The sequence below is a fragment of the Leopardus geoffroyi genome, chromosome E1 (assembly GCF_018350155.1).
Source record: "Leopardus geoffroyi isolate Oge1 chromosome E1, O.geoffroyi_Oge1_pat1.0, whole genome shotgun sequence".
Classification (NCBI taxonomy): domain Eukaryota; kingdom Metazoa; phylum Chordata; class Mammalia; order Carnivora; family Felidae; genus Leopardus; species Leopardus geoffroyi.
In genome coordinates, this window is record NC_059330.1 from 36,236,793 (window position 1) to 36,376,402 (window position 139,610).

Here is a 139,610-nt window from a genome sequence, read left to right on the forward strand (position 1 = left end):
TACACCAGGAAGCTGCTCCTCGCCAGACACCCAAGCTGCCTATGACTTGACCTTGGACTTCCCAGGCTCCCGGGGAACCAGGACTGTGCACAATAAATTTCCGTGGTTTATAAGCCACACCGTCTGTGGTATTCTGTTCCAGCAGCCCAGGCTGACCAAGACATTCAGCTTTTGGGGCGCCTGGGTGGTTCAGTCGGTTGAGCGTCCGACTCTGGAGTTCGGCTCGGGTCATGATCCCAGGGTCGTGGGATCAAGCCGCGCCTCACGCTCTGTGTTGAGCGTGGAACCTGCTTAAGATTCTTTCTCTCTCTCCCTCTGCCCGCCCGCCCCCCACCCCGCTTTCATGCTCTCTCTCGCTCTCTCTCTCAAAAAAAAAAAAAAAAAAAAAAAAGATAATCAAGCTTTTGCCCCAAACCATCCCCAATGTTCCTCCCTTCCCACTCATTCTAAGAGCAGACCCTAGTACAACTCTGCATAAATGACTGCCCTTGACCACCAGGGAGTATTTGACCTACAGTCACAGCCACAGGTTGGAGGGAAGGAGTCCTTCTCTCCTGTGCAAGAGGGGGAACAATTATGAAGCCCCTCCCCTTCATCTGTAACTCTAGCCAACCCAAAACATTGGGGTCTTGGGGCCACAGTAAAGTACCACCTGTCCCCCTTGTCACCAAATGCTTCAGCAACCACAGTCACCACCATCCAAACATCCTAACCCATAGCTGGCGAGTTGGGCTGCAGGGTCTCACCTATGTCTTTCCAAAAGGACACTGCGATCTCCTCAACTTCCAGAAGAAGAGGTGTTAAAAATCCAATATAACCAACTTGTCCGGGGCAGGTGGGCCAAGCCCCATGAAGTATGGCCTCTGTATGGGTTCAATGGCATCCTCCTAAATGATATGCCCACCCTGAACCTTAGACTGTGACCTTGTCTGGGGGCACCTGGCTCAGTTGGTTAAGCGTCCGACTTCGACTCAGGTCATGATCTCGCATTCGTGGGTTCGAGCCCCGCATCGGGCTCTGTGCTGACAGCTCAGAGCCTGGAGCCTGCTTTGGATTCTGTGTCTCCCTCTCTCTCTGCCTCTCCCCTGCTTATGCTCCCTCTCTCTCAAAAATAAACATAAAAAAATTTTTTAAAAGGGGAGCCTGGGTGGCTCAGTCAGTTAAGTGCCCGAGTTCAGCTCAGGTCATGATCTCCCTGCTTGTGAGTTCGAGCCCCGCACCGGGCTCTATGCTGACAGCTCAGAGCCTGGACCTTGCTTCGGATTCTGTGTCTCCGTCTCTCTCTGCCTCTCCCCCACTCATTCTCTCTCTCTCTCTCTCTCTCTCAAAAACAAACAAACATTAAAAGAAAGTTAAAACAACAACAACAAAAGAATGTGACCTTATCTGAAATAAGGTTTTTTGCAGATGTCTGTATCTCAAGATTACATCATCCTGGATGAGAGTGGGCCGTAAGTCCAATAACAACTGTCTTCATAGGAGACAGAGAGACAGAGAGCCACAGAGAAGACCATGTGAAGACGAGAGTGATTTGTCTACAGGCCAAGGAGGGTCAAGGACCGTTGTCAAGCACCGGAAGCTGGAAGAGAGGCGTAGGTCTAAGGGTCTCCAGAACTGACCTACTGACACCTTGATTTCAGACCTCCGGCCTCCGGAACCGTTTTAAGCCACCAGCTTCGAGGGAATTGTAACAGCCTCCCTAGGAAACTAATAGAGCCTCATTTTTTTTTTTTTATTTTTTTAACATTTATTGATTTTTGAGACAGAGACAGAGCATGAATGGGGGGGGGGGGGCGGGGAGGGTCAGAGAGAGAGAGGGAGACACAGAATCCGAAACAGGCTCCAGGCTCCCCACTGTCAGCACAGAGCCCGACGCGGGGCTCGAACTCACGGACAGCGTGATCATGACCTGAGCCGAAGTCGGACGCTTCACCGACTGCGCCACCCACCCAGGCGCCCCTAATGGAGCCTCTTTACAGCAAGACACATAGGCCAACTTTGACCAACTTCTGCGAAGAGTTACAAATGTTGAATTAGGAACATGGCATTTTTTACTTTGTAAAAAAACAGCCGCTTTCCCTGGACTGTCAGGGAAATTCACTGTTTTTTGTTTTTTTTTTAATTTTTTTTTTTCAACGTTTATTTATTTTTGGGACAGAGAGAGACAGAGCATGAACGGGGGAAGGGCAGAGAGAGAGGGAGACACAGAATCGGAAACAGGCTCCAGGCTCTGAGCCGAAACTCACTGTTTGAAGACGCTCTCCCTGGCCGGCAGGCCTCGAGAGTTGCTGGGATTATTGGTTGTGGTTGCTCCCCCTGGCAGGCAGCCAAGGCCATGAAGAATGGGATCTTTAACCTGCCAAACAACAAGACATCATTATAAAGACAAGAAATAACAAGAGTTGATGAGGATGTGGGGGAAAAAGGAGCCCTCGGATGCTGCTGGTGGGAATGTAAATTGGTGCAGCCACTAAGGAAAACAATACGGAGGTTCCTCGAAAAATTAAAAGTACATCGATCATACGCTCCAGCAATTCCAAGTCCGCTTCTGGGTACTTACCCACAGAAAGGGAAGATGCTAACTCGAAAAGATGCACGCATCCTGACGTTCATCGCAACATGATTTACAACAGCCGAGATACGGAAGCAACCTAAGTGTCCGCTGGTGGATGAATGGATGAGGATGTGATCTGTATCGGCAACGGAATACCACTCAGCCATAGAAAAGAATGTTGTCGCCATTGGTGACAACATGGATGCACCATGAGGACATTAAGCTAAGTGAAATACGTCAAAGATAAATAACATGATTTCACTTCTCTGTGGAATCTAAAAAGCGATCTGAACAAACAGAACTCAGAGACGCAGAGGATACAGTGGTGTTTATCAGAGGGAAAGGAGGGAGGGGGTGGGTGAAAAGGGTTTGGGGGGGGTCAACCGTATGGTAAGGAATGGCAACTAGACTTACTGTGGCGATCACTTTGCAGGGAGTATACACGTGTCACTCTGCTGTGCCTTACGCCTGAAACTAACATAACGTTATATACCCATCTGACCTCAATACAAAATAAAGGGGCACCTGGGTGGCTCAGTTCGGTTAAGCGTCCAACTCTTGATTTCAACTCGGGTCACGATCTCACGATTCGGGGGTTCGAGCCCCGTGTCTGGCCATGCACTGACAGCGCTGAGCGTGCTTGGGATTCTCTCTCTCCCTCGCTCTCTGCCCCTCCCCCGCTATGGGCAAGCAAGCAGGTACTCTCTCTCCCTCTCTCAAGAATGAATGAATTAGGGGCGCCTGGGTGGCTCAGTCGGTTGAGCGTCCGACTTCAGCTCAGGTCACGATCTCTCGGTTCATGAGTTCGAGCCCTGCGCCGGGCTCTGTGCCGACAGCTGGGAGCCTGGAGCCTGCTTCCGATTCTGTGTCTCCCTCGCTTTCTGCCCCTCCCCTGCTCATGCTCTGTCTCCCTGTCTCAAAAATAAACATAAAAAAGAATGAATAAATAAGTAAATATTATGTAACTATACATGTTTATTATAGACAAATAGAGCAATATAACGTACAATGGAAAAAATAAAAACCTTCCTATGCAGAGATTAAAAAAAAAAAAAGATATCATTATAGACTGAAAATTTTGGACACCAGAAGAATTTTCTAGCACTTTGTGTACATTCACAGTACAGCCTGTGACACATTTCAGTCCCGGTTATGACAGTTCATACAGTAAATGGTCTGGACCCTTCACTTGCAAAGTTCCTTTATCTTTACCTCCAACACCCCCCCATCCCCCACCGCTTTCCTGCAAGATTTTTGCCCAAATCCATTAGGCGCTTAAAAAAAAAAAAAAAAAAAACAGAAACACAAACCGGGGAGTTTTAACACAGACACTGTGGGAATTACGCAGCAACTTGCACAACTTCGCGCTTCCTTTTGGGTTTTGTTAATGTTTATTTACATTTGAGAGAGAGAGAGAGAGAGAGAGAGAGAGAGCGAGCACGCATGCGCACTGGAGCGGGGGTGGGGGTAGGGGAAGAGAGAGACCGAGACAGAGTTTGAAGCAGGCTCCAGGCCCCGGGCCATCAGTGCAGAATCCGACTCAGGGCTTGAACTCATGAGCTGTGAGATCAAGACCTGATCTGAAGTCGGATGCTTGATCGACTGAGCCATCCAGGCGCCCCGCACTTCCCTTTGGTTTTAAGTGGCCATCAACTCAGCCTCAAACTCACCTTTAACACCTGAAAGCACTGATCCTCCCTCTCGCCGCCGCTTGACCTCCAAACGTCTATCAACAGGTGGTATTAACCATGAGGTTCCAGAAAGTCCTATAGGCCAACCTGACACACGCAGTTCCTGAATAGGTAGGACACCTGCCCTCTCGCCCACGACTTAGGTGAGGGCTAAGCTACCAGACCCTGGGGCACGTGTAGTACCCCCTACCCTGGCCCATGCAGCCTCCAGTCTTTTTTTTTAATTTTTTTTTTAATGTTTTTAATTTATTTTTGAGACAGAGAGAGACAGAGCATGAACGGGGGAGGGGCAGAGAGAGAGGGAGACACAGAATCGGAAGCAGGCTCCAGGCTCCGAGCCATCAGCCCAGAGCCCGACGCGGGGCTCGAACTCACGGACCGCGAGATCGTGACCTGGCTGAAGTCGGACGCTTCACCGACTGCGCCACCCAGGCGCCCAGCCTCCAGTCTTTTAAGGGCACCGTACCTTCATGGGCCCCACACTGGGCACCAAAGTTGTCAGGCTCGTGCACACATGGGAAGGCAAGGCCAAAGCCAGTTGTGACCGATTTGACCAGGAACGATACAAAAAGCCGCTTTTGTGAATTTACCACTGATTACTTACACAGATGGTGAAAAGAAGGGTGTTCTCGCAAACCGTCAGCAGAAGTAGCTTCCATGTTTCGCCTACACCAGCGAAGGTTCCTCTTGCAGAGATGGCGGTTAGCTGTACTGGCAAAGGTCTGGGTTCTAGAATCAAACGCTTTGTGGCTTTAGTAACATAACCTGTCTGATTTTCGGTTCTGTGTGTAAAAGGGGAGTAACATTCATTTCAGGATTGTTGGGAGAGTTAAACACGCCGTCACGTAAGGCCCCGGATGCCTTAAATGGGTGTGAGCACACTGTTAATCCCAGCAAACGTTGACCATTACCAGCAAAGTGTCCACAGGGCTTCATCCCCGTGTTTCAGCCACCTTAAATGATTTCGGAAACACGGCAGGGAACGAATAAATATTCACCTCCTGCGTGAAGTTTCCAGCAAGAGTGGAAAATCACGTCCCGACATTGATCTCCTTATGTGGGAGGGCACAAATAACCGCCAACGCTAAACCCAGCCTAATGACTTTTAACTTATCCAGATCCACCTTAATTAAACCTTTTGCAAACATGATTGGGTTTGGGGAGCCAGGGTGGCTCAGTCGGTCGCGCATCCCACTCTTGGTTTCGGCTCAGGTCACGATCTTGCGGGGTTCGTGAGTTCGAGCTCCGCGCTGACGGCATGGAGCCTGCTTGCGTCCCCCCCCACCCTTGCTCTCTGCCCCTCCCCCACTCACTCGCACTCTCACTCTCTCAAAATAAACTGAAAAAAAAAAAAAAAAAAAGATTGGGTTACGTAGGGAAAAAAAAGAAAAGATGTGGAGAGAGAGGATTAGGAGAAGACAAGTATAACCATTCTTAGCAAATGTTCCCCACCGTCCCGGAGGGGGGGTGAGCGAAATCTTCACAGATCTGCCCGATACCCAGGGTGGACATAAGGAGGAGGGACAGATCATTCCATTCTTAGCGTGTCCCCTTGACATCAGATTTCACACCACCGTAACTGGCGCTAGACCCATCTATTCAGGGTCCAAACAGCCCTAGGTCTGAACAGATGGCCTAGAACGTTTCTTTAAGCATGGTATCGCCCTGTACCATCAGGTCATCTCTGAAAGATGTCAGGGCAGAAAGGGCTGGACCAAGAATCCGGGGAGCCACGCTTGGGAGTCTAGGTTGTGTCCCTCCACCTTGCTGACATTCAGAAAGGAAACTAGGCGAGGGCAGGGTCACGGTAGCTGGTGACGGAAACCTGGAAGGAAGAAGCCATTTGCATAGTTTTTCCTGGGGCAGGGGTCAGGAAGGGCAATACCTCTTCCTGACCTCCAGAGCCACCGAGACTGCTCTGCACGGATTCTCCAACAGGCACCGACCGATTCTGCAATACGGCGGAGGCCGTATTCCAACATGCAAAGGACGTTAACAGCAAGGCACCGTCTAAAGGCCACTCCTTGTTGGCTGTCGGTGAATTTAAGAAAAAGGCCTCGTCTGCATTTGAGTGACTCTGGTCCCTGGGAACCAGGACTCTCAACACTGAAGTCGGCTGCTGGAGGTCTGAGCATCTCCGCTACCAGACCCCAAAGACCACCACCCACCCCCCGCCCGAGACGAGACAAGACAGACACACACGCGCGCGCAGCTTTCGATAGAAGTTTCCTTTTTATTTTTGAAATTGAAACAGCAGAATGAAGTGGTCTGTAGCTTAAAGAACCTTCATGGGAAAAGCTGGAGCGCCCATCCAGCGAAAGAACAAATTCGCAAAGTCTGAGTCAGCTGCCCCACCTCCCCCAACAAAGCAAAGTACAGATTAAAGGGTGGGAGAGAAAGGGTACAATCGAAATACCGTGGCGATGGCTGGCAGACTTCCAGCCAGGTACAATTTTCAAAGTGGCCGCGAATTACAGAATGGGATAGCACAGTCACATGCAGGAGCCCCTTCCGGCCGCCATCAGGATCCGCATTCCAGAAAAACACACTTTCCACTCTCCTGAGTTAAGAGGGGTCTCAGGACTGGATGCGAATTCACTTTGCGTTGGGGAGGGGAGCTCCTCTGACTTATTCTGGTGTCCGGGACCAGGAGGAAGATGCTGGAGAAAAGGGGAGCACCCAAGTGGCGACAGAGGATGTTTATTCATTAGGCTAACTCATCATCTGCTGAAATTCATTTTGAACACCTTTACATTGCAGTGGGTTACATAAAATGTACACGGAAGTGTTACAAGTGGCCTCCCAACCCCCACAGGGGGAAAAGGGTGAGTCAAGACTTCAGCACCCCAACACACACACCACAGTCTTTATTCTTGCTGGGGGGACGGAAGTCACCTGGCCGGGAGGGTGTCAGGGGGAGGAGCGCAGGTAAGACTCACTGGTGGGAACAGGGTGTAGGGGTGGGACAAGCCAGGGGGGGCAGACGGTGATCGCCGTCCCAGATAGGACAGCACATTATCTTAAACAAGTGGAGAAACTCGCCAAAGAGTGAAACTTATTTACGGGGGAAAAAAAGAGAAAAGTCTGGGGAATTAAAACAATCCAGTGGTCACTGGAAAATGTCTCCCTCTTTCTTTTTTTTTTTTTTTTTTTTTTTTGGTTTTTTAAATTTTTTGGAAAGTATTTTTAAGGTAATATTTTTTTTTTTCCTTTGGAAAAAGAAATCTTTTTCCCCCCCTAACCTAAGCAAGTGGAGTTGCCACTACCTAATTTCTCTCTATTGTCTTGCTAAGAGGTAGATAAAACAAAAGTGAAATGGGGCTTCTATGAGGAGGTCCATTAGAGGGTGGGGAGGGGCTGGGATCGCCCAGTGGACTCCCCAACTACAAAGACGCCTGAGCGACCAGAGGACCGGGGGGGCCTTGGACTCTCTCAGGACAAAGGATCCCGCACCACGTCTTCTAGAGCCAACTGTCCTCCCCCCCTCCCCCCCCCGCCCCCCCCCTGTGAAGACTGAGGACACAGCGGAGGCGGAGCATCTCAAAGAAACCCTGTTGAAGAGGTCTTAGCTCTGGCTTCCCCAGGCTTCCTGACGCTAGGGCTGAGTGATGGGTTCCAGGCCAAAGCCCCGGATTTCACCTCCAGCCAGCCTCTCTGGTCCAACGAGATAGGCTAGAGCAAGTGAGCGGAGGTCAAGCCGGAGGGAAAGGGGTGACACGCTGGACCCCCGGGCAAGGAAGGCGGAAGGGGGGGGGGACCTAATTGCCAGACCGCCCAGCCCCCTGGACAGGGGTGGGGGGAGTCCTGGCAGGCCTGCCTGTTCCTCAAGAACAAACCTTTTTTTGTGGCACAAGCCTCAACTCACTTCTCCTGGCTAGGATTCATACCCTTATGCACGAGTCCCTGCCCTCGGTTCCAATCTTATTGTAAGGATTGAGGTAGTTAATCCATTTCTACTCGTAGCATCCATCACCTGTGGTAACTCGAAAACACACGCTCCCGAGGAGCTTCCTGCTGTTTAAGAGAACAAAAACTTCTTCCATGTCTCGTCAGTCCGGATTCAACCACGCTAAGACACCATGCTCATGGTGCCCACATCAGGCTGTGCCCCAAGGAGGTGCACGGGCCCAAGGGTCAAGGTTGGGATCTGGCCCTCGCCCTCTACCTTCACCTTCGGTCACGAGGCCTCCTCCCTGCCCTGTACCCCGACAGAGAAGCCTTATATGTATCCAAAGAAACCGAAGCTTTCAGCTGGCGTTACTCGAAGTCTGGGTACCAGAGAGACGTTTCTGCGTCTACGTCATCGAGCGTTTGGAAGGGAAATGGCTTTATGTCCCCTGGCATGGAGGTCTCCCATCTTCCTGCAATTACTGTGGTCGGGCTGTGCTGTCTTCCTTCCACCAGTTTGCCACAAACAGGCAAAAAACAGTGGCGCGGTTTGAATGTCAAAGCCACTAGGATCTCCCCGTAAAACACTTCAGGAGAATGAAAGCAGATCGCCCCCCCCTCCCGCCCCCCCCCTCCCCGGGTGGGAAGTGAGAGGAAAGGGGGGACTAGAGGTGCCGGCTTCGGCTTCGGAGTGAACTGGAGGCCTGGGCGGTCCCTCTGGGGCTCTGTGAGGTAGTTACATAGCACTGCTGGTTCCCAGTTTGGCAGAGGGTTATGTCTGGGGTGGGAGGAGGGGAAGGCACCCTTGAGAGCTAACTGAGGCCCCTCCTCGCTGCCAGTCTGCCAGGCCTGAAGGGAACTCGCCATGCTATCTCTGCAGTGGGGGCAGGGGACAGAGAGCAGTCCCACGTGGAGGAGCCCCAAACTTCCCCTCCTTCCCCAAAGTGCAACCAGGAGCCAATGGACCCCTTTCTCAGCTCCCTACCCCTTGGCAAGTTAAGCACCGCCCCCACGTCCCCCAGGAGCCTCAGAAGGGAAGGGACGCGTCTTTAGCTCGCACTGTTTCCAGGAGCCCCTCTCAGAGGGCCCAAGTATACGTCGAAAAATGGCTACTGCTTGGATTCAGAAACGGCCTCTCTCAGCCCCTGTCTGTCTGTCTGTCTGTCTTTGGCACAGAGGAAAACGGACACAGAGCCACCTGGAGTGTTCCCCCCGCAGTGCTCTCTGGGTTTTACATGGGGTCTTTCCGGCCAATAGTGAGGCATACCTAAGAATAGCTCCCAACCACCCCCCGGAGGTGGAGAGCTCACGGGAAAGGAATAAGGACTTGACAAGGACCCAGGGGAGGGCAGGAAAGGGCAGCAGGGGATAAAACTCTGTCCCTACGTATGGCTCTCTCCTACCCAGACCCTTCTGGGGAGCCGAGTCCACAACCCAAACTGCAAAAGGCAACCAGACCCTAGAGGGGATTAAAGCCATCCGGGTGTAACTGTCAGATGCAGCTTTGAAGTTAAGTGAATCAAACCATTTTGGTTTTGTTGTGTGTTCCACAGAATAAAAAATATATCCTAAAGAGATGGTCCTTTCTTAAAAATATATATGTAGCGCACACACACACACACACATATATATCTCTCTCTCTCTCTCTCTTCAGTATAGAAGTGGTTTTCTAAAAGTCACTTTTCTCTGATCATCCAAATCTCCCAAGTGCTTTCCACGTTGACTTATCTCGCCAAGGACGGGGAAATGGAGGTGATGTGCAGGAGGGCAAGGCACTGCCCCAAGACCTAGCCTAAGGGTCAAAGGCGGGCCCACCAAGACAGGTCCCTTTATCCCGCTAAACTTTAACCACCAAACCATATTCCTTCTGCTTCTGATAGGGTAACTTTCACAACTTTCCTGCTGGGCAAATGTCAGCGATGAGTGGAAGCTGTGCCTAATTCAACTAACGTCTGACAGTCCCTTGCCACACTTCCTGGTCTCTTCCGGGAGCTGAACCAGCCAAAGGAAAAGGACGTGGGCTTAAGGTGTGACGGGAGCAGGATCCCAAGGAAACTGAACACTGCAACAATCACATTTCAGGTACTGTGGGTGGTTTTTTCGTTTGTTGGTTTTTGTTTTTTGTTTTTCTGCTGGTAGTTTGAACCGGATATTAAAGCATGCTTGCTGCTGGAAATTCGCCTTAAATCACCGAATGGCCGATGTCTGAACGTTATCTGCTTCATTTTGGGCTAAAGCATATAGAGCCAGAGATGGAAGTTGGGAGACCCTTTCCTTGTGGTTAGGGCAGGTGGGAAGCTCAATTCCATAGGCCTGGTATCGCCCCTAAATGCTCTCCTGCTTCTTCCTCTCTTTGGGGTAGACAGTTCTGGAGGTTGTAAAGGAATGTCATGGGGACGCAAGGATAAGACACGAGCGAGGCAGGAACCTGTCCCCGGTCACATTCCCATACCCCCCTACCGCTTCTTACCCCCACCACCCTAAATCAAGAATTCCTTTAGGTTCGGGTCCACTGTTAGAACCAATCAGATCAATCTAAAGATGACAGGAGACGAAGGGGCAATCATCTGAGTGTCTGTCTGCTCCTTGGTCTGTTGACGCAGACCCAAAGGAACAGCGAGATGGGACTGAAATGAAAACAACACCAAAAAAAGAAAAGACTGCAATGACAAACCAGGTGGACCTCTCTGAGGGCAAGAGAGCAGCTGTGTCTCTTCCACCAACGGAATCTTGGCTCCCATACTTCTAGAAAGAGAAATAGAGGGGTTTTTGTTTTTGTTTTTTTAAGTGGGTATACTTTTTAGATATTATTTCACTCCTCGATAAAACGGAGGCAATTATTTAAAAATATCTCAACAGCACCACTGGTGGGGAGAACTGGCTGGGATGCCCTTTAACCAAAAAGGGAGAGAGGAGACGCCATGAGCAGGTGGCTGGGGACTGCCGTTTGGCCACTGGAGGCCCACAGCTCTGCTAGGTCTCTGAATCCCCAGCAGGCGGGATTTCCCAGGAGAGGCCAGTGGCTTCGGAATCTGGGGGTCAGAGATCAGGGCCTCGCCCCGGGCTCTCTCCACCTTGGGCCGCTGAGCCCCAGCCTCCTCCCAAAGAGCCAGCCCCTGCTGCCCTTCCCATAGGGCCTGTTCTCCATAGAGAGATCCTAAAGGCTTACACTGGCTCATGTTGTAAGAAATTATGAAACATAACTTTCTCGTTTTTTTTTTTCTTTTCATTAAAAAAATAAAATATTCAAGACTATCAGCTTCTCTTTTGCTTTGCTTTTCTTTTTTATATAAAATATCAGCAAGCCGCAAAGAAAAAAAAAAAAGGTTAAAAAAAGGTGGGGGGAACAAAAAGGAAAGTAATTGCTGAGGTAACTTCATACCTTGAGGTAGTTTACTTCGCGCACAGCATTACCTGACTGACTCCGCCCACGTGTCATGGTTGTCTCGTTGTTACTACTGTTGTTGCAGTGTCGGAAGGAGGGGACTCCACGCATGGGCTTTTCCACATGCAGAGAGGCCTTCCTCCCTTCCCAGCACACTTGATAGCATTGTCCAAGGTAGCTAACTAAAGTGCACCACCTGGCTGATATGCGTTGACAATCAGTATATTAGGAGGGGAGGCCCAACCTCATTCAACTGATGGCTGCTGTCTTCCACAAGGGCTGAACTTCCAACGGGATCTTACTGAGCCTGGTAAATTAATAAATTAAGCTTATTTACCCCTTTGTGCATAAGGTTGCTGGTATTTTGAACTTTGTTTTTTAGGCACAACTTTTGTCATGCCGATGATTCACGGAGGCAGAAGCCATCGGTTAAATATGCCTCTGGGATAACGACAGAAGCAAATACTCTCCCATTTACTGAATATTCATTAACGTACGCCAGATGGTGGACTTCAGCTTGACCGGGAGCTCGGGGTTGGGTTCCACATCCCACCTCCACCAAGGGAACAGTGCCGTGGCGGGGGAGTGCCCCACAACCCCTGCCTCTGGGAACCAGCCCTTATAGGAGCACACGGGCTGGAGTGAGGGCACAGTGGCAGCCTTTGGGGCCACTCAAGTCCTCCATGGAACTGAGACTTTATCAAGGGGAGTTACGTCCCCTTCCCAGTGCTCATATCCAATCATTAAAATAGACTTTAAAAAAATATAAAATCTGCCTGAGAATGGTGGGAATCAGGGACAGTACAGTGGTCAGCCCCTACCCCGCCGAGCATTCACTACCGCCCATGTGCACCTAGATGGGGAGAAGGACGTGAACGGGGCAGGGAATCTCGGTGGGGAAGTCCCGACAGAGTGGAGAACATTTTCATCGCGCCAATTTTTCAAGATGGCGATCTGGACTAGATCGGCCATAAGGGCACTCCTTTTAAACGTGGATTACTATACAGTTTAATCACATTTCTCCCCCGTTCTTTATTCCTTGCTGTTCCTACTGGTCGGTTAGGGAAGGAGTGGACTTAAACTATAGATGCTGGTGTGTCTTCTCCTCTGAGTCAATAACGTAAGCAAAACAATGCATTCATTGGTTCCCACCTTTTCTGGTAGCAGTACAGATAAAACAATTAGCGTGACTTCAGGAAGAGGCTATATAGGAAGAGGTTATGTCAGGGCACGAGAGTAGAGGTATTTTAATCAACGAACCAAGTAGGAGAAGGCTGGAAGGATTTTCGGGTTGAGAAGCAAACCATCCTTTGAGGCTGATTAAAACACCCCTCTGCATGATTTAAAAACCTGAAGGAAATTTTATTTCTCTTCCCACTGGGGCCTGACCCACTCTCTTGGTGGGACCTGGAGAACTTACTTCAACAATCCACGTTTAAAAGCACCCTGAGCTAGAATTTCCATGGTGACACCCTGAGGGGCGGGCAGTGTCGGGCCAATTGGTAGGGCGTGTGGGGCCGAGGGATCAGGGTTCCTCACTGGAACGTCTTTCCTCAAGCCAAGCGGGCAAACCTGGTCTACATCCCGGCCCAAGGGTCCCTGATTCCCACTCATTCTCAGGCCTGCTGGGGAGAACGCGCTCTCGACTTCAGCCCGTTGTCCTTGAGTCGCCGCGAAGGGAAGGGGCTGGTCACTTCCTCCGTGCCTGGGCCTGGTTACTCTGTCCCTTTTGGTGCAGCTGTTTCACTTGGGCCAGGATGTCTCGTATCTTCCGCTGGGCCATCTGTAGGAAAAAACAGACGAGCGGCAAGAGTGAGGGCCTCCGGTTAACAAAGTTGCCACACGTCCCGCGGAACCCCAAATCAACCTCCTGGAGTCGCCAGGAGTGTGTGCTCCCTCGGAGGGTCATATTCACTTCGGAGACCTCCTCCCCACTGACCACAGCCCCGCCACACGCGTCGACGTTCCCAGGAGAGAGAACGAAACGTCCAGAGACGGATTTAGAAACCAGCAGTGACACCGAAGCCCCACCGTACAAAATGGATCGGTGTCTCTCCCCTCCCCTTCTCAAAGGCGCCGTCCCCAAGAACACGGTTCCACGAGGGAAATCAACAGCACAATGCGACGCCCGGAACCGGTCGCCAGAATCGCGTCCTCCCACCCACGGCGTGCTTGGTTTCTTGGTTAAACAGAAAGGTGGTCTAGGTTGAGGCAAGACGGTGGACTCCCTCTTTTTAGATCACTTCCTACTCGGTCAGCCCCGAGCGGACGGCTTACGTAGCTCTTCTCTCTACTCCTGACATCCTAACAGATGAAAACCATCCCCACTTCGGTACTGAAAACCTCCTGGCCCTGTGCATCCTCGCGTACGTCCTTTACCCTCTTAAGCTCACACCCCCATCCGTAAAATGAGGCTATCGTGGGGATTGCACGAGTTAATATACGTAAACCACACAGAATGGTGCTTGGTGCAGCAGACTCGGCCACAGACGCTACCGTTCATACTTCTCAAAAGACGGTCCCAGAAAAGTTAGCCAAAGCCATACGGCGCAGGAGACCACGCAAGGGGGGGTTTGAGTTCCAAGGCCTCTGCCTCCAGAACCCACGTTCCTGCTGCTGCACAGCCACACCACACTGGGAACCAAGAGCCCGGATTCCCGGCTCCTGTACTGCCTTAGACAGTGTCGGTCGGGCCACAAGCCTGCTGTGAAACGTCTGTCCTCTAAGAGGAAGGGGTTGCGTCCAAAGGCCTCCGTACCCCTTCCGGTTCCGACACTGGAGGATATTAGGAAAACCTCACTCCCTTCCGGTCATCCTTTGCCTGACTTTTCGAAGTACAGGGCATTTGACCCCGACATCCACTCTCCTTTGCAGGCTCTGGGGTCAGTCCCAATGCTGGGCAGTGCCGACCGGCTCCCTGGAGGTGGGGGTGGGGAGTTCTGCAATGGGACGGTGGAAGAACTGGAAGCAGGGATGGAAAAGTCATTGTGAGAAAGGCTAAGGGACTGTACTGGGGAAGGGCCATCCAGAATGTTGTTATTGGCATTATTATTTCACAAACAAGACTTGGCGGGGGAAGGGGGGGATACCAATTTCCTTTCTCATCCTGTGCACAAGGTGTTAGCGAAGCACTAAGGTTAGACAACAGGAAAGACCCTTAGTTGATGACCAAGAATATAGAATACATACTGGTTCTTATATAGGATATATATCATACATGAAATCCTCAGACCGCTCTCCCTACAGCCTCAAGAGGAAGTAAGACATCTACACGTCACACTCCTACACCTAGAAAAAAGAATGACCCAGGGCCGCCTGGGTGGCTCGGTCGGTTAAGTGTCCGACTCTTGATTTCGGCTCAGGTCACGGTCTCACAGTCTGTGAGTTCGAGCCCCACCTCAGGCTTCCTCGACAGCGCAGAGATGGCTTGGGATTCTCTCTCCCCTCTCTCTGCCCCTCTTCTTTCTCTCTCAAAACAAATTAAAAGAAAACTGAGCCAGCCCAGAGGCAGGCAGAGTCCACCGGATTCATCCAGGCCACGGAGGTCAACATCTGGAGTCTTCCCTCTCTGATCCCCGGGCTCCTGCCGCCCTCCTCCAGGGGGGAGGTGCCACGTGTACCTGGCTGGCATAGAAATGCCCGATGATCTTGACGATGACCTGGTCGTTCTCATCTGGGGTCTGGTCTCTGGGCACCACCACCTCGGCTGCTGTCAAATTCTGCAACTCGTTCACCTGCGTGGCCAGGGGTGAAGAGAAGCTCAGGGTGCCATCAAGAAAGGGTGGGGTTGGAGGGAAGGACAAGAGGCAAATCGCTAGCAAGTAACTAGAGGACTCCAGAGCTGGGCTGTGGAGGAGAACTGGGTCGAGGAGCACGTCAGGAGTCCTCAGGTTGTGCGGGGTAGGGGAGAGGGAAGCCAGAGCAGAGCTGTCGGGTTTGAGGACAAAGATCCAGAACTTTCAGCCTGGCCCTCAAGGCTCACCGTTTTGCCACCTTTGCCAATAACCCTGCCGGCAGCTGACGCTGGCACCCGGATATGGGTCTCCAGCTTTACTTCCTCCTTGGGGCCAAAGAAGTTCTCCTCCTTGAGTTTTCCATAAATTCTTCCCTGAGCCTGAGAGGAGGAGATCCTTGTTAATCAGCAGGCCGTACACGCGGCGAAAAGGGAAGCGAGGTAAACAGAGACGTCCGGTCCCCAAGCTCCAGCCCCTCCCCTGCTGCCCCCCAGGCCCCACCCAGGGGTAGATCAACCATCTACCCAGGTGACCGAAAATGCCATTGTCGTGGCATTGACCTGTTCCTTCTGATTGCTTGTAACACTGGAGAGCCGGGGCAGAGTAACTGAACCCACACCTCCCAGAACAATTCATAAGCTACAAATCCCTATAGGGTCTGGGATGACCCCATTGACTTGAATGAGGCCGCAGAGAACAGGCTGTGGGCTGCTGCACACAGCCTAAAGAGCCTGTCCCCATTCCCCATCCCTGCTGCCTCGGTCAGGATGTGCTCACTGTCGGCTCTTGGGCTATGTGACCAGAAGTGCAGGCACTTAGCGATAGATACAGAGCAGAGAAGGAAATTTGGCATCAAAGGTCTTCCTTTGATGTAACCAAGGCAAAGCCCAAGGAAGGAGCCAAGCCCTAGGGTTTCCTTCTGTCCCGAATTCCTGTTCACCTTCAGATGTAAAGAAGGAAACAGAAGCCAACAGAAATTAAGTGTGATGCCCAACTGGAAGCAGCACTGCAATGCTTTATCCTGCAGGGGCGCCTGGCTGCCTCAGTCGGTAAAGCGGGAGACTCTTGATCTCGGGGTCGTGAGTTCGAGCCCCGCGCTGGGTATAAAGATTACGTAAAAGAAATCGGGGCGCCTGGGTGGCTCAGTCGGTTAAGCGTTCGACTTCATCTCACCGTTATCGAGTTCGAGAGCCCCACGTCAGGCTCGGAGCCTGGAGCCTGCTTCAGATTCTGTGTCTCCCTCTCTCTCTCCTCCCCTCCCCCCTCACGCTGTCTCTCTCTTTCCCCTAAATAAATAAAGACGTTTTGAAAAATAACGTTTAAAAAAAGACTACTCCAAGAAATGGATAAAAACCGTTTTTAAAAAGCGTCGTGCAGATCTGCACTCCCACCCAGCCTCCCACCCGGGGGACTCCCACCCGGGTCTAGCTTGGAAAAACAAAGATGAGAACCTTGAATTGGGCCTCCGGGGGTCCAGTGATGATGACCATTCGAACTTTGGAGTCAGGAGTTTCGGGAGGAGCAATCTACAAAGCAAACAGAGGTGGTCAAAGAGGCTCCCCCTACCACCCACACTTCACCAGAGAAGGATCACTGCGTCTCACCAGCTCCTCTAAGACCACAGATGGATTCAGGCTTATGAAACTTAACCCCTTAGTTTCACTAGGAAAGATTCTCCCTGCTCTCTGCCCTGGACCCTGGCCGAGCAAGGTGTAGAGCCAGCCTGACACTTACCAAAGCAAGCACTGTGTGCCAGGCGCCCGGAGCCCGGGGCCTCGGCTTCCGCAGTCGTGAGCAAACCGGAGGCTGAGGTCCTTGGCTTAGGGGCAGGCGGGGGCTTGAACCCACGTCAGTCCGTGCCAGAACCCAAGTTCGCTTTCTACGCTGCAACACCCGCCCCCTCCCTCGTCTGAGAGCCCGGAAGCAAGGAAGACCCTGGCAAGGTGAAAAGCAAAGGGGGCTGCGATCCCTCAGAGGAAGAGGCCCCGCCCCAGGGCGGGCCACCCGGAGTGTCAGGAAACAGAGGTCTGAGCCCCCAGCAGCGAGAGAGGGCTCCCCTCCTCGCGGGACCCGGAGGCAGGCAGAGCAGGTCACCTTGATGGAGGCGCTGGCGAAGCGGGAGAGCTGTTTGATGTGCTGTCCCTTCTTCCCGATGATGGCGCCCACGGCCTGCGCGGGAATGAACACCTGCACCATTTCCTGCTCCGGAGCCTGCTGCCAAGACAGGGGGTGCCGTTAGCACGGGCAAGGGGTGCAGCCCTCCCGCACCCAGGGCGCGCGTCCTCGAGGCAGAAGGGCGCAGGCAGCGGGTGGCCAACAGGGGCTACGCCCTCCCTGGCTCTCCCTCTGCCCAGTAAAGACCGAGGAGGCGCCATCCACACGGCGGGGCACCAGCGGCCGGGAGTGCGCACGACGGGGGCATCCCAGACCTCCCTTCCCTCTCCCTGCAAATGCATCCCCCAGCATCGGGCCCCCACGGGGGGTTGGGCCCGAAGGGAGGCCACAGAAGGGCCCGGGGTCCCCTGGGGTGAGATCTTGCACCTACCATAAAGGAGCTGTACGGAGCCGCTCCAGTGACGCTGCTAGGCGGTGGCGGGACCGCACTGGACGAGGCTGGAAAAAGACCCACAGCCGCCAAGTTCAGGCCGGGGATGAGGTGCGACTGCAGCTGGGGAAGGAAGGTGAAGAGGAAGAGGTCAGCTCACCCTGCAGGGGCCTGGCTGAGCCCAGAGGCGGGGGGGGGGGGGGGGGGGAGCGGCCAACACAGGAGCGCTGGGTGCATGTACCTGCACAAAACCGGCCTGTCCTTGTGGTTTTCACACACGCTCACGTACACATAGAGCGTGGACTTGTGAGCCGTGGCACATTATCCTTGGACTAAGAACCGGCCACCTCCCCCCCCCCCCCAAGAAGGGTCCAACAGAGCCTCAGATGTCATCCCCCCCATCCCACTAAACCCTGCACTGGAACATTCCTATGAGAAGGCACAGCGAGGACAGATGTCCATTAACTTCCAGGACTCACCTTTCTTCCCGTACCCACCATCCTCCCTCCCCTTTAAAAATCAGATGACGGGGGGAGGGGCAGGGTGCCTGGGTGGCTCAGTCCGTTAAGTGTCCGACTTCGGCTCAGGTCAAGATCTCACAGTTTGTGGGTTCAAGCCCAGAGCCTGGAGCCTACTTCAGATGCTGTGTCTCCCTCTCTCTGTGCCCCTCCCCCACTGGTGCTCTGTCCCTCTCTGTCTCTCAAAGATACATAAACGTTAAAACAAAATTTACAGCCTGTTCATCATAAATAAAATAAAATTTAAAAATACGATAAAAATCAGACGACGGGCTCTGCGCTAACAGCATGGAGCCTACTTGGGATTCTCTGTCTCCCTCTCTATCCCTCTCCCACTCACACTGTCTCTGTCTCTCTCAAAATAAATAAATAAACTTAAAAAAAAAATTTAGGGGCACCTGGATGGCTCAGTCGGTTGAGCATCCGACTTCGGCTCAGGTCATGATCTTGCAGTCCGTGGGTTCGAACCCCACACTGGGCTGTGCCGACAGCTCAGCCTGGAGCCTGCTTCGGATTCTGTGACTCCCTCTCTCTCGCTGCCCCTCCTCCCCCTCTCGCGCTCTGTTTCCCTCTCTCTCTCAAAAATAAATACTAAAAAAATTTTTTTTGAGCAGATTAAAATAACGGACCCTTCTCCTCACCGAACTACACGCCAACACCAATTGTACAGGAAGATCACGGACCTTGAAGCCCAAGAGGAGACCCGCCACCCCCCCCCGCCCCAGGAATCCGATAAAGAATCTCAATTAATTACACTTAAAAGACTCTGAGGAATGGAGGTCCAAAAGCACGTGGCCTCCCCACCCCACATGGAGACCCCCTTCTGCCGTGGCTCAGGCTCGGAGAGCAGTCAGCAGGGGCACGAGACACTCACACTCATGGCAGCCACGTCGTTCTCGTAGGCCTCCCGAACTTTCTTCATGATCTCCTGCTCGGCCCTGCAGCAGTTCTCAATGGCCCCCTTCACGGTGATGGTCCTCTCGGGGTTGTAGAGGGTGAGGTCCTGCAGCCTGGTGGGAGAGCAGAGCTGAGTCACCCTTCCACACTGACCGGCCGGGGCCAGGAGCGGACCCCGGCTCGTAACTAGCCACAGAAACCGTGTCTGCAGGCTGTTTCACTTTTGGCAAGTAGCTCCTGGTCTCTGGCGTTCAGTCTGGAACCCAGGCCGGGGGCACGGTGCCAGGGAGAGGAAAACACCCCTCCATTTGCAAGGAGTCCACTCAGACAGGTTTTCACCACTGGTAAAACCAGGAAAGGAAGATGCTCAGGACCGGAACGTTCCCCCGTGGTCCAAGGCAATCCACTTCCTGTGCTTCTGGAGCAGAGCAAGTCCACAAGGCACAGTGCTCACCAAAGACCCACCTAATCGAGCTGCTTGGCCTTGTTTCTTGCCGGAGAGGCAAGGCCACTGCACAGGGAGAGCACGCGTTCTGTCCCCGTTCAGAATAGGACCTAGGTCGGGCCCCTTCTCAGCCTGGCAGGTAGGTCTGAAACCCCGAGGCCCTGGCTCCTGGCCGCAAGCTCTGAGACGCAGGCCGGAGGGCTGAAGGGAGGCACTCCCACACCACCAGCCCTCACGGAGAGAAATGCTCTCTGCCACTTCACTGACTACCCCTCAATAGGCAGAAACCGCATCCAACTTGAGGGGCCAAGTACTGAGGCTCAATAATGAAATACTGCTGACCCTGAGCCCCTGGGGCATCCCACTCATAAAGAGGCACCTGGGAGGCTCGGTCAGTTGATCATCCGACTCTGTGACTGGGGCTCAGCCCCATATCAGGCCACATAAGATTCTCCCTCAGGGCGCCTGCGTAGCTCAGTTGGTTAAAGTGTCCGACTCTTGATCTCGGCTCAGGCCATGATCTCAGGGTTCGTGAGTTCGAGCCCTCTGTGCTGACAGCACCGAGCCCGCTTGGGATTCTCTCTCTCTCTCTGCCCCTCACCTGCTTGGTCTCTCTTTCAAAAACAGATAAACATTACAAAAAATACTCTCGGGGCGCCTGAGTGACTCAGTCAGGTAAGCGTCCGGCTTCGGCTCAGGTCACGAACTCACGGTTCGTGGATTCGAGCCCCGCGTCGGGCTCTGTGCTGATGCCTCGGAGCCCGGAGCCTGCTTCGGATTCTGTGTCTCCCTCTCTCTCTCTCTCTCTCTCTGCCCCTCCCCCGCCCATGCTCTGTCTTTCTCAAAAAAAAAAAAAAAAACAAAAACCAAACATTAAACAATTTCAAACAAAAATCTCTGTCCCTCTCCCCTGCTCGTGCTCTAAAAGTCTTCTGATAAATAAAGAGGCAAATGAGAGCCTTACGAAGAGATGGTGATTTTCGTCTCGGTGTCCTGCTCCACTTTCTTCAGGTTGCGCCCTTCCTTGCCAATAAGCCGCCCCACAAAGTTGTTATGGGCCAGGATCTTCAGGGGAACCTCGTCGGCCCTTGGGAAGAAGTGAGGGGTAAGAGTTCCTTAAATGGCAGGCCACGCTCAGACTCGATCATCCTGCCCCCACAGGCGTGGGGTTTCCAGGACAAAGCACGCGACAGAGTTACATTTTAAAAGATGCCGAGAACCAGCACAGCGGTGGCTGCTGAGGGCTACGGAAATGTGGGAGTGGGGCTGGGCTGCCAAGGGGAAGAAGGACAACCAGAGCGATGGCTATGCTCGTTACAGAAGTGGGGCGATGGCTTCGCAGGTGTATGCCTGTTAAACTCATCCAACCGTATACTCGTGTCATCGCGGACTACCGAATTCCAGGCAATTAAAAAAGAAAAAAAAGGGGCGCCTGGGTGGCGCAGTCGGTTAAGCGTCCGACTTCAGCCAGGTCACGATCTCGCGGTCCGTGAGTTCGAGCCCCGCGTCGGGCTCTGGGCTGATGGCTCAGGGCCTGGAGCCTATTTCCGATTCTGTGTCTCCCTCTCTCTCTGCCCCTCCCCCGTTCATGCTCTGTCTCTCTCTGTCCCAAAAATAAATAAACGTTGAAAAAAAAAAAATTAAAAAAAAAAAAAAAAAAAAAAAAAAAAGAATGAGGTGGGTCTAGGATTACTGATCCACGGTAAGTGCAACAGCCAACTGTAGAACACGTTCATCAGGACCCTATTTGTGCTACAACGTACGTGTGCACACATACACCTGTGCACAGCACGTCGATGTACAAACACCCGTGAGTTCACGGGATCGCTAAGAGGATACGTACAGGGTGTTCCTTGTGGGAAAGAGAACCTCGTTTCCCAGTTTACGTCTTATTTATCGCCATTCTTGCTAACAGTTCGTAGTTGGGGTGGGGGAAGTGGCAATCCTCCCGTTACAAGACACGCCGGGCGAAAGCCTTACGTTTTCGTGTCCTTTGCTTCCTTATGCATAATCTCCAAGATCATCTTACACGCAGAGGAGCAGCCCTCGGGGGTGGAGTGGACACTGATGGCCTTCTCCGCAGCGCCTGCGTTCTCCTTCCTGTGCACGTCGATCCTGAGGACCACAAGGTCAAAGACAGTTAGGCGTCCCTGGTGAAAGCCGGGGTCGTCTTCGCACTCCTGGCCACCTTTCCTCAACCGAAGGTACAGAAGGGGCCCTTGGAACACGTCCAAGTGAAGAATGGGAGGGGCAGAGGAAGGGCCAGGGAAACCCGACCAGCCTGCCGCTCCGGATTGTGTCTCAACCAGGAGGTGGGGAGGGACAACGGTGGCGTCTGGGGTGGGAACACGGGGTTGGCGGACGTCAGCCCACAGCTCTAAAGCCGTACTTCTCCCTTAAATTCTGGATCCCGCCCCGCGTACAACTCTAAAGGGAAGGCGCGCTGTCCCAAATTAAAAGTAAATACTAAAGGATGCCTTCGCGAGAAGGACACGACGTGACCCGTTCTTTTCCAGAGTACGCTGATCAGCCATAAAGATTAGAGAAGAGGGGTCAACTATATGCGACTGGAAAAAAAAAAAAATTTTTAAAAAGGGATTAGAGGAGCAGCCTCGGTGGATGGGCGATGGGGCAGGATCATGACCTGTTACTGAGGGCTGACTTTGGCCAGGCTGCCCAGCCCTCCGGCCACCAACAGGCAGTACTGAAACCACAGAACACCAAGGAGGGGCTGACTCACAAAGACTAGGTTTGCCCGATGAGACTTTCCTACAAGAAATTACAGAACCCCTCTAAGGTCTGTGTGGCCCAGCCGCTGCCACCAAATGGCCCGTCCCAGGCCTTTTCAACCCCCACCCCCACCCCTCCCGGCCCCTGCCTTCCTAGGAGGCTATGACTGGAAGCAGCGACCCCCGAACGAACACAGAGAAAAGGGAACGCGTTCCAGGAGACATTTCCTAAGAGGTCAATACTGAGGCTCCTCGGTGTGCTTCCCGGAGGCACCCGATCTCCATCTCCCAGCAGGCAAGACTCACTTGGACTGGGTCTGTTTCGTGATGTTTCGGATGGTGGCCCCCTCCTTGCCAATGATGGCACCCACATACTGGGTGGGCACCAGGAGCCGCAGGGGTATGTCCACTTGCTGCTGCTTGGCCGGGGCCCCCGCCGCCACAGGGGAGCCCTGGCGGGGCTGACCCCGAGAGCCAAAGCCTCCTCGGCGCCCGTTCTCAGGACCCTGTGCGATCTGCTCGTCGGGAATGTAAGAGACCTTTAAGGCGTGGTTCTCCAGCTGGTGGCCATTCAGCTTCATGATGGCTCTGGGGACAGAGGGAGAATCTACCGGTCACACCAATCCATGCCAGTCACAGCAAATGCCCTCCGCGTGTAAAGCACGCTGGGTTCCAAACTGGAACCCGCTAAAAGCCAGGGAGATGACCACGTGCTCCCCCCTCCCCCTTCCAACCTCCACCTCAGAGAACTTTCCAGTCTAAATGGCTGATGACATCAAAGGGAAACCTACGTAGGTGGTTTCCATCGGGCTCATGAATTTCAGCCACATAATAATTTCAATCATAAGACTCACGTGAGAATCGCAGGTCGTGATGGTGAGTAAATGTTAACAGATAAAAAAAAAGAGGATGACACAAGAGGCTTGTTTTTGCGCCTGCCGAGTCTGGCACCTCCCATGTTTGAGGAAACCGTACAAAAAAAAAAAAAAAAGAGAGAGAGCCACAGCGCCCTGCTTACCACTTGGAAGCAGGAGTTTAAGTGTATCTGGAAATGTCTGCAAACCTGGGGTGTTCTTCACCCCTGTGCAGGAAGACGTGCTCCATCCAGTCCCACACTGGCTGATGCAGGTTAGAAGTATCAACAAGGCAACAACAGCCAGAGAGGAGAGTGTTGCCGTGACGTTCAAAGCCAGGCTAAGGACCATACACTGGCCACAAGGGGCAGTAGGGACTTCCAGAAAATTCTGAGCCGTCTGAGCCGATGAGCCAGCCAAAAGGAAAATGGGGGCAGGACGCCTGGCTGGCTCAGTCGCCAGAGTATGCTAACTCTTGATCTCGAGGTCATGAGTTCAAGCCCCTCGCTGGGAAGAGAGATTACTTTGAAAAATATTTAGGAGCGCCTGGCTGGCTCAGCTGGAAATGCATGCGACTCTTGATCTCAGGGTCGTGAATGCAAGCCCCACGTTGGGTGTAGAGATTACATTAAAACAAACACACTTTTATAAAAAATAAATAAAGAAGACAAGACAGTGGTTATTTGAGGAAGTAGTGGGATTTTACGACGTTAACACTAGGTTGGAGGGCACCGAAAAGATAAAGGTGGCCTGCCGCAGGAACAAGAAAGCCACCAAAAGCAAAATGTGGCAGAAGGCCCGCAACGGGTCGGATATAAATGAGTACATGCACAAAATGTACAAACTCTGTCAGCACCAGTGGGTGAGAAGTGTAATTGCTCAGCCCAAGGGCTTAAGGAGCTAGAAATCGTGGGTGTGACGGGACAAAAAGGATCCTGCAAAAGGCATAAACTGGGCTCAGGGCATCACCGCAATAAAATGTCTGCCCCCGCCACATCAGATGAACAAATCCCTTTTGTAGAGCTCGCAGTTCCTCCCGACTACCACTAGATGGAGCCATCAACACAGCAAAGGCCCTCTGCAGTTCCAGGGTATACCTTTCCTGGGAGGTCTCTGGGTCCGTTCCCTTCTTCCATGTGTTTGCTATCGATCCCTGAGTTTCTGTACCTCTGAGATCCCCGAACCAACAGACAAGAGTCTGGGATTGGCTATCACCATAACCGAACCGAAGGAGTAACTCCTGCCTGCCAGGACCCCAACCCTGTGGAAGCAGGGGTACCTGGCTCCCAATACCCCACAAAAGACCCTCCCTGCCCCACTTTCCGGCCCACTCACTGCCTGGTCTGTTCCCGGTTGGAATAGGTGACATTCACCACTGCCGTCTCACTCTCGGTGTTCACTGGGGGAGCAAAACAGAGGCCAAGGTTAGAGCCGTGAGATCTGGAGATGCCACCGATGAACCCCAAGTGTTAAAAGCTCATCTTTCCAGGTTATGAGAAGTTACATGTGTTATGAGAAGGAAAGAGCTGAATGACAAGGCAAAATACTTCCCCTAATTTAGGCCCCTCTCACCAGAACTGGAAAATTGAAATTAACCTTTTCTGCATTTTCCTTTCTGTGTCTTCCTTTGATTGTCCCTACCCAGCCCCTCAGAATCTGGGCAATAAAAGGGTGTGATCAACACATCAGCAGTTAGGCGGCAGGAAAACACACACACACACACACACACACACACACACACACACACACACCTGGCTTGGGCTACAAATTTATTCTTGGGAAGTTAAACTAGTTAAAACTCCACACACACAGAGATTGGCAAGCCAATGTCCTGACGGGGCATTCCAAAGATCTTGACAGGGGAAAGATCGATCTTTGACTTCTATCACTCTATCATGACTTCATGGCACATGCCATTAATCCCATCAACATCCTAGGCTCTTATCATGAAACCCCCTCGGTCTTCATTTGATTACCATATACTCTTTCCTATGGGAGACCGGGCTGGACGTTAGAATTCCAGGCGATCTGGGGACATACTTCTCATTTTAAATTAATAAAATTAACCTGTCTCGTGCACCACTGTCTTTTGATTTGGGGTCTCCTGGGCCTGCTCAGCCCTGGGGTGGAGGACACTTGACAAAAACCACGCCTCTCTCCCAACCATGCTGAGGAGGAGTCAGTGGGCCACAAATCCTTAGTGCAGACCACTCTTTAACCCCTCTGGCCTTCCTCCACAGAGCTCTCCCACCACAGTGGTGAGGGAGATTCTCCAAGAATCAACTTTCCAGTTAAACTGACACGCAGTCATGAACGAAACCAACGAAAGTTCTGCCTTCCCAGAGCTTACGTTCCAGCTGGCACAGACATCAGTAAGCACGATAAGCAAATTCTACGGGAGCATCGCAGATTGATCAAGGCCATGGAGAAATGTAAATCAGGGTAAAGGAAGCGGTGGTGAGGCGTAACGATCTTAAATGCGGTGGACAGAAAGGAAAATTGACACTCGAAGACTCTGCTGTCCAGCAAAACCAAACATTTCCCACTCTCTTCTCTCCTCCAGGTAGCAGGCGTCCCCTCCTGATACAGTTCCTCGTGTCATCGCTCCCTGGTGAGCCCCACACAGATTTAAACTCATGTGGGCTCCTGCCGGGCTGCCCGGTGAGGCTCACGATGTGCTCCCAAGCCAGGGCTCCGTCTTGCTGTTTGTCCAGGAAGAACTCTGTCATTAGTCTAACGCATGAGCACTACCGGGCAATGGTTATCAGTGTGCCCGGTCGTGTCCTGGCAAATTATTTATGATAAAAGGGCAAGCTACAGGATCAGAGCAGGAGATCCTGTTTGATGGGCCTTGACCTTGGGGTACAGGCACATATTTCCATCTAGAGTGATTTCTAGCTCGTACCTTTCCATAGAGACTTGAGAGGAAATTTTAAATCTTCACGAGCTGATGACGCACATTCCTTGAAGAACTACAAACTCAAATAGTACAAGCTTTTCTATTGGCCAAGCTCTACCATTATATGTCCAACCAAAATCACTCCACATTTTAGCTCATTTCTTCTGAAACTTATTTATAATCTTAAACAATGGAGAATCCTCAGAAATCATAGCCAAATGTGCTCTGACCTAGACCGCTTTCTTATTATTTCTGCTGTGGGCCCACTCTTGAAAGACTATGCCTCCCCATCACTATGTGCCAAGGAATAAATCCTCGGCTTTTTTTTTTTTTTTTTTAATTATTATTATTGACCCAAGACGTGCACCTGACAATCAGAGCTTCTAAAAAGAGACCACCAATTGACGGACGAGTCCAGCCAAACACAAAGAATCGCGAAGCTTTTAAAGTAAAAGGGCTGAAGACATACTCAGGCCGAGCGCCCAATTTCCATTCTTAAACTACGGCTTTTAAAACAGCGGGACCCCATTCTACTGTGCTTGATCCTTATGGGGCCTAGGGACACCATGCTGGAAATGAGCCACCTTGCTCACTCACAGGAGAAACCCGTCCCAGAGATAAACGGCCCAGTCCAAGCTAGGAGAACATGCCCACAGCCCCTGTGTGGTCTATCTCCCTCCATGCCGTATTCTGCCTGTCTTCTTTCGGTACACCAGGTAGATGTGGTCACGGAAAAGGAAGCAAAGAAGACCCCCCCCCAACTCCTACCCTCCTTCCCGGCCACCCACCCCCTCTGCACTCTTACCTTGCTCGCAATTCTCCACTGTACCATATTGGGCCAGCAGGCTATCCAGCACCTAGGAGCACAGAAAAGGGAGGAAGGCTACTCTGGGCATCCCAGGAACCGAGACAAAGCCAGCCCCGGACACCCCTCACCCCAAAGCACAGTGGCACAGGCCGAGCCTTAGATGGGGATTGAATACTACCCGTTCGGCTTACCCTTTCTGGGGTATCGACACTAGCAGTGACCTTTCGGGGTATCTTTACAGAAATGTGCTTGAGCACAAAAAAGCATTTAAGGGCTGTTTTGGAAGTGGACTTGGGCCGCCACGGTCCCTGGGTCAATTTCTGCCATCATTAAGTTTGGGGCCCGAGGAACATCCTACCCACCTCCATAATGCCTCTCACCACAGGGCCAAGCCCAAAGGGCTAACACTGGTAGTCCTAGGCTGAGGATGAGATCCAAGCAACCTTCCTCAGCACTAGCAGCCCTGGCCTACCCCCAGGCCACCAGGGAACCTCCCCAGTCGTCTCTACCAACTGAGACTGACCAGGACTTCCCTTCCAATCTCGCTACCCCACCCACTGAGTCTCCCCCGATCACTTACTTCCCAACGAAGCTGGGGTGGGATATTTCGAATCTGGATTTTCCGACTCCTGAAATGAGAAGGAACAGGATTAGTGACGGCTCGGGATGCTTCAGGAGCCTCTGACCTCGAGGTGTTTAATCCCTGCCTCAGTCTTTAGCTCCCTCCCTTCTGTTCGACACCAAAGTCTGAGAATCCAAGAATGATAACCTTTGGGGATACAGAATTGGTGCAGGGGTGCCTCACTCTCGAGAGTAAATTATCAGTGTTACCACAGATGGGAAACCTGAAACCAGATGCCCTAAGCACCAGGGCCGCGGAATTCCCTAAAATTCACATCTGCTGTGTCTATCCCTCTCCTGAGGTGTTACTGATCCTTTTCTCCAGTAAGCGTCTATTACCTCCCACTACGTTTCAGGCACTTGGAATACAAAGCTGCTACAGAAAACATCAGTCACTGATCTGCTACCTATTTAATTGCTGCCTACTTCGCGCTGGACTTTGCTCTAGATGCTGGGGACCCGGCGATAACCAAAACAAAGTCCCTGGCCTCAAGGTGCTCCCCATTTATTAGGGGAGACATACGGGCAACCAAATTACAGCAGGATAATAGTGCAGTCGTCAAGTGGTTTTTATACAGGTATGGATTTAAATCTGTATTCCACTTTTAACAGCACTGTTCTTAAAAATTTGACCTCTTTGAGGCTCACTTTCCTTTCTTTGTAAAAGGGGAATAATCCCTGTTCACAGGGTTTAAGGTGCTGTTAGGTAATATTAGAGCTTAGCAAAGAGCTTCAAGTACTCAGAAGTGTTGTAACAGAGGCATCTTGGAATGCTCCGGCCAGAATGGCTAACACACAACACATCATCACGACCGTTCCTCCTCCCAAATGACTACACCCTCTCCTTCCCAGCTTTCAAATACCTCTTAAAAATGTAGTATCCCCCCCACCCCCACCCCGGCACCTGCAGGAAGGCTTTTAGGTTCAAAGTTGACTCCCAGGGCAATTAACTGCTCACCACCCAAATCAATGCCCTAATCCCTGGGCTTACAACATTTCAATTGACTTGATCTTCATCGGTCAACTGTCATTTGGTCTTTGCATATATCCTGGATCACAAACTTAGTTCAGGGACAAGGTCCAAGGAAATTCTAACGGCATGAGGGAAAACTGGCCTGGGAAGCAAGAAAATCCAGTTCTAGCCCTTAAATTACCCCTGACTGGGTCTTCAACTGACTAAGCCAAGTAAATTTCAGGCCTCAGTGTTCCTAACAAGGCCCAGGTCGGCTCTTGCCAGGCTGGGGGGGGCGGGCGGGAGTGTAAACACATGGGAACAAGAGAAAAGGATGCTAAGCTCTAACTGAAATGGTTCCCTCTTGGCTCTGTCCTGAGCCAGCTCACTCATGATTCCATCCCTGTGACCTCAAGTGTCTTCAGCTGCAAAAATGGAAACCAAAGGGTCTCTAAGATCCCTTCTAGCTATGCAGCTCTGAGCACATAAAGTCTTTGTTGATGAAATACACTAAGGAAACCTCTCCCCGGGATGAAATAACTTCAGGGCAAAGGAGGATAGGTGTTGAGAATCTGTGTGTGGCTTTCTCGGTTGATCGGTTCGTGAACCTGACCTAAAGTCAGACAACTGTGCAGGACAAAAGAGTAACCATAAGAAGTAAGTCCAGTTCTGTGGGTCCTCTGTGGATGGCATACCGGACCACCTTCTTTGATTTCATTCATAGGCAAAAGAGGGAGCCCCACGGTCTCTGCCCCTGCGAGGGATGTCCCATACAGCACTCAATTTGTGCCCAAATGGGCAGAGAAAACTCAAGAACCCTCACAGTGCAAGTCCAACTCTTGGGAGGGTTGAGGTTACACCGTTCAAAGACTGAGGACACTGATCTAGCCTGCTGCCAATGACAGGAGTCACTCAAGCTGAGGGAGGAGGCCCTAACAAACTCTTCTGGATGGAAGAGGTGGGGCTGCCTGCCTGGGAGTTCAAACCTGCAAGGGCTTAAAGCAACCCCTGTACAGGAGCTCAGTTTGAAGATGGCTCTTTCGAGAGGGTCCCTTAGTGTAATCTCAGGTGAAAAGTCAAAAGTACCCTCCCCCTCCTCCTTCAACCTCCCAGTTTTAGGGGCTTTCTTTTCGGGGTAGGGAAGAGTTGGGGAGGGGATGAGGTGAGGAAATCAAATCTCAGTTTGGGATTTTAATCCATATCCTGAAAGCAATGGCAGTCTGGAATGTCTGGAATGTTCCAGGAGAAGGAGGGGGAGGAGGGCAGGGCCACACAACCAATGAAAGAAAAGACCTCCTGGCAGCCCCCTCCCACCCCCAATAGGCAGGGACTCACCCACCCCTCCAGGACACACACACCCAATCCTGGGAAACCATGCCAGGCTCCTTCAGGCCTCCAAACCTCCTTTCAGCAAAGCCCCCAACCCTGATAAAAGCACAACAGAAGCCACGAAGGCCCTTTGTCTTTTAAGCCCTTGGCCTGGTTTCTATTACTTCTGGTGCTACCTAATTTCTTTCAGGCCCAGAGCACGTGGGGCAATGTTGGGAACTATACCCAGTACCCCCTTCCCGGGACCCCTGCTTAACTCCCAAACGATGTAGGCCTGATGCACGCTGGGCCGGGGCAGGGCGCTGAGGGCTTGGGGAGTCCGGAGTCCATGGAAGAAGCTAAGAGCATTTGATAGGGTACTTCTTTGCTCCGTACCTTGGTTTCTTCCTGTGGAAACTGATAAAGCTTTTGTGACGGCTTGAAAGAGACAAGGCATGTGAATTGGGGCACGTGACTCGGAGGGAGTGCTCAATCCCTATCCAGGTCCTCAGGAGCCTACAGGGGTCCAGACAAGGATGGGAGGAGACCGGCAGGTAGGGCCGACATTGAGCACTCAACGTGATGGTAACCGTTGTAAGTATTCAGGTTGCCGTGCTGAGGAAATCGTGGGAAATACCACTGCCCATAGTCCCGCTCCCCCGCCTCCCTTGACAACTAAAGGGTTCTAGTTCGGCCCAGGGACCCACTCCACATTCTAGAGCATCAGCTCCCACTACGGTCGCGCGGTACCTTTACTCTACAGGCAGCAGGGCTCTAGAGTCTGAGCGGAGCCTGGAGGGCCTAAACCCCCAACATCGCTTGTTCAGAAAAGGCCAGAGAATGCCTAGAGGTACAAGAACAACCACCCGTCCGTCCACGAAGGAGCCGACAAACCTGTTGAGTGACAGCTCTTGGCAACGAAGGCAATGGTTTCGCCAACCTAATTACTTCCCTGGGTGCCAACACCCTGTGGCTTCTGACCTCTTTGCCTGCCCGGATCTGGAAGGCATTGCTTGCCCTGACCATGCCCTGGGGCAGCTCCCAGTACAGAGCAACCACAGGGGACTGATTTCTCTAATGGGGGTGGGGGAGAGGGGAAGGCCACAGAGCCAAGTGACCATTTCTTTCTAGCCCTGGGAAGATTCCAGGAGAGAACGGAGGGAGAGAGCACCCATTCAACAGCAGCAGGAGCTAAGCAGCGAACCAAGAATTTCAGGAAGTGCAGGAGCTGGGGATCAGGAAAGGGATGTGGTTGGGAGTTCTCCCTGGGAAGGAAGCTCTCGTCCTTTTCACCTTTTCAGAGAAGTATGCACGGGGAAGGAAAACAGGTCAATGAGGGAAGGGCCTAACACTTGAGGAATACTTGAAAGGCTCCAAGCTGAGATTCTGCCCTTGCTAGAAGACTCCCGTGACCCACGAAGCTGGGGGTCCATGGCTCCCTTTTAGAGACCAGGGCCCCAAGAATGGGAGACTGACGGAGTATCTTGGCCAAGTCACACAGCGTCAGGCTTTGAACTCAAAACCTGGCTGATTCCAGGCTCGGTGCACTGTCCCCTGAGCTGCTGTTTTGAAGGAAGAAAAGGAACCAAAAAAAGCCTTTGCCAAAATACAGTCAAAGTTAGGCCGCGGGACAAATTAAAAATATTCGGAATTCATACAACACGGCGAACAATGGGCCTGGCTAAAGTGGGTACTGTTCTCCAATAAATCAGAACATTCCACCCGTAATTTCTTGAGCTTAGTAACTTTCCCTAGCTGCGTAGTTCCGTAAGTGGGTGAAGTGATTCTATGGCGTAATTGAACACTGACTAGATATCTGATTACACTATTAAGAACTAAGGATTCTTCAAGTTCTCATATTTAAAAAAAGACCGTTACAGATAAAATAAGGTGTCTAGAATTTGCTCCAAAATAATCAGGGGGTGAAGAAAACACTGATTAGATAGGAGTTGGTAATTTTTTGTTTGTTTATTTATTTACTTAGAGAGAGACAGGAAGAGAGAGAATCAGAAGCAGGCTCTCTGTTGCAAGCGCATGGCCTGATGCGGGGCTCAATCTCACGAACCAGGAGATCATGACCTGAGCTGAAATTGAAGAGGCAGACGCTTAACCGACTGAGCCCCCCAGGCGCCCCATGGGTTGGTAATTTTTAAAGCAAGGTGATGGGTACACGGGAGATTTATTACGTTATCCTTTCTACTTTTTTGTATTTGCTTCCCATCATTGTTTTTTAAATTACTCTAGCTCACCCAGCTTTTTTCTTTTAATGTTTATTTATTTTTGAGACAGAGAGAGACAGAGCCGAACCGGGCAGGAGTAGAGAGAGGGGGAGACACAGAACCCAAAGCAGGCTCCAGGCTCCCAGCTGTCAGCACAGAGCCCGACGCGGGACTCAAACTCATGAGCCGCGAGATCATGACCTGAGCCAAAGTCGGATTACTTAACCGACTGAGCCACCCAGGCGCCCCATAGCTCACCCAGTTTTAAAGTCACAACAGGTCCTAAATGAATGCATCTAACAAGTGAGGTTTTCCAGTTGGTGTCGTATTAGCAAGAATGCGAGCCTTGGCGGTGAGCCTGCAGAGAGGACAGAATGGGGGCTCCCTGCAGGGCAGAATGCACCCTAGGTGAAAGGAAGAACTCCAAGTCTCCTGGAGAAAAGCTGAAAACTGCCCCAGGGAGTGGTGGATTCTTCTTTCCGCCCCCATAGCCACGGGGGAAGGTGCCATCTTCAGTCAAGTAGATGACCTCACCCCTCTCTAGGAGGGGTTCCTTTAAACCAGGGTGGGGCCAAGCAGTGGAAGGCGGGGGGGGGGGGGGGGGGGGGGGGGGGGGGGGGGGGGAGGGAAGCAGCAACAGGTTTTGGAAGTCTTGTCAAGCTCTGGGCCCCTTATCAAAAGTCAAACCTGGACTTTCATCTCTGCAGAGAACCAGGATTAAACTGGGATTTCCAGATTAGACCCTGCACCTCTATGCCTCCCCCTGGCTGTGATTTTCTGACTAACAGGCTACGTGGCCTTGGGCAAGTCAAACCTTCAACTCTCTGGACCTCAGTTTCTCACATCTGGGCAACAAGGATTAGGATTAGCCTTTTACCGAGTCTTGTGTTCCCCAGACAGGGATCAAGTCGGTCCACCTGTAGGCAAAGGCCTTCTTAATCAGAGGAATTTTCTGGGCCCTGATGGTCTTAGGTTAAGTGGTTCTTAAGACGCCCCCCCTGCCTTTTTTGAGACTTGGTTTCCATTAGGAATGTGAGAAAAGGTAAGAACACTCTACACCAGAAAAACGCCAACAGTTTGCACACAATTTCAAGATTTTTAGGAGCTGATGAAACTTTGGGATCCATCCGTATGTCCCAAAGTAAGGCATCCTCCCGCACGCACACCTACGCATTTAACTCTTCCCAATGACGTCCAAGTCTTCATTCGAGCCTACAGGTTATCTTCTCAAAAAGCTGGGAAGAGGGGCGCCTGGGTGGCGCAGTCGGTTAAGCGTCCGACTTCAGCCAGGTCACGATCTCGCGGTCCGTGAGTTCGAGCCCCGCGTCGGGCTCTGGGCTGATGGCTCAGAGCCTGGAGCCTGTTTCCGATTCTGTGTCTCCCTCTCTCTCTGCCCCTCCCCCGTTCATGCTCTGTCTCTCTCTGTCCCAAAAATAAATAAACGTTGAAAAAAAAAAAAATTAAAAAGCTGGGAAGAAACTAACCCAAGGCAATTAGAAAATAAGCTTGGCTGGGGATGGGGCTCGAGTTATCACGTGCACGCTGGAAAAGAGCAAAGACGTTACACACCGGCACACGCATCATGCTTGCTCAATCCTAATAAGTAGTCAACCTTGACTTGCCTCAAGGTTTCTGTAATCCAGCGGCTGTAGTCATTCATTCCATAGATTTTCCTGGCACCTACTAAGCATTGGGCCCGTGCTGTCTACACCACAGTAGCCGCTAGTCACGTGTGGCTTTTGAGCAACTGAAATGTGGCTACCGCAACCGGGATCATAATTTTCTTGTCTTCTGTGTTTATACAAGTTTAACTTTTCCTCCGTAAAATTTGTGAAGTCTAAATACAGATCAAACGTTTCCGATGCAAACTTACTAGCGACTGAATCAGGACAGGCTCTAAGCGTAAAAAAACATACACCAGATTCTTTACCACTTTGTACCGCACCCCCCAAGATAAAGACCTCATTATTACATTGATGGCATGCTGCATGAATAATACTTTGAATTTTCCAGGGGCACCTGGGCGGTTCAGTGGGTTAAGCGTCCCAACTCTTTGATTTCAGCTCAGGTCATGATCTCATGGTTCGTAAGATCAAGGCCCGAGTCGGGCTCTGTGCTGGCAGTGCAGAGCCAGCTTGGCATTCTCTCTCTCAAAAAATAAATAAACGTTAACGATAATAATACCTTGAACTTTTCAATTAATATTAGGATTAATCCTTTTCATTATTTTCACTCTTTTCTGACATGGGTCTTAGAAAATTCCAAAAATTGAAAACAATCTAAGCAAAAAGGAAAGAAAGAGAGAAAGAAAGAAAGAAAGAAAGAAAGAAAAAGAAAGAAAGAGAAAATTTACTTACGTATGTGGCTCTCACTGCATTTCTACTGCAGGAGGCTGAGAGGTGCTACAGTGCAGAGCTAACATGATGGAAGACAGGTATGCCTTCTGCTCTCATGGAGAAGACAGTCCAGGAGGAGACCCCATTTTGTTGGGGATGGGGGGAGGGAACAGACAGGGTTAACTGGAGAGGAGAGGGCGGCTGTCCACTGGATCCCTTCAGAAGTGGGTGATGCTGTGGACTTCTCTCAACAAGAGAGTCCCCTGTGACTAGTGCTGGAGTAGAAGCACCCTCCCGAAGCTGGCTCTCCTCCCAGTTTCTTCCAGCTGGAAGTCACACATAAAAGATGTCCCCAAGTGCCAACCTCTGCCTTTTCCATAAGATCACCACTGACCCCATCCTTCCTCCCCACCCTGCCCCCGCACCCCTGTAGGGTGGCGAGGTGAAGAAAATAATGGTCCAGGAAAGCCTCTGAAGGAGGCGGACCTGGCACGCTCCAGGCATGGCAGTAGCTGAGAAAGGGGGCGGGGTTGGGGGGGAGGAGGAGCTGGCACCGTGCCCAGGGCTCCATGCCAGGCTGATCCAGAGGCAGGGCAGCCAGACAGGCAGGCTGTCGGGTGGGCTGATGGGCAGGGTAGGGGCTGGAAAGGAAAATATTAACCTACTGAAAGGTACAAGACCAGGCAGAGCAGATGCACCACCCAGGTGAATGCCAGGGTGTAGGAGGGGGTACGGGAAGGCAGGGGACACCACTGGGTGTATCTGTGGTCCTGTGAACATGGTCTTTTTTTTTTTTTTTTTTTTTAATGTTTGTTTATTTATGTTGAGAGAGAGAGCGAGCGAGCGGGGCAGGGGCAGAGCAAGAGAGGGAGACAGAATCCCAAGCAAGCTCTGCACGGTCAGCGCGGAGTCTGATGCGGGGCTCGAACTCACAAACCCTGCCATCATGACCTGAGCCGAAACCCAGAGACAGACGCCTAACCGACTGAGCCACCCAGGCGCCCCAGTGTGAACATGTTCTTTTAAATGTATGTAGCACACATGTACTGCCCCACATGTGCTGATTCCTGTGCTAATAATGCCGGAGACAAGCAGAAGGGAAAAAAGCAAATCTCCAGAAGAGACTCTGAAATGAACCACACAGCCTTCTCCTTCGAAGGCTCTGTACAGTGTTTAACGTGCTCCTGGCCTACCTGGAGGGCAGAGAAGAAGGGTGGGGTGAGGGATCGCTAGGCTTCTTATGGGACCAAGGACACACACATGCATGCATGCATGCATGCATGCGCGCGCACACACACACACACACACACACAGCCCGTAAGCCAGCACTGAGAAGTTCCCGTTAAAGGAGATCAGATTCATAGACTGAGCAGGAGAGGAGTAAGCCCCTCGAGGCTGAGAGGGTCCTCAACCAGTCACCTCCATTTGACAGTTGGAGAAACGGGGGCTCAGAAAAAAGGAAAAGCGCCTTGGCAGCTCTAAGGTAGAACTAGAACTCAGCTCTCCTTCCAGGCTGGCGTATGCTCATCTCACCAAACCTTGCTGCTTTCTCTCTGACAAGAAGTGTTAACACAGCAGAAGCCTGTATAGCCCCCATGTCAGCAGCAGGAAAAATGCCCATATTCTGTATGGCTAAGTGCGTGCCAACTGGCTTTTACTGCATGCGGCTCTAATTTGGGCACAGGGTTTAACTCACAGAAAAGCTAACTATACTATAATACGGCTGGATGACTGTCAGAGAAACGTTAGCAGCGTAAGAGGGTAGTCACCAAAAATTCTTGCGAATTTTCGTGTACGTCTAGGGACAGGCGAGGAAGCAAAGGTGAGACACGGAGCAGGAGAGGCGTTCACTGGTGTTAGCAAGCAAACCTCAAAGACGAATACTTTGCTCAATTCACTCATCTTGGAAATACATGGTTTGACAAGACAGCCCACGTTTTTTTCTTGCCCATCTGGGCAGCACCAGAGGAAGCCAAAACAGAAGCTCTGAGACAGTGGAGCTCTTTCCAGACAAATTTCAAGTCCGCCCGGGGCCAACTGCCTCTCCCTCCCTCCACCTTGCTCTCTGCCTAGAACTGTTGTCTTTCACCTGAGTGGTTCCTAGAGCGGAGGGGGGGGCCGCGTGAGCTCTATCTACGCCAGTAAGTGTGAGGAAGGGGAATCTGGAGATGGGGAGGTGGGCAGAAGCAGCCTTCGGAATAAACCTACTGTGCAGGGACAAATGATAACGAGGTGACCCCGGTGAGCAGCGCAGCCTTCCTAGTGGAGGTAGCGATGGTGTGGGATGACAAATGAACTGTCGCGGGGGCGCCTGGGTGGCTCAGTCGGTGGAGCGTCCGACTTCGGCTCAGGTCATGGTCTCGTGGTTCGTGGGTTCGAGCCCCGTGTCGGGCTCTGTGCTGACAGCTGGGAGGCTGGAACCTGCTTCGGATTCTGTGTCTCCCTCTCTCTCTCTCTCTCTCTCTGCCCCTCCCCAACTCATGCTATGTCTCTTGGTCTCTCAAAAATGAATAGACGTTAAAAAAAAATTTTTTTTTTTTTTTTTTAAGAAAAGAAACGAACTGTTTCGGGCATTGTTCACCTTCTTCAGGCTAGCAGTGAGACCTTTCCAGCATCTTCCAGCATATTACCAGTGGGGTAGGCTAATATACTCTTAGAGGGAGGGCTAGAAAGACTATTTCCTGCCCTGACCGCACAAGGGGTGCAGGCTAAACTCTCACCCTCCGGTGGGGAATCTCAGCATTTCTCCAGAAAGCTTAAGAGCCAGAAGATCTGGCACTCTGGGACCCAGAGACCTGGCTGAGGACGGAGCTGGAGCTCAGTGGAAAGCATCATGGGGCATGCCTTGGGAATGGAGAGAGGCTGAGCCTCTCCTCAGCAGGGAACGGCAAACCTGGAGAGCCCAGTTCAAGACAAGATTTTGCAAGGGGGGCGGGGGAGGGGGGGGGAGCCTCTCAGAAGCAAGGAAGAGGAAAACTAGACCAGCCTCAAGAGAAATCAGTCTGCAGCAACTCCATTCCACCCGGAAGGGAAGAAAACACCCTATGGGACTTAGCATTAATTCTTGGAATCGCGAGTGCTCCCTATGAAAGGATGTAAATGCCTCCCAGTACACATTTTTAAAAATGAACATTGATCATCCTGTTAGTGGCAAGGGGTGCTGGCTGTGTCCCTCCTGCAGGAGGGTCACCACCTCAAGGGATTCACTCCTGTCTCCCCTCCGGCTGCCGGCCAAGACCTGTTGTTGGTAGTCGCAAACTTCAGGAAGCTGGTGTTTGTTTCTTCCTCGTGGGGTGAGTAGTTCATCGGAACAACTCTCCTCGGACACGGACACCCATCCTGCCTCTCTACCCTTCCCCAGCCCAGGGCAGAAGGACCGCGGCCGGGGTGGGGTTGCACCGGCGCGTCCCAAGATGGTGCAGCAGGCAAGGTCGCAGGCCTGCCAGGAGCCCCAGGGTGGCGAGCGGGGGCCTTCCGGCGAGGAGGGCCGAGGAGGCCGCGGAAAGCGGGGGCAGGCAGGGCAAAGGAGGAGAAAGAGGTGCCTGGGAAGGGCGGCAGCAGCTGAGGGTGGGGGAGGGCTGGCAGCAGCTGGGGGGGAGGAGGGGAGCCCTCATGAACGGGCAATTGAGAAGGCCTGAGCAGCTGAGCGGCCGCGCTGGCGTCGCCGGGCCTGCGCCCCCACGCGGGCGGCCCCTTCCCCCAGCCCCTCACCTCGCCCAGGGAAAGCTGAGCGCGCGGCCTCCCACCCCAGCCGCTGGGTGGGCCCTGTCGGCAGAGCTCAAGGAGGGGGCAGGCGATGCCCCGGGTCCCCCCCTTCCCAATCCCAACCCCCCTGCCGCCCCCGTCGCAGGCTCGGCAGTCTAGAATGTTCTGCCGCCAGAACCCCCTCGGTACCCCGACTCGCTGGGAGCCGGTCCCGCCCGGCCCAGGGTAGGGGGTGGGGTGGGGGCCTCGCCTCCCCGGCGAGGCCCAGAGGGGGAGGGGACAAGCGCCCCCGGGCTGCCGGGTGGGGGTGGGGACGGGACTTTGCCCTTTGTCTCTCTCTCCAGAGCCACCGGCCGAAACCCGACCCATGAGCGAGCCAGGCAGCCAGCGAGGGGCAGGCTCCCCTCCGGGGTCCTTTAGTAAATCCAGACCCGACCTCCCTGTGGTCAGGGCTGTGACTGAGGTGGTCCTGTGGGGGAGGGGGCTTCCCGCCTGCAAACAGGCCTGCAAGCATTTAAGTGGGAACCGGTTGGGGGTAGGGGGCCGGGAGAGGGCTGGAAGTGGGGCCGCAGAAGCTGGAGGGGAGAAAATGGCCCGGGAGGCGGCATTCCTTAGAGACCTCGGCCGGGCTGCGGGAGGAGGCAGGACCAGGCCAGGGAGGCCTCCCACCGAGAAGGCAGGAACTGAGGCCCGGGAGTGGGCTGGGCTGGGCTGGGCTGGGCTGGGGGCACGGAACGAAGGGGCCTTCCAGGCCTGGAGAATAAAAGACCCTCTTCCCGGGGCGTCCCAGGAGCCTCCTCTGAAAAGTTACAATCGAAGAGTCATACCCCCCATGCAGCGTAGAGCATTCGTCTGGGGGTGAGAAGGACCTCTTTTGTCTGCCCTCTTGGGGTGTCATCAATTCATGATAATCTTATTAATAACTCACATTTGCACGGTACTTGAGAGTTTACAAAGTCCTTTACACTCGCACCTCCTAGGAACCCAGAACAGCGACAAGAGGTTGACTTGAGCCTCTGAACCACCACAGAAGACTGTTTTATTTCCATTCTGCAGCTCAAAAACACAGGCCCAGAGAGGTTAGGTGACTAACTCAAGGTGACGCTAGCCAGCGAGTGTCGCTGTACCGTGAAGCCTGCCTCCTGCTTGTCAGCCAAGGGCAGGTACCTGGGTTCTTGCCTCAAAACATACATAAGCTATGAATTATGGTTCTGTAGGCTTGTCACAAAGGTCAACTCTTTGTCCCTTCCTGCTAGGAGGAGGGGGGTGGGTGGGAGGAGAAGCGTCTCAATCCCTGCCCTTCCCCCCAGCCTCCCATTTTCTCCCAGTTGAACCCAAACAAAGGTTGGGGAGGGATAGGCCACCGGCTCCTGGGCTAGTGCCTACCAGAACGCCACACGATGGAGGCCCTTGTAACTCAAAATTGTAACTCAAAATACCGACACAGCTTATTTCATGGGGTTTCACGGAGGCATTAACGTTGGGCATGTTTTCATTTGCTAACCTTATGCTCTTCCCCCCCCAAAAAAGCTCAAAGATTCAATTTCTTTTAATATTTATTTATTTATTTATTTATTTATTTATTGGGGGGAGGGGCAGAAAAAGGAGGAGGGGCAGAAAGAGAGGGAGAGAGAGAATCCCAAGCAGACTCGCACGCTGTCTGGGCTCTATACAGCACAGAGCCTGACACAGGGCTTGATCCCACGACCCCAGGATCATGACCTGAGCCTAAATCAAGGGTCGGACACCACCGACCGAGCTACCCAGGCGCCCCAAGATTCAATTTCTTTGAACCGCTAGGGTGCCTGGGTGGCTCAGTCGGTTCAGCATCCAACCTCGGCTCAGGTCATGATCTCACGGGTCCGTGGGTTTGGGCCTGAGTCGGGCTCTGTGCTGACAGCCCAGAGCCTGGAGCCTGCTTCGGATTGTGTCTCCCTCCCTTTCTGGCCCTCCCCCACCCAGGCGCGCGCACGCGCGCTCGCGCGCTCTCTCAAAAAGAAACATTAAAAAAATTCTATTAATAAATAAATTCCTTTGAACTGTTAAAAGATCACCTGTTCCCACCTTCTTAGAAAGCTCAGCCTTAGAGGCAGAAAGGCTTGGGTGTGAATCCCAGAGCTACTCCCTATTCAAGGTACTGACTAGGTATTGACCGGCTAAGTTACTCGAACCACTCAGAGCTTCAGCTGCCTTCTGGAGAATGAAGATACCTGCACAGGGTTCTTATGAGAACTCAGCGAAGTGACTGACGTCGGTTAAATGTGAACAGATACTCCATAAATGCTCCCTATAATTGTCGAAGGAATTCATCTTTTTTTTTTTTTTTTTTTTTTCATTTTTCAACGTTTATTTATTTTTGGGACAGAGAGAGACAGAGCATGAACGGGGGAGGGGCAGAGAGAGAGGGAGACACAGAATCGGAAACAGGCTCCAGGCTCTGAGCCATCAGCCCAGAGCCCGACGCGGGGCTCGAACTCCCGGACCGCGAGATCGTGACCTGGCCGAAGTCGGACGCTTAACCGACTGCGCCACCCAGGCGCCCCGAAGGAATTCATCTTTTGACCCGAGTCGCCTCGAACAGAAGAACTCTGGAGCAAAGAAGATGCTCAGCGAAGGAAAGAAACAGGGATATGTGCCCTACCCTGCCTGAGGCCTCCTCACTACAATGCTACCTACCCCTCTCTCCTAGATGAACTGTCTTCCCATCAACATCTATCTCCCTGTCAATCCATAATGCTCTCCTTAATCCGCTCCTATTTTGTCTGCCTATCCTCCAAAACACAGCTTAGCTCACTCAAAGCCTCCCTCCTCTATTTTAGTCCCTGAGGTTGTGTGCCTCCCATTTTAATACGTAGTCTCTTGGCCTCTGCTGTCCCACGGCTTTTCCTGGATCTGAAGTGAAAATGCTGGAGGGCAGAGATTTCATCTTGTACCTCTTTTGTGCAGCACCCTCTCAACCCTCGTTTCTCTCCCCCACCCTGAAAAAGACCCAATAGCGCTAAATAAAAACCCAATAATTAGTATTTAATGCAGCGCCGGGGGGGGGGGGGGGGGGGGGGAGCAGGGCAAAGACTCTCATTTTATATAGGATGAAGAGGTGACCACCATGTAGGAAAAAGCAAAACTGGCAACAGTTGAAATCCCCCAGAGAGGGGCGGGGGGGTGGTTTCTGTTTACTGGGTACAGTTTCAGTCCCGCAAGATGAAAAGAGTTGTGGAGATGATGGCTGCACAACACTGCGAATGTTCTTAATGGCACTGAACTGCACACTTAAAAATGGTTACGATGCTCGAGTGCCTTGGTGGCTCAGTTGGTTAAGCATCTGACTTCAGCTCAAGTCACCATCTCGTTGCCCATGGGTTCGAGTCCCACACTGGGCTCTGTGCCGACAGCTCACAGCCTGGAGCCTGCTTCAGAATCTGTGTCTCCCTCTTTCTCTGCCCCTTCTCTGCTCATGCTCTCTCAAAAAGAAATAAACGTTAAAAAAAAATGTTAATAATGCTTACGATGCTAAATTTCATGTTGCGTATGCTTCACCACATAAAATTATTCTTTCAACGTTTATTTATTTTTGGGACAGAGAGAGACAGAGCATGAACGGGGGAGGGGCAGAGAGAGAGGGAGACACAGAATCGGAAACAGGCTCCAGGCTCCGAGCCATCAGCCCAGAGCCCGACGCGGGGCTCGAACTCACGGACCGCGAGATCGTGACCTGGCTGAAGTCGGACGCTTAACCGACTGCGCCACCCAGGCGCCCCTAAAATTATTCTTTAAAAAATATTTAATTAACTTAAATTATTTTTTTTTTAATTTTTTTTTTAACGTTTATTTATTTTTGAGACAGAGAGAGACAGAGCATGAACAGGGGAGGGGCAGAGAGAGAGGGACACACAGAATCTGAAACAGGCTGCAGGTTCTGAGCGGTCAGCACAGAGCCCGACGCGGGGCTCGAACTCACGGACCATGAGATCATGACCTGAGCCGAAGTCGGACGCTTAACCGACCAAGCCACCCAGGCGCCCCTGACTTAAATTATTTTAAAATAATTATTTAAGAGGCGCCTGGCTGGCTCAGTCAGTGGACCATGGGACTCTTGATCTCCAGGTCATGAGTTCAAGCCCCACTGTGGGCCTAGAGCCCACTTAGAATTAAGTAAATAAAAGGTTAAAAATAAAAAGCCAAATTAAAATATCTAAAATTCTTTTTTAACGTAAAAAACTGAAATTTTAAATTAAAAATATTTCAGAGGTACCAAACTTCACCGCAAAATGCAAGCAAGCTATCCCACCAGTCCGTACCATCTTGTTACAGATTTTCTTATGCCGCATTTGGTTGTAACCACGTATCTTTAAAATCTCTCCATCCCCCTGCAGAAAATGGCTAATGCCAGAATGCCAGAGCACCACCCCCCCACACACGCCCAGGCTAAAGTTGCTGACCATGGGATGTTCTGAAGAGACCGAAGGAGCCTGGGCCTAGACAGGCATGGCTCTTCCTCCAGTTAGAAGTTTAAATTTAGTGTGTCGCCTGGGCGGCTCAGTCAATTAAGCGTCTGACTTCGGCTCAGGTCGTGATCTCACAGTTTGTGGGTTTGAGCCCCGCGTCGGGCTCTGTGCCGACAGCTGAGCCTGGAGCCCGTTTCGGATTCTGTGTCTCCCTCTCTCTCTCCCCCTCCCCTGTTCATGCTCTGTCTCTGTCTCAAGAATTAATAAACACTAAAAAAAAAATTTTTTTAAGAAAAAAGTTTAAATTCAGCAAACTACTCATTCAAGATAGCCCAGCGAGAGGCAAGGGTAGGAAAGTGAAAGATTATCTCATGAAGACCTAGGATGTTTGGGAAGATCATTTTATTCCACTACCTGCCTGCCCCCAGCTTACTCTGGACAGGGCTCACTCTACCCTGTTCTAAAAAGACAGCAGAGGGACACCTGGGTGGCTGAGTCAGTTGAGCTCAGGTCATGATCTCACAGTCCGTGAGTTCGAGCCCCGCGTCAGGCTCTGTGCTGACAGCTCGGAGCCTGGAGCCTGCTTCGGATTCTGTGTCTCCCTCTCTCTCTCTCTGCCCCTCCCCTGCTCATGCTCTGTCTCTCTCTGTCTCAGAAATAAGTAAAATCATTAAAAAAAATAATAAAAAAAAAAATAAAAAAGCCAGCAGCAGCGGCAGCCGCTTTGGTTCAAAATGGTAATGACCATATTCAGGAAAACCCTCTCGATAAAAAAAGCTAGTCAGCTAGCTAGATTTTTTCCCTTCTTTTACGTTTGGTAAAAAGTTGCTGGTGTGGGGGACACTCCACCAAAGAACTCAAAGAAAATACTCTTCTGAACCCTGCTGCCTTCCTTCCCAAGCCAACATCCTCTGTCTAGTCCTTGCTCAGAACATACTGGCTGCAGCCACCAACAGCCTGGTCTGCAGAGGATCATCTTTACTCTTTAATTTAGGGTTCTGTCTCTAAATCCTGCCAAAGCAAATGCTCTATTACAGACGGACTTCTCCCAAGCAACTTAGAGACCTGGAGGAGGAAGTAGAATAAATATTTCTAGCTCTGAACACACATCCTCAACAAATTTACTCCACCCGACAGCCCCCAGCCTAGTTCCTGTCTCCCTCATTTTCCCCTCTTCATCTTCAGAGCACCTCATGGAAAGCTGAGGAGCCCCAAGCAATCCCAGACGCCACTCCAGTAAAGAGGCAACACACATCATTCCACGTCAACTAATTGTAAAAACCCTTTACAGTACCTGATTAAAGTCACAAGCCTGTTAAATGGCCAAAACCCACATCCGGATTGGAAGCCCTTCCTCTCCCCAGCCCGCTAAGAGAAGGTTCAATCCTCAGTCCCTACACTGCGATTTCGAAAGGGGCAATAGGTCTGCGCGAGCGCGTGTTTGTGCACCCTTTGAACAGGGAGCACCAGAGAGAGGAAGTGGATGTTGGGGGGGGGGGGGGGGGGGAGTGCTCCCTTTCCAGTCCAGGGGGCCAAGGAAAGCGAGGCCATTGGAGCTTTGCCGTCTACAAGGGCCCAGGACGGGGAACAGTGTATGCAGTCACTTCCCGGGCATCCAGGGATCCCCAACTCCTGAAAGGCTGTTTTGTTAGCTTACAGAGATTGAGAGAGAGAGAGAGAGAGAGAGAGAGAGGAGCGTTGAGGCAAAACACGCCCATCTCCCACCAGGTGGGGGAAGCTGCTCTCATTTCTTCCTTCCTCAGACGCTCAAGGACTCCCACTGTCCCCTTCCCATCCTGAATTCTTGGAACACTTACCTCATCGGCAGCACGAAGGTGGTTCCTCACTCACCAGTATCCCTACACCACATGCCCCTTTGACGGTAGCCCTCAAGTGTGAAATTTCACCTGGCCCGGGCTCATGGCATCAACAACAATAGAATCTGCGGCCCCCTCCCCTAAGGAATAACCAGTAGCAGCATTCTCCACCATGCTCGCACCTTCTCTTCGAGCCTTTGGTCTGCCGGGATGGGTAAGAGACTTGGCAGCGGGGTCCACATCCCAGGGGGTCTGGGGGGGATTGCCCTGGTAAGCCTCAGCTCCCTCTCCCAAAAGGGGGCTTTTCCTTTCACCATGCAGGTTATCAGAGCTCCCTACACACAAACCCCCTGCCGTATGCCTACCCCTCGTTGTCCCATGGAAACTACAGGCCACATTCACATAAGCACGCTTAAACACCCGACCTACTGCCTTAGAGTATATGCCCCAAGCTGCCAGTCCAGAGACAGAAGGCAGAGAGGTCCCTATCTAAAACAAATAACAACAGCAATAATAATAGTTAATGTGTAGTAACACCGGTTTACAGTTACAGAAACTGAGGCTTAAGAAGATTAACTTCTGCGGTTTCATAGTCATCGCCTGCCTCCAAAGCTCTTGTTTTTTAAACACCGGGCTCTCCTGGGAGACCTTTCCTCCACAGTCCAATAGAGGGTGGAGGGAGGGACCCAGGGTAGGTCACGAGACCTTGACCTAATAGAGCTTCCTCTCTCCTTGAGCCTCAGGAGCTCACAGTGATTCCTGTCTACCAGGTTCCTGTTGCCAAAGAACTCAGACCCCACAAACAACCTTTACGCAGAACAATTTTTTCCTGAATTCTGATTTCTCCTCTGAAACAGTCTAACTACATCCAATCAACGAAACTATCCAATCAAATTTCACGCAGACTTAACATTTTCCATTGCGAGTGGCCAAAACATCTGGATGAAGGACTAGTTTTTCAACTGAAACTAACGCTGTAGGAATAAAAAAACTGAAGTTTTCCTTAACCCTCTTCTACAGAAATACTGAGAGGGCGGACTAGAATCCAGGGAACAGACACGGTGTGGGAAACAGGTCCCCTCCTGTCTCCTCTCAAAGAGACGGTTCTCCATTCCCTTCCCCTACGCTAGGAGCGAAAATTCACACCCATCCATCCTGACAGGTCCCTTAGGTGCCTCGAGCCACCTAAATGCCACTTGTCTAATAAGCAGACTTGTCCTTAGGGGCTTTGAAAATATCTGGACATACCAGCCCAAAATTCTTCTCATCATCTAGCTGTTTGCTCTTTCACTCAAAAGCAGTTTACTGATGGGTCGCCATGCTCTATGCTCTCTGCCATACAACTGGGAGACTGGACTTCTGCGACAGGACTCCAGACCCTGGAGGACTGGACTTCTGCAATGCGACTCCATTTCTGGCCCTGTCTGTTCCGTACAGTTACATTTCAGTGTCTTGCAATCAGGTTTTCTCCAACTGTATCACAATGATGAGGTGCAGACCTACTTTTCTCCTGTGATTTACCCGTAATCGACATACATCTGATTTCGGTGACCTGTCTTTAGGATGAAAACTTGTTTGAACTGCTGTGCCTTTCATTCCTTGACTACTTATTGCAAACCTACTAGCTGCGAACATAAGGCCTTACAAAGCCGGCTCTGCTTGTCCAGTATCAGGATGACCCCTCCCACTCACTAAAAAAGCACATAGGCCCCTTTGAACAAAATCTGAGGGGACATCCAAGTTTCTCTATCGGAATGGAGTTAGCCAACTGGAGACTGAGTATCTTCCTGCTGGCCGTGCCTTCCTTCCAAGGGTATGTTAGCACAGACGCTCCCTGAAAGAGGTCTTCCTAGCCAAATCAAACTTTTTATCAGTTAACCAAAAAAGGCTGCACTCTCTCCAGTGCATGTTTTCTGAGACCTTTCCTTGCTTTTGTTTTGACAGGCGTTCTAAAAGGTGTGGGCGAGGAGAGGAAATGTGCTCACGCAGGTGGAAATGGCGCGCAAATTTTACGTTCACATGAAGTCAAACCCCGGGCTGAGACCCTGAGAAAACTCTTCAAGGGCCAGTCAGTGGCCCACTGGAGGACCTGTCGTCCACCTTTTACCCTGGGGAACAAAACCCATCCTAGAAGCCCGGGTGACTACCATTACCCCCTTTTGTGGTTGTTTCCCACAGCCTTCGGAACGTGGAGCCAGTACATTTTCTAAAGATTCCTGGACCCTGTTGACTCTTCCAGTCTTACGCCCCATTGCCAAGGGGCCTCAGCTACACAACAACCACATGCACCTCCATTTTCTCTCCACCTCCCTCGCCCTTTTCTCCTTCCCCACCCTCCCTCCGCAGCCCTCTTCGCTCCTCCTTGGCCTTTTGCTTCTGCCTTGGAGTGGAAAGGTCTAGGGACAGCCCGGGCGCTGGAAAGGGCTGCGCCCAGAGCCAGGGACCGCTCCACGTGGGCGAGGCTGGGGATCCGGGGGCTCTCAGGTCCAAGGCGAGGCTGTCTGGCCAGCGCGCCGCGGCCGGGGGTCTCGGACAAGGAAGCCCTCCTGGGAGCCCCCCCACCCATCCCCAGGCCTGCGGGCGCGCCGGCGGCCCCCCTCCCCCCCCCCCCCCCCAGGAACGGAGCGGGCGGAGATTGCGGGCGGGGAAGGCGTGGGGCAGCGGGGCCGGCGCGGGCCCTCCAGGAAGCGCAGCCGGCGCCGCCGCGACTTTCTCGGCTTTTTTGCAAAAAGGGGAAGGGCAGGCGGGCAACCCCGCCGGCAGAAAGCGCCTTGCCCTTCGCCCCGATCTCCCACCCGTCTTCGAAAGCGCCCGCCTGCGACCCCCTCTGTCCCGTGGGGCGCTGTGCGCCTCCGGCCGCCTCTCTTTAAAAAGGGAAGCGGGGACTCCACCCCAACCCCCATCTCTCTTTCTCTTTTTTTCCCCCGTCTGGAATTTCCAACCCGGGACTAACTCGTCTGATTTCTCCAGTCTCCCCTGCTGCTGCCTTCCCCCCCCCCCCCTTCCCCTCCTCTCCCCTCTCCCTCAACACTCCCATCCCAAATTCTAAGCTGCACTTTCTGGAAGGCATCGGCCACGTTTTAGGAATCTTTACAGGGGCGGACAGAGAACGAGACTGGATTCAAATCCTAACAGCTGGCAAAATGTCTGTTCTTCAAACGCCTCTGGTTCACACTTTCATTCTAATGACAACATTGCCACCCCAAGAGATAGAACCCGTATATGTCTTTCAGCAACCCCCCCCCCCACCCAAATCTCACACAGCATTTACTGGTCTCCCCACCCCCCCCCCCTTTTTACTCAACCAAACCAGATCTGAAATTGTTAAAAATATTTTAGAATTGTATCCTCCCTAGCCTATCTCAGTGGTACTCTTTGTCAGCTGGCTGCTACACATTAAAGTATAGAATAAACTCTTAAAAAATAAGCCTTAAAAGTACCCAAACACATGACATAGATTCCAATGATGTATATTAAGGTAATTTGAAAAGATTAGAAGCTCAGAACCTTTGAATCAAGATTTTTCCAACTGCTAATGTCATGTATTTCATCTCTGAAACATAATTACAAGAATGTTTTGCTCTTTTTCCACCAAAAGCTATGCCATTAAAATTGTACATTTGGAAGAGTTGACTCTACTTGGAATAAATTAGCGATGGGAATTACAACTCTTCCCCTCCTTTCCTCCAAAGTTCTCCATCGGGGAAAGCAGTGAAGTAAAATTTCATCTTTTGACTTTGGGTCAGAAAAGAAAAGATTCTAGCAACCCACAACTCTTCCAACGGACAGTCAAACACCACTGTCCTTAGGAGAGGATCTTGAAATGCTGTGCCCTAAATGGCAACAAGTGAAGGGTTTCTCTGGCAGCGAAGAAAACATAACTCACGAATTTGTAAGGTTTACATGCTAGGTGGAAATTAAGTGAGAGTGAATTGATTTCACCTTCCCTCTCCAAAGAGTGCCGAAAAATTTAAGAATCAATCATTTTTAATTTTTTTTTTCAACGTTTATTTATTTTTAGGACAGAGAGAGACAGAGCATGAACGGGGGAGGGGCAGAGAGAGAGGGAGACACAGAATCGGAAACAGGCTCCAGGCTCTGAGCCATCAGCCCAGAGCCTGACGCGGGGCTCGAACTCACGGACCGCGAGATCGTGACCTGGCTGAAGTCGGACGCTCAACGGACTGCGCCACCCAGGCGTCCCAGGAATCAACCATTTTTAAATTTATATCAAGGCCAAAAAAAAAAAAAAAAAAGCCCTAACCACATACTCACAAGAAAACCTTTTACTAAAAGTGTGAAACTTACTGGTTTAATACAGGTCAGATGTATCTTTCAACTGCAACCACTAAAGTAAAAGTGCCTGAAAATCCTCCCACTCCTGTATTTTTTACTCCTTTGTTGTTTTTTTAAAGACATTCCCTTGCTTCTTAAACCCTTATAATTCATTTTCAGCCCCTGAGAACAATGTTTATTAAAGACAAATCCATTTCTGAAAGCAAAATCTTTTTGCTTGTTTTGAAAACATTTAGTGATCCAAGGACTTCAGAGCAAATCACTTAAAATTAAAAATAATATTTTTGCCACTTACAGGACATCCCCTTCGCACGGATTTCCAAAGCTGCTAACTTTGGGAAGTTCAACTGTAAAATCGGAATAAAGTGGAAGCCCTTTTGGAGGGTTCCCACGCTTCCGTGGCTCTGACACCCAATTTCTGTTTGGGCATTTTTTTTAGTAAGAGTTGGAAAATTAAAGGGAAAGGGGTTAGCCCGTCTCATTTTAAGTCAGCTTAGAGAAAAGAACCACCATTAACCTGCCTAGGAAAATCAATCTTTTAAGTTGAACACATTTCATGCAGAAAGGCAGTGCCCCTCTTGCATTTTTCTCTTAACAGCCAACACCTTTTATTTTTATGACAGCAGTTGACAGTAGGTATGCTGTCTTTACGTCACATTCCTCCAGAAAAAGGCACACACAGTGGCAAATGAAATAAAAGTTTAATTCCCTTAAAAAAGCAAGTCATTTCCCAAGGTAAACATGTCTAAAATGGGACCCTCCCCCCCTTACCTTAAGGACTCTTATGTCTCTCAAAATAAAACACATAGATGAACCCTTTCCACAACTGTTTTAAAAATGCTCTTGGCTTTGCTCCGTTGTCCTAATATTTGACAGTGAATATACACAAATTCTCAGCAAAAAGCCAAAACTGTTAGCCAGAATTCCAACACTGTCTAAAAAGGGGTTTGGAAAGGTGGAAGAAATCGAATGTCACCCGATTAAAAATTAAAATTAAACATGTTTTCAGTTTAAATACAGAGTGCTCGGTCTCTTGGGTTCTTAAAAAGGTACAAATTATATTCAAATAGATACAAACTTAGAACAAAATAGATGCATACTTCAGAGTCAGAGATGCTAAGGTAACTGCTGTAACCTTCTATCATTTGTTTGATCCCCCCCCAAAAAAAACCCAAGCAAACAAACAAAAAACAGGAACACATAGGATTTAGACTTTCTTGAATCTCTCAGAAATGTGTCAAGTCATATCTCATTTGGAACTGAGTGCACCAAAAATAGTTACTTCTATTTCTTTAAACAGTGAAAAGTACATATACACAAAAGACACATGCACAGTTGTTCATCTTGCTTCAAATATTAGTTATAGTTAATTCACTAGATCCTGTTTCATACATTCATGGGATTGAAAAGGCCAGTCCCAGACCAACTGAAGAACTGGTTTTCAGACAGACTAACTAAAAACACATACCACAAAATGCTTCCTTCAAAGAACTCAAAATGATAGAGCAAACGGACTTCATGCAAACAAACTCTTTTTTTAAATCCTAAAACTTCAAAAATTGATTCATTTTAGAAAAATGAAGGGCCTTCTCACCACCCCGCAAACACACACACACACACACACACACACACACACACAACTGACTCAGTGTTTGAGCTCAAAAAATGATTTCAGGGAAGGGAAGAACACACAAAAGATGGAATTTAATATGGATGGGGAAAGGAAGATTTTGTACCCACTCTTCTCACAAACCCCACCCCTTTCCCAACTCAAAAGGGCCCTAAGTAATGCATTTTGGAGGGAACGAGAAGGAGCCTAAAAATGGCTTGAAAGCAAACAGATGGCTTAGGGGGTAAGATCCATAAATACAGAGCACCATGGAAATTAAAGTATAAATGTTTTGGGTCCCATTTCATCACGTTTTGCTATTTCTCTTGCCTTCGATGCATTCTCTTTACAATTTAAACCATCCTGAAGCGCCAAAGGGGGAAAAAAAAAATCCTCCATATTTCAGAATTCCAGTTATTCTGGATCTCTCTCATCAACATGTTTCAAACACTCAGCTTTCAGTTCAATTAGCCACAATCTTCTCAATAAATCTACTGGTGTCAGTATGCTGCTCTCATTCCCATCTCCAGGAAATGTTTCAAAATAATAAATAAGCCTTTTTTTTTTTGCCCCCCGTTCTTCCGATTTTATTGCCTCTTTACTCCTAACTCTAATTGCCTTTCCAATAAGAGTATTAGAAGCACCGTGAGGTTAAATCACAGACTCTATAAACATAGTTACAAGCCATATTGATCATCTATAGATACAATAGCTCCAAGTGACTTAAAATAGCTCAAAGCAAAAACCACGGAACAGATTTTTATCTGACTTAAACTTTGCAGTTAAACTTCACAGGCTCAAAAACAAAACAAAACAAAAAAACAAAAAAAAAAAACAAAGCCACCCACCTACACCTTCCCACCCAGGAAAAACGCCAGGGATTATTCTCAATGCAGCAAGTTTCCAGTGAAATGAGGGGGAGAACACACCTAGGGAGGGGAGAGGGTAACACAGGGCTCAAAAATTTCCTGGGAGCTGCCACAGGAGGGAAAACTGCACTGTCAACATATTTAAAGTCAGATTTGAGAGAGCCGACTCTGTTCTTATAATTTCCCAGCCAGAGTTCAATGAAAAGATCTGGAACCCCCCCCCCTCCATGAATCAGATTTGGGGGGAACATGATAGAGGTACCCCACTTTTTGCTTCAGTGAGAACAGAAAGGTACTGGGACACAGACACACACACACTCTCTCTTTCTCTCTCTCTCTCCACTATTCATCCAGGGAGTTCTAGACCCTCCAAAGAGCCCCAGCTCACAGCCTGAACACAAAGCTCTCACCCCAGATGGTCCCCTTGTAACAATGGACTGGGGGGGGGGGGGGGGGCTCGGAAAGGATAGCACACAGCCAAAGCATATTCTTTGCAAAATCCAGTTGGGAGGGGAGGATGTGTGATGTGAGGGACTAAGAGTAGGGGTCTGAGAAAAAAAAGGTCCTTGCCTGTTGCAGAAATACATATAAAGCACAAGCAATTCTTTTGGGGCCAGGAACTCCAAATCCACTTCCCCTAGGGAACTGAAGGGGACCCCCCCCCCCCAATCCACTGAAGAATTATGCTAAGGGATGGGTGGAGGAAAAAGAGAAAATGAGGCCTGCTAGAAGTTGCAGCAATGCCCAGGAGATCCAACTCTTCAAAGATTTTTAGCTTCCCCACAAAAATGGCCCCATACACCTTGAATAAACTCCACAAGGCTTCTCCCCTCTTGATTTTTTTCCCTTTTACTTCTCCAAATACCATCTCTCCCAGCCCACCCCAAACCCGGCTTATTTTTTACAAGCTGTAAACCACCCATTACAAGATCTTAGCCAATCTTCCCTCCCTGCCCCCAACATCCGGAGTTGGGGGTGGGAAGGCCAGTAATGGGTTTCTTCCACTGGAGACACTATGGACCCCTTAACACAGCCTCTAAGCGCCCCCAGGTTGCCTCCCTTCTCAAAGAGCCCTTTCCTACCTTTGTTTTTTGGGGACCGAGTGTTCAATCTCTAGGCGTTTTCCTTGCAATTCGACTTTCCCTAAAGATTAAAAAAAAAAAAAAAAAAAAAAAAAAAGACAATATAAGAGCTGGAACAGGAGTGTGGGGTGGGAAAGGGACGGAGAAAGAGGGGCACTCAGGAGTTCCTGGGATTTGAGATCTGCCTAGGAATCCAGGCAGTGGGTTCCGCGGCCGGGACGCGAAACGGCCGCTCTGGGAATGGTGGAATCTATAAATTCGTTATTGTGTTTTGTTAATTTTCGTTTCGTTCTGTTCTCCCACCGAGGCTGGCTGGGCAGTGGCTCGCTCTGGGAGCCGGATCCGGGAAAGGGGCGACGAGGGCGTTCGTGTGGGCGGGCTGCCTGCTCGACTCCCAGATGTGGGGAGCAGGGGCCGGGAGAGAAAGGGCCCCCTGATGCTCCCAAAGTGTGTGGCGGGGGAGGGGTGCAGAATGAAACTTTAGTTTCCCGTCCTGCCGCGGAGAGGGGCTCCGGGCGGCGGGGCGCTCACCTGTCGGGGCCGGTGGTGGGCAGAGGCCCTGGGGGAGCGGTGCGGGGCCCCGCGGGGAGGGTCCCCGGCGGCCGCGACGCGCGCCTCTCGGCCCAGCCTGGGCGTCTCGGGAAGCAGCATGGCGACCCGGCGCCGCCGCCGCCGCGCCACCCCGCTCACGCCCCACTTTCAAATCAAAATGGCTCAAGCCCAGGCCCTGGGCGGGAGGCGGGACCCCCTCGTCTCAGGTCCTGCCCGAAGGCTGCAGTCCCCACCGGGCTCCCGGGAGATCGGAGACGGAGCGGGGACCCCTTCCCCGCCTGGAAAGGCCTAGGGTGGAGGAACGGGAGCAGGGGGTGCTCGCACAGGGGGCCGAGGGGGGTGGGGTGGGGGGCGGCCAGCCTCGGATAGGGAGGGGCGGACGTGAAAATAATGCCCGGACCAGGGCCGCCAGAGTGGGGACCCCCCCCAACACACACACACACAGCCAACGGGGCCCCCCGCCCCGTCGGTGGGGGGCAGGGGCGGCCTTATTAAAGCCTCCAGCTTCTGCTCTGGGGCTGGGAGGAAGGGGTGAGGAGGTCCGGGATATTTCCGCGCGAGGGGCGAGTCGGGGGGATGCAGGGGGCGTCGAAGGAGGTGGGCGGAGGGTGGGTGCCCAGGCCAAGCCCCGCAGGCCGGAGGGACAGAGGAGTTGGCGGGCCAGGAGAGAAGAGGGGCAGGTCTCCGTTGTACGGGGATTTCGTTATGGTTTTTCCGGGGAGGTGGGCGCACTCTTACCGGAGAAAGTTTCGATGGCCTTCATCGCCCAGTGCTCGTCGGGGCAGTCCACGAAGGCATAGCCGGACTTGACCAAGAACTGGCCGCTGTAGGAGATCTTGTGCTCCGCAAACACTTTCTCCAAGTCCGCGGGGGTCACGCTCTCGTTGAGGTTGCCGATGTACAGCTTGTTCATGGTGGCGGTCTCGGGGCGGGACGCGGTCCCTGGCAAGGCCGAGCGGGCGGGCGCGGGCGGCGAGCCTCCTAGGCCGAGAGGCGGGAGGCCGGCGGCAGCAGCCGCAAACTTTCTTCGCACCCCACCCCTGAAGTTGTCCGGAGCCCGCGGCGGCGAGGGCGGCCTGAGGGCGCGCAGAGGTCGCGGGAGAGTTCGGCGAGGCCCGGGAGAAGTGCCCGCGGCGCGCTGGGAGGCGGACGACTCGGCGCTGCTCCTTCCCTTCTGTCCGAAACCCCTCCGAGCGGGCTGGTGTGTCACGTTTCTCCGCGGCCGCCCTGGCGCCGCCTCTAAATAAAATCGACTTGAAAAAAAATGGAGCGGAAAAAAAAAAAAAAAAAAAAAAAAGGCGAAGCCACGTGGTGAAAGCCCCCACCCACCCTGCTCGGGAAGACCCCCGACGCCTCTGGGCCCATCGGCCCTTCAGTCCGGCCCTGCCCACCAATCCCTAGCCTGGGGTGCGGGGGGAGGGGGCACTCAACTCACCCCCGGGGGGAAAACAGGGCGGCGGGGGCCGCGTTCCCGAGGCTCGGCTTGCCCCCTCCCCCTTGGCAAGAATCTGGCCCCTAGGGAGGCGCCCCGCCCCCACCCATCCCCCTACCCCGGCCCCGGCTGGGGGAGGGTGGTCGGGCCCTGAATCTCCCACCTCTTTATGGGTAAAATGTACGGTTATTTTTTTATTCGTGTGCAGGCTGGGGGGAGAGTTTGCCCACCCTACCCCGGTTAACTGCTAGCGACTGACAGGCGGGGAACGGCCGAGATAGACAAAGAGAAGCCGAGGACTCTGGGGTCTTCAGGCGGGGGTCGCGCGAGCCGGCGATTTTAAAAAGAAAGGCGCTTTTCCCCTAGATTTTTACGTGAGGGGTCTCGGCCTTCCCGGCCCCAGCCCTGGGAGACTCCCCCGCCTGCGGGGATCCGGGACCGAGGGACCCTGCGAGCGCGGGACCGGGAAGCCGAGACCGCGGGGGACCGCGGCTGGGAACGAGGGAGCCGCAAGAAATCATGTTTCGGGATTCCCACGGGGGAAGGGTGGCTCGCACCCGGGGTTCGGCTGCTGAACGAGGCCGTCTCAAGGTCCTGGGGGAACGCGCGGCTCCGGCCCAAGCTGACCCCAGGAGAGGGAGGGGTGGAGAGGAGGAAGAGGAGTGGTAGCGTGAGCAGACCCGAGCGAACCGAAGGGGGAGGTCTCAGGGAGGGAGTGACCGGGTGGAGATCCGAACGCTCCCCTTCTCCCTCCCTGACGCGGGGGCAGACAGGTGGAGTCCCCTCCGCCCGCCCCACCCAGGCCGGCGACCGCAGCTTTCCCAGCGCTGGGTTAGGGGCTCGGAACTTTGTTTGGGGTGCAGCGGTGGGATCCGGGCGGGAAGGCGGGAGAGGGGCCGGGGGCGGGGGGCCGAGCGCGAAGCCCCGCCCACGTCCCCAGGTCAGACCCGCGGGGGGAGGGGGTAATTTCCGCTCGGCGCTCGGGGAAGCGAGGGGCGGGAGCTTGGAGGAGGGGGCGGTGGCCCCTCCCCCGCCCGTTCCTGGGGAGGGGGAAGCGGATCCGCCCTGGTCCCTTTCCTCGCCTTTGACCAACTCGCTCCGGATCCTCCGGCCCCGGGAGCCCGAGGGACGGACCCGACTGGGCTAGGGGCGACACGTGGGCGGTCGCACCCCGTCTCGGCGGTGGGGGAGGGGGCAGTTCGCCGCGCGTTTCGGAGTCCCGGATAGGCGGCGGAGAGCGGGACGCGCGGTCCACGCGCAACCGGGATCCCGGGCCGAGTGGCGGGCGAGGGCAACGAGTTTCCAGCGGAGGGGGCTGGGACGGCGCCGGGGGGTGGGGGGGGGCAGGTGGCGGAGAGCGCGGCCCGGGGACCTCGGAGCCCCCCAGGCCCGAGGGTCGGGAAAAGAAAGGGGGAGGGACTGGACCCCCGGTAATGCCAGACTCTCCCTGCGCTGGGCGGAAGCTCGGGTTTTGCTCCGGGTTCTGCGGGAGGGAGAAACAATTCTGTCGGGGGCACGCGTGCTGCGAGGGCAGGTGAGGAAGGGGGTCACTCTCCCTTTCCCCGTCCCCGACCCCATTGTCTCAGTCGCCTGCGGCCCGGGCCGGCTCCGCAACACGTGTTGGCTGCACTGATATGAATGCCTTGGATTTTTTTTTTTCCTTGTTATTATTTTTTGTTTGCAGAGTCAGTGAGCTGACTCCCCGACTTGGGCACACCGCTCTTCTGTCAGACGATTTTATACCGTTCAAAAAGTCGGGAGTTAAAAGACCACACGCCGCACCTTTGTCCCCCTCCCGGTTTTCCCCGCGCGCTGCAAAGAAATGGGGCTTGGGCGTGGGGGGAGGGCTTCCAACTCGGTTTTCTCCATCACCACCTTCAAAACCCACTCTACAAATCCGCGTTTTGTTCTAGCCAGCCACGTGTTTGTCGGATTTGGGGGGTTGTGACGGGTTGTTGGGTTTTTTTTTTTCCCCCCCTCTGCTTGGGGCAACAGAAATTAAAATACTATGAGCTGTTAGTTGCTGAGTAGAAAAAGAATGTTGTTTTCTACGCAGGAAGGTGGGCGACATCTGTATCCTACCCCCCCCCACCTCTTCCGACCCTCGCCCCCCACCCCCCGCCCTTCCCCGCAGATTCTGACTCTTAATATTTAGTCAGCTCTTGACCATAATTTTCACACAAACCCACGAGCTGGAAGCGGTGTCTGCCACGTAGTAGGCATTCAATAAACATTTAAAAAATGAAAGACCAGCTAATGCAAACTGCAGAGCAAAAAGAATAAAGAGGAAAATTGAGAGTCCAGGGGAAGAAAAAAAAAAAAAAAATCTTGCCAGAATGTGTGTCTGTTGCCCGGGGACTTTTCTTGGTGATGTGTGTGGACTTTTGAAAGGGCTAAAAGATGGTCTCAGAAAGGCTGTTGTGTTCTTGGCCTCTTCCTAAATAGGAGCCCCAATCTGCTGAAATCTTTTCTGTTACATTGGGGAATAAGGAAGAGGGTCCTAGACAGGGCATTGCAGTTCCCAGAAACTTTTAAGTACTGTTTCCTCCATTTAATTTAAATCTCTAAGAATTAATAGAAGCACCTCTCAGGGTTTCTCCCTGGGGAACATAACCCACTACTCTATCTCTTTAGTCCTAAAACAAAAGCAAGTTACACCCCACAAATATTTCCATCCAGACCTCTAAACTCCTGTAAAATGCAGCTCACCTTGTCCTACCCTAGATTCCAAGGAAAACAAAAATTATGAACGTAATCATTGAATTCAGTTCACTTGTAGGGGTTTTTTTTTTTTTCCCCATTTAAAAAATACAATGGAAGTCTAAATGTGAGTTGAAATTAGTTTCTTTTCAACGTTTTAAAATGACAGTAGAGGAGAAGATACAAATTTGTGAAAATAAAAATTGACCAACTATTGCTAAATTGAAACTGATTAGTTCTTTTAAAAATCAGACGTCTGGGTGAATTCTAATCCTCCCCCCGCCCCTGCCCCCACCAAGGGATTCTGTGTATAGTCAGAGGCTGCAAGAACACAAGAGAGAGGAGACAGCCCGGGTGAGATGCAGACCTTTTTAGCCCCCAAATCAGTTTTGCCTCAGTGATCTGGCTATTTTAGGCTGGGGTTGGGGGTACTGAATGATGCTGATTGGTGCTTCGTCTCCCCTCTGAGTGAGCCCAGCACTAAAATTAACCTGAGAGAAGGGTTCTTTCTTGTCAAGACTCACATTCCTAGGATAGGAACAGGAATGGGCCAACTTGGAATGCCATAATTTATCATTCTCCTTTTCTTTCCTTCTTGCTTTCTTTTGTTCTTAGAGACAACTAATAAACATTGTATTTGTCTTTCATAATTTTTCCTACACAGCTTTTTTGGGGAAGGCTTAATCTTCAGTGGAGAATTAAATTTAGTTTGTGAGAGTTAAAAATATAGCTGCGGGGGGGGGGGGAAATATATATATATATATGGCTGCAGGATAAATTATTTCTTTAATAACACTATTCTGATTATTTTATTCCACTTATTTATTATTGTTGTTCCACTTTTTTGTTGTTGTTGTTCTTGTTCTCTCCCTCTTTTCCTCTTCATTTTTCCTGGAGAAGTATTTGGTCTACTTGTAAGATTCAATTCTCTGAATCCAGAAACACTGAAACTTGACTCCATTTTAAAGATGGGATTCTGATCCATTTTCCTTCAGTGTGAACATACAAATTCAGAGAGAGAAAAACATTGAGGACAATAAAAACAACTTTTTTAAAAAAATGGATTTCCTTTTTTTTTTTTTTTTTTTGAAGTAAGAAAATCAACAATTCCATGGTCATACAATATGAATTTTATTTTTAAATGTATCTTCCCCGTATTTGTCCATTGTTAATAGGTTTAGATTTTCTCATCTTATGTGTCTATCTTCATTTTTCATTTGCTATTTTACCAGAAGTATTTCCCCAAGCTGCCTCAAAGTTTTCATAACTATCATTTTTTTGCCAACATGTAACATTCAGTCCACTAGATGTAAGTTAATCATTAATCATTATTTTTAGGTTTATAAGTTACATCAATTTTTTTTTTTTTTTTTTTACTTTTGTAAGAAGTGGTGAATAGATATTTGGGGGCATATAACTTTTTCCTCTTTTATATGAGCTCACTTGAATAAATCCCCAGAATATATACTGCATTTTTAATCTTACATTTATCAATGACTTTCTTTTTAAAAGTTCAGCATATTTTACAAAAGAGAGGACACAAAACCTGGAAAGCAGTTAGGAAGGAAATATATTAAACTAGAACTTTTCTGTATTTTATTTTCAAATGAATCCTAATCAATTTTGAAATAGCATTATGGTTTCTGTGAAATACAGAAAAAGAAAAAAAATCACATTTATTGACACATGGCTACTTAGACTAAACAGTTTTTGGAGGAATTTGGTTTTTTGCTTAGTTTTTATTTATTTTGCTGCTGTTTGCTTGTTTTTGTCCTTGTTAATTGCCTTGGGATATTTTGTTTCTTCCTACAACTTGAAGTCTTGGTGTGGTTCTTTTAAATGCCTATAAACTTTGAAAAAGTGTAAATTAATCCCCATTTAAAAGCACATGAAGCATTTTCTCCTGTCAAATAAGTAAGGATAATTATGTGTTTAAGATAACCCCTAAAATGTAAGGGAGTTGTAAGCAGAAAAGGAAAATTTCCTCCTCCAAATTATTATAGAGAAGTATTGTATGTTTAAGACCTTAAAGAGAAATGTGTTTATTCCAGAGATAGAAAAGACTCAAAGAGAAAAGAGAACTTCTAAGAACAATCATTTGTTTTCCTATGGGTCACATAGCCTATGTGACTAAACTGCTCAGTTTTTTGTTTTGGCTCAGGTTTGCAATGTAGAAAGCTTTAGATAAGGAAGGGAATCGTTTATTTTATTAACTTGTTAAAAATGGATGTTTCCAGAGTCAGTTTGTGAGTAAATTAAACTATACCACACTAGCCCCTATTGACACATGTACAAAAAATGGTCAATAACATTCATCACACTACACTAACACTGCCTTTTGCATTTTTTTGACTCTAAAATCATTTGGTTAAAAGATAACGAACAATTTTGTTTAGTCCCTATTTTGCACAAAGTGCAAAATGAAGCACAGGTTATTTGGAGGAAGACTGTATAATTCAAGAAAAGACAAGGAAATGGTATTTTCCACAAATTATAAAAAGCAACAAAAGATTATTGGAAATATTATTTAAAGTGGAAGTAATAATAAGAAAACTTGGTACTTGAAATCCACATGTCTTCGAAGTATGTAAATGATTTTAATTCAAAATGCATCAGTTACAACATCAAACTGAACCGAGTTAATTCGATTTTAGCTACATAACGTCTAAGCTTTTTAAGACTAAAAGAATTTTTCTATCTAGAAAGCAAATTATTTTTGTTTGCTTATTTAAAATTTTATTCCTGATGATAAGATTAATTGTTTTTACTCTTGTCTCTAGTTAGGATTTTCTTTTTTTTTTTTTTTTTTTTTTTTTTCCAGAAATATTTTCTCAAATATTTCAAAGTGCTTAAGAGGGGATCCTGCTATGGTTTTTTTTTATATTTATGTTTAAAAATTTTATGCATATACTATTTCACTAAAATCTCATCACCAAAATACTCCTTAAAAGCACTTCATCTGTCTTTGTAACACAAACCAGTTTTACAAAGGAAAGGGACCCAGACTAATAGAATATTATTTTGGTTGTTTCATTAAACTGAGATATAAGTCTAAAACTGATTTCTGATTTTCATGGGTTAACAATCTAGAAAGAGTCTGGGTCCACTCACCTCTCCAGAAAACACTCCCAAATTTTTAAGAGTTACTATTAACACAACTTAACTTCCATTCTTAAAAAAAAAATAACCTGAAAAGTACTTGGTGAGGCATTTATATGGTAAATTCTTGAATAAAATGTTTATGATTATCCTTTCATTTCTAAAATGTGTTTACAAACTGTAGGAAACAAACATGAATGTTATTTCTAAATTGCTTTGAAATGAGGTTCATGAAGTCCTTCCCCATCTTCCTCTTCCTCCCCGCCCCTCCCCCCCCGCCCCTCCCCTTTCTCCCCCCCCCCCTTTTTGTTCCTCCATTTTTCCTCCTACTCCCGACACTGTCCATTCCTTTCCTCCTCCCCCTTTCCCTGTACCTTCTTTTTAATTTTTCTTTTTTCTTTGTTACTTCTCTTCCCCTTGTTATTATTCTCCAGCTCCTCTGCCCCCCAAGCCATTTCTTTCCTCTTTTTAATCAATATACCTATCCCAACCTTCTATACTTTTCTTCGCTCTTTCCCTTTTCCTTCTTCCTGTCCCTCTACCACTAACCTGCTGTCATTCAAGCTGTTACTTCTGGTGAAGTGAAAGGCTATAGAGATGCTTGGATTATCTCATACACCACAAAGACACCCCGAAAAGCTTGTTACATTTTTGAGGTGAGCATCTTTGTGATTCAGACCACAGAGCTCTGGGTTCTGGCAGCATTTTTTGTCTGAAAGTTCACTGGACAGTTTTACTTCTTTGTATCATTTTTCTGTCTTATGTTGCTTGTAAACGATTTTGTTACTAGCATTTTATGTATCAAATCCTGAGGGCAAAGCCTGTATAACACCCAAGGAGTCCCACACAAGGCTGACAGGTGTCCAAAAATATATATTAAATAAGTATCTTTTGATGCTCTCCACGAAGACATGGTCAGTGCAATCAAATAAAATGCTGTGCTGTCTGTAAGGGCTTTTCCTTTTTGTCTTTTCCCTTCTTTTCTTTTCTTTCTTCTTTCTTTTTTTTTTTTTTTTAATTTTTGTATATACAATACTCTGCAATGATCAGATTGAATACAGGTAGATGAAACCATTCAAAAGGCTGATTGGTCTACATGAAGAACAGCAACCAAGGGGTACCTCTCGGCTGGTCACTCCCTAGTCTTGTACCCACGACTGTCCTGTGCCACATGTCTCCCTCCAGATGAGCATCACCTTCCCGTTCCGTCTGGTAAGTAGCCTTGGAGTTCTTCTCAACTCAAAGCTTTAGGCGGTCAATGTCAACCGACAGAATTAGTTGGCACAACCCTCAGCCATCCTTGTCTCCCTGGATGCCATCCGACCAGATGACAACTCAAGAAATGGTCCGCATGCACCTCCTGCTGACAGATCTCTCAGGATCTTCTTTCTAGGAAGGTACCTAGCACCCCATCAACCATCTGAACATTTATTATTTTGTATGTCATCCAGAGCACAAGTGTCACCCCCAGACAGCCTTCCATCTCAGTGATTCCCGGGATGTCTGATATACAGCCACCTGCCATAATACATGTTGACTGAAGACCCACCTATCAACAAAGCTATGAGCACTCAAGAAGAAGGCAAACCAATTTTTTATCACAGGCTGAATTAAAATCAAATTTAAGCAGGTCGTGAAAATAGCAAAGTGCTTTGTTTTGTTTTTAATGTATAATAGTCATTACTAGCAAGAATATAGTGAAATAAAACATTCCATGTGGCTGTGTGGGACAACAATTCTAAGGCAACAAAAACCTTGCCATTTCATATTGTTTGACTTAGAAGTTGCACTTTTTAAAAGTTTATTTATTTTGAGAGAGAGAGAGAGAGAGAATGTGCATGCACATGTGAGCTGGGGAAGGTCAGAGAGAGGGAGAGAGAGAATCCTAAGCAGGCTCCATGCCTAATGTGGGCTTGAACCCACAGACTGAGATCACAGAGCCTGATGTGGGGCTTGAACCCACAAACTGAGATCATGACCTGAGCCAAAACCAAAAGTTGGACGCCCAACCGACTGAGCCACCCAGGCGCCCTGAGAAGTTGCACTTTTGAGAAATTTTTCTACCAAAAAGCCAGTACGTGAAACATTTTATTCATCCTTAAAAAACAATGAGATGCTGATCCCAGCTACCACATAGATGAACCTTGAAAACATTTTGCTGAGTAAAATAAGCCAGGCAAAAAGGACAAATATATTATTCTACTTCTAGGAGATACCTAAAATAGTAAAGTTCATAGAGGCAGAAAGTAGGATTGTGGTTACCAGGGGTTAGGGGGAGTTAATGTTGAATGGGTACAGAGTTTCAACTTGAGAGGTTGAAAAAGTTTTTGAGATGGATACTGTGATAGTTGCATAACAATGTAAATGTACTAAATGCTACTGAATTTTACACATAAAAATGGCTAATTAGGGGGACCTGGGTGGCTCCGACGGTTAAGCATCTGACTCTTGATGTTGGCTGGGGTCAAGACCTCAAAGTTCATGGGATTGAGCCCTGTGTGGGGCTCTGTGCTCAGCACGGATCCGCTTGGGATTCTCTTGCTCTCTCTCTCTCTCTCTCTCTCTCCCTCTCAAAATAAATAAATAAACATTTAAACTTGGCTAAAGTTATAAATTTTGTTATGTATATTTTACTATGACTTTTAAAGGCAAAAAATGTTAGCCTTTTCAAAACTAAAAAAAAAAAACCCAAAAACCCTGAACAAATATGTTATTTACCACTGTCAAGGAAAAAAAAAAAAAACAAAAAACTGTTAGCAATATAAATGCTTACAAATAGGGAGATCTTCAAACAACTTGCAACATAGCCAGATGGTAAAATATTATGTAGCCATTAAAAATCGTGTCCAAAAGGGGTTTAGAAAACTTGGGTGAAGGTTATTTTAAAAAATGCGTATCACACAATTTAGCATTTGTTCTCATATAGTCTGTATGATTGGAACCACCTTAACAACAACGATGAAAGCTACGTGAACATAAAAGACGAGAAATGACCTTATGGAAACTCTTGCACGTGGCTACACAGAGATGTGCACCAGAATATTCATAGCAGCATTGTTTATAATAATAAAACCTAGAAATCCTACAAATGTGCATCTACAGGAGAATGGATAAGCAAAACAGTAGAGTTAAACAATGGAATTTGGGGCCAATAACAGTGAAGGAACTTCTGCAACGGGCGTGAACTTCCCAATTCTGACCAACCAACAAACAAAAACCAGGAGCCTGATGAAGATACACAGTATGGCTCCATTTATAGAAGTTCAAAAATATGCAAAACTAACAACGTGTTCTTTAGGGATGCGTCCAGAAGAGGTTAAACTTTAAAGAAAAGAAAGAGACCTGCGATCACCAGGCAGCTTGTAAACCACCCTGGAGCCCTCTCCCAAGCCTTGGACCAAATGGAAACAATAAAGGTTTTTGCAGTGAAGACAGAAAAAAAAAAAAAAAAAAAAAAAAAAGGAAGGAAGGAAGGAAGGAAGGAAGGAAAGGGAGAGAGAAAGCTAGAAAGCGAGAAAAGAAAAAGAAAGGGAGAGAGAGAAGAAAGCTAGAAAGCAAGAAAAACAAGAGAAAAAGAAAGGAAGGAAAGAAAGAAAGAAACCAAAATCCATTGAAATAATAAAAAGTCTGGAAACCTGTGTTGATCGTAAGTCTCTGGTTTTGAGATAAGTGGATTTCTTTCTATTCCTGTCTTTGTTTCTCTCTCCCTCTCTCTTTCTCTCTCCCTGTTTCTCTCTCTCGACTCTGCTATATTTTTCAAGATGTCTAGGCTATTATATTTTTATAACAAACTTAAAAAAAAAAAAGGCAAATGGATGTTCAAGTGAGTCACCCCAAAATACCAAACCAAATGGGATAGTTTGGGTTCATCCGCTGTTTCCAGGTTTGATGCAGCCAGAAATTCTCCTTCCATTAGTAACCAAGGTTGAGGGTTAACTGCGACTCACCCTGATCAATCACGGATGTGGCTTGACTTTAGCTAAAGGTCTGATTAATTATACATGCATTCCTAATAAACTGAGATGGTATAAGCACCCCAATTCACACCTGCCCGGTCCGTCCCAGTTCTTACAGACCCATGGCTCCTTTTAACTCCCGGGCATGAATATTTTTGTTTTCGTGTGCATTCACCGGACGCTTCGAAGGATGAAGCCCAATTCTTCCGCATCGGTCTGGGAGTTTCTCGTCGTGAGATCATGTCGTTCAACGCACTGGAAACCTCAGGGCAGGATCTGTGTTGTTTCCTTTGTCTAAGTGAGTGGTTTCCACTATTTTCACCAACTAAAATCTCCTTTATTAGTTTTCCATGAGCCCAATGCTTTTGAAAAATGTTGCCTATCAACACATTCCGTTGATCAGGTAGTAATAGATTGTTCTCGTACTGAGCGGCGAAGCAGAACTTCTACACACGTGGCGAGAAGTTACACTCTTCCCACCAAAAGTAAAGGGACTTGGAACTGGACTTTGTCCATACAGCCTTGCCGGGAGCAAATGTCTGATTTAGATGTCCTAACTGACTGAAAATAGTTTGTGGATACCACTGTGCCCATCACCCTTTCCTTCCTTCCTTCTTAGATCCTGGGGAGGCTGGGCTTCGAGAAACTTTCCTCAGGACCAGCTTTCAGCTCCAGGAGAAGAGCAGAAGAGACGAGAACAGGGAGAGGACATTGCAAAATGTGGTGAACACCCGAGGTGGATAACTTCATGGCTTTTACTCTATAGGTCAGTTGTGCCACAGACAGGCAGCAAAAACAGGATTCCAACCTCAGTGTCTTAGACCCCCAAGTCTTTGCTCCTACACCAGTGCGGCGTTTCAAAATGCTAGTGCATGGGGTGCCTGGCTGGCTCAGTCTGTGGAACATGCAACCCTTGATCTCAGGGTTGTAAATTCGAGCCCTACATTAGGTGTCAAGATGACTTAAAAATAAAATATTTTTGATTGTTTAAAAATTTTTGTTTGTTAATGTATATATTTTAAATTTTTAATGTTTATTTATTTGGGAGAGACAAAACACAAGCAGGGGAGGGGCAGAGAGAGAGAGGGAGACACAGAATCCAAAGCAGGCTCCAGGCTCCGAGCTGTCAACACAGAGCCCGACGCGGGGCTCGAACTCACAAACCGTGAGATCATCACCCCAGCCGAAGTCGGGCATTTAACCAACTGAGCCACCCAGGCACCCCCCCACTAACATTCCTTAATTAAAAAAATAAAATAGGGGCTCCTGGGTGGCTCAGTCAGTTAAGCATCCGACTTTGACTCAGGTGATGATCTCACGGCTGGTGAGTTCGAGCCCCACATCGGGCTCTGTGCTGACAGCTCGGAGCCTGGAGCCTGCTTTGGATTCTGTGTCTCCCTCTCTCTCTGCTCCTCCCCCCCTCTCACACTCTCTCTCTCACTCTCTCTCTCTCAAAAATAAGTAAACGTTTAAAAAAATTAAAAATAAATAAATAAATAAACGAACAAACAAACATCCTCGTGCAACCCACACATACATCACAATTTATTTTATACGGAGGTGTAAAGACAGCTCAACAGAGAAAGGATAATCCTTTCAACAAATAGTGCTAGAACAAGTGGATGTTCATGTCCCCCCCGAAAAACTTCCTTCCACATCCCATCCTATACACAGAAATTAACTCAATCATACACTTAAAATGTAATCATGTAGGTCAACTATAAAACCAAAAGCTATAAGGCTTCTAGGAGAAAACCTTTGTGACCTTGAGTTATGCGAAGATATCTTAGATACGCCCCCAAAACCAAACTTCATAAAAAGCCAAATCGATAAATTGGACTTCATCAAAATTTCAAAAAGAAAGAAAGAAAAAAAAAAAACCCTCTTGGCTCTAGAAGGTAACTCTTTTTTTTTTTTTTTTAATGTTTATTTATTTTTGAGAGACAGAGAGAGACAGCGGGAGAGGACAGAGAGAGAGAGAGAGGGAGACCCAGAATCCGAAGCAGGCTCCAGGCTCTGAGCTGTCAGCACAGAGCCCGACGCCGGGCTCGAACTCACAGACTGTGAGATCACGACCTGAGCCGAAGTTGGACGCTTCACCGACTGAGCCCCCCAGCCGCCCCTCTAGAAGGTAACTCTTAAGGCAATGAAAAGAACAGCCACAGACTGGGAGGAAAAATTTATAAATCATGTATCTCACAAAGGACTTGTACCCAAAATACATAAAGAAGTCTCAAAACGCAATAACAAGAACACAAACATCCCTCTCCCCCCAAAATGGGAGAAAAAATTGAACAGACATTTCACCAAAGAAGAGGTACAGGTGGCAGATAAGCCCATGAAAAGACAACATCATTAGAGCAGCGCAAGTTAAAATCACAGAGATACCACTACGTACGGATGAGAATGGCTCAAATTAAAAAGCCTGACCGTATCTAGTTTTGGCAAGACTGCAGAGAAGCCAGAGCTCTCTTAACAGCTGATGGAAATGAAACATGTTACAATGACTTCAGGAAAACAGTTTGTCAGTTTCTTTCCTTCTCTCTTTTTCTTTCTTTCTTTTTCTTTCTTTCTTTCTTTCTTTCTTTCTTTCTTTCTTTCTTTCTTTTTTTCTTTCTCTTCCTTCCTTTCTTTCTTTCTTTCTTTCTTTCTTTCTTTCTTTCTTTCTTTCTTTCCCTTCCTTCCTTCCTTCCTTCCTTTCTTTTTAAATGTTTATTTATTTTTGAGAGAGAGAGAGACAGAGCACGAGCAGGGGAGGGGCAGAGAAGGCAGATTCTTAAAAAGTTCAACACAACCCCAATCCTTGGTATTCACCGAAGAAAAAAGAAAGCATCTATCCACATAACACCTTGGCCACAGATATTCACAGCAGCTTTATTTGTAATAGCCCAAAACTTGAAACAACGTAAATGTCCATCAACAGGTGAATGGATAAACTGTGATATATCCGTATGACGGAAGAATATTACTCAGCAATAAAAAAGAACAGACAACTGATCGTGCTACACTTACATCTCAAAATAAGTACGCTGAATGAAAGGAGCCAGATGAAAAAAGAATACATACTATATAATTCCATTTGTACAAAGTTTTAGGAGATGCAAACTAATCTATAGCGACAGAAAGCGGATCAGCGGTTGGAAGAGGGGTGAGCACGAGAGAGAGAGTTCAAGGAAATTGGGGGGTGGGGGGTGATAGGTATGTTCACGACACCCAGTGTGAGGCTCAAACTCACAACCCGGAGATTGAGTGTGGCATTCCCTTCCAACTGAGCCAGCCAGGCGCCCCGGTGTTTATTACTTTAACTGTAGTGACAGTTTAACGGGAGAAGATGTATTTCAAAACGTCAAAATGTGGGGCGCCTGGGTGGCTCAGTCGGTTGAGCGTCCGACTTCGGCTCAGGTCACGATCTCACAGTCCATGAGTTCGAGCCCCGCGTCGGGCTCTGGGCTGATGGCTCAGAGCCTGGAGCCTGCTTCCGATTCTGTGTCTCCCTCTCTCTCTGCCCCTTCCCCGTTCATGCTTTGTCTCTCTCTGTCTCAAAAATAAATAAACGTTAAAAAAAAAATTTAAAAAAAAAAACACGTCAAAATGTGCCCCTCGGTTTTTCTAGATTTTTTCTTTTTCTTTCTTAAAGTTTACATGTTCATTTTGAGAGAGAGAGCAAGAGTGTGTGTGTAAGCGTGAGCAAGAGAGCAGGGGAGGGGCAGAGAGGAAGGGAGAGAATCCCAAGCAGGCTCTGTGCTGATATCTAGGAGCCCAGCTCGGGCTCAATCTCACAAACCGTGAGATCATGACCTCGCTAAAATCAGGAGTCGGGAGGTTACCCGACCGAGCCACCCAGGCACTCCAAGATTTTTTATTTTTAATTAATCTATACGTTCAACATGGGGCTTGAACTCACAACTGCGAGATCAAGACTCACATGCTCCACTGACAAAGCCAGCCAGGCACCCCTCACACTGTGCACTTTATTTTTATTATTTTTTTTTAATGTTTGTTTATTTTTGAGACAGAGAGAGACAGAGCATGAACAGGGGAGGGTCAGAGAGAGAGGAAGACACAGAATCTGAAACAGGCTCCGGGCTCTGAGCGGTCAGCACAGAGCCCGATGCGGGGCTCGAACCCACGGACCGCGAGATCATGACCTGGGCTGAAGTCGGACGCTCAACCGACTGAGCCACCCAGGCGCCCCTGTGCACTTTAAATTAAATATATGCAGTTAATTATGTGTCAGTTATACCTGGATAGCACTGGGGCGAATTGGAAAATGAGCATTTTTCATCATCATCGTGAGAATGGGTTCAAGCCAGAATCATCAATGGTTGTAAATAAATCTGAGGGTGGGGGAAGTCTAATGAGGAAGGAGGTATTAGATTCCTTATTAGTTATAAAGAGGAAAACAGAGGGGCGCCTGGGTGGCTCAATCGGTTACATGCCTGACTTCAGCTCAGGTCATGATCTCACGGCTTGTGAGCTTGAGCCCCGTGTCAGGCTCTGTGCTGACAGTCTGGAACCTGCTTCAGATTCTGTGTCTCTTCTCTGCCCCTCTCCTGCTCACACTCTGTCTCTCTCTCTCTCTCTCTCTCTCAAAAATAAACATTAAAAAAATTTTTTTTTAAAGAGGAAAATCGTAACTATACAGCATGAAAATCTCCATCGCTCATGGGCAGGTAGACATCTTGATCTCTAAGCGCAATCCCTTAGCAAGGACACACTTTAAAAATTTTTTATGTTCATTTGTTTGTTTGTTTTTTTAAAAAATTTTTTTTCAACGTTTATTTATTTTTGGGACAGAGAGAGACAGAGCATGAACAGGGGAGGGGCAGAGAGAGAGGGAGACACAGAATCGGAAACAGACTCCAGGCTCTGAGCCATCAGCCCAGAGCCTGACGCGGGGCTCGAACTCACGGACCGCGAGATCGTGACCTGGCTGAAGTCGGACGCTTAACCGACTGCGCCACCCAGGCGCCCCGTTTGTTTGTTTGTTTTTGAGAGAGAGATGAGAGCAAGTGGGGAAGGGGCAGAGAGAGAGAGGGAGAGAGAATCCCAAGCAGGGATCCCACACTGTCACCACAGAGCCTGATGCGGGGCTCGAACTCACAAATCGTTGAGATCATGACCTGAGCGGACACCAAGAGTCGGTTGCTTAACTGACTGAGCCACTCAGACACCCCAAAAGGACACACTTTAAATTGTATAGTATGCTGGCCACCATGCATAACCCGAATTTCATCTGGAAGAGAGATCAGACAAAGCCAAATTAAGAAACGTTCAATAACACAACGAATTTGTACTCTCAGAAATGTCAGTATCATGAAAGACAAAGAAAGGCTGAGAAATTGAAGCAAAATAAAGAGACATGACAATGAAATGCGATACATGATCCTGGGGTGAATCTCACAACGAAGGGAAAATAAAATACCCCAAAAGACACTGTTGGGACAATCGAAAAAAATTGCAACACGGACTATATGCTTTAAACCAATGTTAAACTTGTTGAATCTCATGATTTACTTACTGCTGTTATGTGTGCGAATATCCTTGTTCTTAGGAAATACACGTGGAATTATTAAGTGGTAAAGGAACATGACATGTATAACCTACATTCACACGTTCAGAAGAAAAATAATGGAATGAGGGGCACCTGGGTGGCGCAGTCGGTTAAGCGTCCGACTTCAGTCAGGTCACGATCTCGCGGTCTGTGAGTTCGAGCCCCGCATCAGGCTCTGGGCTGATGGCTCAGAGCCTGGAGCCTGTTTCCGATTCTGTGTCTCCCTCTCTCTCTGCCCATCCCCTGTTCATGCTCTGTCTCTCTCTGTCCCAAAAATAAATAAACGTTGGAAAAAAAAAAAAAAAAAGAAAAGTTTAAAAAAATAATGGAATGATACCACAAAAGTGGCAAATTGCTAAAAGTTGATGAATCTGTGAGTATATTGGAGTTGTCTGTATTATTTCTGCAACTTCCAGCACAGAGCCCGACTGGGGCTCAATCCCACAACCCTGGGACCATGACCTGAGCCAAAACCAAGAGTGGGATGCTCAACTAACTGAGCCCCGGTTTTAAATTATTTCAAAATAAAAGCTTTAAAAAAAATCTCCAGGGTCATTACATCAGAGTCTTTGGGAATGGCGCTGAGGCATTGGGATTTTTTTTTTTTTTTTTTAAGTAGGCACCACACCCAACATGGGGCTCGAACTCACAGCCCTGAGATCAAGAGTCACATACCCTATGAACTCAGCCAGCCAGGCACCCCGAGGTATTGGGGTTTTAAAAAGCTTTCCAGGCCAGGGTGCCAGATTTGGCAAATAACAGGGCAGGATGTGCAGTTAAGTTTTGTAGAAAATATATCTGAGAGAGAGAGAGAAAGAATGCAAGTGGGGGAGAGGGGCAAAGGGAGAGACAGAATCTTAGTCTCCAAGCTCAGTGCAAAGCCCAACATCGGACTCAATTCCGTGACCCTGGGATCATGATCTGAGCTGAAATCAAGAGTCGGAGGCTCAACCCTATGAGCCACTCAAGCTCCCCAAATCTGAATTTCAGATAAACAACAATTTAAAAACTTATTTTAGGTGAAGTGCGCGGGTGGCTCAGTTGGTCAAGCGTCTCACTCTTGGTTTTGGCTCAGGTCGTGATCTCACGGTTCAAGCCCCGCATCGGGCTCTGTGCTGTCAGCTGCTTGGGATTCTGTCTCCCTCTCTCTGCCCCTCCCCTGTTCGCTCTCTTTCAAAAATAAATAATAAATAAACATTAAAAAAATTAAAAACAACAAGAAACCACTTTTTTTTTTTTTTTTTTTTTGGTTTAAATATGTCCCCAGCAGTATTTTCTGCCTAAAAAGCAAGTACAGGCTTGGAATCCAACTCATTTTGATGTCTGTACTCTGCTGGGTCTTTGTGGAATATCAGCGAAATTACTTGCTTTGCCTGTCTTCAGGATGCAAAATCATCTCAGTTCTCACTCTTGCAGAGGGAAGGGGACTGAGATGAGCATAGAACCACCCAACTAAGCCACCGCCAGAGTCCCGATCCTCAGAAACGGTGAGAGGTCAACGGTCTGTGGCTTTGAACTGTTCGAGTTTGGGGGCGCCCGGCTGGCTGAGTGGGTGGAGCGTGAGACTCTTGATTTCAGGGTTGTTGAGTTTGAGCCCCACATTGGGTGTAGAGACTGCTTAAAAATAAAATCTTTAGGGGCACCTGGGTGACTCGGTCGTTCAAGTGTCCGACTTCGGCTGGTCACGATCTCACGGTCCGTGGGTTCCAACCCCACGTCGGTCTCCGGGCTGACAGCTCGGAGCCTGGAGCCTGCTTCGGATTCTGTGTCTCCCTCTCTCTCGGCCCCTCCCCGACCCGTGCTCAGTCTCTCTCTCTCTCTCTCTCAAAATAAATACATAGATACATAAATAAATAAAAATAAAAAATAAACTGCTAAGGTTTGGAGTAATTTGTTCCCCTGCAAAAGATCAGGAATGTATCAGCATACAAGATAACACAATGTATCTGCTCAGTAGACATGTTTCCCAAATCAATTGTCTGAGGCAGGAATCATGACATTCCCCATTTTCCAGAAAGCTGATCCGAAGCACCTTTGATTTAGTTGCTCTAAACCACCCTGCTGCTAGCCTAGGCGGGTCTGTCTCCACAGCCCTCACCCCTAACAGGCGGATGTCATGAACCTTCCCTGCGCCAGGCGAAGGGCCGAGTCGGCCTGGATTTGTTATTCCGTCTTACTGAATTCTCGCCATTAGAGTGAGGTGGAGGAGATCTTTCCAGAGAATGCCACCTGCCAACACTGGCAGGATGCCTTCAGGCGAACCAGACATCAATGCCACACTTGCCCACGGGGTAGGGAGGACCGATTCTGTTTTTGTTTGGGGGGTGGGGGGGCGGCGGCTGTTCGTGTGCTTTTGAAGGAGGCTCTATGCCCCACTGTGGGGCTTGAACTCACCACCCTGAGATCAACCGTGCTGAGCCAGCCAGGCGCTCCTGGATTCTCCCGTCTTATCTCCAGTTCCGAGATGGGCAGACCAAAGCTCAGCGCGGATAAGGGCTTTGCCCAAAGCCAGACCTCACCTGGGGAGGGGCGGGCGGCTGGAATGCCCCCTCTCCGCCCCACAGGCTACTCCCTAATCTACTTAAAGAAGGGTGTGATTGGTTGGTGGCTGAGGTGACAGAGGGCTCTCCCCTCGCCTAGCCCAGGAATGGGTGTGGGGTGGGGGGGGTGGGGGGACTCGCTGGGGACCCTGGAAGTTGTCCCCCTGCAGGGAAAACGAAGGGCAGGCCCTCCCTTCTCACCCCCTCACCTCCCTCCCCCCTGGAATGTGCTCCCACCTGGGGCAGAGAAAGGGTCAGGAATGCAGCTTTCTCTGGGAGGCCCAGCCCTTTGGCTTTTCATCCTAAAAACACCTCCAGCTTTTCCCTCTCTTCCTGGGGGCGGGGGGGGGGGGGGGGGGGAGGATGAGAGCCTTGTGCCCCCCCCACCCCCCACCCCCCAGTTCTGCCTCTTTGCCGCGCCGCCGCAGCTCTCCTCCCACTGATTAGGCTGCGACTACTAAGGGCTGAGCCCTTTTCTTGACCAAGGCAGACAAAAGAGAGCCTTTGAAAACAGCAAGAGGGATTGGGGTCGGCATTGAGAGGGACTTCCAAACGGCTTCCTTATAGCAGCTGGCCAAGAGAGGCGGTAGGTAGTACATTCCCTGTTTTTAACGAAGAGTTTTATTTTATTTATTTAAAGTTTAGTTACCTATTTTGAGAGAGAGCATGAGCAGGGGAGGGGCGGAGAGAGAGGGAGACAAGAGAATCCCAAGCAGGCTCCGCGAGGGCAGGGCAGAGCCGGGACGCGGGGCTTGAACTCACGCACCCCGAGATCACGACCCGAGCCGAAGTCAAGAGAGTCAGAGGCCTGACCGACGGAGCCACCCAGGCGCCCCTTTATTTATTTATTTTCATCAAAGTCTAGTTCAGATATTGGTCTGGGGTGTATGGCATAGTGACCGGACAATTAAAATCCATTAAAAAACGCTCACCGCCGTAAGGGTGGTTAACCTATCTGTCATCATGCCAGGGTATTACGATCTCCTGGACCAAGTATCTTCTTTCTCGAAGATTCCTCCGGCAAAGGACCTATCTTGACCGGAGTGGTACCGGGGCTGGCGTGCACAGACATGTTTGGGCCCACGGCCGCGCTCGAGATGTGACTGGGGAGGCAAGCTGGGGGTGATCCTTCTAGGAGCTGGCACAGAGCAGATGGCTCAGCAAAGCTTGCGTCTCTGTCTCCTCTGCAGGAGAAGAAGTATAAATCTGGCACCTGATGTAAGAGAGATCAGAGAGGGATATCTGCTTTCTGAGTCAGCCGATGAGCTTGAAGCCCGAGTCCCTAGCAGGGAGGCTACAACCAGCCCTCTGAGTCACCCTGGCCTGGCTGTGGTGCTGGGCCTGGAATGTCTGCTGTGGCCCTTGGGCTGTAGGGGGGTTGGAGGGTTGGGGGGCGGGGGTGAGTCACCACCTTCCAGTTTTCTTGCTGGAAGAGCCGGCAAAGCCTCTCTGCTGCTCGGGTTCTCATCCTGGGGCCTCAATCCAGAATCAGGAGGCTCTGGGGAGCACGACCCTGGGTTCTCTTGCAACAATACTGCCATTATCCCTTCCTGTGCTGATTCCCTGGCTTCTATGAGTCCTTAGGACCCCCCCCCCCAAAAAAAAAAACATACACACACACACCTGCTCTCCACCTGTCTGGGCCATTGGCCTTTGTATCCGGGCTTCCTCCTGCCTTCCCGTCCCCTGTGACCTCTCTGACACCCCACATCCTGGAAAGTTTCCCCAGTGGACTGAGGGTCTGCCACGTCCAGGGTCCCCCTCCCTGTCCCCACGGCTGCACTGTGCTGGAATCTGCACCCTCGGGCACTTATCGTGCGTGGACGGGCTGGTGGGGTTGCAGGGGATTGACTGAACTATTTTGATCAAGTTCAACAGGCTCCGATCCCCGGAAACGCGGAAGGCCATCTTTTCCATTCTCCAGCCTCCCAATATGCCCTGGGTTGGGGCCTGGGGGTCTCCCTGGGCATCTGACATCTTCTCTGATCTCCTCTGGCCCTCCCTACATTCCTTCCTCCCCCAGGGCCCAGGGCACATTCTCTCTAGTCTGTCCACTGCCTGAGAGCCAAAGATCAAAGGGAAACAGGTTGGGGGACTGCAGAGAGGTCCCCTCCAAGATGGGGTGACGTGCGGGTTTGAGGCACAACTGGCCTTCGGAGGAGCCTGGCCCCCAAACAAATCCCCAGAGCACCAGGCAGGGACTTAGGGCTGCCAGGACCCATCCCAGAACCCTCCTCAAGTCTTGTTGGGCATTAGACCTAGGGGTCCCAGGGAATGATGTTCACCCTTCCTGGATACCTTGTGCCTCCAGGCAGGGGTGCCCAGGTTTTGACACAGACCCTTCCGAGCGAGCCCATTAACTGTTGCTCAACAGGAAACAGGATCACAAGCACCCCCACATCCCCTCTGGAGGCCAGATCTGAAATGATGCCTAATCTCTCCCCATTGAGAGCCGGGAGATGGAATTTGCAGAGCTTGCCGGGAGAGAAGTTCTTCTCCACGGTGAAACATAGGCGGCGGGTGGGTGAGGTTTCTAGGGAGCAGAGACGAGTTGCTCCCCTAGTCCAGTTACCCCCTCGTCCCACACAAGCACTTAACTTCAGGCTGGAGCTGCTTCCCGGCTGCACAGTTTACCTGGAAAGGAAAGTGGCCTTTATCAGCCGAGCCTGGAGCTAATAGGCAGGGCACGAGCTTGGTTGTTTGGGGTTCAAAGTACCACGGCGAGCGGAGAAGGAAGAGCCTAGGAAGGAGGCCTTGGGGGTCTGCCCCAAATGCAGTGTCTGCCCTGCCCCTTCGAGCCTGAGCCCTGAAGACAGAGCCATGTGTTTAGTGCTTGGAGAGAGTCAGAGGCAGCTCCTTCAGGATGACCCTTCGCCTCACTCCAGAAGCTTCTGTGGGATGGGGAACAGGCAGCCTTTGGTTCATACTCCTGATCTCAGAGAGCCCCCCCCCTGCCCCAAGTCTGATCAGGGAGACAAAGCCATGCCCTGGTGAGCCCTCCAGCCTGACAGGGACAGCATACCCTCAGATCCCCCAGTCTGATGGCAGAGACAGAACCACAGACTTCTCTTGTATAGGGCATTCTCTTGTATAGGGCATTTGAGGAGAGAGGCTTGGGTCTCATAACTTTTATTTTTTTAGGATTTATTTTATATTTTAGAGAGAGAGAGTATGTGAGCAGGGGGAGAGGGGCAGGGTGGGGAGGGGGAGGGAGAGACAAGCCCAAGCAGGCTCCACCCTGTCAGCGTAGAGCCCCGTGAGGGGCTCCAACTCACGGACCGTGAAATCATGACCTGAGTCGGAATCGGGAGTTGGACGCTTAACCAACTGAGCCACCCAGGCGCCCCAATAAATCTTTACAGATAGAATTGTAGCTGCCCGCCTTCCCTCGAGTTCCCAAGGGGTAAATGTACCTCTTTCCCCACCCCACCCCCCCTGCCTCTACCCTGCCCCTACGGAGGAAGGCAGCTTGGCTGTAAGTTTGTGGTTCCCAGCTACCCCAGGAACCCCCCATTCTTCGTGTTCCCTCAACGGTCTCACTCTCCAGCCCTTTCCCCCAGCCAGCTGGGATATCCCCCTAGATTTTGCAGCGGAGACATTGCTTCACTGCCAAAGCTGTGGGCCACTACCCAGGGCTGGGGTTCAAAGGACTGTGCCCCATTCTCTCTGATCCAGGGGCGGCCTGTGGCCTGTGGGAGCGGTCCTACCCCAGGCAATGCCACCCTACCCAAGTGTGCCCTCACCCGGGGCATCCTTTCTGAGAACACCTGTAAAGGAAGCGGGAAGAATACAGAGCCCCGTGCCCTGAAGTGGGGGCGGGGGGAGAAGAAAGGGGACCCTTAAGGTAGCCTGCCTTCTGAGGCAGCTGGAGATACCCAAATGTTAATCATCGATTAGCACAGTTCAGATGGAAAGGGCAACTTTATTACGCGTAAAATGGACTTAATGTGGCAGGAGCTGCGGACTTAATTTTTTGAGATAAGATGCTTTTAGGCTAATCAGCAGGTGTGCGATGCCTGGATATAAAGGAGCTACCGCCGACTCTCTTGAGAGAGGCTCCAAAGGTCCAGAAGGTGGGAGGAAGAAATCCCTGCCCTGTCCTCGATCTCAGGAAGAGCCGGGAAGGAAGCCAGGTAAGAGAGCAGCTGGGACAGGGAAGGGACGGGATACTGGAGGGGCAGTGGATCTTGGCACCCGTTAATGCTCAGCACCGTCACCCCGGCACCTCTCTTTCTTTTCCTCTACGTGAGAAATAAGGCGGCGGTTCTCAGGATTCCCGTAACACCCAGGTGGCCAAGGCAGGTCTGACCCCATTTCATCCGGGGGAGGGGGGGGGGGCGTCTTGAAAAGGGGTGAAAAGCAGTAATGAACCTTCCTCCCAAGCCCCCAGAAGCCCAAGCCAGACCTAGAGATGTCCGGGCTCGTCTTCCTGCAGGGGGACCCCGGGTAGAAACAGGGAAGCTCGAGAAGGAGAGGATGAGACGGTCCAGTCCTGCTGGTGGCTTTCACTCCGGGCAAGAGGTTCTGTGATGGTTTAGGTGACGGCCGATCTGAGAGCCCCTGCCGCTCCCCAAGGCGCGGCTCCAGCCTCCCAGAAAAGCCCTGATCCCCAGAGCTCAGTGTCCCCAGCTTTCAGAACCCGCACAACGCTCTGAGGCGTCAGCGGGACGTGGCCGGCCACACCGGCTGTCCCTGAGCACGCTGCCTCCCTCATCCTGGTCCCCTTTTGTCTCTTCGCTCAGGAAATAACCCTTGGAAGATGGGAGCCGCGAAGATCTTCAATCTGCTGCTGGGGTCCCTGCTCCTGGCCGCGGTGCTGGCAGAGAAAGGGGAGGGTCACTCCAGGTAGGGGTGCAGGGGAGGAGGCCGCAGAGGATGGCCGGGTTCTGGCTTTGAGGGGGCGGAGGGGATGAGAAAGGGAGGAATCCCAGGCCAAGAGGAAAGAACTGGAGGGAGAACCTGCCAGCAGTGTGTGTGTGCGCCGAGGGAGGACAGAACCAGAGGGTATTTATTCCGAGCTCCCATTGCCACAAGAGAGACTGTGGTTAGATCTCTGGAAGGACTTCCTCAGTGGCTCAGTGTCTGAACTAGAGGACGGCGCCCCCCTTCCTAGCGAAAGCCTTCAGCGTTCGCGTATGTTCATTCTTTGGTCAAACTGTAGAGAAGGCCTCCTGGGCGCCACCCACAGGACATAAACATGCCGAGTGGCCCACGAATGCCTCGCGGAACGTACAGGCCTAAGGTGGGGGACAAAGAACCACCTAGGCGAGTTGCAGGCTGTCCCAAGCACCGCGAGGAAAGGCAGAATGTTCTGAGCCCGTGGAGCACGGGGCCTCTGTGCTCCGGAGGACCAGGAGGGACTTGTCTGAGCAAAGAGCTGGGCCTTGTCGGAGGCAAGGACTAGCCGTCTTCCCCACAAATCAGCCACGTCAGATGTGGACGAGGACAGGGGCCGTCACGTAGAAGCTGGGAACTTGGGCTCAGACTGCCCGAGGGTGGATCCTAGATCTGCCCCCTGCTCTGTGTGTGCTACATCAATCTCGCTGCACCTTGGTTTCCTCGTTCCCAAAAAGGGATAGAAAGAGCGTCTACCTGGGGCGCCTGGGTGGCTCAGGGGGGTTAAATGTCCGACTGCGGCTCAGGTCACGATCTCCCGGTCTGTGAGTTCGAGCCCCGCGTCGGGCTGTGGGCTGGCAGCTCAGAGCCCGGAGCCTGCTTCGGATTCCGTGTCTCCCTCTGTCTCTTCTCCTCCCTCACTCACGCTCTGTCTCTCTCTGTCTCTCAAAAAAAACGAATAAGCGTTAAAAAAAAAAGTTTTTAAAAATATGGTGTCTACCTTGGAGGGGTGTTATCAGGATCACATGAGTTTACGCAGTAAAGGGCTTATTATGTGAGGGCTCACTACTGTTGGTATGGATCAAGAACAAAGACTTGAATGGGGTTGGGCCAGGCAAGAGGAGTAGAGGAGGGACCTGAGATCAGTCCCCTGAGATCAGGGGCACCCCTGATGCCTCTCTGCCCGGAAGCGAGAGCCACACCCACTAAGGATGCAGTGGGCCCTTGGGCTGAGGACAGAGTCCCAGGGGCTTGATGCTTAGACAACAGGGTCTCTCCATAAAAACTGACTCCCAAGAAAGGGGGGAGGGTTGTTTTCAAACATCAGCCTCCTGTCAGTGACGATCGATCGTTTGTCCCCGCGTCGTGAGTCCCCTCGCCCCCTGCCCCTCCCACGGTGTCCTGCTTTCTCTCTCGTCTCCCCTCCCTGCCCCCCCCAGACTCCACACTAGGGTCAGTGGCTCCCGACCTCGAGGCCCCAGGTACGCCGAGGGGACTTTCATCAGTGACTACAGCATCGCTATGGACAAGATCCGCCAACAAGACTTTGTGAACTGGCTGCTGGCCCAGAAGGGGAAGAAGAATGAGTAAGTCAATGCACCTGCCCTCTCTTGGCCCCAGGCTGGCTGTGCCTTCCTTCGTGTAGACCGGACGTCACATGTGCCACGCGGGCCTGTACTTCAACTCCAGGCTGTGCCTTTCCCTTGGGCACCGATGGGGAGCTGGGCAACATGGTGGCCCTGATCGGGCTCAGGCAGTAGCCCAGTCTGGCGTGGGACTAAGGCAATTTTCCAGTCTTCTTCTAAGGAGAAGGATCAGGGAAGGTGGCGGGCGGGGGGTGGGAGGGGGCTGGGGGGGCTCACAGAGGATCCCCACTGGGCTGGGGACTAAGAGATCGCTGAAATGCTGACAATGACGATTTGGTGGTGGTCACTTCGGACGTAGGAAATAGGATACACTGCCCGTGTCCTTCTTCTCTTGGCCAAGTCCCTTCCCCTGCCCTCGCTGTTTGCTCAGCACGGTAGACGCCGAAAAGCTCTTCTCTGGCAGCTGAAGACAGGCAGTGGGGCGGTTGAACAAAGACGTCCCCTCTGCGACTTGGGTTAAGGTCCCCAAAGATTGGAGCGCTTGGGGACTGGGGGACATCTGGAGTCTCCCCAGCCCCACCCACCCCCTAATCTTTACCTGACCAGCTGGAAGCACAACATCACCCAGAGGGAGGCCGGGGCCCTGGAGCTGGCCCATCAATCTAACAGGAAGGAGGGGGCGGCGAGGGAGCAGCAGGGGTGAGTCAGCCCACAAGGGAAGGAGTGGGGGCAGGGCCTCATTGTTCCCTCTCCCAGACCCTGGAACAGGGCAAGGCCCCAGATAAGCAACCCTTCCACTCTCAGTTCAAAGAGGGGTCTTCTCTGAGTTCCCGGAGGCCAGCCCAAGCTTAAGGGGAGAAGCCTGGGAGAAATCGGGGCTGGGGTCCAAGGAGGGGTTTGGGGGCCAGAGTCCCGACGATTGATGACCTAGTATGCAGAGTCACAGAGGCAAGGAGAGGGGGCAGCGCGAGAGGCCTCAGGGATCCGGCTTCCCCGCTTCTCCCCGACAAACTTCAGGAAGGCGGTGTTTGAGGAATGGGGACCCTTCCAAAGCCAGTCCCTTGACATCAGTTGCCCCCTCTCCGAGAAAGCTGAGGAAGCTTCGGATCATTCTAGAGAGTGAATGTGCCCTAAATCACCTCTCGGGTTTGGGGAAGGCATTCTGGGTGGGTGGGTGGGTGGGACATCTGTATTGAAGACCCCCTATTCCCCTGGCCTACAGACCAGGGTGGAGCTTTGAAAGCTGAGATGAGAGAGAGAGCAGCTGTGTTGACTCCCTCCCCCCACCCCTGCTGCCCCTCGGAGTCCCCGGGCCCTCTATTTACTCACTCCGGGTGGGGCCGAGGCTAAAAAAAAAAAAAATGGCCAAGCCCGCCGAAGGCTTTCTTCTTGGCAGCTCCCTACCCAAGAACCCCAGTGATGAAGATCTGCTAAAGGATTTACTGATTCGAGAGCTGCTGGCTTGGATGGCGGATCAGATGGAGATCTGCAGGCTCAGGTGGGGGCGGCGGTCGGCGGCTTTGGGCATCATACACAGGGGCTCATAAGCTTGGGCTTTGGGGCCACACGTGGGTTCAGATCGTCACCCCAGCAAACCCATAAGCCTCTCTGAACCTCCGTGTCTTCACGAAAATCAAGGCTTATTCAGACCACTTCATGGGACCGTTGTCAGGTTTAAGCGAGGTAATCCAGGGAGAGAGCCAAGAGCAACCTGTGAGGAATAGGAGTTCAGTGATGTTGGTGGCTATTATCCCTCCTTGAACTTCTGTCTCCACTGCGTCCAGGTGACAGGCTGCGCTCACCTCCCCGCCCACCCCATCCTATTCTCGGCTTTCCCACTGTACCCTTGTCCCATGGCCCCTTCCCAGTGACGGCACTGGTAGAGTTGGAGGCATGTTTCCTCTCTCTGTGGGTCTCAGTGGTCCTTGAATCGACCCCACCGGCTAGGAAGTCCTTTAATCTATTACGTCCCAGAAGCAAGGGATGATTAACACCGTGAAGAGATCCGCCCGCCTAAAGGACACTCATTTCAAGATGCAAACACTGAGGCGTGGAAACCGAAACACATCTCAGGCTTCCATGCTGGCAAGCCGGGGACCAAATCTGGGATGGCTTCCGGTAGAGGGCAGGAAGGGAAAGGGGGAGGGGGGCGGGATCAGAACAATGGAGAAGAGTATGAGAAATTCTCCCGTAGGAAGGTGGGTGCTTTCTGGACTTACTTTGATGACTTATAATTAAGAAGGTAATTGGGAGGTAGGAGCAGCTGAACCATGGCTGGGCAGCAGGATGGATTTGCTTTGCCGACTCTAAGTGGATAATGACCCCCCTCTCCAACCACTACCCCTCCTCTTTCCACTCTCCCTAGGTTTCAGTGACTCAGACCAAACCCAGCTCAGGTCCAGACTCTGCCCTTCACTTGCTCAGGCCTCAGCTGCACCCCAGGGACCCCGAGAGAAGCCAAACCAATAAAGTGTAAGCTGAAATGAATCTTTGTGCCCATGGTCGAAACTTATTCCGACGTCTACCGAGCGCTACCAGGGAATGGTCTTCTGTGTGTGTGTGTGCCACCCAGTGCAAAGGAGCTATGGCTCCCACCGGCACCCATAATTCATCTCTTTAGTCTACAAACACTTATTGGAAAGCTAACACTGGCAGGGACTGTGGTCACCACTGGGAATACGGCAGCCAAGGAAATGAGCACAGTCCTTGCCCTTGAGGAATTTGCAGTCCCGTGATGGAGACAGACTTTAATCTTCAACATACATACACACACGCGCGCACACACACACACACACACACACACACACACATTAATAATCACCTAACATCCTAAGCCATGTGAAGAAAGAGTAGGGTGCTGTGAGAAAGAATGGAGCAGCCTCATCTAGATAGAGTGGGGGGGGGGGGGTCGGAAGGGCCTCTTTGAGAACGTGACGTCCAAGCGGAGTGAACTTGCAAGGATAAAATGGCCAAGGGATGAGGCGAGCCTTAATAGATACCGCCCCAGTGTTATCACAAAGCAAAACAGGCAATGGGATTGATTAGCACGAACAGATGCTGGATGGGTAGGCAGAGGCAGGGTCTTAAAGGTCATACTGAAGCTTTTGGAGTTTATCCTCAGACCAAGGGCAAGGTCCTGAAGGATTCTGAGCAGGGGCAGGTTGGAAGACCTAGAAGCGTTCCCAAACAATCATGAGTGAGGACTATATACCGAGATGAATAGAGGTGAAAGCGGGAAGGGAAGACCACTGCAGGATTCCAGGCTTACCCTAGCATGATGGTGGTAGGAGTGAAAGGAAAGGGGCCAACTCCGTTTGTCCAAACGTCAGTACCTTTATCTTCCAGTGTTCAAAGCCCCCCTTCCCCCCCTCCGCCCACCGCCTTCCCCCCAGTGCCTGGTGTCCACAGAAAACAGGGCTGTCTACCCACCCCTTTCTCTCGGGTTATCTTACCTGGAATGCCCTCTCTCCCCTCGATCTAGTCCTATCTTAGGAGACAAGAGTCAAACGCACCTCGATTCAAAGATTCAAATCGCTTACTCAGCCCGTGACTTGGCAAGCTAGTTAGTTCCTCACTCTTGGCCTGTTTCCTGTCTGTGAAAAAGAACATTCCTAACTACCCAACTCCTAGGGTTGAGGTATTAATTCAGATAATGCCTGGCACAAAGTAAGTGGTCAATAAAAGTTAACTTTTGTTATCATTTACCCACCTAAACCTCAATTTAGAAATACAAGGGTATTGGTTTTAAATCAGGGAGTGGCCAGCTGGATCGGCTGAAGGGCCGGGGCCAGTAGCATAATTGAGAAAAGTGGGGAGGCTGTAAGACAATGGGAAGGATGGGGACTGTGAAAATGGAAGAGACACGCTTTCTGCTGACCAAACAAAACGCTTTTGAGAACTGAATTTGCCTGAGGGCTGCCAGGCACTGTCTTCCAACTCCGATATTGTAGATTTCCTCTCCCCTAAACTCCTTGAGGTCGGAGAGAATGTGTGTCACACAATTCAGAGCATGCCTTTGCTCAGAGGATATAGTTTAGTGATTCTCTATGGTAGAGCTGGTTGTCCTGGGGAGAAGTTGGATCTCTGTCTCTGGAGTCTTGGGTTCTCCGGGGGTCAGCGAATCAGAAAGGGTGATTTAAAATAATCTTGGTAGTGTGTTCTTATTACGGGCCAGGCATTGTGCTCGGTACCTTATAAACATCACTTAAAGCCTCATGACATCATTTTAAGATAAGAACGTAATAGCTGTTAACCATGCACTACACTGCCTCCGTGAGGTAGAGAACTGAAGTCCCGTGCTCCAGCTAAGGCCAGTGAGTCACTGAAAGCAAGGGATGGCAAATGTGATGGGCTGTACACAGCGTATACTGGGGCTGAACGCTTCTGGGAGCCGTGGTTAAGCTGTCAGGAATTTTGTGAGCAGGTTGTAGAATCATTGTTAGCTTGAAATTGGCCATGGCCAGGGTGCACGGTGGAAATTGACAAGTGCCATAAATCAGAGCTCCTCCCTCCCAGCCGGGAGAGGGGCTCGTTAAACATTTACCAGCACATTACTGGTCAACATACTTTCTCTAAAATTGTAAGAGAGAACAAACGTGTCCGAATAAGGGAGTGAGGGTGTCCGTGTAAGTGTGGTCACAAGGTTTGTCTCGGGCCAGGTGTTTGCACCTATGGGAGTGAGTATGTGTGTGTGTGCATTTGAGGGTATGGATAGTTCAATTTGAAGACATGGGTGTGAGGGAGGGATCAGTGCATGTATCTTAAGGGGTCATACGGTGTGAGTCAAAGAGTGAGAAATGAAGCAGGTGTGTCTATTTGTGTCAGTGAGTCAGGAAGGGACCAAATTTTTGTGTCAGGGAGTGGTGTAGGAAGAATATGACGGTATGAGGGGCGCCTGGCTGGCTCAGTCAGTGGAGCGAGCAACTCTTGACCTCTGGGCTGTGAGTTTGAGCCCCACGTTGGGTGTGGAGATTACTAAAAAATAAAATCCGGCTCAGTCAGTCAGGCGTCCGACTTCGGCTCAGGTGTCTGACTTCGGCTCAGGTCAGGATCTCACAGTCCATGAGCTCGAGCCCCGCATCAGGCTCTGTGCTGACAGCTCGGAGCCAGGAGCCTGCTTCAGATTCTGTGTCTCCCTTTCTCTCTGCCCGTCCCCCGCTCCCCGCGCTCGCTCTGTCTCTGTCTCTCTCAAAAATAAAGATCATCCAGAGGCAGGGAGCTCACGGCTGGTGTGACAGTGACAGTTCCGCTGCATGAAATCCTGAGGGACCCAGGCTCATCGGCTCCTGGCTCCATAATCCCTTAAGGACCAAAATGGTGGCGGACGATCGCCCATCCTCTTCTAATCCTTTAACTTGAAACCTCTGGTAACGTTACTCACATTCACGATTTTACCTTGCTGCGGATTCTGGATCTGTGTAGCTCTGCCCAGCTCTTTCTGTGGACCTTCCTACCAGCACATCCTGATGACCACTGGCCATCTCTCCTGTGATGTTACAGAGACCTCAATTTCAACATGTTCAAAACCACTCTTAATTACCTCTCCAGCTTCATCCTGTGGTGTCAATCCCTGTCTCCCCACGCCCCTTCTCTGAATAGCACCACCCTGTTGCCCAAGCCAGTAAACGGGAGCATTTCCCCCCACCCACACTGCCCTCATCTATCGGTTTTACCATTCTGCCTTCCAAATACCCGTCTGTCCCAAATATCCCATCTGTCCCATTCTCCCTGTCCTCGTGGCCACTCTCTTAGTCCTAGCGTTCACCATTTCTTTTTTTGTGAGTTTTATTTATTTAAGTCATCTCGACACCCAGTGTGGGACTCAAATCCACAACTCTGGGATCAAGAGTGGGCATGCTCCTGGGGCTGAGCCAGCCAGGCACCCCCTAGCTCTCATTCCTAGGTTGGATTGCTATGACTGACTTAGGTCTCTCTAGGTTGTCACTGGTTTTTCTGTTTTTAAAGTTTATTTATTTTTAGAGAGAGAGAGAGAGAGGGCGCATGTTAGCAGGGGGAGGGGCAGTGAAAGGGGAGAAAGAGGATCCCAAGCAGGCTCCCCACTGCCAGCGCAGAGTCCCATGTGGGGCTTGGTCTTGGGAACCAGGAGATCATGACCTGAGCAGAAATCAAAAGTCGGACGCTTACCCAACTGAGCCACCCAGGAGTCCTGGGCTGTCACTAATTTTTCCAAAAACCAGAATTTGATCTTCTTACTCCCTGACTTAAGAATCCTTCATTAGTCCTTTTGTTAGGCTCGATGCTATAGAAATCACTTATGGAGGGGCACCTGGGCAGCTCAGGTCGTTGAGTGCCTGACTTCCAGGTCATGATCTCACTGCTCCTGAGTTCGAGCCCTGCATCGGGCTCTGTGCTGACAGCTCAGAGTCAGGAGCCTGCTTCGGATTCTGTGTCTCCCTCTCTCTCTCTGCCCCTCCCCCACTCATTTGCTATCTCTCTCTCTACCTCAAAAATAAATAAACATTAAAAAAATTAAAAAAAAAAAAAAACCACTTATGGAGCTTCCTAAACACACAGAGGGATTCCACCCCACATCTGGTGAATAACAATCATAGCGGATGTTTACTTATGTGTCAGGCATCGCCCTAAATGCTTGGTTACGTATTTTCTCCCTTCATCCTCACAACCACCTCACGAGTAGGTTACTCTAAACCAACCGTGGCCAGTAGACCACGAGAGGTTCAGGACTTTGCCGGAAGCTACTAGATCATAAGCAGCGGTCGTGGGCTCTGGGGCCAGGCTTTCCGATTCCAGAGTCCAAGTTCTTAACTGCAAGGCCTGCCCCAGTCAGAACCTCCGCGTTGGACTCCAACGGGGTCGGCTCCATTGGAGCAGAATGGGTTGGGTTCCATGCTCAATGTGGAAGCTTCGGGGCGACTCCGCGCCTGGCCCCGTATCAGGCGGCCGGAGGCTGGGTGGCGGCGGAAGGGCAGCCGCGCCAACAAGCCAGGGTCCCAGGCACCCACGTGGGTGGGGGAACGCGCTGCCGACAAGGAGGCCGCCGCCACGCGTCCTCGCCGCCTCGTCCTTCCCCGCCGCGGGGCTCCGCCGGGGCTTCTCCCAACCCGGCCACCCGAGGAAGGCGGGGCCGCTCTGCCCCGCGGCAGGAAGTCGGCGCGTAGCTTCCGGCGCGCGGAGATGACGCGCGGCCCGCGCTTCCGCGTCGGGAGCCGGCGGCGGATCCCGGGACGCGGAGACCCGGGGTCCCGGCAGCGGGGCGGCCCGCGGGCCCGGGGCTGGGATGCATCGCCGCGGGGTGGGAGCCGGCGCCATCGCCAAGAAGAAGCTGGCCGAGGTGAGGGGACGAAGGCCGACCCACAGCCACCCCCGACCCGACAGAGACTGAAGTCTTGGAGCGGAGAGCTCTGTACCCTCAAATCGCCCCCCATCGCAGTCTGACAGCAGGCTGCTCGGGTCCCGGGGAACTGAGACTCTTCAGCTTCCGGTGGGTTGGAATGTCAGCATCCCCGGGTCCACCAGCCCTTTCCCCCCGCGTCCCCAAATTTGGCTACAGACCAGTCGTCTACTGTTCTTCCTCATCCCTCTCCCTAAGAAACACCATTTAAAAGACACCCTCCTCTTTTCATACTTCAGCCGGGGCAGTACAAGTGGGAGCCCCCAGGGCCCACTCTCAACTCACGCCGGTCTCTTTGTCTGACAGGCCAAGTACAAGGAGCGAGGAACTGTCTTGGCTGAGGACCAGCTGGCCCAGGTGAGTCGGTTGGAGGACTCCAGGCAGGAAGGGAGACCCGACCGGGTGGACAGGACGCCTTTGATGTAAACTATATTGTGTGGATTAACATTTTGAAATCTTTATTTATTTTTGAGAGAGAGTGTGAGCGGGGAGGAACAGAGAGAGAGGGAGACCCAGAATCCGAAGCAGGCTCCAGGCTCTGAGCTGTCAGCACACAGCCTCCCGCGGGGGGGGGCTGAACTCAAGAACCCCCGAGGTCGTGACCTGAGCTGAAGTCGGAGGCTTGACCGACTGAGCCACCGGGGTGCCCCGAGGTTGTTCGGATCAAACTAAAACTCGACTCTTAGGCACATCTTGGTTTCTGGACTGCTCAGACCATTTGCCGACTTGCTAATGACAGTGATAGCTGACATCTTTGAATGATTACATGCTTTCATCATCCCATGCACGTGCCCGTTTTTTCTCGACCCTGTCTTGTTCATTCATCCTGACAGTCCTATCGGGAGAGAGCTCTGTTCTTCCCAGTTTAGAATTGAGGACATTCAGGGGATTTGTCCAAGGTTACCTGGGTAGTAGTTGGTAGAGCCGTTTGACTTAGATCTTTGGAGGCTTTCACTTGACGTGCCGGGGGATAACATGAAAATATTGCTTACTCTGTGCCATCCGGCACCACCACTGTCCCTTCCAGAAGTATGTGTCAGTGATGGGGTGCGGAGCCTGCGGTTTCCTTTTCTAACACTTCCCTTTTCTGTCCATGCCCCGAGTTTACTCAGTTATGACGACTGGGGAAGGAGAGGAGGAAGCAGTTAAGCAAGGAAATGGGGGTCCTTGAACTGAGGAAAGAGACACAGCCTGTGCTCTTCAAAAGCTCCCACTCATAAGGGAGATGAGATACGGGAATCAAATGGAAATGGTGATTATAATGTTTCTAATATGTAGCAAGTGAGGAGTTGTTGGGCCAGGAGCGGTTACTCTCCCGGCAGGTAGAAAGTAGGCTTTGTTAATTAGAGAAAGGGAAGGAGTCACAGCCATGAGTCAGAAAATCCCCAGATCATTAGCACCGTAGCTTTGGAATGCAGTCTGGTAGGCCCCCACCCCTCCCTTAGGGATTCTTTTTTTTTGGAGTTGATTCCAAGAAGGTCCATGACTGAAAGATTAAATAGTCACTGCGCACCTAATTCATTTTCTCCTATTCAGCCTTTCTGTCAGTGGCTGGAGATTTCCCTCTCTCTGAATGCTGCATTCCCTCGTTTTTAAAAGCTTATTTAGAGAGGGAGAGAGAGCAAGCTTGCGAGTACTCATGAGGGAGAGAGAGGGAGAGAGAGGATCCCAAGCAGGTTCCTCCCTGCAGGGCTCGATCTCAGGAACCATGAGATCATGAGCTGAGCTGAAATCAAGAGTCAGATGTTTGATGGACTGAGCCACTCAGGCAATTCCACCCCCCCCCTTCATTTTTAAGACAAAATGGATTATGAGGTGCACCTTCAATGTAATGACAGTTTCTGTGGGAAAAACAAAAAGAAGGCACTACATTAGATGTGCCACTGATTGTTAGAGGCATCCTGTCTTTAGAACAGGAACACGTGGGGGGAAAAATGTGTTTTATTTTTTATTTATGTTTCTTTTTAAAATATCTTATTTGATTTATTTTTAAAAATTTTAATTTTTTTTTTAATTTATTTTTGAGAGACAGAGGGTGAGTGGGGGAGGGGCAGAGAGAGAAGGAGACACAGAATCTGAAGCAGGCTCCAGGCTCTGAGCTGTCAGTGCAGAGCCCGACATGGGGCTCGAACCCGTGAACCGCGAGATCATGACCTGAGCTGAAGTCGGCCGCTTAACTGACTGAGCCACCCAGGCGCCCCTAAAATATTTTTTTTAATGTTTTTTTTATTTATTTTTAAGACAGAGAGAGAGAGCATGAGTGGGGATGGGGCAGAGAGAGAGGAAGACACAAAATCTGAAGCAGGCTCCAGGCTCCGAGCTGTCAGCACAGAGCCCGACGCGGGGCTCGAGCTCACGAACCGTGAGATCATGACCTGAGCTGAAGTTGGACGCTCAACCGACTGAGCCACCCGGGCGCCCCTAAAACATTTTATTGTTAAGTAAACTCCACCCAATGTGGGGCTCAAACTCACAACCCTGAGATCAAGAGTTATGTGCTCCACTGACAGAGCGAGCCAGGCGTCCCCCAAAATGTGTGTTTTAGAATTGAGGAAACATAGCATCCTAGTCAGCTGACAGCAGAACCATGAAGGAGAGTTAGGGATAAATAGAGAAGGAACAAGGGGCGCCTGGGTGGCTCAGTCGGTTGAGCATCTGACTGCCGCTCAGGTCATGATCACGGTTCGTGAGTTCGAGCCCTGCATCGCGTTCTGTCCTGACAGCTCGGAGCCTGCTTCGGATACTGTGTCTCCCTCTCTGCCCTTCCCCTCTTCGGTCTCTCTCTCTCTCTCTCTCTCTCTCTCTCTCTCAAAAATGAATAAACATTAAAAAAAAAAAATTTTTTTTTAAAAGAAAGGGGGAATAAGAAACAGCATAATAGTAGGCCTGGAGGAAATGGGTTATTTTAGCCTTTGCCCTGCCACTGGGCCAGGAACTTATTTTTGACATCTATCACTTAGCTGGGCTGCCCCTAACCTCCTCCTTGTTCACCCTACAGATGTCAAAGCAGTTGGACATGTTCAAGACCAACCTGGAGGAATTTGCCAGCAAGCATAAGCAGGAGATCCGGAAGAATCCGGAATTCCGGGTGCAGTTCCAGGACATGTGCGCCACCATCGGGGTGGATCCTCTGGCCTGTAAGGAGTTGACAGTTGGGGTGTGGTATTCTCCTAGGGACAGGAGCGCATCTCCTTGTCATCACTGTTGTCAGGGCATCTTCTAGAAGGGCCTGCAGGGAGAGCCAGAGGATGTAGTCTTTGGTGTGGGCCTGGCAGGGTGGCTGAAGGCCCGCTTTGATGGGAAAGCTGGAGAGGCTGGAGAGTAGGCTGGTAGCCAGTGTGCCTGACCTCCCCTTGGATGATCTACAGTGGAATTTTTTAATGGTTTTTTTCCCCTATTAAAAAAGAATTTCGGGGGCGCCTGGGTGGCTCAGTCGGTTGAGCGACCGACTTCGGTTCAGGTCATGATCTCATGGTTTGTGGGTTCGAGCCCCGCATCGGGCTCTGAGCTGACCGCTCAGAGCCTGGAGCCTGCTTCAGATTCTGTGTCTCCTCTCTCTGCCCCTCCCCTACTCGCTCTCTCTCAAAAATAAATAAAACATTAAAAAAAAAAAAAGAATTTCATTTTAATGAAAGTAGCACGTAATTATGCAGTCGGTCAACGAAGGAGAAAAGAGAAAAACAGAAAATAGAAGTCTCCTGATCCTGTCCCCTAATTGCAGGGATACATATTAACAGTCTAAGGTTATCTTGCTGGACACATACATAATATTTATAAACTTTTTTTTTTTTTTAACATATTGGATTATGCTATAATTACTAATCTATAGCCTGCATTTTTTACTCCATAAACTATGGCCTTCAATGGATTTTTGAATGCCCGGTCTGCATATTGTTTTTTTTTTAACGTTTATTTATTATTGAGAGACAGAGAGAGACAGAGCATGAGCAGGGGAGGGGCAGAGAGAGGAGGAGACACAGAATCCGAAGCAGGCTCCACGCTCCGAGCTATCAGCAGACAGCCCGACGCGGGGCTCGAACCCGCAAACCGTGAGATTGTGACCCGAGCCGAAGTCGGTCGCTCAACCGACTGAGCCACCCAGGCACCCCTGCATATTCTTTTTTCTTAGCCTTGTCCCATTATATTTCCCTGTATGCTTTGGGAAAGGAAAACTCAGTTTCATAGTATCCTGGAGCCACTTAGCCAAACGGAAATGCCTTTTATAAGGCCCACCCTTTACAACTGTCTGAGCCTGTTTTTTTTTTTTTTTTTTTTTAATTTTTTTTTTCAACGTTTATTTATTTTTGGGACAGAGAGAGACAGAGCATGAATGGGGGAGGGGCAGAGAGAGAGGGAGACACAGAATCGGAAACAGGCTCCAGGCTCTGAGCCATCAGCCCAGAGCCTGACGCGGGGCTCGAACTCCCGGACCGCGAGATCGTGACCTGGCTGAAGTCAGACGCTTAACCGACTGCGCCACCCAGGCGCCCCTGTCTGAGCCTGTTTTTTAGCAGGAATTTCCAAGAGTTCAACTGTTTGGGGACCCTGAGTAGTAAATGGAGCACAAGGAGTTAGGCTAGGCAGGACAGGCTTCCTGCAGGATAGATGTTTTTGTTTTTTTTTTTTCTTTTAATTTTTTTTAACGTTTATTTATTTTTGAGACAGAGAGAGACAGAGCATGAACAGGGGAGGAGCAGAGAGAGAGGGAGACACAGAATCTGAAACAGGCTCCAGGCTCTGGGCGGTCAGCACAGAGCCCGACGCGGGGCTCGAACTCACGTACAGGGAGATCATGACCTGAGCCGAAGTCGGACGCTTAACCGACCGAGCCACCCAGGCGCCCAAGGATAGATGTTTTAATCTAGCTTTGAAAGAAACTATGGACATAGGCTCACATATGACCTAGACTGTTGGCTTTCTGTCTTTTAGCTGGAAAAGGATTTTGGTCTGAGATGCTAGGCGTGGGAGATTTCTATTATGAGCTGGGTGTTCAGATCATCGAAGTGTGCCTGGCCCTGAAGCACCGGAATGGAGGTGAGTGTGGCGAAGTCTCTTGACTGGGCTTTGGGCTTCCCTGAGAGAGAGAGAGAGAACCCTGAAAGATGAGCTTTTCCAGCCTTCAGTCTGCAGACCAGTGAGATCTCGAGAAACTGTTTGGTCTTCTGAAGCGTCTCAGCCGCTTCATGCCCTTGAATCTATACCAGGTCTCCATGACCAGGGGTAAATGGAATGGCCTGGATGATTGTCTCTGTTCTCTAGAGACCTTTGCCCGGGGAGGTCCAGCCCCTGGTTAGTATAGAAAACAGTAGGGAGGTAGGAGCTAAGGCCTTCTCCCCTGATACACAACGTGTCTGGGTTATGACTTTATCACGAGGAACTCTAGGTCTGCCCTGCCACTCCCAGGAAAGAAGGGTGATGCCGAGTTTCTGTGCTCCCCAAAACGTGACCTCCAAAATGGGCCTCCAGCGGCGTCCTCTTAATGAGCGCATCGAATGGGCTGTGTTGAAGTCAAGAAAGCAAGCGAGCTTAGACCCAGTTAGAAATCACTGGCCGTAAATAGATAACAGCCTCGACGTTGCGCGAGCGTTTGTAGCTTTTCGGAGATGCTGCTGCCTTTGCTTTTTTTAATTGGTTTGGTGTAGCGGACTTCATCTGCTTTCCTGTCCCCTCCAACAGGTCTGATAACTCTGGAGGAACTACATCAGCAGGTGTTAAAAGGAAGGGGCAAATTCGCACAGGATGTCAGCCAGTAGGTCGTGCCTTCCAGTCCCTTGGAGTGTAGAAAAGCCTTTCTAGAAATCACATGAAATCTTTTCTCTTTACGGCTCGTATGTCTGGGCTTCTTTAGGAATCATTTTATTCCAACATGTTTTTTTAGAATGCCAAAAGTGCACAGATATAAAAAACCAAAAACCACCTGTAACTTCTCCACCGAGAGATTACAACTGCCAACGTTCCGGTGTATTTCCTTCTAAGCATCATTTATTTATTTTTTTCATGTCTATGTAATGTATTGTTGCCTTTTTTTTTTTTTTTTTTTTAACTTGGGGCTGTGTAGACTCTGGATTACTTGGGGTGCAGGAAGCTAGCGCGCCCGCACAGAGAAAGGCTGGGGAGAGGGGTGGGGGCCAGAAGATGGGGGGAGATAGATTGATCTGGTTCACCAGCCTCTCTGTGGGACCTCAGGGTGAGAAAAGTTTTAAACAAACAAAAAGAAATGCTGTCAGTATGTGGGCTGGGAAGAAATGCTGTCAGTATGTGGGCTGGGTATACGAACCCACCATGTTGCGGGTTTTCTTTTTCCCTGGTTTGAGTTAGTGGGGAACTAGGGAAAAGCCACATGGCAGTAATCAGCCGGGTGGCCCTCTAAAATGGAGAAGCGTTTTGCACTTGGCCGCAGTCCACGCCGCTCCCTGCTGTCCCCTGCCTTTAGCTCCTTCGTTCACATTTCCTCACGGGCCCCCGTAGGCGTATTTTTGACCTCTGTCTGGAGTTAGGATGGTCTGCTGAGTGCGCGGGCTGATCGCCGGGCACCGTCTCCCTTGACTGGCAGCGGCACCATTTGGTGCCCTTTGACCCCGCCTCTTCGCTAATGTCACTGAACGTCGCCCGCCCTCTTGGGTCTTCTGTCGGGTCGTCCTGCCCAGGGCCGAGCCGGAAGTGCGTCGTTGCCAGGTCCGCCCGGCCCAAGGTGTTTCAGCAGCGTTTCCTCCCCTCAGAGACGACCTTATCAGGGCCATCAAGAAGCTGAAGGCGCTCGGCACCGGCTTTGGCATCATCCCCGTGGGTGGCACCTACCTCATTCAGTCTGTTCCGGCTGAGCTCAATATGGACCACACGGTGGTGCTGCAGCTGGCGGAGGTACCGTGGGCCTCGCGAAGGGCCAGGGCTCGCACGTGTGTGGGCGGGGCGGCCTGGGCGGGGCTTCTGGAGCCGCGGGGCGGGGTGGGGGGCAGGGGGGCGGGGCGGGGAGGTGGGGGGGTCTTCTGCCCAGACTGTCTAGCGGATGCACCAGTCAGACCTGAGCTTCTTTAGAAGACGTTTATTGAGCAGCTACAGTGCCAAGCACCGGGCCAGGCTGCGGGGCGCAGAACGACGGGTACCACGTGGTTCCTGCTCTGCGGGAGCTTACAGTCTAGCGGAATAGGCGGACATGCAGACAACGAACTGTATTTTCTTGGGTAGACGGGTTCTTTGAGGTCTTCTTAAAACTGGGTGTCGATTCCGCAGAACAAATGTGTAATCTTGTTTACCGTTCCCCCTGTTCCTCAGCACGTTCCCCCCCCCCCCCCCCCCCGCCCCAAATCCTTACCATGGCTTTAGGAAAGAGGGGTTCGGGTTTCTTAAATCTATACCCCCGAACAAAACTCAAGAAGGAGGGGGCTTTTCTCCCTGGGGAATGGTCACCGTCCCTTCCTGTCCGTTCATTGTCCTGAATCAGATCATACTCCAAAGTTCCCTGACAAAGTCTAATGTTTTAGTACCAGGGACCCCACTTTTTAAGACTCACCCACCCCCCCCCCCCACACACACACACCTCGTCACCCTGAAAGTTGCTTCTCTCTCTCTTTGCTGGGACTTCTAAACATTATTTTTCTGTGCTCTCATAGGCTTCGCCCAAGGGCACTTCTTTGTCCCGTGTGGGTAAACCCGTTGTTCCTGGGCGGATGCTGGGCTCTTAGGGAAAGCACGCTGTTCCCTGACTCCCCATCCCTCCTTCCTTCAGAAAAATGGCTACGTGACCGTCAGCGATATCAAAGCCAGTCTTAAATGGGAGACCGAGCGAGCGCGGCAAGTGCTGGTATGTGAGTTTTGGAAGGGCCCAGAAAAGATGGGCCCCAGATGGGAGGAGGAGGGCGGACAGGCAGCACACGGGCAGGACCTAGCCTCGCTCCGCTGGCCTCTTGCCTTGAAGGCCCACAGAAGTGACCCCACGTCTCTGAGGGTGGCCCTGAGAGGTACAACTGAGGCAGGCTCCTGACTGCGGCAGGCGAGCCCCCCCCCCCCCACACTCCCCCTCCTGTCTCCCAGCCTGTAGAGCCTGGTCAGACCATTCACGTAGTTTGTATCAGTAGCTTGTATCAGAAGTAACGCTGTTAATACAGAGTGAGGGGGTTGTGAACTACTTAATGACACATCCACGATCATATTCTGTTACATTGCATGTTGTAGTTACAGTTCTATAGATACAGATTTCGTGGCGCTAACGAGAGGCCGATGTTACGGAGAAGGAGCAGGAGACTGTAAACCCTGGCCTTCAATACCTTCCTCCTCATCCTGGCAGTTAAACTAGATCTCCTTTTTTTCTGGAAAGCAGGGTAACAGAAACATCTATTTAATGCCATGGGGCACAACCAGCCCCGCTTGGGCCTCTTTCCAGCTGTAGGAATGGGGAGTCCATTCTCAGCTAACACAGCCCTTTCGTTAACTTCTCCCTAAAGGTTTACCCTTAAGGTAACGGACGCGGAACTAAGCACGGTGGCTCCCATTGTGTAAACACGGGAAGGCACTCGTGTAGATGTAGCCTGAAAACCCCACTGGAGCCGAAACAGGTGTGGGGGGTTGTCAGTCTACCCTACGGGGGCTCCCTTGTCCCAGAGGATTCTTCCTCCCCGTTCCCTCCAGGAACATCTGCTGAAGGAAGGGCTGGCCTGGCTGGACCTACAGGCCCCCGGGGAGGCCCACTACTGGCTGCCCGCTCTTTTCACGGACCTCTACTCCCAGGAGATTACAGCCGAGGAGGCCAGAGAAGCCCTCCCCTGACTCTGGGAGCGCCCGGGGGGTGGGGGCCCAGCAGCTGGCAGGGAGAGGAGGGGAGAGCGGTTGGCGAATAAAACCCGAACAACTTTGCTTTTGTCTCTGTGTTCTTTCAAGAAGAAAGAGTTCCAAGTTTTCTTGCGCCCTCTGTACGCTTCACCCATTGGCTTGTTTTTTCTTAAAGTGCCTTCCCGTAGCATCTTTAGTGGAGAAAACCTCATTTATCCAGTAAGGAGGACCCGAGTCACACAGAACAGCGAGCACGGAGGGAAGGACCTCTACGGGCCGGTCTTCCAAGCTCACAGCAAAGCTGGGTCTAGAACGAAGGCTGTCCGCCTCCTGGCTCGACAGCCTAGTCTCTCTCTAGCCCTGAGGCATAAATCACAGCCCGCTGGCTCAAAGCTGGTCCCTAGAAAGATGTTTTGATCTCAAACCAGCAGACCCTAACGGACCCGTTAAGTCATAGCCACTCGTCCGGTCTCATCCAGCTTCCTTGAGGCCCTGCAGGTTCTGACAGACACGGCTGAGTGTGAAACAGAGGTCAAAGTCAAGTGGTGGTTAGAGGAAACCGTGGAATCTGGGGGAACTGACCGACAGTGGCCCTCCACGGTGGTTGTTCTCCCGTTTCCTAGTGGCTTTCCCTCTCCCGTTGCTCACCGGGTCCCTCTAGCCTCAGTGGCGGCAAGGGCATTGTTTACTGAGCACCTACCCCACCTACCCCATTTGCGAACCCCCTCTAATCCTCACAACTTTACTTGGGTAAGTAGGTCTCCTTAACGTCTCAGGCGAAGGGTCCAAGTCCTCTCCCAGAGGCCACCAGGCGGAAGAAGCAAAGAGAAAAGCCAGAGCCTAGGTCCACTCCCACCAGACCCCCTCACTTTCCCGTATCCTGGCTGCGCACGGCACGGGGCGGCATTTCGTGAAGTTTCTCCCCACGCCCGTGGTCAGCCAGGAGGAAAAGCCTCTGCGCCTCCCTTTACCCAGTAAGGACGGGGGTGTGGGGCGGAGGCTGCGCGAAGCAGCGTCTCCACGGTCTCCGAACGCTGGGCTCCTGAAGGCTGGTTAAGTGCCGGAAAACAGAAAACCCAGTGGTTTGGATTATCCCGAACGTGGACACCCTATCCTTACCAGGGGACACTCGGGCCAAGCCCAGGTGCCCAGACTCGAGGCCTGCCCGTCCTCGTGGGACCTGTATCTCTCTGGAAGCGGCTGAGGCCGAGGTGACACTCCTCTCCTTGGCGGCCCGAGGGGGGCTCACGAAACTCTCTTCTCCTTCTGGTGGGCGGGAAACTGGTCACCAGCAGCCCTGCATCCATCTACCCAGGTCACGTAGCCGGGAGCTTCCAGCTTCGACAGTTCACTGAGCGCTTTCTTCCTCCCTGACGGTTCCAGACCCAGGGGAGAGGTGTGGTTGTCGAGGAGACCCACGCTCCCTTCACGCAAACCCTCCCACACCCACAGGCGCTTCCTCCTTCTGCCAAAACAAACTTTATTGCACCAAAAAGAAAAAAAACAAAAAACAAAAAACTTCATTTATGTACAGTCAGATATAAAGACATCTCTTTGACTCCTGTGCATATATTTCCTCAACTCAAGATTAGGGCGTAAAAGTCGGGCCGGTATGCCAGACATGCTCTGCCCATGGCAGGGCCAAGGAGAGGATTGTCACTTGAAAGTGGGAACACTTAAAACGGATGACAGACGACCACTGGACCAACAGACCAAGGGCATTCTTCTAAGCCCTGCGCTAGCTCTGGGAATGGAAGAGGGAAATGGGAAGCAGGGTCCCTCTTTTGAGTCTCGTTAAGAGACTCAGCCTTCGGTATCCAAGATAAACTTCCGTTCCCCAAGCCCACGTCCTGTCCAGTTTCTCAGCTTCCTGCCCTCCCAAGTAGGACATTCTCCTTTGTGCCCCCCACCCCCGGAACTCCCCCAGGGAAGTCCCACCACGACCCCCAGGCAGACGCCTCCACAGCAGCGGGCGGGGCAGGTACGCCGTCTCCTCTCCCTTCTCCCTTCCACGTGGCTGGATGCTGCCTGAGGCCCTGCGTCACATGGGTCACCGACACCCCACTGGGAGCCTTAACAGGAAGAATCCGGAAAATGCGGGGCGAACACACCAAAAAGGGGAAGGCTGGATTCCCTCAACGCCCAGTACCACAGGGCACCTAAAGCCCATTTTTCCGAGCCAACCGGCTAAAGAATCACTGTAGCTAGATACAGAGAAGCGACACAGCCAGGGGACACCCCTTAGAGCCAGAGGCAGAGCAGCTGGGAGGGAGAGGGAGGGGAGTGGCGAGAAGGGGAGCCCAGAGTCCCAGCCACCCCCCACCCCCCGCCATTGGCTACCTTGCTCCCCACAGGTTCCTGGGCATTGAAGTTGAGGCGGGGGGGGGGGGGGGGGGGGGTGGCGTGGGAGGGGCTGGGGTGAAAATACACAAGGACAGCCAAACGGAAACACAACAGGACGAGCATCAGTCTCCCCGCCGCACCCCGCCCTCAGAAGTGCCCTCATCGTGGCTACTAGCCTTTTTGAAAATCTGTAAGAAAACTATTCTATGTAGTGGCTCCAATCCCATATACACAGCAGCTGGCTGTGTGGGGAACTTCTCAAATCAGTGATTGCGGGAACAAAATCAGCCTCTCAGGGTGCCCGTGCGGCCTTTAACCAAGACGCGGTTCGGTCCCGGTGCCAGTCCCCTTCTGTCTTCAATCCGGGAAGGGGCGCGGGAATGCGGGGCAGAGGAGAAAGGTGCTCAGGTGCTAGGTAAAGCTTACTGATCAGCAGCCTAGACTCCACCACTGTTCCTTCTCTTTGGTCTGTCTAGAACAGTGACTATAAATTAGGAAACACAAAATTATGCTGGCCCATGGGAAGTAGTGGGAGAAGAGAGGCAGGGGGGAAAAGGGCGCTGGGAAGCCCTGCTTCGAGACTGCGGACAGACAGACAGACAACCACCCAGACTGCGTAAGTGTCACAGACAGCCCCTCCCCCCCCAAGCTCCCTTCCAGATAACCCCATACGTCGCGTGGGCACACTCCCTCTCGGAATTACAGCCTGTCTCCCACCTATCCCTAAGGAGCCGGCCCTGTGGAGAGGTGTGTCGGTTGCCGTGTTTTTGCCAGAGGGCCTCGCCCCGGGTGCTCCTGCATAGGTACCTGGGCCCCTGCTATGGGATGAACGTGGCCCCGGATGCTCGAGAGCCAGGGAGGTCAGATCAGGAACGGCCTCCCCGCTCCCACACCCTGGGATCCGAGCTTGCTCGGTTCTTGCCATCTTGCAGGATGACGTCACGTCTGGAGGGAGATACACACTGCCTCTCCGTCCCTGGGGTGGGGGGGAAGGGACTTTGCTGGGACTCTTGAGTGGGGGAAGGGGAGAAGGGAGCAGGGTCTAAACCCTCAGGCTCCCGTGCAGGTCTGTCTCTGTCCCAGACGAACTGCTATCAGAGTCCATTTCGGCGTTCTCATTATGGAGCCTCTCCAGCACTTTCTGACGAATCAGTCCCAGGCGCATCAAGAGGGACTGGTAGTCAAAGTGGCCACGCTTCTCTCCAAAAGGGTCCTGCGGGGGAAAGGAGACAAGCGGGATGGAAGATTCAAGTCTGGACGGCTCACCCTAGAGACAGCAGCTCCGGGCCCACGCAGGACGCCCGCTCCGCTTCCGAGTCCCGGGAACGGAGGAGGGCGTTGCACCGACAGGGGCCAACAGCGGACGACATGACACAGGACTAGTTCAGGAACGTTATGGCAGGTGAACCACCCCAGACAGGTCTGGCTGGGGCCAACATGAAAATGTACTTTTGTTCCCTGAAATCAAGCCACTATGCGGGAGGTCAGAGGAAAGGAGAGGTAGATAAGGAACAGAAATTGAAGACCAGAACCGTAATCATGAAGCGTGCCTGGGTTGGTTTTCAATTCACTTCACAAAAACCACACGAGAGAAAAATGATCCTCCTTTCCCACACTCAGCAAAGGGGAACTTGCTTTTCCAACGTCACAGGCAGGTCGAGAACTCAGGAGCTCTGACTTCCAGATTAAGCACCCGTGCACTCTTCCACGGACACCTGTCACCACCTCCCTGTCCAGGTTTCTGGGCATGACTCCAGGGCCACCCAGCTCAATCCTAGATCAAAGATCTCCCAACACTCTGCAGAGAGGGGTTCACTGTCCCGAGAGTCTCAAGAAGAACTATGGTTGGAGTGGAGGGCAAAAACAAAAGGAATTTAAAATGCCACAGAGAGAACAGGGCGGGCAAGCAGCGGGGCCGGGGTTCAGGCGAGGGGACCGCCTTCCTCGAGAGTCCCGAAAAGCCAGCCGGTTTTCCCCTCACGTTCTGCTTCTCGCACATAAACGCCTTCCACACTCTTACCCAGACGTCACCCTCAGGGTCAGGGGCCAGGAACACAGATCACAGTCCCCGGGGCTCCAGGGCGTTGCCACTTACGAGGGTTACACTCCGCCAAGGCTGGACGCCACACTCCCTCCGAGGCGGTCAATTTTTCAAACCTTCCCTTTTTCATCCCGGGCTCCACAGCCACCCACTTCCCTCCTCCCCAGACGCTGCTCCTCCCTCTCCTCTCATCACGAGTTATTTTTCCTCCACAGGGTGAACGATGGAAATGCTTTTAAATACCAGCACTAAGGGTTCCTGAAACCATGGGAGGAAGCACCTCCCATGTCCTCTAAAAACGGGGTTGGGAAACAAGTTAACCCTGAGCCGCCCCTGCCCTCCGAGGTTGTTTCGTTTTGTTTGTTCAAGTAATCTCTACACCCAACGCTGGGGCTCAAACTTCCAACCCTGAGATCAAGAGTCGCACATCCTACCCACTGAGCCAGCCAGGCGCGCCTGCCCTGTGAGTCTGCACGTGGCAGGTGGGTGGAAAGTCCGTGAAGGAAGGAAAGGGACACCGCCATTTCTAAGCAGCAGCGCAGGAAAGAAGACATTCACCCCTGCGGCTGGTGGCGAGGACCGGGCGGGGGAAATGGCTCAGAAAGAGCTGGGGAGGGACCTCAAGGACACGCCAGCCACTTACCCAAGTCAGCAGGATTCTAAAGCAAGATGGCCAGTGAATGACCCAAAAGACACAAGACCTGGTCCTCGGGAGAGCAGGAGTCTCGTCCTCTTAACAACCGGGTTTTTTTATATTTGAGACCATTTACAATTTGGTTTAGTAAGAATCTCCTCTTGAAAACAAGTCTAAACTCTGCATTCTTTTTTTTTTTTTTTAAAGGAGTTTTAAAGTTTATTTTAAGAAAGAGAGAGAGCACGTGAGAGAGTGCACTTGAGAGGGAGGGCATGAGGAGGGGAGGGAGGGAGAGAGAGAGAGGGAATCCCAAGCGGGTTCCGCACTGTCAGCACTGAGCCTGACGTGGGGCTCGATCTCACGAACCCAGAGATCTTGACCTGAGCCGACGGAAGCCTAACCGACTGAGCCACCCAGGCGCCCCTAAGCGCTGCATTCTTATTGGAAGTGGAAAGTACGTTTCCCCGGTAGAGGCAGAGACTACACGAGGGCTTGCTATCTTTTGCCACGGGAATCCTCCAACCCACAACGCCACACATCCAACGCTTCCCTCGGCCTCGTTCTCTGAGCACCCCTCTGACCTAGGGACCGAACTCCAATAGGGGATTCGCCCTTGTGATCGAGGAGATTCCCAGAAGGCAGAAAGCTCTCTCGTTTGAAAAGACTACTACGAAGGGAAGGCATTCCAGACGAGCAAGCAGGACGGTTCGGACTCTACTCGTGAGCGCCTCGTTTAGGCCAAGAACGGAGAAGGGATGCCGTGTGTCTCAGGCAAGGCAGTCTCCTCTCTGGGCCGCGGCCGCTCAAACTGGACCAAGCTGCTCTCGGCTCTGACTTCTGAGAGCCGCGGGCGCTATCCTTGCCGGGGCGGGGGGCTTACATGGTCTGCGGGGAGGCGTCTGGAGTCAGTGGCAGGGGCTGCGTTACCTGCATAGTCTGGCCCTGAAGGTGCAGCCGATCTTTGCAAGCCACCTCATAGAAGTCGTAATACTCCAGGAAGGACTTCTCCATCACCCCTCTGGAAAAGAGGCAGAGAAGCTGACGTGAGGAACACGGCGGGGGAGGGCTCCCCCCTTCGTCATCTAGCCTCGCTGCCAAACCAAGTAAGAGTTCCCGAGCCCGGGTGTGGCATCCTACAGAAATCTTTCGGTGGCAAATGGAAAAAGGAACAGCCGACGGCCCGTGGCTGATTTCTCTCCTACCTTAGGGATGATTCAAGGAGAGTGACTGTTAATACTTTCCCAGCAGGCTCGGCACTCTCCCAGGAAAGAGAAGCTCTCCAAACTTCCTCTCGAGTAACCCTCGGGCACGAGCCACATCTTTCCTTTTTCCGTATCTCCCCTGGTGCCCAACGCTGGATTTTGCCCCGAAGACTCTCAAAGGTACGAACCAGCTAAACCTCCAAAAAGAACACCGAGTACCAAGTGGGTACTGACTCTCCTGACGCATACATACCGTAAAGGTTCAGGGCAGGGACACTTTCCTTCCATCATGTCGCAGACTGCCACTCTGATGGTCTCATGCCGAATACATTCATTGTAATTTTTGCTGTCTCCTGGATGCCTCTCCTGCAACGTTAACAGATACCAGAGTATCCAAGTACAAAATTTAGGCAAAGAGAAAAGTCAACAGGAGGAGACTTCACGATGAGCATGGGGCACGTGACCCACGCAGACGAATCCAGAGAACACCTTTCCGGCTGGGTGGCAGATCCTCGAAGAGCAACCAAGTTTTTATTTTTGGGACCATTCACCTCCCCCGCCACGCGGGCCAATACCCATCCTCCGTTACGGGTCACTCGACCTGTAAGCAGCAACCTAGGACCGTCACCGTTTTCCTAACGGTGAAACGAGAGGCCTCTGAGGTCGATTCTGTGGGAAAGAACCAACGGGAGGGATGGTGGCGGGACAAAAAAGGCACACTTATCAGGAGTCTCAGTGAAGAACTCTATAGACACCAGGATGCTTCCCGGTTAACTCCTTTTCAGGTCTGCAGGGATCCGCCATCACTGCACCAACTAATATGAATCTATCGAAGGGGAACTTGAATCTTCCAAAAGAAAACTCCAACTTGGAGAAAGCCGGTATGAGCGCACGGGTATAGACGGAAGGGGGTACAGTTTTCCATCCTCGTTAACTCTTCCTTTACTCTCCAACGCTCCTCCTGCCACCAGCCCGGCAATCAGAACCCTGGCCTCTGATTAAAAACCCAGCACGAGGGGCGCCTGGGTGGCGCAGTCGGTTAAGCGTCCGACTTCAGCCAGGTCACGATCTCGCGGTCTGTGAGTCCGAGCCCCGCGTCGGGCTCTGGGCTGATGGCTCAGAGCCTGGAGCCTGTTTCCGATTCTGTGTCTCCCTCTCTCTCTGCCCCTCCCCCGTTCATGCTCTGTCTCTCTCTGTCCCAAAAATAAATAAACGTTGAAAAAAAAAATTAAAAAAAAAAAAAAAAAAACCCAGCACGAACAAGAAAGAGATACACACCCTCGGCCCATTGCCACGGTTTCCAAAATGCACCACGGTGAGATCACAGGGGTGCCGTGGGGCGTGTTGAACGTTTTGAGGAGAGCACACTTTTTATTTTTGGGACCATTCACCTAGTAGTAGTGCCCACCTGTCAAACACCACGCAAACTACTAGCTGGCGCTCAGCAGGTCAGTTCTCTGAACCCCAAGCAGGCTCCACGCTGTCAGCACAGAGCCCGATGCGGGGCTCGAACTCACAAACCATGAGATCAGGGACCTGGGGCGAAATCGGGAGTCGGACACTTAACGGACTGAGCCACCCAGGCGTCCCCTGGTGGGTCTGTTCTTTTCTTACCCGCATTATGTTCTTTCTGGTGATACGTTATCTTTGGGACGCTGGACTGTCAGTGACTACTTTGATAAACAGCAAGTAGCACGTGAAAACAGCCGGGAAGACAAATGAGGACAGTGGATCTCATCTGATTCCGAGATCTTCAAAGTTGGGTGGGGCCCAACAAGGGTACTCTTCCTGTCATTAAGCCATTTTAGTCACTTAAGAAAGAAGGTGCTTAGCCTTAAGACTTAAGAAATGGGGGCGCCTGGGTGGCTCAGTCGGTGAAGCATCCAGCTTTGGCTCAGGTCATGATCTCACGGTTTGTGGGTTTGAGCCCCACGTCGGGCTCTGTGCTGACAGCTCGGAGCCCGGAGCCTGCTTCGGATGAAGTGTCTCCCTCTCTCTCTGCCCCTCCCCCACTTGTGCTCTGTCTCTATCAAAAATAAATAAACGTATATAAAAAAAAAAAATAAAAAAGACTTAAGAAATGGATCAGCTGGGCACTTCCTTCCTTCTGGGGAGCTGTGAAAAAGCCACCTGGACACCAGGGGGCTGTGAAGTGAGAATGTTTCGGGGTATTAAGAATAAAAGTCACAGGATGCCTGGCTGGCTCGGTCAGCAGAGCGTGTGACTCTTGATCTCAGGGTTGTGAGTTGGAACCCCACAGTGGGTGCAGAGATTACTTAAAAATGAAATCTTAAAAAAAAAAAAAAAAAAAAAGAAGAAAAGAATCAGTCACCTCTGTTGAATTTCCAAACAAGGAAACACCTTAAAATCAGCTCCTTGGTTAGTGAGTAAGGCCCTTTTCCATTTCTACCGAAGCCTGAAATCAAATACACTGTTTGGAAAGGATGGTTTTGGGAGTAACTTTTGTTCATTCTTAAAAGGTACTTCCCTTTGTTCCAAACAGTTTAAAACTCAGTTAACTGTTTTAATCACCTAGACAGAATTATAATCTTTGGGGATTATCACTGGAACTCTTTTCTTGTACTCATGAGTAATGCTGGCAGGCAGTTTTAAACAATGGAAGAACGCTGGGTTCCAGGCAAATGCTGGGTTCTACCACGATCTGGGTGTCTTTGTGAAAGTTAATCAACCTCTCCACGTGACCAACACCTCATCTGACAGTAGGGATAACAACATCTACCCCGAACAGAGATTAAATGAGATACTATATATAAAAATTCGGCAGTAGCTGGCAAATAGCAAACCTTTGGAAAATACGACTTTCCTCTGCCTTCTCTTCGGTAGCATTGACTAAAATATTCTTTTTTTCCTTTTTTTTTTTTTTTTTAAGGTTTATTTATTTTGGGAGAGTGCGTGCACGCATGAGTGGGGGAGGGGGAGAGCAAGAGAGGGAAAGAGAGACAGAGAGAGAGAGAGAGAGAGAGAGGGAGGAAGGAAGGGAGGTGGGGTGGGAGAATCTCAAGGCAGAGCCTGATGCAGCCCGATGCAGCCCGATGCGGGGCTTGAACCCACGAACCATGAGATCACGACCCGAGCCAACATCAAGAGTCGGGACACTTAACCGACCGAACCCCCCAGGCGTCCCTTGACCAAAAAATGCTTGCCCTGGCTAATGACCAGCTCCTGTGGCTCTTTAGGTAACAGCACCTGGTAACTCCGGGAGTAGGAGTCACTAGGAAGTACCGTAAGGGGGTACTGGAGAATGGACACGTGCAGAAGAACCCACTGGCTGCAAAACAGCCCCCAAAGCAGGCTTAGAATTAATTTCCGGATGACTCCACTCATCCCCACGTTGCAGATTCACCCAAGTCACGTGGCAAGAACTTGACGGTGTTATCAGGGCTTACGAGGAAAAAAAATTCATTTTTAAGGGGCCCACGAACCAGCTCCCTTTTCCTCCTATGGTGACAAACAAATAGGACCCCGAAGCAGACCTCTCTGATCTCTTCAAACCCAGTATTCTGCCCACAGTTCCGCGCCCCGCCCCGGTCTTACCTGCTCAAAGCCAGGCTCATTGTGATAGGGGTTCTCAGTCATTAGGGACTGGATAGAGATGAGCACAGAGGAGATGCTCTGGGCTGGGCTCCAGGCAGGGCCGGTCCACGTACTGCAAAACACAGCAGAGGGGAGTAGCCGGGTGAGGCCAGCGCGAAGGCCGCCACGGACTAGCGCACCAGTACCCTGGGGCCTGGCCACACCACAGCACCATCAGTGACTCAACGTTTCTCTTTCACTATTAATGCTCTGGAATTTCCCAGCCTGTCTCACCCTCATTCCCCAGAAGTCAGTCAACTGCCTAATCCTCTTATCAAGTGGGACAAAAGAAAAGAGGGTAAAGCAAGCAAGATAACTCTGGAGGGATTTTCATTGGCCTAAGAAAGAAACAGTAACCAGGGAAGGTTCCATTCATCAAAATGAAAGGAATAAGGTAAGAAAACAGCCTCAAAGACAGTCTAAATGTTAACCTCTGTGGATCTCAGAGCTTCCTTATTTAAGGGTGGTGAAGGAGTCAGGAGGAGACAGAAGCGGAGATACAGGCACAGAGGGGCCCCGAGCCATCTGATTAGAGGCCACATTGGTGGGGGGGGGGGGGGGGGGTTGATCAGGGATCCCATTCTGGATCCAGCCCCCAGAGAGCGTCAAATTCTCTGAAGACTACAGAAGGCTGCCAAAGGACAGGAAGGGGGTAAGGGGCATTTCTACACTGCAGAGGGTCTGAAATAATAGAGCTGCAAAGCATCCAGAACAAGACCGGTCCTCTCCTCCACATACGTGACTGCGTATCGGAGGAGGAAGGCAGCTTGGACATGACATTTCTTAGCTCAGCTGGCACCTGATCTGGAGGCTGAACACAACCTAAGCCAGGACAGGCTTGTTCAAGCTGACTGGCCAATCTTCTACCCTATGACGCTTCATGGGGAAAGTTCACAATGTCAAGGTAGCTTCTCCTTTTCTACCCACCCGTTTCTGCCACTTTCACCCTGCCATCTTACTTCCCCTGTTTCTACTGTGGGCTGTTGTTTGTTCAAAACAGTTTTATCCTGGCCTAGCGGAGAACTTCGTACAGAGACGCTGTCACGCACAAATGTCACACGGAAACAACGGAGTGCCTCACCACTGTGGGCTATATATACCGCTATCCTCCAGCAGAGACAAAAACCCTGACAACATCAAAGATCTCTTTAAGGGCAGCCTCTTTTGAAGGACTTCCTCACTGCCACCATCACAGAACACATCCCTGGATCGAAGAGATTTAAAGAAAAAAAAAAAAAAAAATCCTGATCTCCAGTTTGATTCAGCTGCCATTTCCCCCACGCACACTGGGAAACATGCTGGACAAGACAGACATTGCTGGACAAGAGAGAAAACAGTACCGCCGGTTTGGGCAACTTTCCCAACTTCAACCTGTACTTGTTCTCTGCCCTAGGGAAATTCACCCACACGAGAAAGACCTATCCAGAAGACATTAGAAGATGTTTCCCCTCTGAACTGGTAACCCCCAAAGGGCAATGAAAGGGAACGAGTGAGAACTGCACGGAGCAAAATCTCAGTAGCACCCAGACTCAAAATGTTCCTGGAGCTGGTTTCTGACCTGATGTGATTTCCAACCTCGTTTTTCATTCAGCTGTTAACATATCAGAATCGTGTTCATCACTACCACCGCCTCCAAAGCCACTCACTGAGAGACTCAGAAACGAGACACCCACAACCTTACATGGCACAGACCCGCAGCCTTTCTCAACCTGTTGGGGAGAGAGGTTAAGCCCTGAGGCCCTAAGGGAGTGGTTCTCAGGCTGGACTGCGCCAGACATCGCCTGGAGGGCTTGGAAGACACGGACTGCTGGGCCCTACCCCTGGAGTTTCTGATGTGCTAAGTCTAGGGTGGAACCCCAGAATCTGCAGGGCCACAAGTTCCCAGGTGCCGCTGGCGCTCAGGGAGAAATCGCTCCGCTGAAGCATCCGTTGTGGGTCATAAATTAACTTCTCTCTTTTGTACCTAGAATGATATATGGTTGTGTATCATCCTGGGGAAAATTGAGGAAACAGTCACTCCAGTCATTTGCCGTGTTCCGTGCTTCAGACGAGGAACCCTGGTTGATACAGGCTGGCCTGCAGTAATTATTTGCTAACAACCAACTTGGCCACTTAGAAGTCTCCTCTTACCCTAGAATACTCAAGCAGACTTTCCCATTGCGGTAGAAGTTGGGGTTAAACCTCACTGTGTTATTGCCCGTTGTCATCAGTTTGACCCGAGGTGGGTGGATGGGATAGTCGGGCGGACACCGAAACACGAACAGGAAGAAACCCCCTTCATAAGGAGTGTCAAATGGGCCTGTGATCAATGCATGAATCTGCAAAATAAAACCCCATCTCAAAATTGTGAGGTGATGTCCCATCCCAACCCCTCCTGGCTTCCACTTGCTACCCACACCAGAGGCAGGACCTTCACCTGGTATCCATCCTCCATATCCTCACCGTGCAGCCTGAACAGCCTGTCCTCACTCATACCGAGAAGTTATGTCTGGAATTCTGAGAAATCCCACTCCGGTAGAGGGGCGCCTTACTCAGGGATTACGGTTCTAAGGTTAGAGCCCAGGGTGGAGATCGAATCGCGTCAAAATCACCCTCCCTCGAGGGTCCCTGAAAACTCCCTCGCGGCGTGCTTTTTGTTTGGGCCTCCCTGATCAGTGTTAGATATAACAAATGCAGATGGAACACCGCTGTGCGAGTTAAAGTAGGCATCTGTAAAATACTATCCTAGCGTGTTTGATTTTAAGAAACGAATACATGTTTTCACGGAGTCCGTCCGTTTGGATCTGCCTAGGTTAAACATGCCTATGAGGCAACTCCACCCTGTTCACGTGGTACAAAGCTGGGGGTGGGGGGTGTAAGATGAACGGAAAAGAGCAGAGGGATTGGTGGCCACGGCACCAGTGGCAGTCACAGCGCAGAGCTGAGGGCTGGGGCTGTGACGGAGGCCGAGGGTGTCCGCTTCCTCTGCATAGGATCAAACCGACTGTGGAGGATGTGGCTCAGGCAGCCTCCAGCTGGGTCAAAGACACACAGAGTAACGGGGAAAACTCAGGGTCCATTTGGAGCCATCAGACCATCCCCAGAAATTTCCCCGATACTGTAGGTTAGTTTAAAAAGGGAAAAAAAAAAAAAAAATCGGCAACACTTAAAACAGAACGCTAAACTCTTTTCCTCCGGCCACAATCTTTGAACGAGCTTTCCTCTCCTGAAAGGAGGAAAAGGTGAACGGACCCCGTTATATTTCTTTTTCTACAAAGGCTCCTAGGCATTTAGGTTTGCTCAGAATTTTAACAGCAAGACGAAAGAGGCCCTGCAATCCAATGCCTCAGTCCCAACTCTGCGCGGGTGGCACCCCGGATTATCTTTTTGCCCTCAGTCATTTGGAATAACAAGCTCAAATGGCATCAACATGACATCAGTTCTGGGACCCAGGGGACTAGCATAGGAACAGTGACACTTGACTGAGGACAAGATGTCCCAGGAAAAACATTTCCAACCACATAAAAAGAAAAAAAATCAATTTACAGGGAAACCTATTCAAAACAAAAAAATAGATATACCAACACTAGAACGTCTGAACTTTTAACTGTAAGGGAATGTGAAACTACGGAGAGTTTCCTCGATTTAGGAAATCTGATTTCTTCACAACATCAGATCAAGTGAACATTGACTCCTCGGGGTAGAGCACTCAATGACAGAGAGGCCTAGGTATCCATGCCAAGGGAATTTAAGCTTCCTCCATGTTTATGCGGAGGACAAGACAGGAATGGCCTTTGGGATGGAACGGATATTCGACGGTAACCAGTAAGGACAGGAGCCTGAACAAGGCCCTTTAAGCATAAACTGCTTACTCAGGCTCGCCCCATCCCAACCTTCTCCGCATCTGATTTACAGCACCTTACTTAAAAGCCAAGAGTGGCAGGATGGGGGAAGAACTGGGTAGTTAAAAGGAACAGGGTGATCATATAATTTATCAGCCAAACTGGAGCATTTTTGAGAGTGAAAGAGTGTCCTGACAATAGTTAGGCTGGGACAAGAGGCATCAACAGGGATTTTCCAAGCCAGACCGACTGGCACCCAAATAAAAGACACCTGTTCAAGTCTCTGCTCCACCTCACTGGGTGACCTTGGGCAAGCCACGGACTCTCTTGGGATCTCGATTTATTCATTTCTGTAATCAGAGATGTGGGCTGGATAATCTTTTAGGCTCTTCCAACTTTCTGGGCCCAATTTCCCAGTAGCCCCCAACCCCTTCCGAGTTACATACCTTAGTCATGTCAACAGTATCAGGAACAACGAACATTCCTGGAGGAGGCTCCTTATAAATGGACATGATATCCCTGTATAACACCAAGAGGAGGTGGGGAAGGGAGTGAGGGAAAGGAGAAAAAAGGGGAATCCCTTGAGCAGAACAGTTGTTATCACCTCAATGAGGCCAGGGTTTGAGAAAGTGGTGCTTGGTACCACAAATGTCTGTACTGTCTCGCTGGCTGAGAAACCTCAGCTGAGTACTCGTCAGGCAAGCAGAGAGCGGAATTATTATCAAAAGGGCATTGTTTCCTCAGGGGGAGGGGGAAAAAAAAATCAGAGATCCCAATGGCATCAGATGTCACCCTGGAAAAGCCACATCCCATTTACTCTCTCTTCCTCCCACAGGGCAATTCATTCACTCCCCACCTCCGAGATTCCCAGGTACTACCGCTGAATGCTAAATGAAGAGTGCTCAGTAGCTGGGGAGACATCACCAACTCCACTAAGAAACGAATGCTGTAAACCATACAGTGGACCGTTGTTGGCAAGGGGACTGTAGGAAGCAAGTGAGCTAGCGAGGGGCAGTAATGGTCTCCCTGCCCAGGAGTCCAAGGGGGGGGGGGAGAGATCTCTTCAGACTGGAGTGGGGGGGGAACGGGAGGGGGAGGAGGACCCTCTGAAATAGCCGAGAATCTCACACCGGGAAGGAGAGAAGGACACGCAGCGGCTGCTGTAGACGGGAGGATTTGTAGGGTGTATTGCACAACCTAGAATGCATCAGCCGTCAGCAAGGGTCTAAAGGACATTCTAGGTGGGAAAAGCCTGGGGACTTGCTAGGGTACATAGGGACATCAAGGGTACACAAGTGACAGAGCAGAGGGGAAAAGGTACTGGCGCAACTCACAGGTAAGTCAGGGATGGAAGCCTGTACAGGAGTAGAGAGGGGGGTGCTGAGGTTCTGAAGTTAGAGGTGGCAACCCGGATAGAGCTGGCATGTGTCAGGCACTGGGCCAGACACTCCACACACAGCGGGCTGCTCAATTTTATCACCACCTTGAAAGGTAGGTAGAGACACGGGAAGGGACTCCGAGCGTGGGGGATGGGACTACCCAGGGGAGGATGGCTGCAGTGGGGGGTACGGGGAGAGGAAGAGGCTGGTCATCAAGAAACAGGTCTCAGGATTAGAAGCAGCTAAAAAGCATTACTCTTTTCCTATGCAGTAAACACTACGCCAAGCATTTTTGCAAAAAAACATTATCTATTAAATGATAGGATCTAAGGTCAGTCACCCAAGAAATAGGCACAGAAAGGACTTGGGCCTTTGTTCCTATATTTGAGCAGGGTGGATTTGCTTCAGAAAAGTAAACCAGATGACCCAGAGGGAAAAACACAAGAAAGTCTTGAGTGGGATATTACAAGCCAGAGTGAGACTCGGGGGGGGGGGGGGGGGTTAGAAAGCGTGCGTTTCCTGGAACAGGTGTGAGAGAGGACAGCTTCGGGGTTCTGCAGAAGTGATTCAAGGGGAGACTGCGGGTACGTGAGAGAAGCGATCCAGACTTGGGGAGAGGGTCTGAAGAGATGGGGAATAAAAAGAAACGTTGGCCTCGAGTCTGAAGCCAAGGAAAGCAAGCCGTGTTACAAACGGGGCTCCGGAGGAGACGACGCGGGGGTGGGGGGGGGGGGCGATGGGTGGGGCCTCCGGGCAGCATCTAGCGAGGCTGGGGTGGGGAAGGGGGGAGAGAGGCGGCGCGGAAGACGGGAGGGGGTGTTGCTGAAGCGCGAAAGGGTCGGGTTTCGGGCGGGAGGTATGGGGGAGGGTATGGGCCACAGAGACGAAGGGCTCAAGGGAGGGAGCCGAGGGGCGGGGTCGGACCTGGGCACTCGAGGAGGGGTTTGGTACGTGTGGAGCTGCGGGCGGGGGAAGAGGGGACTTGGATCGCGACGTTCCGGGCTGGCAAGACGTGGGCCTTGGAGCTGGGCCGCCGCGAGGGAAGCGCGGAGGCAGCGGGCGGCGGGGCGGGGGGGGGGGGGGGTAGTGGGTAAAAGCGGGGGCGGGGAAGGTCGAGCCCCGGAGCTCGGGGCTGGGGGAGGAAAAACCCCGGCTCACCGCTTGATCCGAAGTAGACACTGCGGCGCGGTTCGCTCGCCGTCCCAGTCGGAGCTGAGTGTGGGGTCCCAGTGGCTAAGCAGCGCGGCCCCGTGGGCAGCGGCCGAGGGCGGGAGCCCGGGCAGCGGAGCCAGGCCGCTCCCCGGCCCCCCGGCCCCGCCCGCTGCCGCCGCCGCCGCCCACACATCCGGCAGGAAAGGCGGCCCGAACCCGCTGCCGCTAACGCCAACAACACCGGCGACGCCGCTCGCCCCGGGGCCTGCCGCCCCGGCGCCCGCCGTCGCCGTCGCCGCCTCCTCAGTTGGACTCTCCGCCATCGCTGCTTCGCTTCCGGGACTGCTCGGCAGCACGTCCGCCGACCAGAGCGGCCGCTGCTCCCTCCCGCTCCCGCACCACCGAGAGCCGGGCCAGAGTGTCCCCACCCTCCGCTTCCACAGCCCGGGCGGCGCTGGCTCCGCCCACCCCCGCCCGACCAGCGAGAGGCGTTCTGCAAGAGCGTCCACCCACGGTCCTCCAGGGCTAGAGGGGGTGGGAGCGAGCCGGCTCCGCCAGGGCTACGGGCCTGCGTCGGTCCCCCGCTTTGTGGGAGGAGGCTCTGAGGCGTGCCGGGACGTCGAGGTGCGGCCGAGAGCCCAGTGCCGTGGAATATTTTATTTTCAAGTGTGACAAGAGGAGGAAGGAAGGATCCTCTCCCCACCCTTAGCGGGAGCGACCCTCGGTTGTGTCCGTGGGATAGAATTGGGGATCCAGCTTCCTTGGGGGAGCTTCGAGTAGACGAGCCGACTTGCTGAGGGCTCGTTTACTGTCTGAAAACCTCTCATTTATCCTTGCTCCCCGCACCTTCACCCACGGAGGGCAGGCTGCCATTGCCCCCGGCGTGCAACAGGACCAAGAGGAAGGAATCCGAGCCTGCGAGTGAAAAACTCCCGCATTTGAGTGTATCCAGTATACATTTATGGAGGGGCTACTAAATGCCAGGCACTGTTGCTAGGCGTTGCCATAGGAATAACGAAACAGACCTAGAGAAGCTTGGTAAAAGGAAGAAAAATCAGGCCTCCTGACTCCAAGCTCGTGTCTGGTTTTTTTTCTTCCCACAAGTCCTTGAATACACAAGGAATCAAGGGACTGTGAGTTTAAATTCTGGGAGGCTTCCTCAAGACCCCTGAGACATGTAAGGTGAAAGACCATACTATGGACTAAGAAAAACAGAAGCCTTCTAAAAGAAGCTTTCCCTTGTCTCCCTGGCAAGAACACAGGCTCATAGTCTTATCGGGACACCCTTGGCCAGATGTGTTTCAGAATTTAGAGTAACGCTCCCAGGAAGGTCTGGAGCAGCACCCAGTAACAACATTGGTATTTCGACAGCAAAGTGTATGAATATTCATACAAGCCAAACAACTAGCCGCCCTCTATTATATTTAGCCGCCCGGCTTGTTTTTTAGAAGAGAAGTCCAGTTTTCACTGTGTCGTGAATTTTCCAGTAAGGGACCATGGACTTGCATGATAATGGCGAACATTTATTGAGGCTCGACGTTTGTTTCTTTAGCTGACATTTATTGAGTGCTTAATATGTGCCAAGTACTTTGTATACCTTGTCTTATTTATTCCTTTCAACGACTCTATGAAGTACTATTATTAGTCCCTTCTGATAGATGGAAAAACAGAGGCTTACAGAGGTTCTGTCACTTCACACAAGTCACGCTGAGAGCAAGCAACAGATTTGGGGCTGTAAGCCAAATCTGTCTGACTCCAGAGAAAAAGCTTTTTTGTTTTGGTTTTTTTTTTTAATGTATTTATTTTGAGAGAGTGTGTGTGTGTGTGCGCGCGCGTGCATGTGAGAGTGGGGGAGGGGCAGAGAGAATCCCAAGCAGGCTCTACCCGAGTGGCGCCCCAGGCAAGGCTTGAACCCATGAACCGTGAGATCGTGATGTGAGCCGAAATCAAGAGTCACCCAACTGAGCCCCCCAGCTGCCCCTCCAGAGAAAAAGTTCTAACCACTGTGTGCATCTATTGCCTATTTGGATTATGTTTTATTCATGTTCAGAGGATTCTGGAATTTTGTTTGGGTATTGTTTATTTAGGAAGATGGTCAAAAGTCGACTCGCTGATAATCTCACACCAAGAAAAACAATACTCCATTACTCCACGGCTCCAGACTGCAGAGGCCTGAAGTTGGCCCACGGGGTGAGAGGGTTCCTCGGTGTGGTCCCCTCCCTTACTACCGGACTGTTGTTTTCAATGGACAGAAAACATTTACCTTAGATCCAGAGGAAAGAGAGCCCAGCTCTTCATCTGTACCACTCTGCACATATCCTCTTTTGAGTCTATTTCTGCATCCAGAGGAAGGTGAGGATTCCTACCTCTCAGAGCTTTTCTGAGGATGATGTGTGACAATCCCAGAAATGTTTTGTAGAGTGGCAAGCACCGTCCAAATAATTAGCCTCCCATTTGCCCATGTACGGTCTCTCCTCCAGGCCTTTGCTCATATTTTTTCTTTTTTTAAAATGTTTTAATGTTTATTTATTTTGAAAGACAGAGAGACAGAGCTTGAGAAGGGAAGGGCCAGAGAGAGAGGGAGACACAGAATCCGAAGCGGGCTCCGGGCTCCAAGCTGTCAGCGCAGAGCCCGATGTGGGGCTCGAACTCACGAACCGCGAGATCGTGACCTGAGCCGAAGTCGGACGCTTCACCGACTGAGCCACCCAGGCGCCCCTTTGCTCATATTTTCTCTATCTGGAATACTCTTCCCCTCTACTCTACCAGGGGAAATCCTAGTTTTTGAAACTCCGAGCCTCTGTTCCTCATCAGTAATATTGGTAACATGACAGTAGCTATAAAGCAGAGATGATGTGAGAATGAATGTGCACCATACCTGGCCGGAGTGAATGTTCAATAATTATTAACTCTTACTCTTACTCATCTTCGAGGCAGGTTGAAATACTACGTTCTCTGCCAAACCTTACCACCTCCAGGCGTATTATTATTACTATTAACTAGTCATTTACAATTACTCCATCCTCGGGAGTAATTCATGCCTTTATTATAGCACCTACTTTTTACTTTAGTGGTTTGGTTACTCATCTGTCTAGCTACTGCATATGACATAATCGAGGGCAGAAAACATGGGGCACCCATCCTGTATCTCTACGAACTGGTAACTGCTGCAGACCTGGGGACAGAGAGGAAATGAGGCCACGGTAGCCAGTTGGCCTCCTCCCCGGCCATGAATGATCTCTAGAATTCTCCCTCCTTCCGCCCCCACCCCCCTCCTCCATTTTCTTTCCAAGGGGCTGGGCCAAGCTTGCACAACGAATCTTCAAGTCAAGGCCTGACCGGGCTGTAGAGCATGGCAGCTGCTTAAAGGACCAGCTCACCACTTACCAGGGGAACTCCAGGAAGCCTCTAAGCTGGGGACGAGAAGGGCCAGGAAGAGGCTAGCAGAATGTTTCAAGCTGGCATTACTTCGTCCAGTGTTGACTGGCTTTTGTAAGAAAACGCCTGGGGGCGCCTGGGTGGCGCAGTCGGTTAAGCGTCCGACTTCAGCCAGGTCACGATCTCGCGGTCCGTGAGTTCGAGCCCCGCGTCAGGCTCTGGGCTGATGGCTCAGAGCCTGGAGCCTGTTTCCGATTCTGTATCTCCCTCTCTCTCTGCCCCTCCCCCGTTCATGCTCTGTCTCTCTCTGTCCCAAAAATAAATAAACGTTGAAAAAAAAAAAATTAAAAAAAAAAAAAAAAAAAAAAGATAAATCATGAAGATCCTTCTCCTCCCTTCCCCAAAGTCCTGTGCCCCTCCGGAGCAGTCCTTTCCCTACAGGGCCCCGGCCTTTGGTCTTGGGCTCGATGCCAGGGATAGATTAAGAGCTCCCATCCAGGTCATAAACCCTGGACTAAAAGGAAAACTCAGAACTTGGACTGGCAGTTTGAGGCTTCTAAGTAATAATAGCTATATTAAATTGTTTTTTGTATGTGTTTACTTGTATTAGCTCACGTGGTTGTCCCAACCACCATGAATTGTCCTCATCCCCATTTTAGAGATGAGGAAATTGAGTCTCAGGGGAGTGAACCACCCAGTTAGGAAGTGGCAGGGATGGCGTTTGCACTCCCCTCTGACTCCCAAATCCATGCTGAACTCTTAAGGTAGTGGTCACTACCTCTCTTGAGAATATAATGAATATAATGAACATAATGGGTCCTCTCTCAATACACCTCTGTGTCTTCTTACCAATATTTTGCACTAAGCAAAATGGCTCCACCCACGGACCACAGACTAAAGAATCTCATTGGTAATGGACTGACTAGCCTTGCTACAGGTGGGGGAGCATTCTCCCCTGATTCTCTAGGGTTCCACGGGTCCACCAACTACCTTCTCAACTTGGCTGATTTAGACTCGTAAGTCCAGTGATTCCAAGGCTGTTTGGAGCCGACGACCAAGGTAAATTCCCGCCAGCCCCTTGGCAAAAACCATCTTCCCCGGAGGCCACGCCTTGATTACCATTAGAGGGTAGCGACCTGGCAAGGATGCCAGCCTGACATCCCAAAGGGTTACTCCGTTCCGTTTTCATAACATTACCGGTTAATCCATTGCTCCCTTGGGGACACCTCGGCGGCCGGTTCGACCTTAGTTCCATTCCTTGTCTTTTGCCTGGAGGTTCCTGGGCTCCGCTTCAGGGTCTGTCACTGGCTTGCTGTGGACAACCTTGAGAGAATCACTTAAGGTAAAGAGGCTAAGAGGACCAAAGCAGGACAACCCACCACAACAATGAATCGTCTGGCCCCAGACGTGCCAAGGTTGAGAGACCCTGTGGTAGTCGACCATCGCTTGTTGAATGAATCTTAGAGGGCCCTGGACTGGAATCCATGGCCGGCTGTGTGTGATACGGAGCACGTCGGTGAACTTCTGTGAAGCTTAGACAAATCGGCACAGGGCTAAGAGCCTGGGTTCTGGAATCTGAATTCCGGCTTCACTAATCTGCTGCGTGCCTTTCACAGGTCCCCACACCTGCCTTTCTTTTTCCTTACCCACCAAATAACTTATCTCATAGGGATGTTGGAAGCCATTCACAGAAAGTGCTTAGCACTATGCCAGACATACAGGTCCTCAAACGTTAGCTGATGTTGTTACAACACTAGCTTCCTTGCTTTTCCTCATCTATAGCATGCGGCTTTCATACCCAAGTATTCAATGTGCAGTACCGTTTACTGTTCACGGTCCTGCAATACTGTTCATGGTTTAAGGACTCTCTTCAGGCCCCAAGCTCCTTAAGGGCAGGACCTTAGATTTCCTTGCCTTCCCTGGGACAACTAGGAGGGTGTTTTTTTTTTTTTTTTTTTAAATATATTTTTTTTCAACGTTTATTTTTTGGGACAGAGAGAGACAGAGCATGAACGGGGGAGGCGCAGAGAGAGAGGGAGACACAGAATCGGAAACAGGCTCCAGGCTCTGAGCCATCAGCCCAGAGCCCGACGCGGGGCTCGAACTCCCGGACCGCGAGATCGTGACCTGGCTGAAGTCGGACGCTTAACCGACTGCGCCACCCAGGCGCCCCTAGGAGGGTGTTTATTTACCACTTGAGGATTGTTCTTTGCTTATCAATTCAATCCATTCTTATTAAACTCACAGTTTTTGGTCTTTAACCCTCTTTGCTAGCTGCCCTTCAGCTAAGAAGGTGTTCTTGACGTTAATTAGGGATATTCTTGGTTTCACGGTCTCCCCCAGGTTGTGAGTTAAGTTGAGGGATAGGGTTTTCACAAGCGGACCCCACTTTTACTCCTTTAGAAGCCATCCAATTGGAGACAAAGCGTGGTACGTTTTGCTCAGGCTGTAGCTTATGGAAGCAGCCGCTGTGGGCTTACCAGCTGGGCCTTCAGCCCCGCGTTCGCCAAGCTGGGGAAGCCTGCTGGGCACAGGCTGAGATAAAGATGGGCACAAGGCTCTCTAAGCAATTCATTAGTTGGTTCAACCAAAAACCAACCAACCAACCAAAAAAAAAAAAAAAAAAAAAAAAAAAAAAAAAAAAAAAATCCCAACAAAACCAAACAACAAACAAACAAAAAAAAACCCTCACCCTTCTTACCCCTCCCAAAGCGAAGACTGTAAATTCTCCAAGAAAAGGGACTGTACCTCCCAGAACGTTCAGACACTCAAAGGAAGGCTAATTGAGAATGAAAATGAAACGTACAAGTGGGGCTAAACGCAGTCCGGAGGCCCCCCTCCATTTCTTTCCAACGGGCCTCTGTAACTTCTTTGGGACGGTTTCCCTGTCCGTGCCACCTTCATCGTGTGGCCACAGTGAAAACAGACAGGACAACACAGGCAGTTAAAGGGTTAAAGGCCTGAGATGGGCTCCCCAGTTCTTCCACTTACCAGCTCTGTCACACTGGACGAGTTATGCAGTGCTTCCCTAAGCCTCGGTCCCCTCATGTGCCAAACAGGTATAACCACTGTACCTAGAATTCTAGGGTGGCTGACACACTCGTAAAACACTTGGATGAGACCTTGGTGCAAATGAGGCCCCTCCAAAGGGTGACCTATTGTTGTATTAAATTTGAAGGGAAAAACGAGCACCAATCACTCAGACAAGTCCGTGCTCCCTCCGGGGAGCGAAGGGAACCCTCTATGTTCTTACATCACCGCGGTGCTATTTCTCAGCCCTGGGGAGTTCCAAACCACCAACTGGTGACCCAATCCCGCTGCCCTGTCCCTCCTTTCCACCAAGCCCCTCCCCCACCCCCCCCCAGGGGCAAAGGAGAGAGGCGCAGGCATATGGGTTTACAGAAACGTTGTGTTTAATGGTAAAGCTTAGCACACTCCAGCACCAGGCACGGCCTGAAGTCCAAGCAGCAGGGACGGGTGGGCGACCCTCGTGGAACCTCACATGGCGAAGAGGATGAGGAAGGCGACCATCAAACAGAAGAGCCCCATGGCCTCAGACAGGGCAAAGCCCAGAATGGCATAGGAGAAGAGTTGCTGCTTGAGAGACGGGTTCCTGCCAGGCACAAGAGATCGATGCCAGCCAAGGGGAGAGGAAGAGGGGAGGGTGAGAGGACACGCGTCAGTTAGGTGACTGGGGGCTGCTGAAACTGGGAAAGGGCCTAGCCTGTCTATATCCTGGGGATCTGGACAGGGAAGCAGCGTGCCAACAAGGTTAAGTTTAAATGAGTCAGGCTGGAAATGTATTTAAATTCTGATTCGGAGATCCCTGGAGAGAACAGGAGGTCGATGAAATCCCCGCCAAGCTAGTGGGAGCTCCCACTGAGGCCTCTCCCAGACAGGGTGGCACTTGTTAGGAGATGCTCTAGGCCACCCCCCATCTTACCTGGCATAGCCAATGATCAGGCTGCCAAACACTGTTCCGATGCCAGCCCCTGAGCCGGCCACACCAACTGTGGCAGCCCCGGCGCCAATAAACTTGGCTGCTGTGTCAATGTCCCGGGAGACGACACTGGTCTGGAACTCCCGCCGGGCCACCTGGAGCGGGGAGCTGCAGTAGGACGGCTAGAGGGGCAAGTCGGGAAGGAGAGGTAGTGAGGCCTAAGGACAGGTGGCTGACTCCATCCCGACCTGACCTACCGGGGCCCCGAAACCGTTGGCAAACTGCCTGGCAGGTATAGCCTGCCCAGGTTGCAGGGCAATGCCGGGAATTAGTCTCGGGGCCCATTTTCAGACCAGGGGCCAGGGAGACCTCCTCACTTTTGCAAACTTCTCACCTCCGGTGCTCTCACCTTGGGGCACTTAGAACTGTTAAGGCACCATGGGTTGTCTGTCCTCCCCCTTTGGCCCGCAGTCCACTATCTTGAAGAACCCCTCTCTGGAGAAATTAATTATTTCCCAAGATTTTATTTTATTTATTTTTTATTATTTTTTTTAATGTTTATTTATTTTTGAGACAGAGAGAGACACAGCATGAGCAGGGAAGGGGCAGAGAGAGAGGGAGACACAGAGTGTGAAGCAGGCTCCAGGCTCTAAGCTGTCAGCACAGAGCCCAACGCGGGGCTCGAACTCACGAACTGTGAGATCATGACCTGAGCTGAAGTCGGAAGCTTAACCGACTGAGCCACCCAGGCGCCCCTCCCCCAGATTTTATTTTTAAGTAATCTCTACACCCGTCGTAGGGACGTTGTCAAACGTACAACCCTGTGATAAAGAGTCACATGCTCCACCGTCTGAGCCAGCCAGGTGCCCCTGGGCAAATTTGTAAGAGGGCCCATATTCCTTTACCTGTTTAGATGGGATCTCTGACCTACTCAAGAAGGATGCAGACACAGGCCGGATGAGATCCCTGGTACAACAGCGGATCTGTAAAGTGAAAGACACATGCTCCAGATCAAGCAAGGGGTACAGAAAAACCCACACGCCGAACTTCTGTCAAAAACAACTACAATTACCAACAGGAAAAAAGCCCAATATATTTCAAGGTCAATTAACATATTCCTGTTCCTACCGGATAGGCCTGCACCAGAGACCGCTGTCCTGAGACCCAGGTGTAGTTAGCAGTGGCAACTTTCCCATTTAAAAGCAGGTACCAAAGTTCACTTCCATGGGCACAGCCCTTGTCGGTATGTCAGAAGGGAACAAGAACCCACACTAACATCAAACTGGGTAGGAAGGTTTGGAGCCAGATCACCAAAGAATCAGAAGGGGGAAATCTTATTTTGTTGAAGTGTACTCACTGTTACACTCCCTGAATGGACTGGGCCAGTAAGCCTGGTGAGGCTCCTGAAACAACCATCTAAGCAGAGCCCTCTGTAACGTGGCTTTCTTGAAATATTTCAGTGGAAGGCAGTGGTTCTCAAACATGGCTGAACATGAGAATCACCTGGGGAGTTCTAAAAAATACAGATGCATGGATTCCACCACCATAGGGTGTAGCCTGGCCATCAGGATTTTTTAAAGCTCCCCAGATGATTCCAACACGCAGCCGAGGTTGAGTATGACTGCCTCCGTGGGCTATCCGGCTATGGCCAAGCCAGAATGGGGCTAAAGGTCATATCCAGACTCAGATCACATTCCAAAGCCAAGAAAGATTGGTGTACAGGTCTCAATAAACAGGGGTTAACTGCATCACTACGGCCTCCCCAGAGAGCCAACATCATCAGGATGTCAAGCTCCTCTCAGTTCATTCATTAAACATCGATGGTTCCCACATCGGGCACTACAGATCACACCGGAGCCGCAGCTTACCAGAGCAGAAGGAATGAGTAGTGCCCCGGTGGTCTGCATTTTCTCACTCTGCAGAGGAAAAAAAGATTCATTGACAACCTAGTCGTTTGCTTATAGTGGCGCCCTTCGGTCGTCTCCTACACCCCGCCCGTCCTCCCTGGACCACGTTGTTCCTTGCACCGTGCCCCAGATGAGGAGGGCATTAGAGGTCAGAGGATAGCGCGAAAGGATCTGCAAAGGAAGGTCACGGAGATCTTCAGTAGAGGAAAAAGGCCCGAACCCCAGGAAGGAATTGTTGCTAAAGAGGATGGTCTCCCGGGAAGACTTTTGGAGGCAGCTACTGGGTAGGTGCCGTGCAGAGTCTTGCCCATTTTACACAGCTGTCCTCGGCCCGCCTTAGCGGGGACAGTTAATCGCTCATTACCGTTGGGAATTAACATTAATAGTTAAGGATATAGACGCCCATCGCTTCTCCCGGCCGTGGGGACAAACGCCTTTTCGCACAGCCCAGCCCACACCCCTGCCAATCGCTGGCTTCCGGCCCCAAGTCACCTGCACTCCCACTGCCCCGCTGCCCCTGCTCAGACCACAGCGCTTGCCCCGCTCAAGGTGACTGACTCACCTCCCAGCTTTAGCTCTAGGTCTCAGCGTCCAGCTCCCCCACCCACGTGTCCCGAGGTCCCACCACTCTCATTGGCCGCAATCCCCCCGCATCCCTATTGGCTAGCGTCCTCAAGTCCTCCTTTCTTATTGGCTTTCCGCAGCTTCTTCCTCTCTCTCCACAGGAGCTTCGTGGCAGTTCCCGCCTCCATGCGGGTGAAGGCGGGGTTTTCCTCCTAGATCTGGCTTCCGATTGGTCGATCCCCGAAATGCTCAACCATAGAGTCGGCGGGGCTCAGAGGTTCCATAACGTCCCTCACAAAATGGCGGCCAAAGTGGAAGCTGCAGAAAAAGGCGTGGGAGAGATGACCGGGCGTCTTACGCAGTTAGACACATGACCTTGGACCTGAGCCTTCATTCGGGCGCTTGGGCCTTGAGGCGCATTGTATGTCGGGATTTGTAGTTCAGTCCGAGGCCCCAAGGACGGCTGAGATCCCGCGAGACGTTCCTCCAGAAGCCGGGAGAGCCAACGCCTTTGCAGCAATTCACGCTCTCGTGATTTGTGGAACCCTTGCTTCCACCTTGGAGAAAAAAGGCGCCCGCTGGTCTATAAAGTTCGTTAGTGGGCGATCGGGGTTTTGTGGCCTTTGGCCGGAGTTCAGCAGTCCTGGACTACCAGCCAGATTTTTTTTTTTTTTGTATTTTTTTGTATTGTGAAAACAAATTCGAAGGATGAAGCACTTAATACCCCTGTAGAAAAACGAGCAAAGAACAGGCACAGGCAATCCGCTAAAGAAGAAATACACATTGAAGGAAATAATTTTTAATTCCACTAATCATATAGTAGGTTAAGCACACCATTTGACATCTATCAAAAGAGCAGAATTCTTTTCATTAATGGGAGCCAAGCCCTGTCCTATACTGTTGCCGGTGAAAGTATGTGAGTTAGGAAACCTTTACAGAAAATGTGGACAGGAAGAAAATAAAATATTAATGGTTAATTCTGGATTGTGAAGAAAATAAAATATTAGTGGTTAATTCTGGATTGTGTAGTAGGGTTGATTTATATTTTTATGAGTATATTACATTTATAATAGAAAAATATTAAAAATTATACTCATCTGGAGAGTTGGAACTCTGGACTCTTGAGACTTAAAATAGCTTGCCACCATAGTATAGTGGAAAGAGTGTGGATGACACAGACTTGAGTTCCTATGGTGGCTTCACCACGTAACTGGATTTGTATATCTCTGAGATTACCAACTCTCTCTTGGCTTTAGTGTTATAAACTACCATTGATAGAAGCCTCACCATATGGCAAGCATTGTGTCAGGTTCCGTCAACTGTTACGTGATTTAATCCTTAGGACAACCCTTTAAGTAGGTATTATTACCCACATTTTACAGATTACCTCATTTCACAGAACGGCTTTCTTCAGTTTGACGTATTTGGTTAAGAGGTAAAGTCAGTATTTGAACCCAAGTCTGCCTGGGTCCCAATCAGAAGCTCTTAACCTAATGGTTAAGGGAGTTCTCGGGCCACGTAAAACCGAGGAACATGTTAAAACAGGGTTCATACTATTTGCCTTACAGAACTATGAAATCAAATAAATACGAGGCATAGGTCAGTGGGTGGTGAATGCACTCTTTCTGTTCCAACTCTAAAATAAATTATATTTTCATGTGGATTATCTCTTTGTCTGCATGTTTGTTTGTTTTTCACATACAGATTTATCATAAAGCTCTACTCCGACGCACTCAAAGTTATCAAGTTTATCCTGTGACCTGCTGGAAATCAGGCAGTTCAATGTCATGTTTAGAATGTGAATTTGGGGGTCAAACTAGCAGGTTTCGAATCCTGACATCATCACTATTGCTGTGTGATCTCTTTAAGACTCAGTCTTTATCTGTAAAAGGGAGATAGCCTTTTTCAACAAGATTGTTTATTTTATTTTTATGGTATCTATCTATCTATTTATTTATTTATTTACTTTTGAGAGAGAGCTCGTGTGTGCACATGAGCAGGGGAGGGGCATTCTCTCTCAACAAAACAATAGAGGACCTTTTTTTTTTTTTTTTAATGTTTATTTTTGAGAGAAAGAGACAGAACGTGAGCAGGGGAGGGACAGAGGGAGAGGGAGACACAGAATCCAAAGCAGGCTCCGGGCTCTCTCAGCACAGAGCCTGACTCAGGGCTCAAACCCACAAGCTGTGAGATTGTGACCTGAGCTGAAGCCGGACGCTTAACCAACTGAGCCACCCAGCGGCCCTTAGAGAGAGAGAGAGAGAGAGAGAGAGAGAGTCTTAAGCAGACTCCATGCCCAGCTTGGAGCCAGACAGGGCTCGATCTCACAACTGAGATCATGACTTGAGCCAAAATCAAGAGGCAGGTGCTTGACGGACAGAGCCACCCAGGCGCCCCAAGATTTATTTTTAAGTAATCTCTGCACGCAGCACAGGGCTCGAACTCACAAGCCCGAGATCAAGAGTCACATGCTCTGCCGACTGAGCCAGCCAGGCGCCCCTGGAAATAAAATTTTAAGCCTCATTTCCAATTTAAAACTTGGTAGAAATGTAATCAAAGCTGGAGATGACAAGCTTTAATTAGTCACGTAATGAGAAATTATTAGGATGGGAAAACATGTCATAAGGAAACAAGATAACTCTGCTAGATAAATTGATTAGATAAATGAGAGGTTGGCAATTATTTCCTGATCGGCATTAAATTTCAGTTTATACTTCACGTTATACTTGTCTAAAGTCTTAGTGGTTTATACTTGTGTATCTTATTATAATTGAGTTGTTTTTTTTTTTTAATTTTTTTTTTTAACGTTTATTTATTTTTGAGACAGAGAGAGACAGAGCATGAACGGGGGAGGGGCAGAGAGAGAGGGAGACACAGAATTGGAAGCAGGCTCCAGGTTCTGAGCCATCAGCCCAGAGCCTGACGCGGGGCTCGAACTCACGGACCGCGAGATCGTGACCTGGCTGAAGTCGGACGCTTAACCGACTGCGCCACCCAGGCGCCCCTATAATTGAGTTTTTAACTCTGTTTGCTAAGGGCAAATAGCATTCCTATGATATTGAAAGGCTTCCTTTAAGGTCGGTTTCAAACCTTAAAAACTGTGAATGGATGCTATCGACCATGGCTACTGTTTATTCTAATGCAAAAAATTGATTGTTTTTTTAATAGGTCCAGCAATGCAATACACGGTGAGAAAAGAGACATTTTTAAAAAACACCAAAAAAAAAAAAAAAAAAAAAAAAAGTTGCTGGGAAACCTCCAATCCGGACCTGGCATTTTGGGGTTAGACTAGCTGTCTTGAAGGAGGCCAAAAAACTGTGGGAACCCTGAGAGGATTGCTGTGTAGACAGACATGCTGTTGCTATAGTGGCAAAGAGCAAACTTGTGGATAACAAGCCAGGAGATCTCTCTTTCCAAAGGCATTTCTGAGTCTTCAAACCCACCTTCTCTCAAGATCTTCCCTCTTCCCCCTCAAGCCCAGTTCCTCCCTCGTTAGGAATTCAATTTTTCAGCCCGGACGAATAATACCAGTTTCCGCCCTAGACAAGCACGAAACCAGCAGGAAAATACGCAAACAGGCAATTAAGATCAAGAGCGTCTTAATGGGCATCACAAGGAAACTACCCACAAAATCCAAAGAAGGGAGAGACTAACTTCATCTGGCCAGAACCAAGGAAGGTCTTGGTTGAAGAAAAGAAAAAAAAAAAAAAAAAGATTTCTGGGCTGAGTTCTTTGAATAAATACAAGTTAGCTAGATATGTCAGGGGAGAGGGTGAGAATGTACAAGGTTATTCCAGGCGGAGTGAACAACACGTAGAAAAACACGGGAGAGCCGGTCTGAGACCAGTCAGCCACGACCAGAACAGAGTGCAAACACGCCTGCGACATTTCCACTTCTGACACCGTGGCTAGATGAAATATTCTGAAAATCCGTCTGCCACACCTGTAGATGCTACCTAAGGATGAAATAGAACAAATATATTTTTAACGTGCATGGCCTTGCTTTTGACGGCTAAAGTAAAATGCGTCCTCTATCACATCAAATTACCAATTTTCCACAGTCCAAAAAAAAAAAAAAAAAAAAACCTCCTCTCCCAAATGACCCTGCTGGTGATGATATATTCTGTGACGGCAATAGGAACAAATATAAAAGGAGGGATTTTTCGGGGGGAGAGGGAAGGATGACTCATGGTGATAAATGCTAGCTTTTAAATGCATAGCTGGGCTCACAAGAAAGTAAGGAAAGTCTGTAGGGACCCAAAACAAAGCAGGAACATAAAACCATAGCAGTAAACATGTAATGTTAAAGTGAAGCAGCCATGGCTGGGGATATGGTGCAGTAGAGAAAGGGGTGTCAGTCGCAGGAATTAAGTGGCTTGAGTTTGAATCCTCCAAGGGGACAGAAGAGTTTGGTGCCTGCGTGAGAAAGGGGGTTGGAATTGAAATTTCCAAATAAAGCTAAGACCCTCAAAAGGCTACACCCTTTGAAGGGTGGACTTAAAACACACACACACACACACACACACACACACACACACACACCCAGGGAGGTAACAAGGAAGATTTTCTACCTGCTTCTGGCTCTGGGTGAACACACACACACACACACACACACACACACACATACACACACACGGGCACCTGGATGGCTCGGTCAGTTAAGCGTCTGATTTCAGCTCAGGTCATGATCTCACGGCTTGTGAGTTCGAGCCCTGCGTTGGGCTCTGTGCTGACCGCTCAGAGCCTGGAGCCTGCTTCAGGTACTGTGTCCCTCTCTCTCGGCCTCTCCCCCACTCATGCTGTCCCTCTCTCTCTCTGTCTCAAAAATAAATAATCATTAAAAAAGAAAATAAAACACACAGAAAACTTTCCTGAGAATTTGTAACTACAAGATGATTTTTTGTGTTGATTTTGAATTCGAGTCTATACCCTGTTGGGTGCTTGGCTGGCTCAGTGGATAGAGTGTGTGAATCTTTTTTTTTAAGTTTATCTTGAGAGAGAGACACACACACAGGAGGGGCAGAGAGAGAGGGAGGGAGAGAGAATCCCAAGCAGACTCTGCATTGTCAGCACAGAGCCTGATGTGGGGCTCAAAATCATGAGCTGTGAGATTGACCTGAGCCGAAACCAAGAGTCAGTCAATGCCTAACTGACTGAGCCCCCCAGGAGCCCCGAGCATGTGACTGTTAATCTTGGGGTCGTGAGTTCAACCCCCATGTTGGGTGTAGAGATTAAATAAATAAATAAATAAATAAATAAATGCAAGCACAATTAAAAAAAAATCAATACCCTATTGTCTAGGAATGTCCAAGATAAGGAATTGGCATTAAAAGTGGTTCTGGGGGTGCCTGGGTGGCTCAGCCAGTTGAATGCCGACTTTGGCTCAGGTCATGATCTCACGGTTAGTGAGTTCGAGCCCCGCATTGGGCTCACTGCTCTCAGTGCAGAGCCCACTTTGGATCCTTTGTCTCCCTCTCTCTCTGCCCCTTCCTTGCTCAAGCATACACGCGCATGCTCTCTCTCTCTCTTTCTCTCTCAAAAATAAATAAAACATTAAAAAAAAAAAAAAAGTAGTCTGGACCAGGGATGCCCTTGGGCTGAAACAGTGTAAAACTTCTCTGGACCCATGCAAGATTCCCACAATAACTGAAAAGTGATCTGCATAAAGAAATAATTCACAATGAGCAAGGATGAACAAACGTAGCAAACAGCAAGGGTTTCGGATAACATAATTTTTCAGATGACAACTCAACTATAAAAGAGGCAGTAAGGTACAGTGGTTTAAGGTATAGGTTCTAAAGTCACCCTGCCTAGATTATACTCCAAGTGCTGTATTTACTATCCGGGTGACCTTGGGTAAGTTGATTAGCTTCTCTGTGCCTCCATTTCCTTATTCAGGGATGTTATGAAAAGAAATGAGTTAATAATATTGTATAATACAGTGCTTGGCATATAGTGTCACTGATGCCTTTGTTGTTCTTTAAAATAAAGTATGTTTACATACTTTTAAATGCTTTTTAAAGTACTCAGAACATAAGGAATAATAATAACAAAGAGATCAATATGATATAAAAAAGAACTCACAGATTTGAAAAAGAAATAAATGGAACTTTAAAAACTACAGCGGTGCCTGGCTGGCTCAGCCAGTGGAGTGTGTGACTCTTGATCTTGGGTTTGTGAGTTCGAGCCCCACATCAGATACAGAGATTACCTAAAACAAAATCTTAAAAAAAAAAAAAAAAAAAGAAAAAAGAAAAAAGAAAAATGCAGCAATTGAAATAAAAAAAACGGATAGGTTAAACAAGAGATTAATAACAGCTGAAGGAAAAATTAGCAAATTGGAAAATAGATCTGAGGAAAATTTTCAGAATGAAGCACAGAGAAATAAAAGAACAAAAATATGAAAAAGAGTTTAAGAAACATGAAGGGCCAAATGAGAGCTAACATTCATCTAATTAGAATATTAGAAGGAAAGAATAGAGAGAATGGGAAAGAGACAATATTTAAAAATATCGTGGCTGAGAAATTTTCAGACTGATGAAATACATGAATCCTGTGGTTAAGGAATCTCAACAAATCCCAAATAGGATAAGTATAAAAAAAGAAAAATCCACACCTATTCTCATTTTAGTGAAATTACAGGCCATTCTACAAAGAGAAGATATTAAATCTTCGATGAAATCCTTACCACAGAGGGAGGAAGAAACTTATTTAGAATGGAAAATTTCACCGAGAAGGTAACGTGTGAACAAAGGTTTGAAGGAGAAGAGTAAGATATAAGGATATCTGGGGGACAAGTGTTCCAAATGTAAAAAACAAGTGCAACAGCCCTGTGGTTAAAGACTCCGTGCTTTCTCGGGGCGCCTGGGTGGCGCAGTCGGTTAAGCGTCCGACTTCAGCCAGGTCACGATCTTGCTGTCCGTGAGTTCAAGCCCCGCGTCGGGCTCTGGGCTGATGGCTCAGAGCCTGGAGCCTGTTTCCGATTCTGTGTCTCCCTCTCTCTCTGCCCTTCCCCCGTTCATGCTCTGTCTCTCTGTCCCAAAAATAAATAAACGTTGAAAAAAAAATTAAAAAAAAAAAAAGACTCCGTGCTTTCTAGCCTGAACAGCTGGGGTGATGGATTTGCCATCAAATGGGGGTAAGTTTTGACTGTGATCAGAGCATTTGTTTTTTTGAAAGCAGGATTAGGATCTCCATTTTACCCTATTAAGTTTGAGGTAATGATTCCAGTGAAGACGACGAGTAGGCTTTTGACTATATGAGTCTGGAATCCTGAAGGAGTCTGGGTTTGAAATATCGACCTGGGAGTCATCAGTAAATAGTTGGCATTTAACATCCTGAGACTGGATGAGATCATCAAAGAAAGAATGTATCCCACCTGGAAGTATCATAGCAAAACTGTGAAAAGACCTAGACAAAGAAAGAATCTTGAAAACAGCAAGAGGAAAGCAACTCTTCATGGGTAAGAGTCCCCAGTAAGATTTACAGCTGATTTCTCACCTGAAACTACTGAGGCCAGAAGACAGTGGGATGACATATTCAAAGCACTGAAAGAAAAGGACCGTCAGCCAAGAATTCTATATCTAGCAAAACTATCCTTCAACAACCATAGGAGAAATTGAGACATTCCCAGATAAACAAAAATTGAGTCAATTGATCACTAGCAGAACTGCCCTACAAGCAATATTATAGGGAGTCCTTCCAGCTGAAATGATAGGACACTAGACAGTAACCCAGATCCACAGGAAGGAATAGAGAGTTCTAGCAAATGTCAACACACTAGTAAATATAAAAGACAATATAAACATGTTTTTGTTTATAACTCTTTTCTCTTCTATCTGATTTAAAAGGCAATTACATAAAGCAATAATTATAAAGCTGTGTTAGCGGGGTTTATAATATCTAAAGATGTAATTTGTATAACAATAATAGTAAAAAGGAGAGTGGGGAGAATGAAGCTATATTTGAGTAAAGGTTTTGTATACAATCGAAATTAAGTTTGTATTAATATGAACTATATTGCTTTTTTTTAATTTTTAAAGAATGTTTATTTTTGAAAAAGCGTGAGAGAATGCAAGCAGGGGGAGGGGCAGAGAGAGAGGGGGGACAGAGGATCCAAAGCAGGCTCTGCTCGCAGCAGAGCCCAACATGGGGCTTGAGCTCCGAACCACAAGACCATGACCTGAGTTGAAGTTGGACACTTAACCTGAGCCACCCAGGCGCCCCTGGAGTAGACTATTTTATTTTTTTTTATTTTTATTTTTTTTATTTATTAAAAAAAAATTTTTTTTAACGTTTATTTATTTTTGAGACAGAGAGAGACAGCATGAACGGGGGAGGGTCAGGGAGAGAGGGAGACACAGAATCTGAAACAGGCTCCAGGCTCTGAGCCATCAGCACAGAGCCTGACGCGGGGCTTGAACTCACGAACCGCGAGATCATGACCTGAGCCGAAGTCGGACGCTTAACCGACTGAGCCACCCAGGCACCCCTGGAGTAGACTATTTTAAATTAAGCTGTTAACTGTAATCCCTAGGGCAGCCACTAAGTAATAACTCAAAAAATACAGTATAAGAAACAAGAGAATTAAAATGATATACGAGAGGGGTGCCTGGGTGGCTCAGTTGGTTAAGTGTCTGACTCCTAGTTTCGGCTCAGGTCATAATCTCATGGTTTGTGAGTTTGAGCCCTAAATTGGGCTCTGCACTGGTGGCTAGCAGCCTGCTTGAGATTCTCTCTCTATTTCTCTCTCTCCCCCTCCCCCGCTCTCACTCTCTCTCTCTCTCTTTCTCTCAAAATGAATGATAAACTTAAAAAAAATAAAATAAAATCACATACTAGAAATATCTACTTGACACAAAAGAAAAAAATCACAAATATGTGGGAATTAAACACATGCTCCTAAATAACCAATGTATCAAAGAAGAAATCATGAGGGAAATTAAAAACTACTGTAAGAGGAATGAAAATGAAAACGTAATGTACCAAACTTTATAGGATGCAGCATAAGGCGATACTTATGGGTAACTTTATACCTGTAAACACCTATATTTAAAAAAGAGGCAAGATCTCCAATCAATAACCTGCTATTCCACCTTAAGAAACTAGAAAAGAGAAGAAAACTAAACCCAGAGCAGGCAGAAGGAAGGAAATAATAAAGATAACATGAAAATAAATGAAATGGGAAATAGATGGTAAATAAAATCAACAAAACTAAAAATTGATTCTTTGACGAGATTGACAATATAGAAATAAAATGGATTATAAGGAAATACTATGAACAGTTATATTCCAACAAATTACAGAACTTAGATGACATGGGCAAATTCCTAGAAAGACACAAACTACTGAAACTGACTTAAGAAGAAATAGAAAATCTCAACAGATCTATAACAAGAGATTGAATCCATAATTTAAAAACTCCCCAAAAGAGCAGCTCAGGTCCAGATGGCTTCACCAGTGAATTCTACCAAACACTTAAAGAACTAATATTAATTCTCTACAAACTCTTTATGTATGTATGTATTTTTATTTATTAAAATTTTTTTTAACGTTTATTCATTTTTGAGAGACAGAGAGCAGCAGGGGTGGGGCAGAGAGAGAGGGAGACACAGAATTTCAAGCAGGCTCCGGGCTCTGAGCTGTCAGCACAGAGCCCATCATGGGGCTTGAACTCACAGAATGTGAGATCAGACCTGAGCCGAAGTCGGATGCTCAACTGGCTGAGCCACCCAGGCGCCCCTAATGTTTATTTATTTTTGAGAGAGAGAGAGAGAGAGAGAGAGAGAGAGAGAATGAGTGGAGTAGGGGCAGAGAGAGAGGGAGACAGAGGATCCACTCTGACAGCAGAGAATTGGATGTGGGGCTTGAACTCATGAACTGTGAGTTCATGACTTGAGCCCAAATCAAGCGTTGGATGTTTCACCCACTGAGCCACCCGGGTGCCCACAAACTCCTTATTTAAAGTAAGCTCTCTGCCCAACATGGGGCTCAAGCTCATGACCCCAAGATCAAGAGTTACATGCTCTACAGACTGAGCCAGCCAGGGCGCCCTTCCTTTACAAACTCTTTAAAATATAGAAGAGCTTAAGAAGCAGCACTTCTCAATCGTTCTATGAAGTCTGTATTACCCTGATTCCAAAACCAGATAAAAAGATCACAAGAGAAGAAAACTACACACCAAATATCTTTTGGATGCAAGGGGCCTCAACAAAATACTAACAAACCATATCCAGCAACATTTGAACAGGATTATATGCCATAAGTGAATGGGTTTTACACTAGAAATGTAAGGTTGGTCTAAGGTACAAAAACAACGTAGGGGCGCCTGGGTGGCTCAGTCAGTTACATGTCCGACTTTGGTTCAGGTCATGATGTCACAGCTCGTGAGTTTGAGCCTCGCATCAGGCTCTGTGCTGACAGCTCGGAGCCTGGAGCCTGCTTCGGATTCTGTGTCTCCCTCTCTCTCTGCCCCTCCCTCACTCGTGGTCTCTTTCTCTCCCTCTCAAAAATAAATAAAACATTTAAAAAAACCCCAACAATGCGTATAGCATGTTAATAGAATAAAGATCAAAAACCCCACAACCATCTCCATAAATACAGAAGAAGCATTGACAAAATGCAACATACTTCCACGATAAACACATTCAGTAAACTAGAATAGAAGGGAATTTCATCAGCTTGATAAAGCCTATCTATGAAAAACTCACAGCCAACATCATACTTAATGGTGAAGGACCGGTGCTTTCCCCCCCAAGAACGGAAACAAGACAAAGATTTCTGCTTTCACCACTTCTATTCCATATTGTGGTTGGAGGGTATAGCCAGGGAAATTAGGAATGAAAAAGAAATAAAAGACATTCATATGAGGAAGGACGAAGTGGGGCACCTGGGTGGCTCAGTAGGTTAAGCGTCCGACTTCAGCTCAGGTCATGGTCTCTTGGTTCATGGTTTCAAGCCCCACGTTGGGCTCTCTGAGGTTAGCGCAGAGCCTGCTTCAGATCCTCTGTCTCTGTCTCTCTGCCCACCCCACCCCCTCCCCGGTCCCTCACGCTTTCTTTCTGTGTCTCAAAAATAAATAAGCATTAAAACAAAACAAACAAACAACAACAAAAAAGTAAAAAGTAAAACTATCTCTATTTGCAGATGACTTATCTATCTATCTATCTATCTATCTATCTATCTATCTATCTGATCTCTGCATCCAATACGGGGCTCGAACTCACGACCCTGAGATCAAGAGTCACACACTTTCTGGACTGAGCTGACCAGGCACTCTGACATGATCTTTTATTTTTATTTTTTATAAACTTTTTTTCAGTGCTAAAAGGTGTTTTTTTTTTTTTAAGGACAGGGGCAGGACCATGGGCAGAAAGAGCTGCCTATAAAATTTTTTTAAAGTTTTTATTTTATTTGACAGAGAGAGAGCAAATGGGGGGAGGGAGAGAGAGAGGGGGAGAGAGGATCTGAAACAGTGTCCATGTTCAGTGCAGAGCCCAACACAGTCTCAATCCCGTGACCCTGGGATCATGACCTGAGCTGAAATCAGGAGTTGGACACTCAGCCAACTGAGCCACCTAGGAGCCCCTGACATGGTCTTTTATATTCTTGAAGAATTCTCCTGAATCTACTAGAATAAGTTCAGCAAGGTGGCAGAACACAAGATAAATATACAAAAATTAATTGTATTTCCATACACTAGCAATGAACAATCTAAAAAATGAAATTAAGAAAATAATTGCATTTGTAATAGCATACAAAAGAATAAAGTTACTAAGAATAAACTTAACAAATTAAGTATAAGACTTGTACACTGAAAAGTACAAAAGTTATTGAAAGAAATTAGAAAGAAATTAAAGACTTACATAAGTGGAAAGGTATTCCAGGCTTATGGGATTGGAAAACTTAACATTGTTAAGAGGACAATGCTCCCAAGTTGATCTACAGATTCAGCGCAATCCCTATCCAAATCCCAGCTGACTTCTTTGCAGAAATTGAAGCGTTGATGCCAAAATTCGAATGCAAATGCAAGGCACCCACAACAGCAAAAACAATCTTGAAAAAGAAGAACAAAGGTGGAAGACTCATACCTCCTAATTTAAAAAGTTACTACAGGGGCGCCTGGGTGGCTCAGTCGGTTAAGCACCCGACTTCAGCTCAGGTCACGATCTCGCGGTCCGTGAGTTCAAGCCCCGCATCGGGCTCTGGGCTGATGGCTCAGAGCCTGGAGCCTGCTTCCGATTCTGTGTCTCCCTCTCTCTCTGCCCCTCCCCCATTCATGCTCTGTCTCTCCCCGTCTCAAAAATAAATAAAATGTTAAAAAAAAAAAGTTACTACCAACTACAATACTCAGGACAGAATGGTACTAGCATAAGGATAGATGACAGATCAATGTAAGAGAAGTAAGAGTCCAGAACTAAATCCTTACATTTACAGTCGATTCATTTTCAACAAGGATTCGAAGACGACTCAACGGAGGAAAGAATACCAGTGTCAACAAACGGGTGCTGGGGAAACAATATCCACATCCTAAAGGAGAAAGCTGGACCCCTACCTCACACCGGCTACAAAAATTAGTTCAAAATGCACAACAGGTCTAAACGTAACAGCTAAAACTGCAATAATTCTGAGAATAAGAAAAATAGGTATAAATCTTCCTGACCTTGGATACACCATATTTTCTTAGGACACCAAAAACACCAGTGACAAAAGAAAAAGTTAGATAAATTGGATGTAATTAACATTAAAACCTCTTGTGTTTCAAAGGATACCGTCAAGACAGTGAGGGGACAACCCGGGGCACCCAGCTGGCCCAGACAGTAGAGCATGTGGCTCTTGATCTCGGGGTGGTGAGTTCGAGCCACATTGGGCATAGAGCTCACACACACACACACAAATGATGGTGAGAGGACAACCCACAGAGTGCAAGAAAATGTTTGCAAGTCATATATGTTTAATAAGGGACTTATGTCAAAATATATGAACAACTCTTGGGGCGCCTGGGTGGCGCAGTCGGTTAAGCATCCAACGCTCGATTTGGGCTCAGGCCACGATCTCACAGTTTGTGAGCTTCAGACCTGCATCAGGCTCTGTGCTGACAAGGCAGAGCCTGCTTGGGATTCTCTCTGTCTCTCTCTGTCCACCCCCCACCCCCCATTCTCTCTCTCTCAAAATAAATAAATAAACATTAAAAAAAGAAACTATTTAAAAAAAATAGGCAAAAGATCTGAAGAGACATCTTCCCTTCAAAAACATACACATGGGGGCTCCTGAGTGGCTCAGTCAGTTAAGCATCCGATTTCAGCTCAGGTCATGATCTCACGGTTTGTGAATTCGAGCCTCGCGTCAGGCTCTGTGCTGACAGCTCGGAACCTGGAGCCTGCTTCTGATTCTGTGTCTCATTCTCTCTCTGCCCCTCCCCCACTTGTGCTCTGTCTCTCTCTGTCTCTCAAAAATAAATAAAAAATGTAAAATAATTAAAAAAAAACCCATATGCATGGCCAATAAGCACATGAGAAGGTGCTCTCAGTCGTTAGCCATTAGGGAAATGCAAATCAAAACTACCGTGAGGGGCGCCCCGATGGCTCAGTCAGTTGGGTGTCTGACGTTGCCTCGGGTCATGATCTCACCGCCCGTGGGTTCGAGCCTCATATTGGGTTCTGTGCTGACCGCTCAGAGCCTGGAGCCTGCTTCGGATTCTATGTCTCCCTCTCTCTCTCTGCCCCTCCCCTGCTCACGCTCTGTCTCTCAAAAAGAAAAAGAAACATTAAAAATGTTTAAAAAAATAAAAAATTAAATTTAAAAATAAATAAACAAATAGCATGCAAATTTGAAAAAAAATATACTCTTTGATCAAGATTGAAAAAAGAATGAGTGTAGACTGAGAAATTCATGGAGGGAGCTTGAGCCACTCCAGTATCGAGAGTCCAGAGAAATGAGAACTTACAAAGACGAACGACAAGGAATGGCTAGTGAAGTAGGATAATTAAAGCAGAGCGTTGTCTTGAAAGTCAAACGAAGAAAGGGTTTCAAGGAGGGAGTGATCCAACTAGGTGGGTTCTAGACTTGACTTTTTTTTTTTTCTTCAGGAGGCATCACACCCAAGCACCGAGCCCGGTGCCGAGCTTGAACTCTGAGATCAAGATGTGCGCCGAGATCGAGAGTCGGATGCTTAACCCGCTAAACTACCCAGACACCCCTAGACTTGACTTCCTAGACTTGACTTCTGAATGTCGCGGCCTACAGGCCATTGGTGAATTTTGCAAGAGAAATTCAGTGGATCCCCGGGTGTGAAAGCTGACGGGGGGGGGGGGGGGTGGGTTTAAGAACATAGTGCTTTGTCACCGTTTCATCTGGCTGTTTAACTAAAACTTGCTTTGAAAATTGGCAATGAAAGAAAAATAAATGGGCATTTATCTTGTCTTTCAAGTAGGAAATGTATTTTAGGAGAGTCAAACAGACCAGCTGATAAGGAAAAACTTTATTGAATAACCTAGAACTTAAACATCATCACTTTGCAAATTCTCTGAAATGATGATTCAAGCAAGGATTGGTTTGAAACCATCGGGAGAACCAGAAGACAGGAAATCGAACATTCACGTAGTGCCAAAGCCACAACATAATGATAGATTACTTTCCAGGCACAAGAGGGGAGTGTTATTTACAAGGGACAGATTATGCTGTCCTCACCTTGACCCTGGGTCCAACAGTGTTGTCGTAAGTGGTGTCCCCAGAGGCTGTGTGAGATGAGACTCAGTATGGAGTATACGTCATTGATCATGTATCTACTCAGAGTCATTTATCTGGAAACCATTAAGTCTTTACCTCTAACTTTCGGTTTAGAAGAAATCCGGGTGATAGAGGAACGAGTTAAAAAGTACCACAAGGGAGCAACCAGACAGATCCAGAAGACAGGACCTGTGGCTAATGCCTTCAACAAGTTAGTGTCCTGAAAAAGGGAGATTGTGCTGGTAGAGCAGATGCAACGTGTGGCCATGGTTTGAATCCTGATATGGACACACCAGGTATAAGAGACGTTTTGCGGGCTGCCTGGGGGGCTCAGTTGAGTGTCCGACTTCAGCTCAGGTCAGGATGTCTCAGCTCGTGAGTTCAAGCCCCAGGTCAGGCTCGCTGCTGTCAGCACGGAGTCTGCTTCAGATACTCTGTCCTCCTCTCTCTGCCCCTCCTCTGCTCTGTCTCTAAAATAAACATGGAAAAGAAATCTTTGAAAATATTTTTTTTTTAATTTTTTAACGTTTATTTATTTTTGAGACAGAGAGAGACAGAGCATGAATGGGGGAGGGGCAGAGAGAGAGGAAGACACAGAATCGGAAGCAGGCTCCAGGCTCCGAGCCATCAGCCCAGAGCCCGACGCGGGGCTCGAACTCACGGACCGTGAGATCGTGACCTGAGCTGAAGTCAGACGCCCAACCGACTGAGCCACCCAGGCGCCCCTGAAAAAAATTTTTAAAAATAAAAGGCGTTTGGGGGATTATTGGAAATTTTTTTATTATGGTTTAGCTATGAGGTAGGATGAAAAATTTTTGATTTGGAAAGGCAGAGATGACTGATTAACAAAAAAAGAGGTTATAGGGGCGCCTGGGTGGCGCAGTCGGTTAAGCGTCCGACTTCAGCCAGGTCACCATCTCGAGGTCCGTGAGTTCGAGCCGCGCGTCAGACTCTGGGCTGATGGCTCAGAGCCTGGAGCCTGTTTCCGATTCTGTGTCTCCCTCTCTCTCTGCCCCTCCCCCGTTCATGCTCTGTCTCTCTCTGTCCCCAAAAAAATAAATAAACGTTGGAAAAAAAAATTAAAAAAAAAGAGGTTATAAAATAGTATGTATGGTATGATCTCATGTTGATTAACAAACCCATACATTAAAAAAATACATATGTATCTAAAAGATCCAGGTATACTGGAGTACCAAATGATTAACACGGGTACTCTCAGTGTGGTTAGAATATGTTCCCATTTTGTACTATTATTACTTTTTGAAGTGTATTCATCCATTTTTGAGAGAGAGTGGCAGGGGCAGACAGAGAAGGGGAGAGAGAGAAAATCCCCTTCTCTCTGTTAGGGCGGAGTCCAGACTGGGGTCGTGGGGCTCGATCTCATGAACCGTGAGATCATGACCCTAGGCGAAACCAAGAGTTGGACGCCCAACCCACGGAGCCACCCAGGTGTCCTCCATTTTATTATTTTTGCTTACCTACATTTTCTAATTTTCTGCAATGCTCATGTGCGTCTTTTGAAATAGGAGCAGGTTATTTTAAAACGTAACACTGAACATAAAACACCAAAAAAATTGAAAATGAGAAAAATAAGTGAATGGGGAGAGAGGACTACATACCCTTTTTTTTTTTTTACCGGAAAAGGGAAGAGAGAAATGAGGCTGCAGCTAGTGGAAGAAGTGAGGCCAACTGAATTTTTCTTTAAGATAGAAAAAATAGCAGGGACGCCCGGGGTGGCTCAGTCGGTTAAGCGTCCGGTTTCGGCTCAGGTCACGATCTCACGGTTCGTGGCTTGGAGCCCTGCGTCGGGCTCTGTGCTGACAGCTCAGAGCCTGGAACCAGCTTCAGATTCTGTGTCTCCCTCTCTCTCTGCCCCTCCCCTACTCGCACTCTGTCTCTCTCTCTCTTAAAAATAAAGATTAAAAAAAAAAATTTTTTTTAAAGATAGAAAAAATAGCACCATAACTTTATGCTGATTGGAATAAACCAACAGAGATGCAAAAAAAAAAAAAAAAAATTTGATGATAGGGGCGCCTGGGTGGCTCAGTCAGTTAAGCGTCCGATTCTTGATTTCAGCTCAGGTCATGAACTCACGGTTCTTGAGTTCGAGCCCCGCATGGGGCTCTGCGCCGACCGTGTGGAGTCTGCTTGGGATTCCCTCACCCTCTCCCTCTGCCCCTCCCCAGCTCACGGTCTTTCTCTCTCTCTTTCTCTCAAAATAAATAAACAAACATTTAAAAGAGAAAACAAACTGTACGCATCTAATCATATGCAGGTAATGTGACCACTGACAGAATTATAGGGAGAAGCTCAGAAATTCATCAGTACGGTGGGGGACTTGCCACGTCTCTGTAATAGACACATCTAACAGACCCGTAATCAACTAAGGGTAAGAAGGTTTGAATGCACGATTAACTGCCTTCGGTTATTCAATTTACAAAGAACTCTGCCCTCAGTGATCAGAGAGCACACATTCTTTGCGAGCACGTGTGGAAAACTTATAAAATTCCACCCCCTACTGAGCCACAAAATAAGCTTCCATAAAATACCAAAGAGTCAATATCACACAGACCACATTCTCAGACCGCAATGTAATTAAATAAGAAGTCAAGACATTAAAATCTATGCATGTAGACATTAAAAAAAAAAACCCCGCCACTCTCAAATATGACTTGGAGTCATACCAAGAATTAAAGGGTAGCATCTAAAAAAGGGTAAGAGGGGCGCCTGGGTGGCGCAGTCGGTTAAGCGTCCGACTTCAGCCAGGTCACGATCTCGCGGTCCGTGAGTTCGAGCCCCGCGTCGGGCTCTGGGCTGATGGCTCAGAGCTTGGAGCCTGTTTCCGATTCTGTGTCTCCCTCTCTCTCTGCCCCTCCCCCGTTCATGCTCTGTCTCTCTCTGTCCCAAAAATAAATAAACGTTGAAAAAAAAAATAAAAAAGGGTAAGAGAACACCCATAACCAGGACGACACCCCCAACGGGCTCCACTCTATTCCAGGCCATGTTGTCTAGGGCATGTGTGCATTTTTGTGCGAACACACACACACATCTTTCTCCCAGTATAGCTTGAGATGAGGCCACTAAGCATGACCCCCATCACCTCAAGGACAACTGCAACTTACCATTTTTCCAAAGTTACTATCATCCACATCCAGGTAATTTGCAAAGAAACACGTGAGGCAGCTATGCCCCCAGGAAAACTTTGCCCCTCCCTTAACGACCCTAGAAGAATCTAAACTGGGGATCTTTCCCAGGATGAGGGCTATTAGCAGAGATGAATGTTATCTGAGGAACCCATCTGTCTGGCAGGGCAAACATTTGTTTACCAAGCATTTACCTTTCTTTACCTTCCCGGAAAGTCCCAGATCCTCACTCCTTCCCCTTGGTTTGGAGTGACATATATACCTCACTTTGCCTGACTTTCTTTGGAATCTCCGTGTCTGTGCGGATTCCCCACTCATACCCTGCCAAACTTGATTTTCTCCTCTTAATCTGTCTCATGTCAATTTGATTCTTAGTCCAGCTAGAGGGACGCTTGAAGGGGACAAGAATTCTTGCTCTTGGACATTCACTTGGGCTTCCTTCCGTGCAGTGAGGCTCTCCCCTGGCGCAAGGATCAGGACAGACTCATGGACACTTGGTTCATTTGTGCAGCCATAGTGCCAAGACCTTTTGGAGAACCTGGCTTTATTGTATTTTGTTTTAGCCACAACTTACCTCTTCATCAGTCATTACCTTTGCGGAGACTTCTTCCGAGTTCCAGCCCAGTTCCTCCCTCTCTTATGATTTAAAAAAGGTCAGATGGTACAATCTATGTCTAAGTCAGTTTTGCATCTCAGGAGCGCCTGGGTGGCTCAGTCGGTTGAGCGTCCAACTTCGGCTCAGATCACGGTCTCACGGACCGTGGGTTCCAGCCCCGCGTCGGGCTCTGTGCTGACAGCTCGGAGCCTGGAACCTGCTTCCGGTTCTGTGTCTCCCTCTCTCTCTGCCCGCTCGTGCCCTCTCTCTCAAAAATAAATAAAAACATTACAAAAAAACTTTTTAAATCAGTTTTGCCTCTCCCAGCATGTGGCTGATGAAGACACGTTCATCTGATTTTTTTGAAAAGAATTTACTGTGTTAAAATACGTGTAACATAAAATTTACCACGTTGGGGCGCCTGGTGGCTCAGTCAGTTAAACGTCTGACTCTTGATTTCGGCTGAGGTCATGATCTCATGGTTGTGAGATTGAGCCCCACGTGGGGCTCCTCCTGGAGTGTGGAGTCTGCTTGGGATTCTCTCTCTCTCTCTCTCTCTCTCTCTCTGCCCCTCCTGTGGCTGCATCTCTC

General features: G+C 49.9%; 5 protein-coding genes and 1 long non-coding RNA gene across 10 annotated transcripts; 2 read left to right on the forward strand and 4 right to left on the reverse strand.

Moving 5' to 3' along the window:
• Nucleotides 1-10,235: 10,235 nt before the first annotated feature.
• On the reverse strand, nucleotides 10,236-54,049 carry IGF2BP1 (insulin like growth factor 2 mRNA binding protein 1). 2 transcript variants are annotated; one of them, XM_045488507.1, is made up of 15 exons: nucleotides 53,497-54,049; nucleotides 52,207-52,267; nucleotides 27,528-27,576; nucleotides 26,945-26,996; nucleotides 24,576-24,639; nucleotides 22,693-22,974; nucleotides 21,638-21,772; nucleotides 20,622-20,744; nucleotides 19,190-19,325; nucleotides 17,798-17,920; nucleotides 17,347-17,466; nucleotides 16,704-16,778; nucleotides 15,501-15,632; nucleotides 15,139-15,252; nucleotides 10,236-13,301 (listed from the first exon to the last, which is right to left on the reverse strand). In XM_045488507.1, the coding sequence occupies exons 1-15, from the start codon at nucleotides 53,669-53,671 to the stop codon at nucleotides 13,209-13,211; spliced, it is 1,734 nt and encodes a 577-aa protein (XP_045344463.1). In that variant the 5' UTR covers nucleotides 53,672-54,049; the 3' UTR covers nucleotides 10,236-13,208. The 2 variants fall into 2 exon arrangements, with proteins under 2 accessions (XP_045344463.1, XP_045344464.1); XM_045488508.1 differs by having other exon boundaries at nucleotides 17,347-17,463; nucleotides 53,497-53,992.
• A 20,544-nt stretch (nucleotides 54,050-74,593) lies between these two features.
• On the reverse strand, nucleotides 74,594-85,554 carry LOC123603510. Its single transcript, XR_006714915.1, has 3 exons — nucleotides 85,136-85,554; nucleotides 81,914-82,054; nucleotides 74,594-74,673 (listed from the first exon to the last, which is right to left on the reverse strand). It is a non-coding gene; the product is annotated as an uncharacterized LOC123603510 (long non-coding RNA).
• On the forward strand, nucleotides 75,844-80,948 carry LOC123603509 (gastric inhibitory polypeptide). Its single transcript, XM_045488509.1, has 6 exons — nucleotides 75,844-76,172; nucleotides 76,782-76,884; nucleotides 78,315-78,461; nucleotides 79,068-79,160; nucleotides 79,858-79,959; nucleotides 80,827-80,948. The coding sequence occupies exons 1-6, from the start codon at nucleotides 76,052-76,054 to the stop codon at nucleotides 80,834-80,836; spliced, it is 576 nt and encodes a 191-aa protein (XP_045344465.1). The 5' UTR covers nucleotides 75,844-76,051; the 3' UTR covers nucleotides 80,837-80,948.
• Nucleotides 85,555-85,617: 63 nt separating the features above from the next.
• Nucleotides 85,618-94,683, forward strand: SNF8 (SNF8 subunit of ESCRT-II). 3 transcript variants are annotated; one of them, XM_045488512.1, is made up of 8 exons: nucleotides 85,618-85,773; nucleotides 86,140-86,190; nucleotides 88,832-88,970; nucleotides 90,763-90,867; nucleotides 91,510-91,582; nucleotides 92,553-92,694; nucleotides 93,560-93,634; nucleotides 94,459-94,683. In XM_045488512.1, exons 1-8 carry the CDS (start codon nucleotides 85,720-85,722, stop codon nucleotides 94,594-94,596), a joined length of 777 nt encoding a protein of 258 aa, XP_045344468.1. In that variant the 5' UTR covers nucleotides 85,618-85,719; the 3' UTR covers nucleotides 94,597-94,683. The 3 variants fall into 3 exon arrangements, with proteins under 3 accessions (XP_045344468.1, XP_045344470.1, XP_045344469.1); XM_045488513.1 differs by lacking the exon at nucleotides 85,618-85,773 and adding an exon at nucleotides 85,783-85,923; XM_045488514.1 differs by lacking the exons at nucleotides 93,560-93,634; nucleotides 94,459-94,683 and adding an exon at nucleotides 93,444-93,550.
• A 1,379-nt stretch (nucleotides 94,684-96,062) lies between these two features.
• On the reverse strand, nucleotides 96,063-111,215 carry UBE2Z (ubiquitin conjugating enzyme E2 Z). The gene is made up of 7 exons (XM_045488511.1): nucleotides 110,772-111,215; nucleotides 108,681-108,753; nucleotides 106,544-106,731; nucleotides 104,375-104,486; nucleotides 101,073-101,185; nucleotides 100,545-100,635; nucleotides 96,063-98,155 (listed from the first exon to the last, which is right to left on the reverse strand). The coding sequence occupies exons 1-7, from the start codon at nucleotides 111,086-111,088 to the stop codon at nucleotides 97,985-97,987; spliced, it is 1,065 nt and encodes a 354-aa protein (XP_045344467.1). The 5' UTR covers nucleotides 111,089-111,215; the 3' UTR covers nucleotides 96,063-97,984.
• A 6,323-nt stretch (nucleotides 111,216-117,538) lies between these two features.
• On the reverse strand, nucleotides 117,539-120,632 carry ATP5MC1 (ATP synthase membrane subunit c locus 1). Of its 2 annotated transcripts, none has more exons than XM_045488516.1 (5): nucleotides 120,553-120,632; nucleotides 119,952-119,999; nucleotides 118,989-119,066; nucleotides 118,087-118,265; nucleotides 117,539-117,756 (listed from the first exon to the last, which is right to left on the reverse strand). In XM_045488516.1, the coding sequence occupies exons 2-5, from the start codon at nucleotides 119,988-119,990 to the stop codon at nucleotides 117,642-117,644; spliced, it is 411 nt and encodes a 136-aa protein (XP_045344472.1). In that variant the 5' UTR covers nucleotides 119,991-119,999; nucleotides 120,553-120,632; the 3' UTR covers nucleotides 117,539-117,641. The 2 variants fall into 2 exon arrangements, with proteins under 2 accessions (XP_045344472.1, XP_045344471.1); XM_045488515.1 differs by having other exon boundaries at nucleotides 120,483-120,576.
• Between the last annotated feature and the right edge of the window lie 18,978 nt (nucleotides 120,633-139,610).

Excerpts from the sequence above, each read along its gene's own strand:
- IGF2BP1 (XM_045488507.1), bottom strand. The coding sequence starts at position 53,671 with ATGAACAAGCTGTACATCGGCAACCTCAACGAGAGCGTGACCCCCGCG. Across the intron at positions 26,997-27,527 it reads CACCCCAGCTTCGTTGGGAA|GTGCTGGATAGCCTGCTGGC; the intron begins GTAAGTGATCGG and ends CTGTGCTCCTAG. Across the intron at positions 22,975-24,575 it reads AACCGGGAACAGACCAGGCA|AGCCATCATGAAGCTGAATG; the intron begins GTGAGTGGGCCG and ends CTCTGTCCCCAG.
- UBE2Z (XM_045488511.1), bottom strand. The coding sequence starts at position 111,088 with ATGGCGGAGAGTCCAACTGAGGAGGCGGCGACGGCGACGGCGGGCGCC. Across the intron at positions 108,754-110,771 it reads TGTCTACTTCGGATCAAGCG|GGATATCATGTCCATTTATA; the intron begins GTGAGCCGGGGT and ends GGTGTTATACAG. Across the intron at positions 106,732-108,680 it reads ATACTGTTGACATGACTAAG|ATTCATGCATTGATCACAGG; the intron begins GTATGTAACTCG and ends TTTATTTTGCAG.
- ATP5MC1 (XM_045488516.1), bottom strand. The coding sequence starts at position 119,990 with ATGCAGACCACCGGGGCACTACTCATTCCTTCTGCTCTG. Across the intron at positions 118,266-118,988 it reads CAGAGATCCCATCTAAACAG|CCGTCCTACTGCAGCTCCCC; the intron begins GTAAAGGAATAT and ends TTGCCCCTCTAG. Across the intron at positions 117,757-118,086 it reads CTGATCATTGGCTATGCCAG|GAACCCGTCTCTCAAGCAGC; the intron begins GTAAGATGGGGG and ends TGTGCCTGGCAG.
- SNF8 (XM_045488512.1), top strand. The coding sequence starts at position 85,720 with ATGCATCGCCGCGGGGTGGGAGCCGGCGCCATCGCCAAGAAGAAGCTG. Across the intron at positions 90,868-91,509 it reads CCTGAAGCACCGGAATGGAG|GTCTGATAACTCTGGAGGAA; the intron begins GTGAGTGTGGCG and ends CCCCTCCAACAG. Across the intron at positions 91,583-92,552 it reads TTCGCACAGGATGTCAGCCA|AGACGACCTTATCAGGGCCA; the intron begins GTAGGTCGTGCC and ends TCCTCCCCTCAG.
- LOC123603509 (XM_045488509.1), top strand. The coding sequence starts at position 76,052 with ATGCCTGGATATAAAGGAGCTACCGCCGACTCTCTTGAGAGAGGCTCC. Across the intron at positions 76,173-76,781 it reads AGAGCCGGGAAGGAAGCCAG|GAAATAACCCTTGGAAGATG; the intron begins GTAAGAGAGCAG and ends CTCTTCGCTCAG. Across the intron at positions 79,161-79,857 it reads GCGGCGAGGGAGCAGCAGGG|CTCCCTACCCAAGAACCCCA; the intron begins GTGAGTCAGCCC and ends TCTTCTTGGCAG.